The sequence below is a fragment of the Gobius niger genome (assembly GCF_951799975.1).
Source record: "Gobius niger genome assembly, chromosome: 19".
NCBI lineage: Eukaryota > Metazoa > Chordata > Actinopteri > Gobiiformes > Gobiidae > Gobius > Gobius niger.
The window spans coordinates 7,179,746-7,323,924 of record NC_136870.1 but is presented as its reverse complement, the minus strand read 5'-3'; the positions used below and the strand labels follow the sequence as shown (position 1 = coordinate 7,323,924).

General features: G+C 41.6%; 6 protein-coding genes across 6 annotated transcripts; 3 read left to right on the top strand and 3 right to left on the bottom strand.

Annotated features, from left to right (window-relative positions):
* Positions 1-40,252: 40,252 nt before the first annotated feature.
* LOC306978465 (solute carrier family 2, facilitated glucose transporter member 11-like) lies at positions 40,253-42,175 on the bottom strand. Its single transcript, XM_079576999.1, has one exon. It carries the CDS (start codon positions 42,122-42,124, stop codon positions 40,496-40,498), a length of 1,629 nt encoding a protein of 542 aa, XP_079433125.1. The 5' UTR covers positions 42,125-42,175; the 3' UTR covers positions 40,253-40,495.
* Positions 42,176-42,592: 417 nt separating this feature from the next.
* On the top strand, positions 42,593-47,742 carry LOC306978466 (RNA-binding protein with serine-rich domain 1-like). Its single transcript, XM_079577000.1, has 7 exons — positions 42,593-42,662; positions 43,510-43,659; positions 44,114-44,287; positions 45,607-45,709; positions 45,800-45,953; positions 46,890-47,034; positions 47,123-47,742. Coding segments are annotated over exons 1-7 (828 nt in total). The 5' UTR covers positions 42,593-42,660; the 3' UTR covers positions 47,223-47,742.
* Positions 47,743-48,031: 289 nt separating this feature from the next.
* On the bottom strand, positions 48,032-48,708 carry cox19 (cytochrome c oxidase assembly factor COX19). Its single transcript, XM_079576961.1, has 3 exons — positions 48,547-48,708; positions 48,262-48,373; positions 48,032-48,181 (listed from the first exon to the last, which is right to left on the bottom strand). The coding sequence occupies exons 1-3, from the start codon at positions 48,626-48,628 to the stop codon at positions 48,091-48,093; spliced, it is 285 nt and encodes a 94-aa protein (XP_079433087.1). The 5' UTR covers positions 48,629-48,708; the 3' UTR covers positions 48,032-48,090.
* A 1,422-nt stretch (positions 48,709-50,130) lies between these two features.
* LOC306979141 (arf-GAP with dual PH domain-containing protein 1-like) lies at positions 50,131-107,392 on the top strand. The gene is made up of 11 exons (XM_079577989.1): positions 50,131-50,298; positions 74,270-74,397; positions 81,655-81,746; positions 90,359-90,441; positions 97,120-97,232; positions 97,342-97,488; positions 102,081-102,164; positions 102,273-102,335; positions 104,859-104,930; positions 105,422-105,650; positions 106,602-107,392. The coding sequence occupies exons 1-11, from the start codon at positions 50,202-50,204 to the stop codon at positions 106,628-106,630; spliced, it is 1,137 nt and encodes a 378-aa protein (XP_079434115.1). The 5' UTR covers positions 50,131-50,201; the 3' UTR covers positions 106,631-107,392.
* A 4,027-nt stretch (positions 107,393-111,419) lies between these two features.
* Positions 111,420-115,502, bottom strand: sox8a (SRY-box transcription factor 8a). Its single transcript, XM_079577903.1, has 3 exons — positions 115,097-115,502; positions 113,206-113,435; positions 111,420-112,288 (listed from the first exon to the last, which is right to left on the bottom strand). The coding sequence occupies exons 1-3, from the start codon at positions 115,495-115,497 to the stop codon at positions 111,717-111,719; spliced, it is 1,203 nt and encodes a 400-aa protein (XP_079434029.1). The 5' UTR covers positions 115,498-115,502; the 3' UTR covers positions 111,420-111,716.
* Positions 115,503-117,458: 1,956 nt separating this feature from the next.
* lmf1 (lipase maturation factor 1) lies at positions 117,459-138,649 on the top strand. Its single transcript, XM_079577975.1, has 11 exons — positions 117,459-117,706; positions 118,766-119,075; positions 119,160-119,170; positions 121,587-121,735; positions 124,502-124,567; positions 128,231-128,398; positions 129,048-129,222; positions 132,661-132,814; positions 132,955-133,138; positions 134,267-134,379; positions 138,308-138,649. The coding sequence occupies exons 1-11, from the start codon at positions 117,493-117,495 to the stop codon at positions 138,492-138,494; spliced, it is 1,731 nt and encodes a 576-aa protein (XP_079434101.1). The 5' UTR covers positions 117,459-117,492; the 3' UTR covers positions 138,495-138,649.
* Positions 138,650-144,179: the final 5,530 nt, after the last annotated feature.

The window sequence follows — 144,179 nt, the reverse complement described above, 5'->3', positions numbered from 1 at the left end:
AAACCTTTGTGACAATAGCACAGTCTTAGCAGAACTTTTTCAGGTCATGTCTGTAATGTGTGCTCCTCTGAATGTTCCTGAGAGTATTTGCACTATTAAACCGCCCAAAATGGAGATCTCTCTGTTACGTCTAGGGTCTTATCTGCATAACTTTAATTGCAATTGACATTCTAAAAATTTCCCAACAGCGTATATCGTGTCTCCCCTGTGACTTCAAAAATATTGGACCTTTAGAAAGCAAACTACCCCTTGCCAGTTTGCCATGCCATTTGCTCTATAGATTTTCATTCTATAATCGCTCACTAATCATTTTGGCAGCGTCCCCATGCGTCACACAGTTTATCGCTCGGTTGTGAGTGTAATTGAGCATATTTTGGGATCCCCAGAAACGAATGCAAGACGCTTCGCTTCTGTGCAAAGTGTGGAGAACAGGTGGCATAGTCGCTCGCACCTCCTGTCAGGAAGATGGATGTGCCGGGAGCAGGTCCGTGCCCCCCTCGCATAGCTTCAAGGGCTCCTTATGTATCATCCACAAGCTATTACCTGCGTGCGTGCAAACCGATCAGGAATACAGAACACTACGGCTAACAAGCATCAATTATCTGACAGCCGCTGGCCATTGGGGGATGGAATAAATTAGCTGTAATTTTCCATAGAAATGAAGAAAAAAAGGATGATTGAAAAACTCTCTAGATTCTCGATAATGACACTTCATTTGTGCACAACGAATGAATAAATTATAATGTAATTGATCTAGGAATACATTTATACAGAGTGCGCCTGGCCCCCAAAAAGCCTTGATTTAGCGCGCTTTTGCAGTGGCATGGTTTCAATAGGCTTTGCGAGGTCACATGAATCATCGACATTAAGTTAAAGTGTAATATAACTTATGTTGTCTACTTATTTTTCTTCTTTTTTGTGTGTGTGTGTGGCTCAAATGTGAAGTTCTCTGCTTGAATTTATTCACTGTTGGTAAAAACAGTGGGGGGACAAATCTCCATCCTTGTGGTGAGTCAGTGGCATGACAGTAAATCTGCTACACTTAATTGTAGATAAAAAAATAAAAAAGTAGTGAGGTAGAGTTGTGTTATATTTATCATATGCAGTGGAATAAAAGTTACAAGTTCTCGGCAAAAAAATAAAATATAAATATTACTCCAGTATAGCGCAGATCCCCACAAAACGTAGTGCAAAACAGTATGGGGACAAACCTTCATCCTTGTGGTGAGTCAGTGGCATGACAGTAAATCTGCTACACTTAATTGTAGATTTTAAAAAAACAAAAAGTAGTGGGGTAGAGTTGTGTTATATTTATCATATGCAGTGGAATAAAAGTTACAAGTTCTCAGCAAAAAAATTAATTAAAAAAATTACTTAAGTATAGCGCAGCTCCCCAAAAAACCTAGTGCTTTAGTCACTTTGTATCACCAAAAGGCCACCTCTGTGTCTTATCATTTCCTCTTCTTATGTAAATTCTAATGATCTCCAAAAAACATAGTGCAAAACAGTAGGGGGACAATTCTTCATCCTTGTGGTGGGTCAGTGGCATAGAGGTAAATCTGCTAACCTTAATTGTAGATTAAAAAAAAAAAAAATGTACTGGGGTAGAGTTGTATTATATTTATCAAATGCTGTGGAATAAAAGTTACAAGTTCTCAGCAAAAAAATAAATTACAAAAAATACTAGTATAGTATAGTATAGCACAGCTCCCCCAAAAACCTAGTGCTTTAGTCACTTTGTATCACCAAAAGGCCACCTCTGTGTCTTATCATTTCCTCCTCTAATGTGAATTCCATTGATGTATTGAAGAGTTCTGGCCTTCCCTGGTGCAATCAAAATGTAAATTAAAGCACAGGTGTTCTTCGGATAACCGTGATCTGGTTCGGGAGAAAAGAGCGTCACAGCAGCTTCTAACCAATGGACAGCAGCAAACCCGTTTTTTCATAAGTGGAACCACATACTGGGCCAAAAATTGAATGCAACCCATGCAGCTTTTAAAAAACAAACTCCCTGCCCTTTCCAGGTGTCGCTCAGTCCATTTCATTAAAACGCTGCGAAAGCCGTTGGAGTTTGGAAATAGTGCAATTAGCATGAAAGGCAACAAAGCAGCAGGTGGTTGGAGTAAGTAAATGTTGAAGTACACTCTGGTAAAAGCAAGTGCTAACACCATTTTGAGAGAGTCTTTATGAAAATGACATTACAGCATCGTAACAAATACATAAAAGATTGTGTTTTTGACTGACATGAAGCTAAAATGAAGCTAACTGTTGGTCTATTGTGGAGGTAAATGCTGGGCTCTTTTCGAATAGGAGTTTCATACATTGTGGACACAAACTACACAGGCACTCAATGCTTCCTTTATGGGTCGGCACAACCTCCCCCTTCTCTGGTATTATCTGTCTCCTTCTGAGAAAGATTGGCATCGGGTACGGATTTCTCTCCATGACAGGCGAGATTATGAGGGAGAGGGGGGGAAATCTATGTCGACGGAACAATTTCATCAATGACCGCTGACTCGTGACTCAGAGTTAAAGGGAGTACTGAAGTATAAATGGAAGCGAAGTGGATTTTCACCTGAGGCCTGCACATGTGGTTCTTGCAGGGAGGTATTGGATTTGACTTGCGTAGCACTGTGGAAACTGTTTTCGTAAATAACGTTGGATTGTTTTTTTTTCCATATTTCAAACTGATCATTAACATCAGTTGTAATGTTGTTCCTTCAAGAAGAAAAAAAAGAAAACATTCAAAAAAAAAAAGATATTTGGGAGTTGTTTTTTGATGGCAGGGAAAGTGGAGCACCCCGAGTAAACAGACATACTCCACAAAGAAAGCTCCCACTTGCGCTGGGATGGAGTCCAGGACTTTTTTGCTGTGAGGTAATAGTGTGGGCACCCTCGTCTGATGCTTTCAGCACCTGAGCTTTCTTCACTACAAACCTTGCCTTATGTAAACTGCTGCACTCTCGGCCAGCTGCGAGTGCTGTTTTGTACATGAATTAATATTTAAGTAACAAAACTCAATGCTAGGATTTCTGCATTTTATTTATTTATGAATTTATTTGTTTATTTGGTCAGTGCATGCTAATGGACATACATGGATTTTTTAAAAACCAGCATTCACACTTAACTGCGTATACTATATGCGTTATCAAGTACATTATTTGTTCAAATCTCTCCACGACCCTAACCCTAGCCCCAAACCTAACCCTAACCCTACACACAGCACATTCATTATTTTCTATGCAGCTGTATAAACTGTGGTCCCAAATGCACCGTTATAGCTTGACAGACCTGCCTAACAGTTGCGAGACCACATAGGCTATACCTTGTCAAACAAAATGCATTTCTTCTGTCAGATTAACAGTACAGCAAGCAACTTTCCTGACCAGACTGACCAGTGATTGCGTGACAACAGACTGACCTGGCACGAAATGACTCCAACAACGGCAGCAGCGAGGACCTAAAGTTTCCTGCAGAAGTGCATCAGAAACCCTCCTGGCTGGTGTAAAATAATTGCTTCATCTGTGATGAAGAGGGGGTGAAGAGGGGGTGCAGTTTCCGCCGTAACACCTAACTTAACCAAACCCACCGTCTTCGAGGAACATGTTGGATGTGGGACGGTTATTTTTCCCTAAAATACTGCGCACTTCGACGTGAAACAGTACTTGAGCTTTAGCAAAGAGCGCATGAACAATCATTAAAGCCAACACAGTTTTGAGGCGTCCATAACCAGAGAATTCCCAAATCTTCACTTTGGCCGAAGTTTTTAGAAACCTTCGTTTGTAGAGACAGAAAACTCCAGATCGTAGGAAAATATCTTTGGTTTGTGTGATACACCCTGCTGCGTGTAGACCGGGCCTTAGGCTAACTTCCATCCATGTACATATTTTAGTGACACGGGGAGAACATACAAACTCCACACAGAAAGGCCCTGTCCAGGTGGGAATCGAACCTGGGAACATCTTGCTGTGAAGCACAAGCGCTAACCGAGCAGGGTTCCACCTACTGACGAAAAAAATTCAAAAAGACATTACATAGGGCAACTTTACTGATAAGAGGCTAAATCTGTTAGCTCCAAAAGCTTTCACTTGAGTTGCCTGCTCAGATAGTCTCATTTCGCAACTGAGATTCAATTTTAACCAACGTTCACCCATGGTTTGATGGACGCCGGTTAAACACGTGCCCAAATTATCTCAGTTCAGGAGCAACAGTTCTACTCCGAGCTCCTGTGTGTCTATCATTAACTTTAAATACAATTTTTAAAGTCACTAACATTCAATTTAGATACTGGCTTGATTGCTCAGTTTGCAAAAATATCCATCCCTGGACCACAGGTGGGAGCGGGGAAGATGAGATGAAGAGGCTGAGGCCAGTGGTTCTGCTGCTGTGGTGGAGATGGAACTGAAAAGGCAGAAAGAAGGATGGGAGTGTGTGTGCGTGTGCGTGCGTGTGTGCGTGTGTGTGTGCGTGCGCGTGTGCGTCCTTTCACTGTCCTTGCCAACCCACAAACTAAAGTTGAAACAAATGTATAAAACAGGCAATCCGCTGCTCTCGTGTTGACCGTGTTGAGTCAGCCATGCTGTTTGGAAGCTCTCGCGTCTCGTAAATGCACGCAGTGACTGTGTGCACACTGATAGGAGATAGCCCGAACCTCCATGCCATCCCAAACACAGCTGCTGGTGTGTGTGCAAGCGGCTTTCACTCCCTGTTTGAGCAGCTTTATCTGATCAGAGAACACTATCTGTGCATCAAGTTACACGAGGCGACTGCCAGACGCTACTCACGCTCTGTCAAAACGGTCACATTTTGTTGCACTGTGCATAGTTTTGACACAAAGGTATAACAAAGAACGTGCCCATCGTCCTTTGGAGAAGAAAGAGTCGATATGATTCAAAGTCTGACAAGAGTATTCTGTTGACAGTTGCTCGTGTTTGAGCTGTTGAGAATGTGGAGCTGCTTCGTGCCAGCTTAATATAGCACAAGTTTGGAGGCTACGCTTTTATTTGAAGGGAATGGTTTAAAACTTGTGAGATGAGCCCATGGCACCAAACAGAAAGGTAAAAATGTCACTCTCTTTAATTGACTTCATGGAGTCTTTTGTCGTTGTTGTGTTCATTCTTGAAACTTGGGGAGCCAAGCATGAGCTGAAAGTGCCTTCTCTGGACAAATGAAAACTGATTTTCTTAGAGCCGCCATCGCCAGACTTTGATCATTTCCTTGTGTTCCTAAAATGTTTGTGAATCTGTGAACTTGGGGAATACGGACAAGACCCAAAGTGGGTTGCGCCTCCATTTTCAAGGGGTGAAACGACCACTGTTTATGTGATATATAACCAGCCAATGTGGCACAGACGTAGCAGCTCTGTCTCTCGAGGTACAGCAGGGTTTACTAAAGATCTGCTTCACTCCTCAGTCAGTGTTTAAGCTGCTCAAGAAGTTAGCAAGCTACCGGTTAGCAACTGTCATCAATCAACTGTCAATGACTTCAACACATGTGGCTCACATCTATGAACACTGAGGAAATACTACAGTAACAGCTCAGCTCTGACCTCTGTCACACGTTGTATCCAAGGCTAGATGTTTGGAGTGTGGTTCAGGGCTTTCTCTTGGAGAGGTCAGAGCTGAGCTGTTGAAGCTAAATGCTAACCGGTAGCATGCTGACGTCTTGAGCAGCTCACTGACTTACTAGTTGTATCATATAAACGTGCACTCTCTGGGACCGTGTTTTTACTCTTATCTTCTTGAGCAATGCTTACGAGTACATAAAAATGCCACTGTCATTTTAGTTTAGTTAGTTTATTGTTTATTGAAACAGGGACAATGTACAGAAACCATTAGTCTTTACAAGATGAGATGGTTTGTACCAGATTAGCTAAGCAGCTATTTTCATCCTAAGTAGAGATTTTGTTGCATGTTGTAGTACTGCACAGTTCTACTTTGGTATTCACAATAGCCGCCATAACAACAAAGGTCACATGACTGAAAAGCATGTATATGCCCGTGCCATCAGGGAATAACAAATCCATTGAAGAAAGATGAGAAGGAGGAAGGAGGAGACGACAGAGCTCAGGAAATCTACAGTATCTGCCTTCAGAAGTCTGGGCATATTTTGGGTCTTTTAAGAATGCCGAGGGACAGTTGATAGATGACGTTCTAGAACGTTTGGAGAACATGCAGGAAAAAGTACCTCATGACTTGTGACCGTCAACCACAACTCTACAGCCTATGCAAGTGTAGTGGGGTAGCCTATATTGCCCTTACATTGAGCCAATCAGATCGCGGGTGCGCACTATAAATACGGGGGGTTATGCACCTGGCATGACCTCTCCTCCCTCTGACGTCACACGCTGCTGCTGTAGCGGGGCACAGCGTGAAAGTTGGTGAAGTTGCGAGTTGTTTGTGGTCGTTCAGGAGGCGTCAAGCCGGCGATTTTAGGCGTCAAGCCAGCAGCTCGAGGCGTCAAGCCAGCAACTATATGTACACACAACCGTCTCGCTGGTAAGCGTGTTGACCAGTTTATATTCATGCAGACTATAGGCTCACTAGCCCTTATGCTACGATGCTATTGTGTTTTTAGCATGCTGGCGCTCCGGCCAAAGGCTACTGCATAGCTGGACAAGTAACATGTTCGGGGTCTCAGTACGGGTCGTTTGGGGAGTGCCATGCATCGTCGCCCTGGTAGGTCAATGGCCTCATAGTTACATCTGCCCACGTATCTGTCTGTATGTGTCTAATGTAGATTTCCCATTCTTAGGGTCCTGTCAGCGTTACACACCTCCTCTTCTTCTACCCCTGCATCGCCAGGGTCGTCCGTCTTTTTATTGCAGACTGTGATGTGCTGTTTAATATGGACACTGTCTGAAATTAACGTCCACATGAAGGAAACCATGGACAATTTTAACAAAACATGTAACTAATAAAAATCCTATTTTTGTAAATGAATGCCTCTGTCCTGCCGATTTTACGAATCTGTGTTGCCTTTTTCTACATGTTAAATTTAAGTTTAACCTGCAGTCCACTCGACTACATTTGGCGTTGTCTCTGGCTGGATAAATTGGAATTTGGACAGATTGCATTCATTGATTTCAGTGACTACTGTACTGTTTGACAGTCCTACGGGTACTCATTTGCATACGGTACTGCTGCTAAAGTAACAAAGAAGCTGGACCTGCTTAACCCTGTCCTGTGTGTACTTATTTGAAGTGTATTTTTGTGTGTGCATTTATCTTGTTTTTACATTATTTGTGACATAAGGGTGAAAGCAAATGTTTATGCCATTTTGTGCTAAAAAGTAGATCCTGTAAGAGCAAAAAGTTTACCTGTCATACCTCTAGTCATTTGAATGGTTGGGATTTTGATAACGTGGCTATTTTAGGGGCACACCCTTTAGTTTTGGCGCTACTGACTGTTTCATCTATTCTGTTGTAGCTCCAGACTGGACATGTCGGGCTGCCACACTGAATCCGTGTAAAGTGTGGGCATACCCTCCTACTGCTGTTTGGTGTTCGCTCGGGGTGCCCTTCCTGTTGTATTTAAGAAGAAGGAGAGGAGGTGTCGTAGGTGTTCGTGTGCCGTTTGAGAGAGGACAGCATCTGTGCGCTGTGACTGGACTCTGGGTCAGGAGGGCCCAGTCATAGCTCCATGTTTTAATGTTGCGGGCTTCAAGCTTACCTGGAGCATTTTATTTTGTTTTAATATAGTTAAATTAGTTGTCGGTCCATCGTCGGGACGACGATTTAAAAAGCAAGGGGTAGAATGTAGTGGGGTAGCCTATATTGCCCTTACATTGAGCCAATCAGATCGCGGGTGCGCACTATAAATACGGGGGGTTATGCACCTGGCATGACCTCTCCTCCCTCTGACGTCACACGCTGCTGCTGTAGCGGGGCACAGCGTGAAAGTTGGTGAAGTTGCGAGTTGTTTGTGGTCGTTCAGGAGGCGTCAAGCCGGCGATTTTAGGCGTCAAGCCAGCAGCTCGAGGCGTGAAGCCAGCAACTATATGTACACACAACCGTCTCGCTGGTAAGCGTGTTGACCAGTTTATATTCATGCAGACTATAGGCTCACTAGCCCTTATGCTACGATGCTATTGTGTTTTTAGCATGCTGGCGCTCCGGCCAAAGGCTACTGCATAGCTGGACAAGTAACATGTTCGGGGTCTCAGTACGGGTCGTTTGGGGAGTGCCATGCATCGTCGCCCTGGTAGGTCAATGGCCTCATAGTTACATCTGCCCACGTATCTGTCTGTATGTGTCTAATGTAGATTTCCCATTCTTAGGGTCCTGTCAGTGTTACACACCTCCTCTTCTTCTACCCCTGCATCGCCAGGGTCGTCCGTCTTTTTATTGCAGACTGTGATGTGCTGTTTAATATGGACACTGTCTGAAATTAACGTCCACATGAAGGAAACCATGGACAATTTTAACAAAACATGTAACTAATAAAAATCCTATTTTTGTAAATGAATGCCTCTGTCCTGCCGATTTTACGAATCTGTGTTGCCTTTTTCTACATGTTAAATTTAAGTTTAACCTGCAGTCCACTCGACTACACAAGGTATGTTAATGTTAGCGTTTTAGCTGAAATATATGATGTGGGGGCTTTGGGTTGAGGGAGAATGCAACTAGTCGCCTCATAGTGCAGTCGCAAAAGCCCCCCCCCCCCCCGCATTATTATGAAATTAACAATGATTACTGTCTGATGACATTTTCCCAAACTGAGGACAGTATTTTCCTGATATAGAGGGTTTACTTAGTTGTATTCCGAAAATATTACACCACGTTTCTTGTTCAATATACTGACCATACCATGACAACCCTATTGTATGCTCTTTCCCTTGACATAACTCAGCCCGTGTTCTTTGTAGATACTATACCTAGGGCTCGAAACTCTATTCCAAATTCCAAGCCCATTTGTTATGCCGTATTGATTCGGTAAAGCATCAGCCTGTCGATCTTTCCCCTTCCACAGCATTTCCAGTCAACACTAGTAAACCATGGTTAAATATACATCTTACAGCCTTCGTGTGGGAGAACTGGGAAATGACGTCTGCTTGCCTTTGCCAAAACTTGGTCCGGAACGAATTTAGCAACAGCAAAAAAAACATAATCCCTTTAAACGCGTGTTCTTTTAGATTTCAAGCTTGGCTTCTACACCTGCTGGGTGGTTTCAAACACGAGCAGCAGGCTCCCGCGACGGCACTAAATTCGATTTTATTTCTTTTTTCTTGACTATGACTCATATAAGATGGCACCTCCGTTGGCCTTTTCACTGCTTATGAGTGTCCTGCGATATGACGGGTTGATCCGAGCCAAAAATGTCAGGTATTGCAAATGTTCGCCTGAGCAAAGTTCAAGACGCGAAGAATCCCCAGTCCGATGAATGTGCAGTGGATTCCGATTGGCAAAGTAGTCACGTCTCTTGCTGTGGGGGGGTGTCACAACAGAGAGGTGAAAGGGAGCGCGGATGGGGGGGAAAGATTGCAGCAGGATTGCAAGAAGTGAAGCAGATTTCTGTTCTCCTGCGCGAACAAAGGCGTTCCCAAAGTGACCCGCATAGTAGGTGGAAGAAGACACTGTGTTTGCTCTCCCCACCTGACCTCTTCCCTGGCGTCACCCTCCATCAGACACTACACTCTGGCCGTGATGAGACAAGTCTTCACATCTGTAACAAGGGCTAAGTACCCTTGCGCGAGGCTGAAGCACGGCGACTGAAGTGCGTCCTGTTATGGATCCGTGATGAGTGCCAGCGAACAAGCCGATGTTCTTGGCTGTTTGGAGGGCCCGTGTCTTCGGTGTTGCTGCTGGACCGCAATGTGTTTGAGGACTGAGAAGCCATGTTGCAGTGATGTCCCATGACAGCAATGCAATTAGTTTTTAACATTTTGAATAATACTGCGCCAGCTCTGTTGAACAAATGACGAGGAGCTCCAGGTCCACGAGTCGCAATGACTGTAGACTGCCAAAACGTTACTCAGCCTTTGTGCAGACATCCTTCTCATTTAGAGGCATCAAAGACTCCCACAGAGTCTGAAACTTTCCTTAGACCTGAAGGAATTCTTTCGCAATACAAGGAAAGTGTGTCGTGTCAGCACTGATAACTGTAAATGTATGACCTTTAGTGAAGTTTTACTGTAGTAGTTTTAGCATGATTCTATGTGGCCTAGTGTCTGTAATGGGTGAATGGTTGAATGATCCATCCATCCATCTTCTTCCACTTTTCCATTTCCGGGTCGTGGGGGCAGCTGTTGGAGTTGCCCAAATCACATTGCACCAGCCCCTATGGCTCCTCCTGCAGGTGGTGGGTCCACAGAAGGACGGCCTCATGGTTCTAGCCGGGCCTGTTGGTCTCTCATAAGGGGCTTCTGAACCGCTCTCTGTCTGACCCAACACCAAGGACCTGTTTGCCCTGGGAGACCTAGGATCATTCGGGTCCTCAAATCCCTCCACCATGTTAAGGTGGCGGTTCTAGGGGGGCTGGTTGAATGAATGAACAAATATTTGTAAGTATGAGTTGTTAAATATATCTTAATCTGGTGCAAAGCATCTTTAATTACTGTTTTTGCACATATTGCCTGTTGAAATAAACTAATAAACTAAACTAAGAACTTGTGACAGGATTTATGGTTCAAAAGACTGGATCTTTTTAATATAAAATTTTAATAACGCCATCCTAAGGAAACTGAGCTGCCAGTGTGACTGAAACATTTTTGACTGCGCTTTCTCGTTCGACCGTAATACCAACTGGTTCTAATGTGTTGCCAATGTTGTTTTGTTTGAACAACTTCATAGAGCAGGGCTCTTCAATTACTTTTGTCACTGGGCCAGATTTGTGGGAGGTCATTGGCCACTGGGCCGGTCAGTTGGTGAGCCGACCACAGCCACCAAACATATTCATATTTTTGGGATAAATAAATGATCATTTCATTGAATAGAATTGGACCTAAACACAATAGTTGTATTATATTCCAGCATTTTAGGCTTTAGAAACTTTGCAATAACATATTCATACAGAATAATAAAGAGCCTAATAATAAACTAGGACTACTCAGAACAAAACCAGGATTAAACCAGGGCAAAACATGATAAAACAGGGCTAAGGCATGACTAAATCCCATAAACCAGACCAAAGGCCTGATACAGAATAAGAGAGTTACATGTGAGACCAGCTCATCTAAAACAACATGACTAACTCCTGCTCAGCCACTGCTCCTCAGCTGAAGGGACATGCGCTGACCAAACCCCTGAGCCGCTGTTCTGTCCAGACCTCCAGCTTTATGATAAAAGTGAAAGAAGCTCATCCACATATTCAGCCTCGCTTTTACCTGTTAACTTCACAAAGAGCATCTCTGCGCTTGTACATTTCCCACAAAGACGTGTCGAATGAAGTCGGGGAGAAAGGAAGAAAATGCACCTGTCAGATTCATGATTCAGATGTTATTTATTTAAGTTAGAGCTCAGAGAGCGAGTTTTTTAGCGCTGAGCGGTTAAACACGCGCGCTGCAGGTGCAGTACACTTATCCAAAACTCACATCGTCCACTTTACAAACATCCACAACTGAACTGGTGTTTCTTACCGGACAGTAGCTGGTCAAGCCCTTTGTAACGATGAAGACGACAGGGAAACATGTGGTCATCTGCCGCGGTGCGAGCTGCTTCTGCGTGGGATAAGCCAAACAAAAGTCCCAAAACATGCTGCACACTGTCCTTGTGCTTCGGTGTAGAAAACCGTCCAACGATAAGCCTCCTGTTTACTCAGTTTACACCGTTTAAAAGAGCCATGTTTTCATTTAAGCCCGCGCTGTCGGAGAGACGCTAGCTAGACTGCAGGCACACTGCTACGCAAAGCAGCGCGATTCCGGCGCAAACGCGGCGCAGAGCGACGCGAACGCGGCCGGGATAATGCCAAAAAATAGATATACTGATGGAAAATGAGGCGCGGGCCAGATTTAATTGGTTGGGCCGCCTATTGAGTAGGCCTGTCATAGAGTGTCGGCTAAATGTTCTAAGAACTCTTTTCCCAATTGAGATACTGTTTGAACCGTTAGAGAGCCGTACAAAAGAGCCAGTCGGTCATGAACACATCACCACTGGGAACGTGCAATGTCCAACTTTGATGTTCCTCTTTAGCCATGGTTGTTAACGTACAGTGCACCACTGCTTGGTTCCCATTGATCGCGGCCACCTTCTGGACTGCTTCAACTAAGAACTGTTGGGTATTTCCTGGACACTGCTGCTGGATTTACGCTCTTTATGCAAGAAGACGTGTACTTTGTATGAACGGATGTAAAGTAATGATTAGCTTTAACAAATTGACAACTAAAGTAAATGATGTCTGTGTGTAGTTATGTCTGAGTCCACCAGTTAAACCAACCTGTGAGTACCTAAACTAATTAACTTTCCTCAAGCTGAAAATGAGGTGATGTTTTTCAGGGTTTTCATCCAAATTTGAGTATAAATCAATTAAGCTAAGCCATTATCCCATGCACTTGCAGTTACAAAACGTTGTTGATTGGAGCCAGCATGTAGTTGGGCATTTCTGAGAAGTTTCTGACTCATACATTGGCAGTTTTACTTTCTTGTTTCAAGCTTAGAACCGGTCTGAAATGCAACAAACTGTATGTCCAAAAATAATGGATGCTTTATAACTTGTATGGCATTCATTTCAGTTCAAGCGACACTGATAAAATTGCTCTCCTTGTGGGGAGATGTCGACACCTTTACAAAGCATTCAGACGTGTGACATTGGAGTTCTCTATTCTCTATTGAGTTCTCCCCACTTTGGACAACCTTCAACGCTGAACGGTTTGTTCTATCCTCGAAGTCGGGGAACAAGCATTCATGCAAACAGCTTACTTTTGCTATGCTCATTGTAAATGGTTAAACTAATTTAGCATCATGAAAAAATGTGGAAAAAATGTGAAACGGTTCTTCATGGTCGGTTCTTCATAACAGTTATTGGATTTCTTCAAGCAGTGAATGGAAGTCAGTGTTTTAGTGTCTTGACCTTGGACTATTTCTTTAAAAGATATAAACTTCAAAGCCTAAACTTGTGGTGCAAAATCATCCAGTATTTTTTAGGATATGTTTGAGCAAACTCTCAGTTGTAGAAAGTAGAATGTTTCGTCTGTACTGGGTATGCTGTTCAATTGAAATGGTTCGCCTCTCATTTAAAAGACAAACTGTACCTTTAGGCCCTCCAATATAGGGAGAAGTTAGACTTGCTATTGGCTGCACCCAACGAGTGTCTGCCTGAGAACTGTTCGAGCTTGGATCGTGTCTCTGAAAGAAGCTTTATTTGAAAGGTGATAAAACACATCAATGGACAAAAACAGATGCCTTTAAGAGTCACTGACATCATGTTAAAAACATTGTGTTTTGAGCAAAGACTTCACTGGACGAAACTTTCAAAGCTCATCGTGGTAGACGTTTTTGTCTTGAAGCTTTTTTTTTTAGCCTGGCTAGCATAAATTGTTTAATTTCTTTGTTGGTTTTTGATACTCGTCTTTAGCTCTGAGAAAAAAACTCCCCCTGAATGAACACAGACGTTTCCTCCAGTCAAATATTTTCATGCGTGTAAACATTACAGCATGTTTCCACTGACTGTCCATGAGGAGCTCCATGTCTGTCATGTTTTTCTTCAACTTTTTATTGATTTGTGTTAGTGTTGACACACTGATCGGGGGGGAAAGTCAGAGGAAAAACGTTGATGTAGCATCGCTATTAACTGCCGGAAGTTTTTGGACTTTCAATTGGCAAGGCAAGGCAAATTTATTTATACATGCACAAGGCAACTCAATGTGCCTCACAGCAACACTAAAAACACAATAAAAACACAATAAAACAAAATCAATACACTCATAAAAATATTCAAAATTACAAATATATTATATGTTATATTAAAACTATATTAAAACTATATATTAAAAGTAGTTAAAATACCATCAATTGCCATAGGCAACAGTAAATAGGCACGTTTTCAGCCTGGACTTAAACATATTAAGAGTTGAGGCCTGTCTCACGTCCTCGTTGAGGCTGTTCCACAGTTTTGCTGCATAAAACTGAAACGCAGCCTCACCGTGTTTAGTGGTGACTCTAGGAACCACCAGGAGACCCCTCCCTGAGGATCTCAGGGCCCGAGATGGTTCATACTGCTTTGCCACGTATTTTGGTCCCCGACCATGAAGAGACTTGAGACAATTGAAACCTTTTTGTTTCTTTAAGTCATTATTTAACACAGGTTTGTCAATCCGACTCCAAATATATGAGCTGGCTTTAAAAACCCAGCCAAACTGCAAGCATGAACGAGCTGCCATTTGCCCACGCTGAATGCTAATGGGGAAGCCTCCCTCACTTTGTCCACTGCTACTCTACTGTCTTTGGGCCTGGATGCTCACCACTATGGTTGCCAACTGTCCCTTGACATATGGAATCATCCCTGAAATGTCACTGAAATGTCAAATTTTGCATAAAAAGTTGCATAATGCACCTTTAATAAGTTGTTGTAAAATGAGAACTTTTTAGGCTATTGAATATGGGACATTTTTACAAAAAAGCAAACATTTTATCACATTTTGAACTGTTATTGTTGCTTTTTTCTCCCACAAAAATATTAAAATACTTCATACGTGTTAAACAACTGTGGCCAATTACAGAGCGGAACACACTCGGAAAAATACTGTAGCTCCTCCTTTTTCATTTCTCATAACAGAATAAAGTGCAAATCCCTTAAAACTGTGTGAAGCGCTTTGAGTGACTTGTGAAAAGCACTAATCAAATTAGCTTCCATTCCATGTCAGTGGCACAAACAACTAATGAATGGCCACAGCGAGCCCCACAAAGAGCTTGTATCTATGTCAAGAGCCCTCGCCGCTTCCACAAGGACAAACTGAGCGCGGGAACATCAGCTCACATTTCCACAAAGAGACAGAGGGACACACCGAGCACTCGTCTGACTCTGACGACTGGGAACCTCCACGACCAGGTCCAAATCAGAGACAGAAGCACCAAAGCCTCCGGTCGATGACAAAGAGACGTCTGGAGCTGACGGGGGAGAAGACAGGAAGAAGCACTGGTGTGATGTTTGTAACAAGAGATTTAGTGTGAAATGTGATATGACAAGACATAATAGAGTGCACACAGGAGAGATGCCTTATTGCTGTTTAACCTGTCAGAAAACAATTGCCCTAAAGTTTAACCTAGTTAGACATGGAAGAACACACACAGGGGAGAGACCTTACAGCTGTCAGGTCTGTGAGATGAAATTCACACAGCGCTCTCACCTCACGACGCATAGAAGAACACACTCAAAGGAGAAAGCTTACAGCTGTCAGGTCTGTGAGATGAAATTTACACAGCTCTCTCACCTCACGACACATAGAAGAACACACATAAAGGAGAAACCTTACAGCTGTCAGGTCTGTGAGATGAAATTTACACAACTCTCTCACCTCACGACGCATAGAAGAACACACACAAAGGAGAAAGCCCACAGCTGTCAGGTCTGTGAGATGAAATTTACACAGCTCTCTCACCTCACGATGCATAGAAGAACACACACAAAGGAGCTTCTGATTTTTTTTTTCATAAAGACATTTGTTGCTTTAGAAATGACTGTAAATATGTTTAAGAAGTTATAATCTGAATATTGTGCATGTATTGAAGCTCAATGTTCATCGACTCTTAAAATCCAAAATGTAGCGTACTACGTTTATTGTCTTGTTCCATGTTGTTTCCAATCAGTACTTCACTCATGAATAATAGAGGACTTAGAAATGTGACAGCAGTTACTGTTAATTAATAACATGACATGACATATATTGTTGTTTATATGGCACAGCACGGTTTTATTTGTCTATGAATATTGCAGCTGAAAATGCAGGAAAACCTTTCATTAGAAAGAACAAATGAGACCTTTTATTGTAATGATTATTGAAGAACATGGTCAAATCACACAAACTAATGTATTGTGGATAATACAATGCAGATGGAAAAAGAGACAAAAGTTTACTATAGCGAATATAGTATATGTTTAAAAGGGGATTTAAAGTTTGACACATTTTAGTATTGTGGCAACACTATTAGAGACGAATTTCTGTAACAAACAGTAGAGTCAAAGTATGTTCCTTGTTTTCTTCTTTCCAAAAAAACATTCAAATACTCAATACTTCTAGAAAACTTCGGCAGTTTGGCTCCGAGCCCAATGATAAAACCTTTTAGAAGGAAAGTGCTTCACCAGTCCAAGAGATACACCTCTAGAAAAAGCCTGTAAAATAATATACCAGTTTAAAAAAAAAAATAAGAAACCAAAATAAAATAAATCAAAAATCAATCATTGTTTGGATGCATATAGGTTATAAACCTGGTTACAGCAAATTAAAATCTGTAATTACAAATCACGAGCTTGTTTGCTGATGTCATCGTCGACAAAAGTGTCCCTTTCATTCCTGTTCCCTCACCCCAGGCAGAACATCAAGATCATTCAACAAGGTGAAAGCAGACTGTGGAATAAATAAGGTGGAGCAGATGGCAAGTCTCACTCCTGTCTATGCTGGAGGGATGTAAAGGAGGTAAAGAACTGCAGGATCACCACCCCAGGAGTAACATACATCAAGTACTCAGACGACCCAGTAATCATGGACAGCACACACACAGACGGACCACAGCAAACCGAAAATCCTTCTCTCTGTGGAGCGGGGACAACTGTTTGGATTTAAGTGTGTCCTGATGCACATTCATTAGGTTCACTCACTCTCAGTCACTGCAACACTCCGGAGAAAGTCGTCCAAATCAGCAGCATAAACAGTGGTATTAGAACGGTGTGAGACCACTTAGCTATTCTTTCACCTGGAGAGTCCCACTTACATTAGTCATCTCACCTTTTTGCGCTGCAGAGTGTCTATTGTATCTGTTGGATGGTACAGCAGGGGAGAGTGTGTTACGCAGTCTTGTGAAGAAGATGCCAACACAGATCTTTGTCACCCCCACGGCACGACACTGTATACAGTATATCAAGTGAGGTTCGAGCGCCACTGCCCACACCATCGAACAACCGTGATCCTCTTCTTCTTATGGCTAAAAAGTATCATCACCTATAGGCATTGCAATGTGGAGGCGTCAACTTAACCTTATTTTAACCGATCTGCTCTTGCTGAGGGCTTACATAATAAAAAAAATCTCTTATACGCCGAGCACTTGCTGTTTATAGCTTTGTCTTTCTGACCTCAATATGTGAGTTCACTGCCATCGCTTCATAGCAGACCAAAGTGTCATCTGAAAAGAAATTAAATTGACTGTAACAGGCCAAACAGTTGCTGAATAATAAGAAATATGTGGGGGGAGTCAGACTTCCACAAGAGCCATATTGGATAGATCCACACCCCTGGACAGGCCGGCTAAAGATTGGCCCTGGAGTCCATCTGCAGCCTTGTGTAACCAGAGCGATTCAATGCTACAGGTTAGTCTGGTTATAGCATTGAATAAGACAACAGTGGTAGAAAAATCATATTTGTTTACAGTTTAGAAGATAAGATAGATGCAGCATGTTTAGCTTAAAGTGGCTACGTTTACATGGTCCGAAAAATCAGATAACTGAACTGTTTATTGTTTTCTTAACCCTCGTGTCGCCTTCGCGGGTCTTTTAGACCCGCTGGTATGTTCCGGGCATTTGGATGCAAGGTGACACAAGGGGGCGCCCTTCCAACCTTCTCAGTGGAAATGTGAGTTGACTTTCTTCAGAGTGAGACTTTAGGTCAGACACCATGAGTGACAGTAACATGACGCTAAATACAGTGAGCTCTTTGTTTCCTGTAAAAAGGCTGAGGCCTCATTGCTCTTCAGTCATAGACTGAGAAGTGAAGAAGGAAGTCATGGAGCTTCTGCTTTAGACAGAACTTCAGACTTCTGCTGCATGTAGTGGTCATATTACATCATATCAAATGTTGTACTCTGTAAAGCACTTTGTGATACCTTTTAGTATGAAAAGAGCTTTATAAAGTTTGATTGATTGATCATATTCTAAAACTAAAATCTGTAGTAAAAACATAATCTTTGGAAAATACTTATTACAATTACAAAAAGAAAAATATTTGAAAATCCTGTATCTAATATAAAAATTAGTTTTTTATTTTATTTACTCTCATTCTAAAGAAGAAAACCCAAACAAACCCTAACCATTTGTATCTGATGTAAAGTCATGTTTGTCCCAGTTCCTCTGAGTCGTGGTGGGTCATGGTGGACCGTGACAGATGTGGACAGGACTGTGGTAGATCTACTTTTACTTTGGATAAAATAGTTACTATAGTAACTGTTGAAGAAATGAACCTCATGTTCTTCTTCTGTAACATCTGTCCACATCAGTCCTGCTGCACCACGACTCAGAGGAACTGGGTCAAACATGACCTACAGCAGATACAAATGACCTGGCTTGTTTTTTGTTTTTTTGAATGAGGGTAAATAAATAAAAATATTTGATTGATTAGAACTGATTAGATATCAAATATTTTTCTTTTTGTAATTGTAATAATAATTTTCCATTTATTATGTTTTTACTCCATATTTGACTTTCAGAAAATGATATGACTCTTACCTGCTGCAGAAGACTAAAGTTCTGTCTAAAGCAGAAGCTCCATGACTTCCTTCTTCACTTCTCAGTCTGTGACTGAAGAGCAATGAGGCCTCTGACTTTTTACTGCAAACAAAGAGCTCACTGTATTTAGCGTCATGTTACTGTCACTCATGGTGTCTGACCTAAATTCTCACTCTGAAGAAAGTCAACTCACATTTACACTGAGAAGGTTGGAAGGGCGCCCCCTTGTGTCACCTTGCATCCAAATGCCCGGAACATGACAGCGGGTCAAAATGACCCGCGAAGGCGACACGAGGGTTAAGTAATTAAAGAAGTTATGATACAAACAGCACAAACTGGGCTTTAAAGGGACTAGATGGAAGTTGTCGTTTTTTTTAATCGCCAATGCCACCTCAGGTCTTACACATAACTGCAGTCTCTATGTGAAGCTCGTGCGTGACAGTGGAGAGAGTAGGAACTTTGGCCCGAAATACCAACCTTTTGAGTGACAGTGCAGGCTTTTAGAGGCAGTTCTGGTGAATGGGTCTGGGCTCATTCTACACAATAGGACATTACAGGAGCATGTGGGGGTGGAAAATACATCATTTTAACATTTTTAAAGTCCCATTAATTCTAATAAAAATGTAGCGTTGAGGAGAATGGAGAGACAATTCAGTAAATAGCACAGATACTCTACACTGTATTTTCCTGGTTATTTTAGGCACACGTGTGAAAGTGAATAAATCAGATTATATGAATATGAGTTAAAAAAGTAACTTGTTTACCTTTATAAATCCTTTCCGTAGTCCCTCTGGGGGAAATACAAGTGTTAATGGGATGATTGGGGGATCTTTCATGTCCCCCATGTGTCTCTGGCCAGAAAACCACAATTGCAACTTCGCTGCCTACGGGTTGGAGCCACCAATACACAAGAATAAATCACAAAGAAGAAGCTTGCAGGCAAACGGGCAAAGCTAACTGTGGGCTAGTGCCACTTAAACAGTATTTTACAGCCAAGTTTGAGTGAAAAAAAATATCTCCATTGCGTAATTTGAAGTACAATATCCCTCTCTCCCTTTGTCTTTTCTGTCAGGGTAGTATTTACTCTCACGGACAATTAATGAGTAAAAAAACGCAACATGCTACGACACCTGCAGTGGCGCTTATGGCCTCTAGGTGCATCAGTTACCTAGTACTGCTTTAAAAGTCCCTTCAATAATCTGATAACTCCAATAATCAGATTGTTGGTCTCCATGTAAACGTTGCCAGTGTAGCAGCAGATCAATTATCATTTAAGGTGCTTACAGATGGTTTGGAGATTTAAAGAAAAGAACAAAAGTTAGGAGAGCATAAAGAGCAGTATCAGCCCACTGTTAGATGAAACAAAAACACAATAAGGACGCTGCGCCGCTGTAATCGGCACCATAAGGCAGTTGGATCAAGTTACCTCCAGACAACATAGCTGCAAACGGGGACAGCTGCAACCCTCACAGCAGCTTTGTCCAGACAATACAATTTGTCTTGTCTGAATAGTCACAGCACAAATCCAAGAAAATCTGTTTGCCGTTTTATAGGCCCTTAAATATAGCTGCGGTCTCATTATTTTATATCCCAAATCAAACGCCGTGACCCATTTTGGTGGTCTGACTCTACAGGCCCTCTGAACGGCTGTAGCTTTTTAGCAATTTTGATTTCATGGCACAATAAAATATGAATTCAAGCGTTGACACATTTTTGCCGCCTCCAAACAGTGTGATTGAGGGCGCCCCATAAAGCAGATTCAGAAATAGACCTGCTTTTATGGGACCAACTGTCGGTGCTCAGCAGAACAAGAAGTCGCTAGTAAATTCCAAATCGATTCCATATAGTGCTGATAAGTCCACTCATAATTACATCTGCAATTTGCGATACTTTAAAAATGGGGTTATATTCAACATAAGTGTAGTGGTTAGTCCCTCTCGTCATTGCAAGAATGTGCTGGGTTCAAATCCAGAGACAGGTAGGACGTTTCTCGTAAACTGTTGACCAAAACCTTTGATTACACGGCTTTGATGACGCTAAAAAAATGCTTTATGAAGATGATAAATTGCACAAGGATGTTTATGTGTGAGTTTCATGACAGTTCAGTTGCTCTTGTGAGAGCTGTGGCTTCAAAGTGTAAAGTTTTCCCAAAACCATAGTTAAAACAATTGCCCTTTCAATTTCATCTCACTTAGACATTTTCTTTGCAACATTTATCATTTCACTTCCTTATTAGACATGGACACAGGGCGTGACATATGTAGAGGTATCATGTAGGGCTGAAACAACTAATCGATTAATCGACGAATAATAAATTAATCAAAATAGTTGACAACTATTTGAGTAATTGATTAATCGTTTTCTGGGAATCAGGCTCGAATACAGGAAAAATGGCATGATGAAAAAAACTACTTCTATTATCTGTCAGTCTCATCCAATCAGAAAGCAGAATTCGCAGAAAGAATCTCCAGCAAACATTCAGTGTCAAGCGGCATCACTTTAGCTTCATGTGGTAAGATGTTTGAAAAAAATACAATTTCTATACACCTTTCACAGCCAAGCAATCGATTAATCATAAAAAATAATCTAGTATCATGCAAAATTGAATTGATGTTTTGTTTTTTTTAGCTTTAAACCATGTTGTGTTGTTCCCTTGTTAAAAACATACCTGGAGTACCTTATTTTCCGGACTATAAGTCACACTTTTTTTTCATAGTTTGGCAGGGGGTGTGTCTTATACTCTGGAGGGACTAATATGTGATTTATTTAGTTATTTTTAATTCAAATATATAATTTTACATGCCGTTAGAGGGCACTGCAGGCTAATCAAGCAGCAGAAAGAAAGTTTGGAGTGAAGCGGAGGTTACTCTTAGTGCTGACAATAAAACAAAGCTAATCACGGGCTAAAAGCTAGAGCCACAGCTAGAGGAACTAGTTCACAAATGAGAGCTTGAAAAACGTGCCGCCGGGAGAGGCTTGTCGATGCAGTTACGCCTCCGTGCACATTTAGTGATTAGGAGTGAGATGGAGAGTTTAGTATGTGCTTTATGCTATAGTTCTTTGAACTGTTTATGTGAAGTTAACATACCAGACACCTATTTAGTTTGTTGTTTATGCTTCATGTAGCTAACAATCAATGTGTTACATTAGCATACCGTACACCTATCCAGCCTGTTGTTTTTTTCTTCATTAGGTCATTTTTGACTCGTGTGTCTTACACTCCGGAGCGACTTATTGATATGTTTTTCTTCTTCATTATGCATTTTTTTGGCTGGTGCGTCTTATAGTCAAGAGCGACTTATAGTCCGGAAAATATAGTAGTACTATTCCACTTCATCCCCGCAGTTTTGAGTCATCCTCTGGTACGCCTGTTTAATTTAGCTGTTTCTTCTTCTATGGCGTCAGCCCCTCGTTCTGTACTTCCTGGATACAGTCGCGTAAATGTTAAAAAACTAAATTTTGAAAGCCCATTATCCAACATTAGGTCAGTTCTGAACCGTTCTGCTCAAAGTGTGTTCATCAGGCCGTGCTGGAGCTGTAAACCACAATGTAAATCCAAACTGAAAGTGAGTTTTTAAATAAGTTCTTCCCACTGCTGCCTGCAGGGGGAGCCCCAGGCAAAGTCTTCACCAGCTCTAGTGCCTGTATTTTAATTGTTGCTACTCAGTACTTACAGGGACATCACTTCAAATTATAAAACGTAATATATCAACGTGGAGGCACCGAAAATCTAGTCTATTTTAAGCCATGTTTGCACGATACAGTATGTCCACTTTAACAACTGATACTTTGAAAAGACAAATCTCCAGCAAATTGCCACTGACGTTACTGACTTAAAATAAAACTATGGCTAATACTCACAGCTATTTTCCATCAAACTAATTCCCAATTACGGAAGGATTAAACTCTGTGTTTCCACTGTAAATTTCAAATCTTAAACCAGAGCTCAGAAAATCCCCATTGCCCTAAAATAATCATCGTGTATGTGCCATCTGAGAAGGGCTTAGAGGATAGATAGCCGTAATCAACCCGGCGGTGACTCACTGCTGTCCCATTTCATACTTTATTTCCGCTCTGATGCCCAACAGGCCCGGATCATTTATCTTTCCCAGGTCCTCGGCGCAATCTCCCGCCGCGTTAGAAAACACCAGCCTCTCCGCAAACCTCCGATAACAGTTTTGCTAAGGGAGTACAGAGAGCGTGACCGCATGTTGTGGAGGTCAGTGATGGGCGGGGCAAGCCAGATGGTGGTGTCTGGAGGAGAGAGGGGGCGCCCAAGGGCGACTCAGCACGCAGGCCAAGGGTTTCTGCTGCTGCCAGTGGGAGAGTCAAATAATCTTACCAACTTTAAACTTGAGTCCTACTTATATGAGCGGAGCAGGACTGGAAATCTGCAGTCTACAGTCTCTTCGGCCGCCACCGGTCAATCACTCCTGACATTCTGAGGTCTGGCCAGCCGTCCACTCCTGCTTTTTGTTCCTGTGCAAAAGCAGGACCATCTGGAACTTTGCTAACAGCCAATCAAATCTTGAAAATCTTTATATCGATCCAATCACAGAGCGTGTTGTCACGACAGGAACCGAATTAACCACGAGGAAAATATTTCCGTAAATGTACTTAACAAGAATGTACCTGCGTATGTTGATGCGTCATCTTCTCTCTTCACGTTACCGTCCATCAGAAGTATTTTTGTCCTGTTCCAAACGTACATTGATTGAAAAAGCTGTTGCACATTCATGTCGATTTCCCCGACATAAAGGCTCATATTTGGCTCCGCTCTTCTGATCGATGCACCATAAAACCACTTACTACTTCCTTGTTTACAAAAAACATTGCATTTGCGTCATATTTGTTTTTTTATCTGGTTGGTTCATACGCTTGTCAATCACGCCCATCAGGAATTCGAAGAAGTCACCCCTGATTCCAGACTTCACGCCTTTGCAAAGAATAGGAAGCCATAGTCAAACTGCAAACTGTTGCCCTTCCATTGTCGGATTTATACTTATGTTGTATATATTTTTTTGGCATTTAAAACAGATAAGATGAATCTATTTACATTGATGTAGACAAAAAATAATAATGTTGAGACCATTTCTAATGATTGCATTAGTATCACTGTTTTTGTTCGTTTTGTCAGACACTAAGGTTAGAGATGTTAAAGATCTTTTACCTTTACATGTTTCAGCCGCCATCTGCAGGCCGTCATCAGAAGTATCACCGACCAGTCTGTCGGACCTGTTGGGACCGTCAGACTGGTCACGCCTCGGAAGTAAGAACAGCTGATAAGTGACACGTCACCGCACGCCGGTGATACTTCTGATGACGGCCTGCAGATGGCGGCTGAAACATGTAAAGGTAAAAGATCTTTAACATCTCTAACCTTAGTGTCTGACAAAACGAACAAAAACAGTGATACTAGAACACAAGTAGACACAATGAACGTTACGAAGTTTATTAATGATTGCATTACTTCTAACGATTACTGCTGGTTATTTTTTGTGTGTTTTCTATGCAGTTTAAATCAAGGTACGAATCCCTCACTGTCAATTCATGTAAATACCTAAATCGTTTAAAAACAGCCTACTATCACTTATGTATTCATATTTCACATCATTCCGCTTGACTTTGCTGATGATAGCATATAGCTGCTATTTGCACAACTTTAGCTGGTGTTAGCATGACATCTGCATGTAGCTTACCTTCGTCTTTTAGCTGCTTCTTTTCTATTTGTCTTAATACCTCTGAACCCCACCAGAGGGCATTATTTGTCCACATTGTTCTCATCGCACCTTACAGAACTTTTCATCATTGTTCTGTTTTTACTTCAGTAATGTGTATTCCAGCGTGTGCATTGGGGTGCGATGCCCACAACTACTGCGGTCTTTTTGGAAGGGAAAGCATCCCGTTTCTCGTCCTGCGTGTTGGGTAGAAGCGTACTACGTGGAAACATGAGTGTATACACTTACTAGTGAGTGTCTTTGACCAAGTGGCACTAACGCTTACCTGTATCAAAAAAATAAAGTATGAAAAAAAAATGTTTGTGGTTCGATCCTGGGTTTTAATAAAAATAATACATAAGTCTTATATAGGGCTTTTCGGGGGACACAAAGACGCTTTACAAATGAGATGAACAAACAAAGATGAGCTGAAAGAAGTGAGTTTTGAGCAGTTTTTTGTAGGTGGCCAGTGAGTCTGAGTTTCTGATGTGGAGTGAGTTCCAGAGGGTGGGGGCGGTGCTGGCGAAGGCTCGGTCCCCCAAGGTTCGGTGCTTTGATTTGGTTATGGGTTTGAGAAGGTTTAAGTCAGCAGAGCGGAGGCGACGGGATGAGCGGTGGCATTGTAGGAGGTCTGTGAGGGGTTTTTTTTGGAGGGGGGGCTTTGTAGGTGATGAGCAGAACTTTATAGTGGATGCGCTGTTGTATGGGGAGCCAGTGAAGCTGTTGGAGGACGGGGGTGATGTGGTCTCTGGAGCGGGTGTGGGTGAGGAGGCGTTTTGGCATTAATCTGAAGATCAAAAACTGGTGATCCGTTATTTTGTGGGACAGCCCAATGAAAACAGTCCCATGATTCACTTTAGGGCCGTGACCCACCAGTGAACCACTGCGAGAGACCTCAACAAACATGGTCTGAAATGCACGTGATCGTTAGATTCGCAAATCATTCTCTATTTCGGTCTTTTCTCAAATGTTCAGCTTATTTCCACTAAAATCCTGCAGTATTACCAATCAACAAGCTGGGCAAATGGTGTGTTGTTGTTGTTTCTTTGTGATAAGAAAAAAGGACCTGTAAGCAAACCAAAACATCATAGCAAGTGTGGATGTAACTCCATAAAATGCACAGTGAGCACGCAGACATGCCGGGGAAGTAAATCTACCAAGTACCTCGAGGGAAATGCCTTGGAGCCAGAACAGCCTGTCTGCTCTGCCTATCATCCATGCTTGGGTGGCCCACATCAGAGGCATCCAGACAGACCCAGAAAAAAAACTTGCGAACCCTATGCCTTATACCTTTCCTATCGTCTGCAGACTGCATTATTTACTCTATTATCACCTGTGGCTGTACTTCTCCAGCCAGTGTTAGCGCTCTCAACCGCGTGTTGCAATTAACGGAAAATTACATTTCGAGCACAGAGGCACCGAGCTGGCAAATTAATCACGAGAATTTCTCCGTCCCACTGTCCAACCAGCAAGACACTGGATGAGTAAGAGCTCTATAAAAAAAATAATCATCTTCCAGCCTCCGTGAGCATGCAGTATTTACATCTTTTAATACATAAAGTGTATTCATGTAGAGAGTCTATAATTTTATGGTATAGTTAACAGTTTGGATCTTTTCAAATGAAGCAACTCATTAGTGCAAGTGCATTACTGTACGGTTAATTAATTATAATCATCGCAAAGCACTGGCTGGACCAAGTGTAGAATAAGAATTACATAGATTTATTGGTGGTGGAATAAGCACTGATTATGTCAATCCTTTGTTCAGATAATATAAAGTACAGGGTGGGGCGTGAGAACTTCCTGTGGGGGGTGGTGATTACTAAGGAGGGTCAAACATGCTGTGGTCGAGGGAAAATACATCTCTTGGCCTTGTATCGTCAGGAAATATTGACACAGCAAAGACGGAACAAATGCAGGTAAAATAGCACGGGGCCTAACCTGAAACCTTGCGGCACACCACATGTGATTTTAAGCACTTTAGAGGAGCAAGAATCTGCTTTACCTTGAATTGATGAATGTCTGCGGTGTAAGATATTAAATCATTTGTGAACATTCCTGGAAGAGTTGCCTCATCACATCACAAGATTTGAGTTTTCAAGCCCTAAATAATCCGTCTTGTAAGGCTCCCACTCATGTGAAGACAAATTTACAAAAGAAAGCGCTTTTTTTTTAATCAAAATTGTTAACACAAACACACACAAAGTCTTATTCTTTCATATTTTTTTGTGTGTGATTGTTGGGATACATTTTTAGCCTTGGCTTTGATCTCTGAAGTCTACTAGAAGTCCTTCCAAATGCCAACGACTGAAACCGATGTCCTTGATTGATGTTACTACGCTAATGCTATGGGCACCGGTATTTCATTCTGAATATTTTAGAGGTCGAAGGTAGTTCATATAACATGTGGTTTATAGAAGGTATCACACTCATAAACACAAGTACAAGTTTGTGTGCATAACATACCTCAAGAATCTCCAGAATTCAGTCACTGAGCTTTAACCGAAGGCTACACTAGCAATAATTAGGACTCTATTTGGGGACAGGGCAGGAATTTTGAATGAGAGGGAATCCTTTTGGGTTTGTTGCCAACTGCATTGGGCTCATTCTGCTTTCTGATTGGATTATGAACTCGAGAACCAGAAGTGTAAACATAAACTTTGACTTCACGTAAAATGTTTCTATGTTTGGTCTGAACTAGGACTACACAGTTTTGGAAAATTGTGATTTTTCTAGTAATATTGGAATTAGATTTGTGACTTATTTTATGGTAGTTTTAAAAGATTGAGTCACATAGCAGGACCTTGAAGCATTAATACTTAAGAGAATACTTACTGCTAAAACTGTACATACTTATACAAGACCCCCAAGACAGTTTTTCTTGTTTTCAGAGAACTTTATCTTACCAAAATGCTACATCTACAACCTTATTCAACTCTTTTTCTTCCAAAATCACAAGGTAGTCCTCTCTCCCCTGTCGCCGGTTCTTTGCAGTTCCTCCAAACGCACTGTCACTGAAAGTGCACCGTGAACACCACGATGAGATGTTCTGACCCAGTCGTGTAACCTCACAATCGGCCCATGTCAAACTCATTCCATTTTGTGAGATGTACTCGTTTACTGCTTCTAAACGGCTGATGCGTGGAGGACAAAATGTTCACTCGCTCACTTGGACAACATGACTAAGCCGTACTTTGTGTTAGTCACTTCACCTGTCAAGAGGTCATTGTATGCCTGTCAAACAAGAGAGGCGCAAAGGCTTGTATAACAAAGATTATAGACAGGGGTTTCACTTGCATTTGAGTTCTGGAAAAGTATATATTTACAGTAAGTAACATATACAGGTGGTGTTGGTGGCACAGAGAGTGGAGGATCGGCGGTTTGAATCCCGCAGGTGCACACTGTCATTGTGTCCTCGAGCAAGACACTTCACCCTCCAGTGTCTGCGTAAGCTGGTGTATGAATGAGAGTGTGAATGGGTGACTGGTTCCTTGATGTAAAGCGCTTTGAAAGCCTAAAGTGGGTTTCAAATTTAAATCACAACTGATAAATTATCATCCATTTCTGCGGCCCTGGGCATAGGCAAACCAGGTGACTGCCTAGGGTCCCATCTGTGTGGGACGTTATGCAAAGTAAAAAACAAAAAGTAAGTCTCGAGCTCATTCCTGTGCGGAGTTATGGTTTTTAAAGAAATAACCAGTTTGCTCACTCCGGCCACTAGGGGGCAGCTTGAAATTTAAAAAAGGAAAGAATTCCACACGTGTCCAGCAGAGGGCACTGATATAATAAGACAGCAGGATATAAACAGCATATTATAGCCACGTGGTAAATGGTCAGTCTGCCCCAGGGCGGTTGTGGCTACAATAGTAACTTACTGCCATCGAACGTGGAGTCAATGAATAATGACTTTATGTAGCACTTTGAGAAACATGTGACACAGGCTGATGAAGCACAAGCACGTTATTTATGAGGCCACAGTCCTTTATAATATATGCGGCACCGCGACCCGCCGTGGGGGCTGAATTTCGGCCCTCAACCCAAATGACATCGACACCCCTGGTAAACAGTTAACATAGAATACCAAACAAAGTTTAGTGACCAATTACATATTCATTTGGCTAGCGTTGACCCTGTGCACATGCATGACACACCCTGCTCTTCTTACCACACAAGCATTGTTTTCTGTGAAGTGAATTGCATTTTGGTGAATCATGTGTTCCCGGGTCACAGCTGGTGAGGAGGAGATGATACAGCACAGAGCGCAGATACTGGATTCAGTTAACTCTAAATCAGCGACAGCCATCTCCTCATTCATTACCCCTCATATGACTGTGCCCCGGGAAGGAAATTGTGCCCCTGAATGTAATGACCTCCATTTCAAAGGGAGATATTGTGATTCTCCTCCCACAGTGATATGGACAAACGACCCAATGATGAATTAAAAATATGGTATTTTTCGATAACTACACACTATTCGGTATTTGCAAAGCATTCATCAACTGGATCTAATTTGCATGTCTGGAAGAAGAAGATCTTTATTTATATAGCGCCTTTCACAGACATATAGTCACAAAGCGCTTTACATGAGACAATTGTACATTCACTCCATACTCGGTGGTGGAAAGCTACGTTTGTAGCTTCAGTTTCCCCTGGGGGAGACTGTCAGAGGCGCTTTCGCGACTACACACGTCTGCGCCAACGGACCCTCTGACCACCACCATACATTCATTCACACACACACACACACATCATTCATCCTGGCCTATTGTGCATGTTTTTAGTGGTAGGGGAAACCGGAGTGCCCGGAGGAAACCTACGCAGACACGGGGAGAACATGCAAACTCCACACAGAAAGGCCCCGTCCCTGGTGGGAATCGAACCCGGACCTTCTAGCTGTGAAGCGAGAGCACTAACCGCTGCGCTACCGTGCCGCCCAATGGAAAATACCCCTACTACTTCAGGTGTAAGGAAGAGGGACTAAACACACTGAAACATTCGCTAATGAAACTAAAATCATCACCAGGTATGTTTACGATGTTGATGTACAGTAGCACTATGATATGGTTCAAACCTCCAAAAAAGTCCTTTAAATTTAACTTTCTATCACTGGCTATGGCCACAAAAATCAGAGAACTGGACATCAGAAAACCTTGTAATCAGATCTGATGCCTTTACATTCACCCCAGAAATGTGTGCGCATGTGTCAGTTCATTTGTGGGTTTTCTAAACGGCTGTTGGACTATACCTGCTCAATCCTCACTTCAGATGATCCATTTGGATTTGGTGTAAAAGGAGTGTCACATCTCATGGGTACAATAGCTAAACTAATTGTATAGAGTATTTATTTAATACATCTTTTTTTTCTGGAAAATATAATTAAAATTGTCTTTCCATCAAAAATATTTGGAATACTACTTAGTTTCACCCTTTGAATCTTAATTTTCCCTGTACCCCTGGTTGGGGAACACTAACTGTGAGTTTTCCACTTACGACCTCAGAGAGTTCCAGCTGAATAAAATTGTATGTAAACCAAACAGCTAATGCTACAACAGATAGCTGATAAGATGCTAACTATAAATATTTCAAAACATTGAGTACCGCTATAGTGAAGGTTGAAGCCAAAAGTTACATTCACATCACATTTGTTACAGTTTCATCATTACCTACACATCCCCTGTAGTAGATAATATTGTATTATTATTGTTTATATACTGTATTATCATAGTGTATATAGATAAGGACCATTACTGTCTTCTTCTCATATCTGAACTCGGACCACTCTGATCATCTCCGAGTTCACCAGATGTATTTACCAATTCGAGCAGCGTTCCAAGGCATTTTTCCAAGTTGGGGAACGGAAATTGACCAGTTGCCTGGAACACGACATTGTAGGTCTCAAAGGAAAAGGTTGAAAATCAAACTTTTTTCTAGTCTGGTGGCCTCTTTCTGCTAAACTCTTGATTTTAGTAATTTTAGTAATAACAGCACATTGACAAAAGAAAATGATACACGCTCCCTTTTATGTTTCTACAAATTTGGGATATGTTAAATAAATAACTTTTTTTTAATCTTTTTTTTTTTTTTTTTAAGATGAATTCAACCATTTAATTCTGTCTCATAGCTTTGTCTTTGCTACATTAGGGTTGCCTTTTTGCTGTATTTTTCTGGTTAACAAATGCACAGGGACAGACGACCAGATTATATCTATATCAGATAATACTGTTATTATCTGACAAGGACCAGATTTTTGTTTTCTAGTGTGTGAGAATACACACAGCCATTTTAATAAGACAAATTGCCTATTAAAAAACGAATAACGTAGAGTGCTCACATTACTGCCAAGTCGAGGTTGTCCTTGATCGATTGTGTTCTATGAAACCCTTCTTTGAGTGATGAAAGAGATAATGATTTATAGATGCACCTGTGTGTGCAGCATGCATTGACAGTGCACATCACCAGCTCGGTTTGATGGACGTGATGATGACCAGGTACCTGCTCTGAGTGACACGATTACCTGTAATGTAGAGCGCCACATGTAAGTGCTGCACCGGTCAATGCTGAAGAAGACATGGCTTAAATAAATACAGATGACACAAACAGGGTGTCTTCAAATAGATGGGTTGCTGTCGAGAACCATGACATGAGTGTTTTTATACACATCTATTGTACGATAAGGACATTGAGGGGGAGATCAGAACATAGCCAAGGCGGAGTTGGAGCCATAAGCAGCACTTGAGTTTGAACTTTTGGGCCGGTCAGATCAGGTGTGTGAGAGAGCAGACACAATGTGCGCTTCATGATGCTTCAATGGCTCTGTTATATTATTACGTTGTCCCTTACTCCCCGTAGCCTATTCCATCCATCCACTTTATCCGGGGCTGGGTCACGGTGGCAGCAGTCTGAGCAGAGATGGCCAAACCTCTGGGGGGGATCCCGAGGCAACACCAGGCCCGTTCAGAGACATTGTCCTCCAGCATGTCCGAAGTCTTCCCCGGGTGATTAAGGAGTTTAATTTACTCCCCTCCGGACGCAGGCTGAGAATGCCCTGGACCGGAACCCATCAGGCCAGGGCTTCTATTATTCCAGAGGCTGTTGCTAAGATAAATGCTCTTATGTCGCCCAGCAAGAACACTGTGGCACCACAGTCCATTATCTGATTTGATCCTGATCAGCTCTCAGCTGTTCAGAGCCGGACTGATGTATTAGGCTGTGACTGTATGATCTTTGTGGCCATACGATTGTTGCTGTGTCAATTGTGGACACCTGCTATAACTTCCTTCGGGACAATAATAAAGTTGAACCTTGAACCTTTCAGTCATTACCCAGATCCCATGACTAAAGATGAGAGTAAGGGTCCGACGACTCATTAGTCCGAAAATATCCTATTGAGTAGGGGTTTAAAAGTAAAATTAGGTTTAGGCAGGAGGGTTAGAGAGATGGGTTAGTGAGATGTTGGACGAATGGCACCTTTGCTCAATGGTAAATTTTCGGACTAATGAGACGTCAAACTAACGGGTCGTCGGACTAATGGTATGGCACCGAGAGTAAAAACGTAGGTCAACCGGTAAATCAAGAGCATTACCTGTCAACTCAGCTCCCTCTTCCCCACCACAGTCCGATACAGCGACCGCCCAGTCTCTCACTCGTGAACAAGATACTTGAACTCCTCCACAAACCGGGTTATTCAAAGCCCCAAAATAGCTTTTCCATTTGTTTTCTTGCACAAGGTTCCTAAATGAAAGATGAATGCAGCTAACCTTTATGTAGCAAGACGTGGGTTAACTGAGGGATTTAACAAGTACAATTAACTCAATTTACTACGCCATTTACAGTCCATGGCAACCAAGTTTTATTTTCCCCACAGAGAGGGTCACACAGGCTCTAAGACTGGGAGGACAGAGACCAGTACCGTTCTTATTTATCACATGTATTACTTTTACACACACATGCACTTCCGCTTCTTCCACAGGACCGATTGTCCGAACGCTTGTGATATTCACACAAAATACACAGTCATGAGGCAACATTTCATGGGAGCACAGCACGAGACGGGCCATGGAGAGGAGAGGCTGGCCCGACGGGAGCCTGCAGCATACATTAATGTTCAAACAATGTTCCATTAACATTCAAATATTGTTTGCGGGAGCTTTGGTCCATAATGTAGCATTATAAGAGTTACTGGGAGTCAGGGTAATATAGAAAGGAAGTAGCATGAGCCAGCAGATCCTAGTTAATTAAACATCCAAATATTGAATTGCTCGTTTATTACTCCATCACGTTTCTCTGCCTCCCTATTGAATCATTCTTCCATTTTCTCTTGTTTTGCCAATTGAATAATATCACTGTCTTCAAGCCCGTGTCTCATGACATATTTCCGGATCTAAAATGCCATTGCGGGGCAATGAGAACACAATAGGGAAGGCATTTTGGTTCTGTGTGTGTGCACCTCTCTGACGTGCTGGCGGTAATGTTGATGACAGCTTTAGTCAAATAGAGGGAAAGTAGGCCATTAGTGGGCTTGCCAGGTGCCTTGTTGCGTTGGCAATAGCTCTCAGTCACCAATAAGTAGATTAGCCGAGGGCTCCAGGTGATAAGAGAGAGAGATAGGGTGATTTTTCACTATCGCCGTGTCATGGGATATGCAGAAATGGGAAAAATGTGGGGGGCAGCAAACGCATGTGTGGTGAGCTGTCTGATCTAGCTTCGCATTGCATCACTCATCTCTCATCTCAGCTAAAATAGTCACTGACGTGTTGTCTTGTGTTAACTTTGGAGGAGAGTGGCCTGCAGGGATTTTTCAACTTGTCTGAAAGCCATAAAGCCGTAAAAGTAGATGCAGTAGGTAGTTGATAAAAATCATTATCAACTACCTTTTCTGAGTTGGTAAATGGCCGTACAAGTAGTCATCCATCCATTCATCCATCCAGTCATTCACCCACCCACCCATCCATTCACCCGACCCACTCACCCGCCCATCCATCCATTCCGATCGATGCATCCATCCATCCATCCATCCATTAAACCACCCACCCACCAATCCACCGTCCCACCAATCCACCCACCCATACATCCATTCACCCGACCCACTCAAACCTACCCACCCAACCCACCTACCCACCCACCAATCCACCATCCTACCAATCCACCCACCCATAAATGGACATACATCCATTCACCCAACCCAACCCAACCCACTCAACCCATCCATCCATCCATCCATCCATCCATCCATCCATCCATCCATCCATCGGATGACCCACACATACATAGGGTCTTCCCAGAGGCCGATTCGTCATCTAAAGGACAAGTATTTTCTCATGTGACAGCCCCAGCAGGTGGGATAAGGTCCAGACTGGGTTTGCTACAGTCTCACACAGCACCCGACTTCCCGGGCCTATAGGCTTAGCTTCTTCGGCGATCAGGCAAGGTGGTGCATTGAGAAGGCGGTATGTTGTGTGAACAATGAATGTTTTAGAGTCGTCAACTGGGCTGGATTGTAGAACCACACCAACACAAGCAATCTTATTAACATCACACGAGAATGGTAACAACATTAGAATATGATAAATGTCTAACCGGAATGTTTAGAAGGCTGGGGTCAAAAACACACAACTAGTCCAGCCCTAGTCCAGTTGATGACCCTGGGTTGCTTGCAGAGAAAAGGATAACATTTGTAGCATGAATTTAACATACTATTAACATGATTACATTTGCAATGCAGATTAAATTACAGCGTGGATACTGTTACCGTCTACGAAAGATTACTGCAGGGGAAAAATAGTATTTCTTTGGTCACAAGAATAGACTCCTTGACAAACTGCCATGCAGTGACAAAGCTGCTAAAGTCGCGTGTGTCTTTTCAGCGCCATTGGGTGATTACTGCGTGTCTGGGTGTCCTCTTATCCACACAAAAGGTCAAACAGTACAGAGGGCTCAATCTGCTCATATCAAAGGAACAGAGCGGCCCGTTTCAACGAATCAGCGCGTGCGCCCGGACCACCCTGACCTCATGTTACAGCGGCTTCGAAAACATCATCAGGCTCTTTTGTGTCGAGGCTTCTTGGAGATCTGACCTGCCCTGGCGTCTAATGTGTGGGAAATCATCTTTCTCTTGTTGTCGTGAGGGTCAATTATAGGAGTTAATTACCTACAGTGATATTGTGGTTCATATAGAAAGGAAGATCGTAGTTTTATTTCTTTTTAAATGAAATTTGACACAGTGAATGTTGGTGCCTTCACTAGGGCATCTCCTGTAATTAATTAGGTACTTGTTTTCAAAGGGGCAAAACTAGGGGGAAAAATCTAGCTTGAAAAGGAAAAACTTAAAGGAGAAGTCTGATTTTTTTTTACCTGTTCGCAAACAGTAACAATGAGAGATAGAAGAACACATTGAGTCGCTGCATTGCCTCATTTCCGGCTTTCAGAAACCCTTCGGCACATCTGCTCTCTGTTGTCATTGAAAACATAAAAACTCGCCGAGGCAGCTTCGGAGATCCCGTCATAGCCAGATTTATTGACCGAGTAGAAAGGCAGTAATTCACACAGCCATTCCTACGCTCATAGACCTAATTGACAGAGGACCGTTTTTATGGTTGTCACTGCCTTTGGCCACGTAGACAGAATGAGGCATACGTGATGTCTTGATTTCCACTAGTGAGATAGTCTGTTCTTGGCATATATTATAATCTTTTAGGGAAGGTACGTAGTGTTATACATTTTATCCCAGTATCAGTTACGCACACACAGCCTAATTCTTTAAGCTTACATATTACAATAAGACAAGAGCAAAATAGATGAAAGTAGGCCCCTAATTCCCACATCTCTTTACAAATGTATAGTCATGTTTTAAAAGTTTCCGACAGCAAAGTGGAGTCACTGTCACAGTAGCACGAATCAGAGAATCAGCAAAACAGTCCCGGTGCTAGGAGCAGATAAAATCTCCATAGACATTGCAAAAAATGAAAACAATAATTGTTCCAAAGGCCCTCCTGGAACCGCCACCTTAACCTGGTGGAGGGGTTTGAGCACCCGAATGATCCTCAGAGCTCTGTTGTCGGGGGCTTCGTGCTCCTGGTAGGGTTTCCCATTGCAAACAGGTCCTAGGTGACGAGCCAAACAAAGAGCGGTTCAGAAGCTCCTTATGAGAGAGGCCCGGTTAATCGTGAGGCCGTCCTTCTGTGGACCCACCACCTGCAGGAGGAGCCTTAAGGGGCTGGTGCAGTGTGATTTGGGCGGCTCGGACAGCTGCCCCCATGACCCGACAACGGACAAGTGGAAGATGGATGGATGGATGGATGGATGGATGGATGGATGGAGTTCCAAAGCATGACGGATTCAAATAAGCTACAAAGTGCAGAAAAAAACAACCACTTGAAAACACGGCGAAATGCTTTTATAACCTTTTATAAAGTTTGGGCTAAATCTTCAAGGGGAGTCCGTCTCCTCCCTCCCACTGTATTCCTGCTCTTACCAAAGGAACAAAGCTTTTCACAGTAGCGAAAAAAAGAAAAAGATATCCAGTCAACAAACCCTCCTCAGCCCCACGTGGCACCCCCCTGCACCTGTGGAAGACCAAAGGCTTTGAAGCACCACTTGAGCAGGTGCACAGATGTCATCAATGGCTTCGGCCTCAAAGACTGGATACAATGTGTTCTTTAAAATGAAAAAAAATGAAAAAACATGGCCTCTGATTGGACTGGCTTTCCGAAACAAAGAAGGTTGATTATCACCACCGATCACATTTTGTAGCTTCAAAGAGATACGTTATATTGTGGTAGTTTCTCCTCGAGACGCCTCAGCAACAAGTCTAGCTCCAAGAACGATTGTTATTTTTTCCTTCAATTCCTTCTTTGGATCAGTGAAAAAGAAAACAATATGTATAATCACTCATCAGTGCACTTTGTTTGGCGTTCAGCCGTCATGATGATTAACGGCTCCATCTCTGTTATTATGGACAATGTGAACGGTTCTTTATAAGACACTTTACCAGATGGTTGTTCCAGCGAGAAGAGAAGAAGCGTGCAGCGTAAATAAATCACACCATTATGTTTTATTCTGAATGAAATCACCTCATGCTGTGATTATATAATATTTCTATTATTATTCCCGCTTGACAATGTGTTCAAAATGCAAAAGAGCGCATTCATGTCATCAAACATCCAACAACTCCCTCTCTCTTTCTCGATAGAAAAGTGACATCTTATGTACTTGGGAAACAGTTTTGTTTTTTTCTCTTCTCCAAAATGTCAAAGTCGCCTTGAGTGCATTTTCCCCAGTGACATGGTAATTGTGTGGTGAAGTGTGTAGCAAATGTTCAAAAATGGCTCAGCCCGTACCCCGAACATGATGGGAGCCCGGAGACATAAAACAAGCTGCTTTCAGTTTCGCCAAAGATCGGGGCGGCAACGGCTGATGTGGCACAATGAAATCTCTGGACGGACTCCATTTGAGAACTTGTCTTGTCTCATGTCTTTGTGTCTTCGAAAAGTGCCAAGACCATGTTTGGCTCTAAAACGCTCTCCTTGTACCCCCCCTTTAGGATACATGACTTATTCACGGCGTCCGAGGAGCGCTACGCCTCCAACCCACCCGCGTCATAAATAAGCCATAATGGGGTTTTGTGAGGCGCTGGAGAAAGCAATCGGATTAAATTGCCAAGGAGTGAAACAAGCCCAGATAATGCTATTAAATGTAATTAAGACATGCGCTGCTTTCCATCACTCTCAGCTAACGCAATCACGAAGGAGGACACAACAACCAGTCGGAAGTTTTTTTTTTTTTCAGTTTTATATTTTACATTACAGTGAATAAATAGTTTTGTTTTTTTCAAATCAATAAATTAAACTGTTTAAGGATTGTCGTGACATGCTTTGGAAGATACACGGATACACATATACAGGTTATTATGACAGCAGAGTGGATAATAAATTAAAAAACTGATCACAACATGAACGCAATTGCAATTAACAATCCACAAAGGCAGCAATAACTTAGGGAGGAGGACTGCGCAATAAATCGGCAATTAACGGGCAATATTAGCTGCTGCTCGCGAGACACTTTGGGGACTTCGATGCACGTGGAAGTTCAGTTTTCGCCTTCCAAACGTCGAAAAATTGCGCAGTCCTGCTACATTGGTGGAATCAAGTCAAGCAGGATCCTGAATATGTAAAGCAACCGGAAAAAAGAACAGGCAAACAAGCAGACCATGCACAGATGGTCCACAGAGAGGGGTCTTTAAGATGTCATTGCTACTTTTTTCTTCTTTTTTTTTACTTATCTGATGATTCATGACCAGTTCATGACTAGTAACCACTGCATTGAATGTGAATGGCGACCTCTAGTGGTTGTACTGGAGAATAACAATTCCTAAGAGGTAAAACGATACAGCATAGTGGATAAATGAACAAACATTCCTGCAATTTCAATACAATATTTTTTTGTTTAAAAGCTGTCGTTTCTGTGTATATTTATGTGATGTCATTTTGCTTTGGAGAGTGTAAAGGTTGGGGGGAGAAAGTTACAGCGGTGCAGAGCAAAGTCCTTTCTTTAGCCAAATCATTCACCTTCGTGCTTTTTGCCTAGAACATTGTGGTTTGGAAAAATAAATAGCTTAAACTACTTTCTAACTTTTTAAACAATTTTCATTCCGAGCACCATCCGAAGACCATCATGTTTTGTTCCATCCCGGCCCCGTTTGGACCTGCTTCAAACAGAAATGAAGCGCTCACATGCACATACTTGGCGCCAGGATTATGGAATTTGGTACAAAATGTCCCAAGAGGAGGATAATAATGGCATGGGTCAGGTTTTTGGCTCCCGACCCATCAGTTGAGGGCACTCGAAAGCATTCGTACATTCGTTGGCCTAATCAGCCAGTCCTACATGAAGATACACATTTACAAAGTAGCCCATATATCATTTCACAATAAAGGACAATTGAATTGAAATTGCAGTTTGAATGCTTGCAATTAACAAATCATAAGGACAGCAATTATTTAGGCAGAACAATATCCTTTGCAAACAACAAAAACAAAACATCCTGTGTCCATGGAGTCCCATTATGTTTGAAATGTGCCGACCCTGTAGTTTAGAGAAACAAACACGATCTGATATGAATGTGATTTGTAGTTTAGCAAGTTCCTATTTCTCTGTTTATACTCCTGGGCATATTTAAAGCGTGCACAGTACATTTTTGATTGTAAAACATGAATCGCACGTCAGCATAAAAGTGTAAAATTGAATGATGCAACAGTATGCATTTTCTGTGTGTCTTTGTAAAACAAATGCCACCAATAAATAATTGAAACACAATGGCAAGACAAATCCACTGACTAAATAAATTATGAAAATATATTTGGAGCAATTGGATTTCTGTTTAAAATCTAAATATAAAATATATATATACATCACATCTCAGTAGGTAAAACCTTTGCTTTTTAGTGCAAAAATATCAGTGCAAGTTATTACTTCAAAAGCATCTACTATGTCGCTACATAAATATCTTTAAGGCATTTCAAAGCATTTTAAAATCAGGTTATAGATTAAATATTTAAATTGTCAGTATAGTATGTGATTATTAGCATTCCTTCAATAGTGACATATAGCAGTTAAAAGTAATGTAATGGAAAAATGTCAAAACAAAACCTTAAAGGGACAAGACGGAATTTAAAAATGTTGAAATGACGCATTTTCCACTCCCTTCATGCTCCAGCAATGTCCTTATGCAGTGGTTCTCAACCTTTTGGAGCCGCGACCCCCATTATAACAGTTCATTAGGATCATGACCCCCCGCCTGGGTCAGACCATGGGAAAAACAGGGACATTAACCTCTTAACTCCCGCCTGAACCGAGAGGACATTTTACCTCACGTCATCAGATTTTTTTTCTTCATTTTTTTTGTTGGGTATTCAACTCATTTTTGTAACTTTGTCATTTTTTCGTCAATTTTTTGTCACATTTTTGTCACATTTTTGTAATTTTTTTTTGTCACATTTGTGTCATTTTTTTGTCACATTTTTGTCATTTTTTTTGTCACTTTTTTGCCAATGTTTTCTCGCTTTTTTGTCACATTTCCATCATTGTTTTCGTCTCAGTTTTCTTACTATTTTCACAGCTTTTGTCCAGAAGCTTTTGGATTGGGGTAAAGCCAAACTGGAGAAAATGTGCTCGGTTCAGGCGGGAGTTAAGGGGTTAACCTGTATAATTCTTAAAAAAACAAAGACAAAACAATGGCTAAAATAAAATGAATCAAATTTAGAACAAATAATGGCACCCTAGTATAATATAATAATATAATAGTATAATAGCAACACCATCATAATAATATACCCCCAGGTTGAGAACCCCTGTCCTTATGTGTAGAATGAGCCACAACTGCAGCTGAAAGCCTGCACTGTAACTCAAAAAATATCTCCATCAAGACCAACTTCCAACTGGTCCCTTTAAGGTTCCTTTTTGGGAAAAGCGCTTTAGGTCCGCACGCACATTGATAAGCCGCACAAATTAGTGACTGAAGTTGACACTGGTGATTGACATTGAACATACTACAGTATTATAACTACGACAAAGGGGGTTAAGAAGAAGGTCACTTAGTGCACTTTGAGCACCAATACAATTTGTTTGGTGTAGCAAGTAATAAATAAGTCGCAGTTGTAGTAGTAGTAGTGCAATAGTAACAATAGGTTAGACGGCTTATCTGATTTAAATGACATACTGTAGGATAGGCCAATTAAGGTCAAATGTTTGGAAAATGATTACCTCAGGAAGAGACAGATAAGGCAGGCAGGGTAAATGACTACCTGAAATGTACACGTACACCTTAACTATGTGAGGTTAATTTTACATTTGAAATGGAAGTTAAATTTTAAATGGAAGTACTCTTTGGAAATGAACTTGGATGCACTCATTTAGATGACCTAAAGATTAAAAAAACAAGTACAATACCGGTGTAATAGTTAGGCAGGACATTCATTAGTTAATCTCGTTAGTAAATTACGGATAAAGTACTTCATGTTTGCGTTCCTTTACATTGTTAGTCTGGTACATGCATTGCGTTGTGTTTCCTTATGTGAACCTTTGACAATGCCTTTGTTTTTTGTCCATCTCTATCTGCGATCTTTTCCGCCTCATTCTCAGCGGGCCTTCACAGATCAGATTGTGGGAAGGTAGTTTTGGCAGAAGCAAAACGATCCTATTTCAACATTCTGAAATAAGACTGTCTGAATTGCACTTTTGAATCTCTATCTTCGCAGCAGGCTCGTCCTCATGTGGCGACGATGTGAAAGAGCAAGCTTTGCCCATTTGGTACTGCGCCTCTCTTGGACTGTCCACGTGCCCGTTTCTTCCACTTGAATTCTTTTTATCGAACTCCAAAGTTATCTCCGCCAACGTCTTGCCTTTCGTTTCCGGTAGCGTGAACCCTAAAAACAAGGCGGACACGACGCAAACAACCATGAAAGGCAAGAAGCAGTAATTCCCCAAGGTTTTGACGATAAACGGGAACAGCATTCCCACCAAAAACAGGCTGATCCACAGGCACGAGCCCGCTATCATGTACGCCGCGGGTCGAGCGGCCTGATCGAAAATCTCCGCGGGTAAGATTCCGGTCACTCCGGCCGGGCCCAGTCCGAAACTCAAAATGTACGCGAAGACGCACGCCATGCTCAGGTAGGGCATTCCCACCACGCCTTGACCTTGAAGAACGAGAGCTATCGTGAAAACGACGCTCCAGCAAGACATCAGGCTGTACCCTCCGATCAGGAGGTAGCGGCGTCCGACACGCTCAATCAAAAAGTTACTGAGGATTGAAGAGATGAACTCCGACGCTCCAGTCCCGATTGTCACGTACTGGATTTTCTGTGAAGGGATTCCAGCTTCGAGGAAAATGTAGTAGGCGTAGAAGTAGATTGAGTCGTTCCCGCAGAGCATCATGGCGCTACTGGCAGCCATGACGGTCCGCAGTTGCGTTCGAAGATCCTTGTCCTTAAAAAGTGCCCACGGTGTCTTAGCTGTAGAATTGGAATCAATAGCCGCCGATTTTAGCTGCTCCTTTTCTTGAAGCATCTCCTCCATCTCCGAAGCTGGCACCTCGCCGCCGCGAAGTCGGGCCAGAGCGCTCTCGCAAGACTCCCGGTCACCCTTGTCAATGAGGAGGTATCTAGGGCTTTCAGGAAACCACGGGAGGGTCAGAACTTGGATAAGCGCAGGTACGGCGTTGCTGGCCAACAAGTAGGGCCAAAGATTTGGAGCGCCAAGAATCTCGGTGAGCCCGATAACTTGGCCCAGGAAGATCCCGAAAGCGGTGAAAACGGCGGAGGAAAAGGCCACCGCCCCCCGGAGATGCACGGGAGCGCTTTCGCCGAAATACATGGGCTGGACGTTCATGCTGACGCCGGAGTTAATCCCGACGAGAAATCGAGCGAGGATGATCAGCTCAAACGACGCGGCTTTCCGACAGGCGAGGACAAGGACGGTGGCAACTAACATAAATGCGTTGTTGAGAAGCAAAGATTTCTTCCTGCCTAACTTGACAGCCATGGGCCCGGCCAGCAGAGCACCGAATAACCCGCCCAGGGAGAAAGCGGACACGATGCAGGTCCAAGCGAGCGTCAACTGGGAGGTATCCAGGCCAGTGCCCCATCGCTCCGTGTAGGTTTCATTGATGAACCTCTGGATGTAGCTGGTGGGGGCATTGATGATGGACAGGTTGTAGCCATACTGGAAGGTTCCTCCAATGGCAGCAGAGCAAACAGTCAAAACCAGAGTGGCTGTCCATGTGGTCCGAGCTGGTTTTTCATCTTCAGGCTTATCTTTGTTAGACAACATCTGCAAAACGTCTGGTACAAAGAAAGAGTTAATAAAAAGAAGGTTAATTGTCCCTTTCAGTGTCTTCTTAAAAGCTCCACAATGAAAAACACTGACCACTTACCAAATCGTACCTGTTGTTTGAGATAGAAATGTACTTGGAGGCTGGCATCAGTGTGATGAAGGCAAGGTGCTCGTGAATCCAATGAAACAAGATTTAACAGCTGAAAGCTCCTCTAACCGGTAGAGCAACATGCCCATCGCTTTTTCATGTGCTTTCCCCTCGGTTTAACCTGGCAGGCAACTTCACGCGTGTAACATTAGAGATAAAGCTAATTTACAAGCACTATTGTATTTATTCACACATACATAAACAATTTTTATTACATTTTTGCATTGAGTGGGTTGTTAAAGGCTTTGAATAACACTTAGAGAACGTTAAAAAGGATTCGTGAGCCTTACAGGGGAAGACGAGGGGAGCAAATTTGTTCTGCGCATGCGTGTGTACGACATTTCTGTGGGACTGCGGCTGTGCTGTGTGTTGGCGGTGAACGAAAATGTAAGTGCATGCGTAGTAATATCTAGCAATTAAATTCGTCGTGCTATTTGGCTTTTAAACGCGCCAACGCAGTGACAAATCACAAATAAATGTTATAGATAAATGCAGTTGTTCGTTATTGCGTGCAAAAAGTGATTGTATCGTAGCATCCTCACTAGCGTTCATTGTGCCACTCACATGTCAAGCTGTTTTAATACCGATGTAACGCTGAAATACATGTTTGCTGTGCGTGGGTCTACTTTTATTATTTTTTATAATTATTGCACTTTATGTATTATAAATCTGTCATCCCGATAGGATTCACAAAAGCGTCATATATTGAAAACAATTTGAAATATTATAATGATTATCAACAATGCCATGAATGCCACGAAGTAACCTGCGATATGCGATACGGCGGTGCATTATTGCGATATTTCACGAAACCATTTCAACACTTTCCATTGTAATTAAACACAAATAGAACGTAAATATTTTTTTGGCAAATTGTGTCAAAACAAGACACACAAAAAATGTACATCATCCAAAGCAACACTTAAATGTAACTAAATTAGGATATGTTTCACTAATACTGAACTTTTGCACATTTATAATTTCAATGCATTGTTTGTCTGAGTTTGCAAAAAAATGTGTCGATCTCAGCCCGATGAACTCTAGTGATGTTGCGATATATTGTAACTTCTTGCGATAACGATATACTGCGATACGATATTTTTTGCGATATATTGTGCCGCCCTAATTACACCTTCTACTGCAGATAATCATCATCATCATAAGTAATAGATTGCAATAACAATAATGATTGATTTCCATTGTATATTATGCTGTAATTTCATGTGTATTCTAGGGCGCCTTCTCCAACAAAAAGGAAAGAGGAGGACAAGAGTAAAAGCCGGCCGAAGGAAAAGTCGGGGGCGACCAAAGAAGGGGCGGACAAGAAGGACCGAGGCAGAGACAAGAATCGCACCCGGAGAGGAGCGTCCAGCGGCAGCAGCAGGTAAGGGGGGAAGACTTTCTGACCACGTACTTAATGTAAAACACACTATAACAATCAATAGCTACATTTTCCCCGAATCTGCAAATGCTGAAGGTAAACGTTTAAAGGGAAGGGAACGGTTATGTAGGTTAATGAATCATTGAATTTTAATTTGTATTGCTTTTCTTTGTAGTGAAACATATTTTAGTCTTAGTTTGAGCATTGTTTCTCTTTTGTTTATTTTTCCTATATTTTTTTATATAATTTATCTATATTTGTTCCTAAAGTTCAAACTCCACCCCAAGCAATGTGCTGTTGCTGCCACAAGATTTCACTAGACTTATACTACAAGCCAAAAATTGAGAATAGCCATAGATTAGATTAAAGTTCAGTTAAATACATTAACGTGTTTTTGGACGTTTCAGATTATGATTTTTAATCTTGCTAACCCGTTACTTTTGTTTTCCGTGTGCAGCTCCAGCTCCAGCAGCAGCTCCGGCTCCAGCTCAGGCTCCTCCAGTGGCTCCAGCTCCTCTGGCTCCAGTCACTCCGGCTCCTCTTCATCACGCTCCTCTTCCTCCTCGTCCTCCTCATCCTCACCGAGCACCACCCGCCAGCGCCACAACAACAGGCGACGCTCGCGCTCCAAGTAAGCCGCTGACAATTTTTATTCTAGCCTCATTCTTGCTTGCTGCTTATTTATTTACTTTGTATTTCCTGCCATTGCATCAGGGCCATGTTCACTACATATCATTTTAGTATGACAGTATTAGAATGCCCTTTTTGGTCTCTAGTACAATCCTCTGTTTTCCATATTTCCATATTATTACACCACTGCAACAAAGCCCTGGATCATGGTGACCAACAATAATTACATGATACCCACACAACAGCATAACAAACGCTTGCCTACTCCAGAAAAACAACAAAAGTGGGAGTGTGACCGGTGCTAACTACAGTTGGCTAACATTACACAGTTGGTAGAGCGAGTCGTCTCATGATCGGATGGTCGGGTTTCAAATTCCAGCTCCTGAAGATGCACACCGTCATTGTGTCCTTGGGCAAGACACTTCACCCACGTTGCCTCCAGTGTCTGCGTACATTGGTGTATGAATGAGAGTGGGAATGGGTGACTGGTTCCTTGCTGTAAAGCGCTTTGGACCTAATGAAGGTAGAAAAGTGCTTTATGAGTTGTTGTTGTTGTTGTTGTTGTTCTATATAAGTTGTCATTTACCATGTGCGATAAGTACAAAGTAGTCATAAAGAATGGAAAAAGGTTTTGACCTGGTTCTCTTTCTGCTGAGTGAAAACACATGTACATGTACTTCCACGTACACATTTACATGTAAAAACACAGCATTCCAAAAGTAGAAGCAAAATCTCAGCCCTCCTTAAGGCTAATGTTCTTCAGCCTCACCGCCTGAGGATAACCAGAGCTTTGAGTTTTAAGGCTCCGCAGACATCTCCCCGACGGGAGGCAGGAGAACAGGGAATGGGCAGGCTGACCAGGGGCCTGCAGGCCGACCAGGGGCCTGCATAATGCCGAATGCCTTTTCTCACAGCGCTTATTGTAAAGGTTCTGTATTCCTATAAATGAACACATTAGCTCTGTTATTGTATTTCTGAGTCAGTTCTTTCTCGTGAGAATATGTAAAAAATAAAGCCCATACTTTGTTTAACTTGAGTAAACAATGCTTCCGACAGTGCAGGAACATTTGCCTGCTTGCCATCCTAGCAAGCATTATCCTGGTGCATTATCCTAGTGCTTGCTGATGTTTTGAAGTCCAAGAAAGTCATGTATCAAAACTTTGTTGTGTAGACAGTCCACTCCAAGCAAATGTTTCTTGCGTTTGAAGGCATTATTAGATTATATTACTTTCTATCCTGTACGGATGCTTTTAAATATTGTTTGTAATAACTATTTGTCAGTACATGTTAAGTTAACTCTTATTATTGTGGTCATCTCAGGTCTAAGTCTGCAAAGAAAGATGAGAGGGAGAGGCGACGGAGGAGCCCCACCCCAAAGCCCACCAAACTCTCTCTGGGCCGGCTGACCAGGAATGTGGTCAAGGTAACGGCTCTGCGGTTATTTATGAGAAATGGTTGGAAACACACAGTGGTGAGTTTGAGTTAAACCTTTTGTTTTTGGTGTGGTCGACAGGAGCACATCCAAGAGATCTTCTCCACCTATGGTAAAATCAAGCATATTGAGATGCCCATGAACAGGATGCACCCTCACCTGTCGAAGGGCTATGCCTACGTGGAGTTCGAGAGCCCAGAGGAGGCGGAGAAGGCCCTCAAACACATGGATGGAGGTAGTTACATATAGAAAGATTTAAGTGGCATCATGCAAAATCCACTTTCTTGAGCATTAAACCATGTTTAAACGTTGTTCCCTTGTCAAAGACACACAACATTCACGCAGTTTGGAGTTAATCCTCCTTTCCAGTTGTGCATTGTGTTCAAGTGCTTTTGTGTCGTAGCAAAGTCAAATGTTTAGAAAACATATATCAATACGCTACAAATACATTCATGTGAGAAAGTCATCATCACAAACCGCTGAACTACTGCACATATAAGTTAGACTTTTTTTTTTACAAGACAATAAGTGTGGAAAAAGAGACGATGTTTTTGCTAAATACATTGTGTGGGCTTCATAACAATCAGCTAAAAGGCTTACAAGCGTATTATTGCTGCTCTCTGTTGTGTTGAGAGGTTAAAGGTTAGCTCATCTCAGGAACTGGGGCATCAAAATGATCTCCCAGTTTCCCAGTGGAAAATAAGAGATGCGGTGGCGTTCATGTGCTATTTTATAAGCGGTAAGTGGTATTTACCATAATTACGAGAGCACATGAAGGCAGCAAAAGTCCAACCTGGAAGTTATTTTTTTTAGAAAATTATTCCTATAGCTGCCAGCAGGAGGAGCCCCAGTCAATATTATCACCAGCTCTTCATTGTTTCTTTTTGATTTCTTACAGAGACATATTTTCAAAGTATAAAACCTAAAATATGCCTTAAAGCTGAGGCACCTAAAATATATACATTTTTTGGTCTATTTTTAAGCTCCATATGCATGACCTGTCCACTTTTAAAGAGGGAGTATCTTCATGCAGGTATTAGATCTAATGATTATTACCATAATAGCAGTTTTCAAATGTTTGCCATGACCAGCTTATGCAGCACAAACACAATAACATTCACTCATCCAGCGTGGATCTGTTTTTGTTTTTGTGTGGCCCCTCTCTCTACAGGTCAGATCGATGGGCAGGAGATCACGGTGACGGCCGTACTGACCCCGATCGTCCGAGCCCCGCCCCGCAGACTGTCCCCTCCTCCCCGCCGGCTCCCTCCCCCACCGCCCATGTGGAGGCGCAGCCCACCCCGCATGAGGCGCAGGTACAGGATCAGTAAAAAACATTTAAGTCGTGACTTCCTCCTGTCTGAAACGATGTCCCCTTAAAGTTATTCTCCGCCTCCCACCCAGGTCTCGGTCACCGCGGCGACGCTCACCGATCCGCCGCCGGTCCCGCTCTCCAGGGCGCAGACGGCACCGGTCGCGCTCCAGTTCAAACTCCTCCCGTTAGTTTGTTTACACATCTTTTTCATGTCATTCCATGATGTACTGTATCAACCCCTGTATAGTGACTGCCTTGTACCTTTTTCTTATTGGTGTTATCGATTATAGGAAAGATTTGTAACCTACAAACAAGGATTTTAATGGTTCTTTACGCTATTGCTTGTCTGTAAGAAGTAGGAAAAGCTCTCGAGATATTTTTAATCCATACAAAATAGGTATTGTGACCATCCATCTTATAAATATTGACCAATGTGTCTCGGTGGTTTGGCTGTTGGTTCCAAGATGCTTCACCCAAGCGTCATTGTGCTGTGCGTGACTGAGACTGCGTTTCCTTTTGGTGTGTTTTTGGTTTATGCACTTGTTTGTTTTTTAACTTATTTATTTTACCTTTTCAAATACAGTATTATATCTGTACTCTCCTTATTTTTTGTGAAATTGCTCTTCATTTGACAATAGTATTTGGTTTTACTTACATACCTCAAATAAAGCAAAAACACAATCGGCATAATATATAGTATGTTGATTTTCTAATAAAAACATTACACCACAGACCAAATGATCAGGCGAGTGAGTTTTGTGACCATGTTATAAGTGTGGGAAACTAAAAGCCAATTAGGTTGAAGCATGGATTCCACAAGGTTTCAGATTTTAAACACACACAACACATATAGAGCACAGGCAAATTTGAAAGAATAATGAAAAAATGAATTGGTAAAGGATTTAGTTCTCTGCAAAACACATTCCAACCACTCGTATAGCCATTAAATTCCATTATGAGCTCTAATATTTACAACAGCATTGCCCATAAGTTAACACTTTCCCCCCAAAGTTCTTGAGTCTGTATTTCCATTAAGAGTCCAGTCTTGATGGGGCACCTAGGACTTGGTACTCTCTTCTGTTCTGGGAGGAGGATCCATCAAGTCTTTAAAGCCAAGTTTCTCCAAAGGTTCCTTGGTCATCAACTGTCTGCAAATGAGACACAACAAACAACACAGTGTCAGACTGAAGGAAGATCCCGTATCCAGATCGTAGGCTGTGATTCTTACCGGTCCATCCGACACTCGAGGTAGTCTTTGGACTGGAGGCGACATCTGGAGTTATCGTTGCGGTGTTCACTCAGACACTTCATGAACTTCTCCTTGAACGCTTTGCATTCACCTGAAACAAGTCACAAACATTTCAATAGTCCATCTACTACTGTACTTCAATAAAAAACAACACATTCGGCTGGACAATGTGATGAAAGAAATCGCAATATTCGATAACTTCACAAGAACCAAAATATATGGTGTACGTCATAGTTAATCTTCGCATTTTTAAGGCTAGCTTACCAAAATGATCCAGAGGAAACGATCCTTTATCCGGAGCCCGAGGCCTAAAACTTTTCGAACTAAAATTCATGGCGGTAGACATGATTAAAGCTGTTATAAATGTCTAAATGTGTATTTTGTGACCTATCGTTGCGTGAACATCCGCGTCAAAGACGTCGCACTAATATGACGTATTGTTTTTGTTGTTCAGGCGTGAGCAGTAGATCACAGATCGACGCAGGCGGTGAAATCGATCTCAGATAGAGTGTTAAGGGGTTATCACGTTGGTCGTTTTTGTTTTGTTTTTTAAAATAGTATCTATATATGCAAACAAACAAAAAAAACGTGAATTTAAAAAGGTCTTATTTACAGTTTTTGTAATATTTTTATATTAGTAGTGGTAGTGAGTTGTAGTAATAACAGCAACAACAACCACAAGAACAAAACTCGGTAATAATAGGCCATTCTCTACAGGCCTAATCAAATATGATTATATTTTATATATTTGTATATTTTTTATTATAAAAAGTGGGAAGACAGTGGCGCAGGTAGAGCAAGTCGTGTCATTATCGGAAGGTCGAGGGTTCGAAACCCAGATCCTGAAGATGCACACTGTTGTTGTGTCTTTGAGCAAGAAACTTCACCCCCCTTTCCTCCAGTGTCTGAATGAGGGTTTTAATGGGTGACTGGTTCCTTAATGAAGTTAGAAAAGTGTTATAGGCCTTTAAGACCATTTACCAAATATGGAACAACAAGAAAATAATCTATTGCTTTATATTAAAGTGTATGTGTTAAGTATTAATATGGTATTAATATATCAGTAATATGCTTAAGGTTAGTGTTAAGGTTGGGATTAGAATAGGCCAATAAGCATATTATGCATGGCCTATTACGTTAAACATGTAATGATGTTCCTGACAAATGAACATAACGGGGGGTTAATAGATAATAGTAAAAAAAATCTTTCCTCCCAAGGACTTTTTGAGAATTTCATGAAGCCTGCGATTATGGCTCAAATGTTGCCTTATAGTTTTAATAACTCATCAAAAACACTTTCACAGAGATGCATGTGGCTCTTGAGATAGTGGTTGGTCACCCCTGGGTTAAATAAATAAATAAATAGGCCAACACACACACATACATATCTGCGGTTTGCAAGTCTAGTGAGTGCTTTGAAATGCAGTGCACCAATTGTCTTTTTTCTTTTTCTTTTTTTGAGACACGTGGGAACTTCTAAAATATTCAGCTGCACTTCCCTCGCCCGCCGCCTGATGTCGCGCTCCCCTTCTTTTCCCCCACCGCCACGCCGCTGCCGTACAGCCCGCGCACTCGCACTGTCTGCCCGGAGAACGAGCGGAGGCACACACACTGCCCCTGCTTAATTATTATGCAGTCAGCGCGAGTCCACGCCGGGCAGAGACACCTCGCCTTGTCTCCGGTCGGATCTCCCCGCTGGAGGTGACAGGTGCGCCGCAGCAGTCTGTCCTTCCGCCGCGCGTCCTTTTGGAGATATCTACCGGACCGGATCGGATGCTGTAGTCGTGCGCCGCTGCTGCTGCGTCCTCCTGGGTCTCCGTGTCCTCTTCTTCTTTTTTTCTTTCTTCTTTTTTTTTTTTTTTTTTTTTTGGTTTTAGGTGAGGCTGGACACCGGGGACGTTAAGAAGAGAAGCTCAACCATGGCGGGAGAAGCGGAGGGGAACAACAATAACAAGCTTCTCCAGGACGTGCTGAGCAGACCTGGGAACGAGACGTGTGCCGACTGCGGTAATCCAGGTAATGTCAAGGCGTCTATTTTTTTTATTTTTTATTTTATTTATTTTTTACTGTAGGCTAGATTTCGCTCGGAAAGCTGCGGATTTGAATGGCTTTACCTTCTGTAACTTAACCTGCCTGTAAAACAGCCTTAACGCACTGCACTTTGAACTGAACCTGCCCATCATAATTACGCAGTGTGGCTCTGTTTGGGTTGTCACAATGTACTTCTGTGTCCTCTCGTGTTTGTGGTCTGTTGTCAGCGTGTTTTACATGGTCAGCATCCACAAAGCCAGCACTGTAATTATTTATCTTTAGGTCACAGCGTGCGGGCAAATGCTCTGGATGTTAAAGGCTGAATTTTATGCTTGTGGAAGTTTTTAAGTTTAGATTTTAGTAGAATTATGAAAGGCTATAACACTCAGGGGGAAACATAAAGAAAGACAGGGATTCTCTTTACAATGCCTTTAACCTCTTACCACCCGCCTAAACCAAATGCATTCTGTCCTCTTTTTTGCACCTCATTTGAAAGCTAAGACCCACGAAACTGATCTTTTTCCTCGCGTTGTTGCTGTGTTGTGTCACCTTTTGTGTGTTTTTTTTCTTCCTTTTTGTCACATTTTTGTTGAATTTTTGTTGAATATTTGTCACATTTTTGTTGAGTTTTTGTCACTTTTTGTTGAATTTTTGTCACATTTTTGTCACATTTTTGTTGAATTTCTGTCACATTTTTGTTGAGTTTTTGTCACATTTTTGTTGAATTTTTGCCTAATTTTTGTCACATTTTTGTAGAGTTTTTTGTTGAATTTTTGTTGAATTTTTGTTGAATTTTTGTTGAATTTTTGTCATATTTTTGTTGAATTTTTGTTGAATTTTTGTTGAATTTTTGTTGAATTTTTTTCACATTTTTGTTGAATTTTTTTCACATTTTTGTTGAATTTGTGTCACATTTTTGTTGAATTTTTGTCACATTTTTGCTGAATTTTTGTCACATTTTTGCTGAATTTTTTTCACATTTTTGCTGAATTTTTGTCACATTTTTGTCACATTTTTGTCACATTTTTGTTGAATTTTTGTCACATTTTTGTCACATTTTTGTTGAATTTTTGTCACTTTTTTGTCGCGTTTACATCCTTGTTTTCTTCTCATTTTTTGTGCCTATTTTTGTGCTTTTTTTCCCCAAGAAGCTTTTTGATTAGGGTAAAGCCAAACTGGAGAAAATGGGATCCGTTCAGGTGGGAGTTAAGAGGTTAACTTACAAATATATATTGTATAAACTGCTAAACAACAATAACATCACAGTTGCATCATGGGATTTCTGGATCAGTGAGTGTTTCATAATTTGGAAATGACTGCTCACATTTACTTTCCATCTCTGCACAGGCACCAACCTTTTTTCTCTTGTGGACGCCTCGGTACCTTTCAGTGGTTGTCCGTGTACCTCCTACCTCAAGGGTGTTGCAGTTTATTTAAAAAGCATTAACTTAAAAGCGCAATTTGTAAGTAATAGGATATGTTGCATTAAAAATGAACCTACAATTCACCCGAAACAACACATTTTACTGGAAAGTATATCGTTTAGAGTAAAAAAAAAGGATGAAAAGCAACAATAAAAATGTTGAAGGTAGGATCGGTTTTGTAGGTCTTAGCTTTCAAATGACGCGCCACACTGTTGCTCTCCAGTCAAGAAGCTTTTCGATACGGGTAAAGCCACACTGGAGAAAAAGCGCTCGGTTAAGGCGGGGAGTAAGAGGTTAAAAAGCGCTGACAAAGCTGCGTCCTGCTCCACCTTGACATCATTTTGAGCTTTATGAAATATGGAAAAATCACCTTGACTTCACTGCAGAGCACTTTATTTATAGCGTGTTTGATAAAGGAGTATCAGGGCCAGACTGAACTTTTTTTTTTAAACCTTGAGTGGAGGGAGATTTAGGACCCCGATTTGTTATAATAGTAATATTTAGTTTTGAATATGTGTATTTAAACAGGATCAAGTAACAGCAGAAGCTTTGCTATAACAAAACAACACGCGGCTTCAGCTTCTCCGGAGAGCGCCGAAGAAGAAGCACTGAAGTTTGTTTTGATGCGTTAGTGAGGGCGGGGGGTCTTAAAGGGACAGAGTGTACATGTGTCCCCCTTATTCCTGCGTCCCATGAGCCTTTGCATGAAGGAGGGGAGGGATTTCCGGTATGACCGGGACCGCTGTTTGTTTGCATGTAGACTGTTCGCTCTAATCCACTCTTTTACTTCTTAACAAAGGCTTGTTTGGAGCCGATACACGTGGAAGAAACCTGGAATATGTTTTAAAGATCTGAACACTCATCAGCCCAGCACAATAAAGCCTTTTTAAAGCCACGCCGCGTAGAATTATACCCAATAAATAAAATAAAAATACAAGCATTTATTTCATGACAGATATTTACATCATTGAAAAATACCTCATAAATGTACAAACAAACATGAGCTTTTGCCGTGAGCGGCTCAGACATGACTGTAACTTTACTGGGAGTGGGTACGTCTCCAGCTCGTCTCCATGGCGATGTGGACTAAAGTCAGCAGAATGTAAGATTTGAACAGGTTAGGTCCTCATCCAAATCCATCCTTTGATTATCCACTGCAGCTGTGTAGAGCTGGTCATTAGGAGCATGTTTTTAAGTGATGTCAACACGATAGTCCAAAATGTTACGCAGTGTCCCTTTAAGTGTAAAGAGAGAATTATGGTGTGGGAGGAGTGACTTGGTTTTTTGTTTTTTCAAACACCAAAGAGCACCTTCACCCCATAAACTAATTCTATCATTGACTTCCTGATCACTTGGTCTAGTTTTTCTCTTTTATGAGCTTTAGAGATGTAAATGTCACAGCTGAAACCAAACTACGAGCCGTGTCTAGCTGCTCACAATAAACTTCTGACTGAAACTGGCACTGGCGAAGAGTTTTCCGACCCATTGACGCGTTGGCCAAGTTTCTCCACTTAACCTTTGTGGATATCTTCTAATTCTGCGATCTTTCACAAAGACTTGGATGCGAACATTAGGCTTAGAGAGTGGATAGTCAGCATGATAACCATAGACTGTAAAAATAATGGACGTCTTCTGCTCACTCCTCCCCGTTTACCATTCCCCGTCGACCACGGTCGACGGGGAATTCATGGCGGATTTACAGACTCCCCCTCCCCAGCTCTGACAAAGCATGTTCCTAAAAAGGGCATAAGGGCGGGATCTTCACCGTAGACTCCGCCCTTGCGTGATGTGTAGCTCGCGCTGCTTCAATGCTAACAGTCTGACCCTCATTAAGTACGAGATTTCTAAAATTATTCTTACGAAGCCTGGTTTCATAAATTGTGACTAACCCAGCGTTATCTCAGGAGGAATATCTCGCCTAGTCTAGTGTTGAAAAAATTGAAACCAGGCGTTAAAGTTGTTTTTAAGGTGCAATGGGGCACTAGCGGCGATATGGAGGTACTACAGCAATGGCGGCCCCCAGTGTCGTGGGCATAAAGCAGAGCAGCCAGCGCCCATTGATGATAACACGTTTTGTTTTATATTGATTGATCAAATATTGTAGAAACACGCCACGTCTGCAGTTTAATTAGGTCAAAGGTTTTACTCAAAAACCATCAGAAAATAGTTGGAAAGCTCTTTCCAAAACTAAGACATGTAAAATTCAAGGTATCCAGATCCAGCTCAGCTTGTTTTGCCTCACGGGGCTCGGTTCATGTCGTACAGTACTCGCCCTGGAAACCACTAGAAATCAATGGTTCATCACGGCATCTCAATTGTCCCCAAAATGCAATATACTGATCAATTTTCCCCTACAAGCATAAAACACCCGCTTCCACAGGTTTGATCCATAACAAGACCCCGTTGGAAGACAAAGTTCTTATACTTCTCTACAATGGACACTACCTTTTCTAACCATCCCACTTGAGATTTGAGTCTGATTGCGACAAACATGGCGGTATAGTATTACAGCGCCTTCTAATATGACTCTGCCTGCGCTGCTCTGCTACAGCCAGTCCTCACAGGAGCAGCAAGACCGGCCAAGATCCAGGCATCGCTGAATGGTCGGCGTCCAAGCTCTGGGCTACGTCCCAATATGGAGCCACGCGGGCATCAGACGTGGTTTATGGGCGTTTGAGTCAGAGGAGAAGAGAGGCAGCGGGAGAAAGAGAAACAGAGAGAGGAAGGGAGGATGAGGGGATTTGACAGACAAAACAGAGAAAAGAAAGTCTGTTTTTAATATAGCCACCGCACCTGTCCAAACCGAAGCCGAGATGAATTGGATAACTTCATTTGCAGTAACTTTATGGCGGACGATTGTATTTCTTTGGTTATTCTACAGGAAACAGCACAATACTTTGGTTGTGACCTGACCAAAAGGGTTTAGGCTGGAGTTACGACCAAATTCTGAATACTTGATTTTGTTATCTGGCCCAGTTTTCAACCAATCAACAAAATTACAAGGCCAGGCAAGGCAAGTTTATTTGTAGAGCACAATTCATACACAAGGCAATCCAAAGTGCTTCACAGTTAAAGCGGCATAAAATATAAGAAAAACAAATACAATCAATAAAAACATCAAATCAAATCATCATAAAATTAATCAATTACAGTAAGAGGCAAGAGTGTAGATAAAATACTTTCAGTTATATGCATTTTTAAGTCTTGTTTGGATTCACTCTGTCTTAAGAACTATTTTTAAGTCTTGTTTTGACTCACTCTGTCTTGAGCACTATTTCACTCTGTCTTGAGCACTATTTTTAAGTCTTGTTTTGACTCTCTCTGTCTTGAGCACTATTTCACTCTGTCTTGAGCACTATTTTTAAGTCTTGTTTTGACTCGCTCTCTGTCTTGAGCACTATTTCACTCTGTCTTGAGCACTATTTTTAAGTCTTGTTTTGACTCGCTCTCTGTCTTGAGCACTATTTCACTCTGTCTTGAGCACTATTTTTAAGTCTTGTTTTGACTCGCTCTCTGTCTTGAGCACTATTTCACTCTGTCTTGAGCACTATTTTTAAGTCTTGTTTTGACTCGCTCTCTGTCTTGAGCACTATTTCACTCTGTCTTGACACTATTTTTAAGTCTTGACAACCAGTCATCCAGGGGTTATTTCAAACTTCTATCATTAAAACAAAACAGCTGGATTTAAAAGAGATGCCAACGTTTCACTGAGCTCCTCCGGGGCTGGTTTTGGTGACCGGGTGCTCTGGTTTTCCCCTCTAAAAACATGTACAATGGGCCATGCGACTCTGGGACAACAGACAGACATCACAAATCAGTCCGTGGCTACAAGTGCGGCACATTTACATGCATGAGCCCAATGTGTGGTCATGAACGCGCACATGTCCTGACCAGGGATGGGCATTTACTTAGATACCAGTGCTTTACCGATACTTTGTTTACGATACCGACACTTTAACGATACTTTTTGCAATAGCTATACTGAAATATTTCTCATCTAGAACCAGAAAACAGAACAATACTGTTAATTCATTCCTTAAAAGACCATTTATTTTAAAGGGACAGGCCACTGTTTTTCCATACTAAGATATGTTCTTACCTGAGCTTAGACGAGTTGATGCGTACCTGTCTGGTCTTTGTGCCTGTGGAAGAGCGTGGTCGCTTCCAACTTCACCTCCGTTCAAGGCCGTGGGAACCCAGGGTGCTGAGGGGGCTGCAGCACCCCCTGGTGGATCGTTTGTGGGAACTGCAGGCAATATTAATAAATAGGAAATATGCGCAGAAAAAGCGTTTTTGGGGTAAATTTTGTCCCTCAGCACCCCCTAACTAAAATATGTTCCCACGGCTCTGCCACCGTTTGGAGCTATAGGAATACATTGGGAGAGGCCAAATGCTAACAGCATCTTTCGTCGTTTTGCGTGACTGAGGGCACGCACAAAGACCAGACAGGTACGCATCAACTCGTCTAAGCTCAGGCAACAACATATCGCAGCATGTAAAAATGATGGCCTGTTCCTTTAAATTTGTATCACTTATTTGAGCTGAAACAACCAAGTCACTTCCTCTAGACCAGGGGTGTCCAAATGTTTTTCATGGGGGGCCGCATATTGAAGCGTACACGGGGTGAAGGGTCGTAGATCGGTAGTTAGTGCCGCAAAACCTTCGACGAGCAGAGGTTTAAATTGTGCCCCACACCTCTATTTAAGCTTAAAACCTTCATGCCAGCTCAGTCTCACAGTAAAATGTTAGTTGTTCGGTTAGAATTGTATAGAATTATTACATTTCAGATAAAAAGGTCCATCTCCGGTGATGTGTACCGATACAGCAAGAGGCCGAGGGCCACCATAAATTGGTCTGAGGGCCGCATTTGGCCCCCAGGCCGCACTTTGGACACCCCTGCTCTAGACCAACAGGCATCAGAACTTGATCTCGACAGACATGATATTTTCTTTGTGTTTTTTGATACCAGTAGCACCTAAACCCTTTCCCAGTACCATAGTGGTATCGTTTAACGGTACCCAGCCCTAGTCCTGACCAAGTAAACAGCTGAATCATAGGCTTTACTGATAACGGTTATAATGTTATTCACAATAACTTAAACATCTCACTAAAAGTTGTTGATGCGTGATTTTGTCTCGCTTTTCGAGACCATTATCTAATCAAAAACAAGCAGAATGAACCCTACTCTTGGGGTTGCCAGATCGTAGAGCAAGGACCAGTTTGTAATAGACCTAATAGTTTAGGAAATGGATGGGAAACAATGGATTTCAGAACCACGAGCTGGCAATTGGAAAATACCGGTTAAAAATCCTTGATTATATTACGCAATGCGAAGATGTCCACTGTCCGCGAGCGACGCGTGACAAGATCATTTGCCAGACGATTCCAAACCTCTAAATAGCTATTAGCAGCACACACAAAAAAAATGTTTAATCCAATTGCGAGATTTTTGGAGCGACTTCAATCTCATCCCGCCCCATATCAGCCGAGGCAGGCCCCGCTCGGCCAAAAATAGTTACGATATTCATTTATCATCCGAAATCCGATCCTTCATCTTTTGTCACTGGTTGTGCCGCGAGGCCAGGACTTCCCCGGCTCATCATTCATATCACGTAATGGCGATGGGATGAATTATTGATGCTTTCTCATTGGCTGCGGCTCGGAGGATTACAGAAAACCATCGTGCTTTCATTACCCTTCGCAGCACTGCAAATATCTCTGGTGTGGAGTAAACACGGCTGACCTGAGATGCCTCCGCGATGAGGACGGGGCTGGGGGGGGACCGCGGTGCATTGATTGGATTGAGCGATCAGCAGTGTTGGGGAGAAGAGTTGGATTGATGAAGACTTCCTCCTCCACCCATCGTGTTTTACATTTAGTGAAATCGCCGTTAAGTTGAAGGTGTAGGTAGATTGGACACAATGGGCAATGTTGGTTAATAGTTAATTGAACTGAACGAATATGGACAATTATGGTCTTATTATGACAAAGTTAACCTCTTAACTCCCACCTGAACGGATCCCATTTTCTCCAGTCGATTAAAAAGCTTCTTGGGACAAAAGCACCAAAATAGCCACAAAATATGAGAAGAAAACAAGGATGTAAACGCAACAAAAATGTGACAGAAATTCAACAAAAAGTGACAAAAAACAACCAAAAAATGACAAAAATTCAACAAAAATGTGACAAAAAACTCAACCAAAAAATGACAAAAATTCAACAAAAAGTGACAAAAATTCAAACAAAAGATGTGACAAAAATTCAACAAAAATGTGGGAAAAAACTCAACCAAAGAGTGACAAAAATTCAAACAAAAGATGTGACAAAAATTCAACAAAGATGTGACAAAAATGTGACAAAAACTCAACCAAAAAATGACAAAAACTCAACAAAAATGTGGGGAAAAAACTCAACCAAAGAGTGACAAAAATTCAACAAAGATGTGACAAAAATGTGACAAAAACTCAACCAAACAGTGACAAAAATTCAACAAAAATGTGACAAAAAAATCAACAAATAGTGACAAAAAACTCCACCAAAAAGTGACAAAAATTCAACAAAAATGTGACAAAAATTCAACAAAAATGTGACAAAAATTCAACAAAAATGTGACAAAAATGGAAAGAAAAAAAAAAACCATAAAAAAAAGGTAACACAGCAACAACGCGAGGAAAAAGATCAGTTTTGTGGGTCTTAGCTTTCAAATGAGGCGTTACACAGGCCTATATAATAGCCAAAGAGCACAGAATGCATTTGGTTTAGGCGGGTGGTTAGAGGTTAAAGGCTCTAATGGGTTGTAGGGTCTTTAGCTTTCATATTTCGTGTTTTCTTTTCATGTTTCGATAAGCTTCTGCGATGTCAAAAGATCCAGCGTTGCGTTCATTAATACTCTCCTGTATTGATGACGGGAGAGTGTGAGCACTGCGCAAAGCTTTCTCCAGCACATCCCAAAGACTCTCAAGTCTGCAGATCTAGACTCTGTGGCGGCCGATCCACGTGTGAAAATGTGAGGCCGATGAATCCTGGCGTCGTCAAACTTGGGAATATGCCGGTGCCGTCAGGGAAGAAGAAAATCCATCGATGGAACAACCTGGTCATTCAGGATGTTCAGGTCGTGTGTGTTCCTGAACCTAGACCTGACCGACTGCAGCAACCCCAGATCATAACAGGCTGTGCACGATCAATCTCTACAATGTGTTTCTCTCAGTTAAAGCAGTACTAAGTAACTCATGCCCCTAGAGCAGGGGTAGGCAACGTCAGGCCCGGGGGCCAAATCCGGCCCTCCAGCGTAGAACCTTTGGCCCTCAAGATGATTTTGAGAATTATAATAATTAATATTATTTTACAAACCGAAGTCATTTTAAGCGTTTTAGAGTTTAACCTTAGCCAAGCACATTTTCTCCAGTTCAGCTTTGCCCAAATCTAAAAGCTTCTCGACTGGAGCTTACAGCCTAAAACTGATGTACGATTTTTGGTTCACTTTTCTGTCATTTTCTTGCTGCGTGTTTGTTGTTCGTCTTGTTGTTGCTTTTTCATCACTTTTTTTGTCACTTATTTTGTCACTCTTTTGATTCTTTTTTTTTTAAAGAAGCTTAAGATTTTTGGGAAAGTCCAATTGGAGAAAATGTGTTCAGTTAAGGCAGGGGGTTAAGTACTGAAAAAATGTGAGAAATACTGTCAATTACTTCAAAATGTCCAAACAGAAAACCAAATTAGGTCATATATTATGCACAGCACTGACACTGGTAGAAAGTGGTGCTTTAATTTTGGCTAGAATTGTCAGATTTGGCCCTTAGACTATTTACAATAAAAGAAATCGGCCCTCCACCAAGCAAACTTGCCTACCCCTGCCCTAGAGGCCAGAAGTGCCACTGCAGGTCTCATAGCAACCCGTAGGCTGCGAAGTTGCAATTGTATTACCCCCAGAGGGACTTCGGAAAGGATGTATTAAGGTAAACAAGTTACTTAGTACTGCTTTAAAATGCTTTAAAGGTGCATTATGCAACCTTTCATGTGAATAAAACGTATTATTGCGTATTTGACCTTGTAGTGAGCCAGGGGCTGTGTGAGTGGTTAGCATGGTGCCTTTACTTTCTCTATAGGATCAATAATTTGAAGAGTTTCTGGTAGGTTTTCACTGATGAAAACCAGAAAACCTTCATAAAACTTGATTCTGGAGCGTTGGTGAAGCCACTGTGATCAAAAGTAAAGGTGTCATACTAATTTTGGGTCACGAAAATCACACAATTGCAAGTTTTTTTTTCTTGCATTAAAAGTTCAATAATGCACCTTTAATGTACAAGAGGAGCTGTTGCAGTCACCCCCCCCCCCCCCCCCCCGCCCCCATCATGAATCACTTTTCTTCGTCTTTAGCGCGCCGTTCTTGCCCTTAGCCATAGCATGAGTCCATTATTTCCCACGCAGCGACAATAATGCCACATTGAGTTGGTAAAACGTGGGAGTATCAGCGTGCATGAGCAGACTTGCACAGTTTCGGCAGATTATCTCCCGATCGAGTCCGACCTGATTGTCCTCCGTTTCAGTTTTATCTCCCCATCACGCGGCATCCATTAGTGACTCCAGGAAGCGGAAAGCAAACAGACACATCAGGCTCTTTTAACAGTCGGGATTTGGAAAGACGACGGGGCGGCTTTTCGTGACGGGAACAGAAAGATGCTTCGAACGCACAGGTGCACGGACATGTTTTATTCAGTTGACTTTTTTAAGCTCTCTCAGCACTTTCAATTAAGGCTGGATATTAAAAAAAAAATCGATACTGGTACTTTAACCTCTTAACTCCCGCCTGAACCGAGAGGATCTTTTTCCTCACGTCATAAGATTTTTTTTCCATCATTTTTTTGTTGGGTATTCAACTCATTTTTGTAACTTTTTGGTCATTTTTTTGGTCATTTTTTATCCCATTTTTGTAATTTTTTTGTCAATTTTTTCATCATTTTTTTAAATCCATTTTTTGTCATTTTTTTGTCGCTTTTTTGTCACATTTTTGTCATTTTTTCATCAATTTTTTAATCAATTTTTTGTCATTTTTGGTCATATTTTTGTCATTTTTTCGTCAATTTTTTATCATTTTTTCGTCACTTTTTTGTCACATTTTTGTCATTTTTTCGTCCATTTTTTATCATTTTTTCGTCACTTTTTTGTCACATTTTTGTCATTTTTTCGTCCATTTTTTATCATTTTTTCGTCACTTTTTTGTCACATTTTATCATTTTTTCGTCAATTTTTTATCATTTTTTCGTCACATTTTTGTCATTTTTTTGTCCATTTTTTATCAATTTTTTGTCATTTTTTTTGTCACATTTTTGTCATTTTTTTGTCAGTTTCTTGTGACATTTATGTGACATTTTTGCCACTTTTTCATACATTTTTCGTCACTTTTTTGTCAATGTTTTCTCACTTTTTTTGTCACATTTCCATCATTGTTTTCGTCTCAGTTTTGTTGCTATTTTCACAGCTTTTTTTCCCAGAAGCTTTTGGATTGGGGTAAAGCCAAACTGGAGAAAATGTGCTCGGTTCAGGTGGGAGTTAAGGAGTGAAATGAATCTCGGTTTATGATACTGATACCTGAACGAACATACTAGCAATAAGTATATAGTATATTTTAACTGTACCCAGCCCTGCGCAGACTTACCTTGCTGTTCTTTTTCAAGCCCCTCTGCTGGTGCGCTCAGCCCGGGCTGTGCTTCGGGGGGGGGGGGGGGTGAGACTGCGGGCGTTTCTCTGTGGATCAGCAGCCTCCGTGTTCACGGCCTCAGCAAAGGACACAGCAGCAGAGTCGGGCCCTCTGAGAGAAGCCTCAGCAGTGCTCCCAATGAGCTGGGAACAAAGGGCTGGTGCTGCTGCAACATTACTGCACTGTATAAGCTCACTGCACAGTCACTTTCAGGCGCCGCACAATGTTTTACCCAGTTGTACGTTGCTTTTAGAGCCTTGAATGAGTACTTTTTACTTTGTCACTAGGGCTGGGCACCATCAAACAGTATCAGTTTGGTATCGGAAAAAAGGTGTAGGTTCTAGCAATATCAAAAGCAAAGCAAATAAATGATTTCACATTTTTTACCCCATTGGGTGTTTTTACCCCAATGTTTGTCCAATTCCTTTTAAATGTTTTTTTTTTTTTACACAAATTATTTTCTTGTTTTTGCTCCTTTTATTTCTCGTATTTCCAATGTGTTTCCCTCATATTTGTTAATTTTTTATTACTTATATTTTCCACATTTTCCCCCAATTTATTTCCCATTTTCCCCCTATTTTTGCCCCATTTTTTCCTTAGTATTTTAATATAATTCTTCAATTTTTTCTCCCAACTTCCTCCCATTTTTCCCCATATCCCTAATTTTTTCATTTTTTGTACATTTGCAGATCTTCCACACATTATTGTTCTGTTTTCTGGTTCTGGAAGACAAATATTCTATCGTTATCGCATCGTTGTCGAGATATGAACATTCAAGGTATCAATATCGCAAAAGAAAAATATATCGTTATCGTATTTATATCGTGATATGAACATTCAAAATATAAAAATCGGGGAGTCTGGGCAAAGCTCTCGATTTACCGATCGGTCTACGTTCCCACCCTCACCTATGGTCATGACATTTGGGCAATTACCGAAAGGACAAGATCGTGAATAGAAGCGGCCGAAATGAGTTTCCTTCGCAGGGTGGCTGGGCGCACCCTCCGAGATCGGGTGAGGAGCTCAGTTACCCGGGAGGAGCTCGGAGTAGAGTCGCTGCTCCTTCACGTCCAGGCATGTCCTAGTGGGAAGAGGCCTCGTGGAAGGCCCAGGGCACGCTGGTGGGACTATATCTCCGAGCTGGCCTGGTGTCGCCTCGTGGTCCCCCCAGAACAGCTGGAGAAGGTGTGTGTGGATCGGGAAGTCTGGGCATCTCTGCTCAGACTGCGGAAGAAAATGGATGGAAAAAGGAAGATATCGAAAATATAGATTTTCATCAATAAAACTTTTGTATTATGATTTTATTTTTCTGAAAAATGCTTAGTTTTCAAATCACCCGTAGTCGCATCGATATCAAGATGTCTGGCATGAATATCGAGATGTCAAATTTTGTCCATATCGTTCAGCCCTTGTATAGATATGGTTCAGGTATCGCTATCAAAAGTATCGTTAAAGTACTGGTATCAGGATTTTTATTTGCCATATTTGCCACTCTCCATCGCTGCCTGGAAACACGAAAACCGTTTGTGTTTCTTGTTGGAGCCGATCCCAAACAACCGCTTGCCAACTTCCTCATAGTTCGTCTGAAAATACACTGCTCCTGTCAGGTTGTGTGACACCCTTCGCGCTGCCGAGAATATATTTTAATTTCCTCGGTCGTCCTCGTCCAGTTTAACACTCATGCACGTGGGTGGAGTTTGAGATACCAGCAGAAATTCAGCCGGGAAGAGCTAGTTGCGTGATAACGGGGAAAAAAGTATTAGCCTGAAGATGACATTTGATGACATTTCTAGTTGAAGGTCAGAATATGTTCAGGGAATAGCTGTTGCGTTTGCTGTGTTGATGGAAGATGCCTAAAGGCCAAACAAATCGAGTCAGTGGCGCCGTGTTTTGCATTGAAAGTTTGGAGGCAGCCCCGACATAGGCGATCCCTATAGCATGACAAGCTAACAAGTACAAACATAACAGCAAAGAGTAAAAGAGCCCAGTTATGGTTCCAACGGCTCAAACGTGTCACTCAGAGATGAACTTTGGCACCAGGGCCGTAAAAGAGGCACTAGACTAATATGACTGCAGTTCAAAGCTGATGATATACAGGTAATGTTCCTCATTATCGATGTGGGTCCACAGATGTCATGCATCCAGAACCAACTCTTTCACAATGTGAGCACAAATACCCTGGTCATTATTTGAGCACATAGTGTTGCTGAACCAACTGCAGCGAACCCCAGATTGACTTTAGTTATTGCATTTAGCTACATCCAGGTGGCGACATAGAGTTTTGTTTGATCCCCCTCGACCCGGTGCTGACATTGTGTCCTTGGGCCGCACAATCACCACTTTGCTCAGTCTCAGTTCGGAATTGAAAGGGGACAGTGTGTCGGGGGGGGAACCTCTGGGTACCTCACGATTCCATACCATACATGGCTTACGATAACAATTATCTCACGATCCCCCGATACTGCGATAATCGATATATCGCACAAAAGTAACCTACCATACATGACGATAAAAAAAAAAGAAGCTACTTTTCATCTTTCTTGTAACATGCTATGTATTATGCATCATTTACATTTAAATAAACAAGTCAATAAAAAAGTAACAAATCAACCCCAAATTAATGTTATTTATAATTCTAAAAACTATAGTTAAAAGTAATTTATTTGTGTACATGTTTGGTCCAAGTACTTAAAATTGTAGTGATGCCCTCTATTGGCAGCACTACTGAATTCTTGATCATTGTTGGCCTCTCAAGTGGAGGAGTCCAAGTATCTCGGGGTCTTGTTCTCAGTGGGGGACGGATGGAGCGTGAGATCGACAGACGGATCGGTGCGGCGTCAGCAGTGATGCGGTCGCTGTATCGGTCTGTCGTGGTGAAGAGGGAGCTGAGTCGGGGCAAAGCTCTCGATTTACCGATCGATCTACGTTCCCACCCTCACCTATGGTCATGAGATTTGGGTAATGACCGAAAGGACAAGATCGCGAATACAAGCGGCCGAAATGAGTTTCCTTCGCAGGGTGGCTGGGCGCACCCTCCGAGATCGGGTGAGGAGCTCAGTTACCCGGGAGGAGCTCGGAGTAGAGTCGCTGCTCCTTCGCGTCGAAAGGAGCCAGCTGAGGTGGCTGGGCATCTGTTCCGGATGCCTCCTGGTCGCCTCCCACGGGAGGTGTTCCAGGCATGTCCTAGTGGGACAAGGCCTCGTGGAAGACCCAGGACACGGTGGTGGGACTATGTCTCCGAGCTGGCCTGGTGTCGCCTCGGGGTCCCCCCAGAACAGCTGGAGGAGGTGTGTGTGGATCGGGAAGTTTGGGCATCTCTGCTGAGACTGCTGCCCCCGCGACCCGGCCCCGGATAAAGCGGAAGAAAATGGATGGATGGATGTTGGCCTCTATTGACTGTGAAAACAGTGGAGAACTGTGGCCTCATTAATATGCATGACATTATCAAAAGTATTGATATCGGAGTACAAAATATTGCAATATATCGGAAAATCAGTATGTGTGGTTGAACAAATGGTATTTAACTTACAGATTACTTAAGATAAGATAAGATAAGATAAGATAAGATAAACCTTTATTGATCTCACAAAGGAGAAATTCACTTGTTACAGTCGGCGACGTCTTTAAATTGTTTATAATATGATGTGTGTTCTAGGTTTTGTTCTCCAGACTTCCCTATTATGGGGCAAAGTTTGGTCCAGTGCTTTTAACTCCTCCACTTCCCATCCATAACCAGGCACTTTGTGTTTACTTTCCCGTCCGGCCGACGTACAAATGAACAGATGTGACAGCGCAGGGAGCAACATTGCACAAACCCCGTGTTGTTTCTCTCACTCTCTTTAGCGCTGGATCAAGAGCTCCGCTGTGTCTGTCGCAAACCAAAACACTTTTTTGTATTCTCTCACAAACAATCCCCCCCGACGCCGAGTGGCAGACGTGTTGCACTCGGCGCATGCAAATGAACTTATGCGGTGTGAAAAAGCGGCGGTGGCTTTACTGGAAACGGACAAAACATGATGAGTAAAGAGGACTTTTTACAGATGTAGCAGTATTTGTGTGATGTTGTTGGAGTCTTGCTCAGTGTGAGTTTGCAGTGGTCGTCGGAGTTAGGATTGAGCTGCCAATCCTTCCACATCTTTGTGTACCAGTAGATACAGACGGCATCTCTGGGAACGCCCGGGTCACGTTTGAAGCTGCCAGGATGAAACTAAGGGGAAAATAACTTTCACTTCTACTCCAAAACTACTTTAATGCTCCATTTGGATGTATTTTCTATCAACTTTATACAGAGGCACAATGAGGACAAAAGTGTTTCGACAGCCCCTCAATACATAAATAAGTGGAATGCTAGCCATAATGTTAACGTTAGCTTCATGCTACATGTTAGTGGCTAGCTTTAAAGTTTTCACATGGCTAATCAGCTATGTGCTCACATGAAACAGAGAAGGTTAAATGGGCTAGATGCAAGTTGGCCATTTTATACACACTACTGCCACCTCTGGTCACACGTGTAACTGCAGCTTCTATATTTAGCTCGTGCATGACGGCACTTCTGACCTGAAGTAACAGTGACAGTGACAGTGCAGGATTTTAGAGGCAGTTGTGGTGAAAAGGTTTTAGCTCATTCTACACATCTGGAACATGTAGGGGGAGGAAAATACTTACTGTTAACATTTTTAAACTCTCTATAATCCCTTTTTATTTAAGATTTATACAAGATATTTTAAAGATATTTTGCTGTGTTTTATTTCTAGTAGAATATCTGCGCAATGGTTGGTAGTTAGCACATAGCTGATTAGCCGGCGTTGTTCTTTTAAACTCTTAAATATTTGATTTTTTTTTTTTAAAGGATGCTAAAAATAAATACGATATTTTACATCCGATCCAGACACGTGACCGGAAGTGGGCGGGTCTGTTGAGCTCTATGCTGTCTATAGTGAGATAAGATTTTACTGTCTAATCTTAAAGCAGTAGTAAGCAACTCATGCCCCTTGAGGCCATAAGCGCCACTGCAGATGCAAGTTTTTTTGCTCATTAATTGTCCGTGAGAGTAAATACTACGCTGACAGAAAAGACAAAGGGACAGAGGGATATTGTGCATCCACTTACACAATGGAGATCATTTTTATCACTCAAACTAAGCTGTAAATAATGTTTGTAGTGTAGTGGCGCTAGTCCGCAGCTAGCTTTGCCCATTAGCCTGTTAGCTTCTTAGCTTCTTCTTCATGATTCTATTAGTGTGTATTGGTGGCTCCGACCCGGAGGCAGCGAAGTTGCACTTGTATTACCCCCAGAGGGACTACGAAAAGGGTTTATTAAGGTGAACAAGTTACTGCTTTAAGATAAGATTTGGTTATATGAGAACAAAGGTTTTATAGTATTTTATTTAATGTACTTTAGTTTCTGTGGCATAACATGGTCTTCCGTTTTGATTTTTAGAACTTCAAATTGCGCCATTTTGTCATAAATAGACAGGCGGCGGATAACTTTATTAAGAAACTGCACTCAATATTTTGCTGCTGATGACCCTCATGGGAAGGTGCAAAAATGGCTACACAAGTGCTAGCATAAATATAACAAGCGCGATATTAGATTCTGTCACTGTGTATTATTGCATGTATTACTTTTCATGTCGACTGCGGCTCGGGGGGTTCAGGTCTGTAACGCTTTCAGTGCGAATGGATTGAAATTGCAATTAGAAACATTTATATAATTTAGTTTTCTCTGAATTAGTTTTGCAGGTAATATTTCAGTCATGTCTCAAAAATTAATTCCGCTAAAGGCGCGCTATGAACCCGTGACTGGTAATTATTATGAATATATATCGCAAATCTAATTAGAATAACACCTCCCTGAGCCATAAACAATATCAGCCATGTTTTCCCTCGATGTGTGTGTGTGTGTGTGTGTGTGTGTGTGTGTGTGTGTGTGTGTGTGTGTGTGTGTGTGTGTGTGTGTGCGTGTGTGTCGTTTAGTCATGAGGGCTCATTAATCTCCATGATTGAAGGCTGACTCAGAGAGATGACCTCACCACTGTTACAGCCAGAGTGTGTCTGTGTGTCAGCGCCGTGATGGACTGTGTTCCCCGAGAGAAAGAGAGAGCAGTTAGAAAACAAGATATCACGTTTCACTTCAATATTTGCCTGGATGAGAACTTTTGTGTGTGTGTGTGTGTGTGTATGTGTGTTTGTATATATTCAATACCGGGGCAGTACAGGGTGTCGAAATAGTTAGCAATAAAGCGTAGAGAAGGTAGTGTTTTTCCGGGCATTCAAATATGTGCTATATTGTCATTTTATTGGACAAGTTATCTCATGTCGCCAGCTAAAAAAGATACACCTGGTTATTGTTATAAGATAGAAACACTATAGTTATTCTGTTGTCCCGGCGTAAAAGAATGAAAAAGTATTTTTTTTTCTGTCTGATTTGGCTCAAAGATAAAGCATTTCTGAATTTAAATGAACCTTTATATCAAAATGCATGTTTGTTGTTTGGGGAGAAAGCAAAAGTAAAGCACACAGGAGAATGTGCAAACTAGGGCTGTCACGATTATCACTATATCGACATATCATTCAGTAAATGACAAATATACAATACATTTTTAGGCTCATTATTCATAGTCTGTACATTTCTTTGCAATTTTCCCATTTTTGTATCGCATTACTTTATTTTTCACCCTATGTAAATTGTGTTTCATTTAGTTTATAGATAAACGTCTTTTTCTGTTCCCCAAAAAAATCTTTGATTTTGTTTCCTCACCATTTAAAGCAGGGGTCACCAACGTGGGGCACCCAGGGGCCCTTTGGGGCATGTCCAGTAGCCCTTGGGACTTTTTCTAAAGTGTAAAACACTGCATTTTCTTGAATCTAATTCTTAAAATTACAGTTATTTCGGTTCTTGTGACTCGGTATGAGTATAAAATAAAGCTATTTTAATATAATATGGGGTCAATATCCTATAAGTGAACAGTGTAGGTTTAAGTCTTTAGGATTTGTTTTTAACTGGTAGCCCTCGAACAACTTAATGCTCTTAAAGTAGCCCTCAGCTGAAATAAGGTTGGTGACCCCTGATTTAAAGCAAAAGAAAAGCTGACTGTAAATGCATTTTTGAAATATATATTTATTGTTTTTAGTTAAAGAGACTAGATAACAGTTGGTCATTTTGTACTCACTACTGCCACCTCAGGTCTTACGCGTAACTGCAGTCTCTTAAGCTCATAGTATCACATGTTTGAGTGACAGTGCAGGATTTTAGAGGCAGTTGTGGTGAACAGGTCTGAGCTCATTCTACACATTCGGACATGGCTTGAACATGTAGGGGGATAAAAAATACTTGGTTTTAACATTTTTAACTCCGTATAGTCCCTTTAAAGTGCATCGACAAACCCAAAACTAGCAAAGGCAATTGCTGTAAAAACTGAAAGGTCACTGTGCAGTGTGCAGTATTATTTTCCTGCCTCTATATATATATATCGAGTTTCAGATTTTCTTATTGTGGCAGGCCTGATGCAAACTCCACACAGAAAGGCCCACATGGTCTGGTAATCCAACCCGGAACCCAGGTCTTGGGATCATTTTATCCTGAGCTGAGAGAGCGCCACGCCTTTAGTACAATAATATATATATATATTTAACAAGAAATTAAATTGGACTAGATGGAAATTGGTTATACATAATTTAATTGTTAGTTGTTTTGTCTCGTAAGGTCTCGCCCACATGGAGACGAGCTCAGACCTAAGCACAAAATGTTTCCATGTTTTTCATTCAAACCCTTCTTTTAGATCTCAGGTCCCAGAGTGCTTATCGCAGCTTCTCTGCAACTTTCCCTTCAATGATGTTTTGACTGTACAACTTACTGACCTTAGAATGTCTTTTCACGCCATGATCCTGCCCTTCCCCGCTCCACCCTGAGCCGCAGGGAACACGGAGTGAAGAAAAACACTGAGGAAATATCCTCCTTTCTGTCTGTGTTTATGGACTGACTGGAACAGCGTGTTCGCTCACAGCTTCGCGCCTTTAGTCCAGCGAGGTCTGACGCATAAATCCACCTCCTCGTCTCTTCTGTACATCGTAAATACGCGGAGCAGGTCCATATTCACCGCTGTGTCATTATTTATGTATTCGATTGGATGCAGCCGAAGGGAGAACGGTACGGTTTGGCAGCCCTGTTTTCTTAGCTGCCAGGGCATATCTGCACTCGCCGAAGATAAGCGGAGATGGAATTTTGTTTTATTGATCTCACTGTGGACAAGTTTCACGTCTTTGCAGCTGCAGATTGCACGGAAAGTGTACGTGCAAACAAAGATAGCAATAATCAGTCAATGAAGAGACGGAGCAGTTTCCAGATCTCTTCAAAGCTCCGTATCCAACGGCTCGGCTCTGGCCCGTCAGCCTGAACGGGTGACGGATAACCCGACAGTTATGAAAACATGACAGGCTCGTCACGGTTGAAAGCCATGAATCGATTTGGGGATTACTGTTAAACCGTGGGGGATTTAGCAGGTTCCCACACACTTTCCAGATTTCTCTTTCTCCACACCTACTCCCTAACCCTCTCCCCGGCAGAAGAGCGGGTATTCTTCATGACTCCCATGGGTGTGTATTGGAGATTGTGGTGACTATTGCGGTCATTTGGACATTTAGTTTATGACCGGTTGACTCTTTACAACATGAAAGAGTCGATTCGGCTTTTAAGGAACCTGAAATTAAAGGCGTTTCTCAAGCATGGTTCTATCAAAGTCAACATTTAACCAGAGGGTGGACAATTCAGCATGTGTTTATTTACCAAATCACCCTATTATGTGTTTACTGAACTGACCTGACGTAAACACAAATTATGAATTCATTTCTGTTCCATTTAGACTTTTAGAGATGCACCAATCCAGCTTTTTTTGATTCCAAGACCGTGAGTTTGAGGATCTACCGACATCTGACACCAGGAGACTTTCTTAAAAATAAAAGTGAATTTCTCAATTCATGAGATAAAAACTTGTCTTATCTTGCAAACGAGATGTTACATAGTATCTGCCGATGAAGGAAGGAAGGTCACAAAGTGCTTTACATGGGACAGTTTACATTCACTCCATCCTCGGTGGTGGTAAGCTACGTTTGTGACTTAAGTTTACCCTGGGGTAGACCCTCTGACCACTACCATGCATTCACACACACATCATTCATACAGGCCTATTGTACATGTTTTAGTGGTAGGGGAAACCGGAGTACTGTACCCGGAGGGAACCTACGCAGATACAGGAAGCACTTGCAAACTGGGTTAGACTTAAAGTCCCCGTGCAGGTGGGTATTGAACCCGGGCACGAGCGCTAACCACTGTGCCACCGTGCCGTATAAACTGTAATCATGGAAAATCATTATGCGAGAATCACTGGACTTTTTGACACAGGCTACTTGGTTTCATTGAGACTCACAACACTGATCCGATCATCGCAACTTCTATATTACAAATATCAGTTATTCTTGACCAACATCTTAGAACCTAAATTACAAATACTGAGACCTTCTACAGTGGCCAATATTGTTTTATTACTTTAAGTGAATCAGTCATAGTTTCTGTCCCAGACATTTTTTTTTCTTTCATTTATTGGTTTATTTGGTTGGGACTGTGCATGTTCATGAACATACATGGCTCTCATGCATGTAAACAAGCCACACCGATTAGTTGCTGCTAGCATTAGCATTCTGCTGCTATTTTGCAATGGGAGCAGAGTGTAAATCTATTCTCCAGGCTCAGCATGTACAGCATGTGCATATCCACTTCCATTAAGTGAGATCAATGTTAGTTGTGTTTTTAAAACAGTTAGAGCCAAAACAGTAATCTGTTCAGTATCGGATATTTTTGGTAGACACACCTGATATAGTATTTCTTTCAGTATCGGATCGGTACATACCTAATTCAATTGCTAAACATTTATAGCCTACCGTTTATAACACACTGACACTCAGAAGGGTGCTACACCTTCAAAAATTGTATCCAATGATTTAAAATGGAAAAAATTAAGTAATTTTGACTTGCCAGGTCAGTCGAATATGCCTTTTACACCTGAATTGAAACAAAAAACAACTAGTTTGAGAGATATTAAGTAAATCAAGGGCAAATATACATATTTGTCAAAAATGTTACTTATTTCTCAATTACTTCTTGCAGTGCAACACTTATCATATCAAGTATATCTTTTATCAGAAAGTAGCTTCTTACTCAAAGGTACCTTCCTCTACACCACTAAATGTTATCTCCGACATGATTTACAATTTGTAGCATTTTAAGAACTTTTTCCCCTCTTCAATCAATGTACAGTCCAGAGCTATAGCATAACGTGGCGTCCGGCTTCTGATGCATGTTGGCGACTCGCTCGGCGGTTCTACTTTGTGCACATATGCGATACTGTTATCAGCGTGGCCGCTAGTGCCTCTGTGATCTGATATGACAGCCGTGCTTCCTGTCTTGCAGCGAGAGTAAATAGGATTTCCCTCCACAATCGCATTTGGCTGTGCTCCTTTATGAGCTGCGGCGCACCCCGGCGAGGTCCCTGTAAGATTTGCTTCATTTACTTTGCCTGCATTAGCTCATAACCGCATCAGCGTGCTTTATATCAGGTTAGAGGGGGGGGGGGGTCTTTGTTGCAGCGGTGGCTTTACGGTCATTGATATGGTGTTGGAGATTTCAAATGGTACAAAATGCAATTCAGTTTAGTGCCATTCCGTTCGCTTTATCGTCCTTTCTTTCACATTGAACAGGAGATCCAGGTCCACATCCAGGTGGATTTTGGACATTTCTTGGACGGCCCACAGCTTCTTCCTGGGTCACCTGTGCGTTGTGTCAAACGGGCCCAGTCCAGATCATTGCTGTTGAGCCCGAAGTGGCCAGTTTGCAATCCAACGAGCGAACACATGGGTTTTCGGACACCTTTTGACAGTGAATAGCTTCTGAACTCTTCCCTTTCTTCGCTCTGCTGCCCTGAATGTGTACATATATTTTGTTTTAGACCAAGGGTGTGAGAGTAACACAGTCTTAGCTCTGAGCTCGTATAGTTTATCGGTTTTCATGTGCATGTTTGTGCTACGATTCTTGGCCTATACTTTTATTTCGACATTTCTCAAAGCTAGGGCTGAGTATAGCCAACAACTTCACGGTAAGATACATATCCGGATACAGAGTCCACAATAGGATACGTATCATGATTGTAGTGTATTGTAGTGTCTATAATACAAGATATATTCCAATTTTAAGAAAAGAAGATCTTACAACCTCAAGGCAGGGCGATATGGCCTAATATCTATATCACGATATAAAAAAGAAATATCACGATAACGATATATTTGCAGATATAATTGACAATGGACAAATTACTTCAACATCCCAGCCTTGCACCTATTGGGAAGATTAATTCAGTGACATTTTATTCTTTTTTTAACCACATATCCCCAACTCAAGCAGTTTACATCCTTCTCTTGTTTTTTTTTTTTTTTTTAAGCACCTGTCCCCGTGGTCTACAGTCAGTGTTTACGCTGCTCTGATGGAGCTGAGCGTAACATAAATTATATTGTGTCCACAACGATATCAAAAATTACAAATATATCAAAAATTACAAGTATATAAAAAAATGATATCGCGATACGATGTGGCCCACTCGTTCTAAATACGTTCTAAATAAAGACTATGGTTAGACGAACATGTTTGCATATCACGATACAGGTGCCTCGATATGATACATGTATTGTCATGTTCCCTGTCACGATATATTGCCTATACGATATATTGCCGTTTTTGGGGTTGTTTTGTAGATTATGCCAGACATTGTATATTGCTTCTCCTAATCTATCCTATTGCCAGTTTAATTCATGGTCCAGTTATTTTCTGAGTATTGTTTTAGTGTATTCTGTAGTCTGCTTTTTACCTACATATACTATAATGACAGCAGATGACGTGTTTTCTTTTTCTTTTTATGGATGATTTATGTAAAGGTTTTGTTTGTAAAATGTGCTTCTTGATTAAAGTGGATTGAAATCCAAAATAACATTCCCTATATTCCTTTTCATTAATGAAATAGACAGTATGTATATCTCGAATCAAGGTAGTCAAATTCATATTTTCATGCTACTCTCTTTCTAGCTTCATCCATCTGTAAGCAGAGTTTTGCAAGTGAAAAGCAGCAGAAGTGTCAAGTCATTGGCCTTAAAGGAACAGGCCACCGTTTTCACATACTGAGATATGTTCTTACCTGAGCTTAGACGAGTTGATCCGTACCTGTCTGGTCTTTGTGCCCGTGGAAGAGCGTGGTCGCTTCCAACTTCACCCCCATTTTGGAGCTATAGGAATATACTGGGAGAGGCCAAAAGCTAACAACATCTTTGATCTTTTGCTTTACTGAGCGCACGCCCAAAGACCAGATAGGTACGCATCAACTCGTCTAAGCTCAGGTAAGAACATATCTCAGTATGTAAAAATGGTGGCCTGTTCCTTTAAATCTATGTCTGGTCCTCAGCCATAGACCGGCAAGTCCATGTCAAGACCAAAGTCCTAGGTACAACATTTGAAATCAGTGCAGTATATATATATAGTATGTTGTAAACACATTAAAATGAGGGGTGATTAACCGCGTGTACGGCAACACAAGCCTTTTACCTTGTCGGGAGTCGGTGACATTGACAGCAAGTCTGCACAGCGCCACCTGCTGTTCAGGAGTGTTCATTATAAGTGCTTTAACCAGGATTAAAAAATAAAAAAAACACAGCCATTTTTTAATTTTGCCGCCTTTTTCTTGAATGTGTATTGTGATCTTGCTCACTTCCTTCCCTCTCCCCCCTCTCCCCCCTCTCTTTAGAGCCGGAGTGGGCGTCGGTGCCTCTGGGCGTCTTAGTGTGCCAGGCCTGTTCCCTGCTGCACCGGAGCATCCCGCACATCACCAGGGTCAAAACCGTCCAGGACACGTGGGAGCCCAGCGAAGTGGAGGTAAGCGCCCAAAACACTCACGTACAAGCTCTTTCACTTGATACTTTATTTATAGGTCCTGTTTATGTTGAATTAACTTTTTAATCATGTTATTATGTTGTTTAGGGCTGAAAGTGGATTCATCAGAGCTAATGAGTTATTACAATTATGATCAGTTTAAATTTGAACAGTGATTATCTACATATAATATACACACATGCCCTGTGCTGAGGTTTCATAGCACAAGTCATTTTTAATGGAAAAACAAACCCCCCAAAAAAGGATTTTGTAAGTTCTCTGATGCCCTCAAGCTAACTGTGGTTGAAAGTTTGGGAGCAAAAGATCCATATTCACACAACTTCTGCCGGAAGTGTTGCCAAAGCTCTGAACTGAGCGTAGAATTGTAATGCAGGTTCAAAAAAGACACCTGTCTGACACTGGGAAGGGATAAACTGTTTGAGGGATGCAGTCCTCGTGAAATGTCAAAGATTTGGATGGAACCGCAGAAACATCAAATGTCTTGTTGCCAACAGGGTCTCAAGAAAGCTGTCATTTTCAGCAGCTGTAACCAATCTGAAGTGTCCAGAAGTACAATGGCCCTCATTTATGTTTTGGCATTTATCAATCTGAGCGCACCGTAAACAGCGCTGGAAAACTGTTTTTTACGGCATGAATTGTATTGCCACATCGCATATAATCCTCATGAGTGATTTAAACATGAAACAAGGCACAGCTTTAATGTTTATGGGAAGACTTGATTCATCGACATGCTCCTCCTACGGGCCGAGGCTTCGCCCGAACCAGAGACACTAGAACCTGGAGCAAGCCACAAAGACGGTTGTGGTGTTTTTTATTTAACAAAAAGACCGCTGCTGCACAAACTTTGTGTGGATGGCTTCCCCGCCTCCCAACCACGACCGGGCCTCACCCGGGTCTGTGCGAGGCCGTGCTCCGTGTTCTGGCTGGTTTGAGCGCTGAGTCTGTGGACCGTATTTCATGACGCGAGTAACCCGTCAAACAAATCCTTGAACCGCACCACAGCTTTCATCGGTCTAGACGGGTTTGTAAGGTCCAGGTTTGTAAGGTCCAGGTTTGTAAGGTCCTGGTTTGTAAGGTCCTGGTTTGTACGGTCCTGGTTTGTAAGATCCAGGTTTGTAAGGACCGGGTTTGTAAGGTCCGGGTTTGTAAGGTCCTGGTTTGTAAGGTCCTGGTTTGTAAGGTCCAGGTTTGTAAGGTCTGGGTTTGTAAGGTCCTGGTTTGTAAGGTCCTGGTTTGTAAGGTCTGGGTTTGTAAGGTCCAGGTTTGTAAGGTCCAGGTTTGTAAGGTCCAGGTTTGTAAGGTCCAGGTTTGTAAGGTCCTGGTTTGTAAGGTCTGGGTTTGTAAGGTCCGGGTTTATAAGGTCCTGGTTTGTAAGGTCCAGGTTTGTAAGGTCCAGGTTTGTAAGGTCCAGGTTTGTGAGGTCCAGGTTTGTAAGGTCCGGGTTTGTGAGGTCCAGGTTTGTAAGGTCCTGGTTTGTGAGGTCCTGGTTTGTAAGGTCCTGGTTTGTAAGGTCCAGGTTTGTAAGGACCAGGTTTGTAAGGTCCTGGTTTGTAAGATCCAGGTTTGTAAGGACCGGGTTTGTAAGGTCCTGGTTTGTAAGGTCTGGGTTTGTCAGGTCCTGGTTTGTAAGGTCCAGGTTTGTAAGGTCCTGGTTTGTAAGGTCCAGGTTTGTAAGGTCCTGGTTTGTAAGATCCAGGTTTGTAAGGTCCAGGTTTGTAAGATCCAGGTTTGTAAGGACCGGGTTTGTAAGATCCAGGTTTGTAAGGTCCTGGTTTGTAAGATCCAGGTTTGTAAGGTCCTGGTTTGTAAGATCCAGGTTTGTAAGGTCCAGGTTTGTAAGATCCAGGTTTGTAAGGACCGGGTTTGTAAGATCCAGGTTTGTAAGGTCCTGGTTTGTAAGATCCAGGTTTGTAAGGTCCAGGTTTGTAAGATCCAGGTTTGTAAGGTCCTGGTTTGTAAGATCCAGGTTTGTAAGGACCGGGTTTGTAAGATCCAGGTTTGTAAGGTCCTGGTTTGTAAGATCCAGGTTTGTAAGGACCGGGTTTGTAAGGTCTGGGTTTGTCAGGTCCAGGTTTGTACGGTCTGGGTTTGTAAGGTCCAGGTTTGTAAGGTCCAGGTTTGTAAGGTCCAGGTTTGTAAGGTCCAGGTTTGTAAGGTCCGGGTTTGTAAGGTCCAGGTTTGTAAGGTCTGGGTTTGTAAGGTCCGGGTTTGTAAGGTCCAGGTTTGTAAGGTCCAGGTTTGTAAGGTCCTGGTTTGTAAGGTCCAGGTTTGTAAGGTCTGTGTTTGTAAGGTCCTGGTTCGTAAGGTCCGGGTTTGTAAGGTCCAGGTTTGTAAGGTCCTGGTTTGTTAAGTTCTTCTCTCCGCAGCTTCTCCGCGCACCTGTTCCCTCCCGGAGGAAAGCTCTGCTCAGGCCGAAAGACGCGTAGGCCTAGTTCTGCCCCGGCTCCAGTGCTGAGTCCGCGGAGCCGTCCAGCTGCTTTTCGTTGGTTCATGGTCCAGAGTCTGCTCTGACTGCAGCGTTATATCCACACTTTCTTCTTTTTACCACACACAATTTTTATACTCTGTATAGTCCCTTTAAGGTTTATGTGGGTTACTGACAGATTATTAGTTAGTTAATAGTTAACTCCATTCAAAGGATTTTTTTATAATTTTGCAGCTAAAATGACATAAACAGTAACATCCATAATGACAGTAGGCTAAATACCGATTGAAACTGGTGCATTTGTCCAGATAAATGCATTTTTCCTATCAAAATAAACTTTTTTCATTGTACTTGTTTTGCAGACAAGCTTTGGGGGCCCCCCTGTAGTGCCTCTGAGGCCCCCCAGGAGGCCCCGGACCCCACTTTGGAACCGCTGCATTATTTAATCTTCCTCATGCGCAAAAATATCCTATTTGTTGTGTTAAAAACAATTATTTATCGTTTCCTGGTTAGAGAAATGCGTTGCGCCAATGTGAGAAAAGTCGAAACCCTGACCTCCATTGACCAACTGGAACCTCTAGACTGAGCCTAGAATGATCAAAACCATTTTCAAAGGTTTCATGAAATCAGGGTGACTCTCTTCTGCGGTCTGTCCCAATATAATATATATATATATGTGCATAATAATTGTGCACAACTGATCCAAAAGTCCTAATTGTGTCCATTATCATAAATATGCATTGTCAGTGCCTAAAGGTAATGGGTATTCTCTGGGAAAATATGACACCGAGCGTTCACTATGTGGCAATTATAAAACTGCTTTTTATCCACCTGTTTCCATGGCAACGGGTGCAATCCAGGGTCAATTCTTGGCGGGATGTCATAAAATAGTGCGGGGCAAAGACAAAACGTCGCCCACGGGCAGGAAGAATTTCTAAAGAATCGGCAGAATTTTCGATTTCTTTTCCCTATTATCGATGTGAAAATTGTATTCATGTTATGCAAGTGTGAAAACAGGGCACGAGAATGAAACGGAATGATGTTTTGAAGATGAAAAGAGATGATGTGGGCCAGTGTAGGATTTAGAAAGCCCAGAGATATCCGCCAGGACGCCACACAGATGCTCGTAACGCTGTGCCAGAGATCGTCTCACACTTTTACACTCTAGAAGCCAGGGCTATAACTCGCCTTTTTTTTTATTCATGAGCACCAATTATTGAGGATTTAACAGATCGGCCTATTTTTATTGGACTGCCTCTTTGACCATCAAGGCCCCGGCTGTGTGGACAGTGAACCCTTGTCATACTTGACTCGTCTGACCTCTGACCTTTGCCCTCCCTGCAGTATTCCCGCACAGCAATCTACAAAAGTGTTTACATTTCCACGGAGAGTATACACCAGGACCTGCACAGGAAATATATCAGCAGAATACGCTAAAGTTCCTATATCTTTTATGCATTATTCAGAACTCTGTATGAAATGTATTCATCAACAAATTTAAGTTGAATGTTTTTTTTTTATTTGACCATAAAAAGATGCATGTTTATAAGGACAACATAAAAAAAACACGACAAAAAATAAAAAATGAAAGCCAATAAACTAAATAAAACCAATTAGGGAACAGAAAAAATATATAATCAGTACATCGATCAGAAGCCCCCTGTGAGAGACCAACAGGCCCGGAAACGGAACAGTGGAAGAAACTGATGGATGGATGGATGGATGGATGGATGGATGGATGGATGGATGGATAGTTCTCAGTAAAAATACTACTCAAGTGGGCCTTAAAGGGGCATTATGCAACTTTTTATGCAGAAAAAGAAGTTAATATTTGTGTGTATTTGACCGTGTAGTGACTCAGCGGCTGTAAGGGTGGTCCGCATGGCGCCTTTACTTTCCGTCACAGTGGTCTTTAGGACGCTCCATGATAAATTGACCCTCACACCAGAAAACCTACAGAACTATTGATCCTGGAGCGTTGTAGAGACCACCGTGATGGAAAGTAAAGGTGCCATGCTGACCACTCATAGTCGCTTGGTTACTACAAGGTCAAATACGCTCAAATAACAACTTTTAATCACATAAAAAGTTGCATAATGCAGATTTAAACACAGTACTTATTACTTAACTATATTTACCTTGTTTCTGACCAACTCTGCTGACCACCTCTTTAACCGAGTCCACTTACCTGCAGCTTTAAGCCCCTGTACCTTTAGTAGAATCTTTTGCAGGCCCCGATGGAGTACATTGGTTGAATGTGTTCCTCTTCTCCGTGTGTCAGTGAAGTGGTCCTCTGGGGGAGGCGGGCTCGCCGTGAGTCATGATGAAACAGCAGGTCGGGGGTGTGGGTGGGAGATAATTGGGATGTAAGGGGGATTTGACTTGAGAGGAGCGGCGGGGCTGAGGTGGCGCCCCGATAAATCAACAGGCGCCGCTGGGAATTTAAAAAAAGAAAGAAAAAGGAAAATCAAAACGGCAGCAAAAGGATTACGGGATTTGTGGTCGGGCTGTGATTGTAGCATAAGGAGAGTTTAGTTTAAATGTTCCTGACTCGCATTAGTTCAATTAGTAATATTGATTAATAAAATACAGAAGATCGTCCGCAATTACACTTAAAGGAAGGATAAGTAGTGAACCAAATATTGGTTTAGCTGATAACAAAAGTAATGGTGCCTTAACCTCTTAACCCCTTAACTCCCACCTGAACCGAGCACATTTTTCTCCAGTTTGGCTTTACCCCAATCCAAAAGCTTCTGGAAAAAAGCTGTGAAAATAGCAACAAAACTGAGACGAAAACAATGATGGAAATGTGACAAAAAAGTGAGAAAACATTGACAAAAAAGTGACGAAAAATTGATGAAAAAGAGGCAAAAATGTCACAAGAAATTGACTAAAAATTACAAAAATATTACAAAAAAATGACCAAAATGTAACGAAAAAATGACAAAAATTTGATGAAAAATTGACGAAAAAATTACAAAAATGTGACACAAAATGTGACAAAAAATGACCAAAAAAATGACAAAATGTGATAAAAATTTGACAAAAAATTACTAAAATTTGACAAAAAATTACAAAAAAATGATGACAAAAATGAGTTGAATACTCAACAAAAAAATGATGGGAAAAAAATCTGATGACGTGAGGAAAAAGATCCTCTCGGTTCAGGCGGGAGTTAAGAGGTTCACCCCCACCTGCATCGAGCACATTGTCTCCAGTTCGACTTTACCCAAATCTAAAAGCTTCTTGAAAAAAGCGTCAAAATTGCAACAGAAATAAGATGAAAACGAGGATGAAGATGCAACAAAAGAGCCACAGGAAAATGGCAAAAAAAAGTGACAAAAGTGCAACGAAAGTAGCCACAAAATAATCACAGATAAGAGACACAAGAGCAGCGGAAAAATGACAAAAAGGTGATGAAAAGTTACGAAAACGCAGCAAAAAGCGATGAATATGTGGCAACAATGTGACAAAAACGGAACAAAAGTCGCCAACGCACCAACAATGGGAGGAAAAAGATCCATTTAGATGAGTTTTGTAAGTCTTAGCTTTCAAATGAGACGCTACACTGGCGTATAGGCCGCTACCTTGTAGATTTGAAAGGCTACCTGTCGACTGGAGGGCGGGGGACAAACGGTCATGAACACAGACGGAGAAGGATTGGGGCGTGGCTAGGGAGTGTGTGCAGTTATTTGCATGGTCCTTGAAATGAATGTGTTTGTAAATATAGTCACGCCGCCTCAGTCCGTATCTGGTGTAGCTCCGTGACTTGGCCTTGAATGTTGAAATGTTGACTGCACAGGAGAGATAAGAGATCCAGCTGCTTCAACATCCCCCCCATGACGAAAATAATGATTCCGGTAGTTCATAAATGTGTAATTAAGTAGCTTTTACTTGGTCTCAGCAGTAGTTCAGTTCTCCAGAGCAGGTAGTTCCCTGAAAATGCACTTGGTGAAGGTGGTTAAGAGGTTAAACAATGCCAATAACATTTCAGTGTAACAGTTTTTTTTTATGTCTATATATTATAATGTTAGAGGATAAGACAATTATATAAAGGTTGCCAGAAATTAAGGCTAAAACCAGTTTGGAAATGAGCAGAACTTCCACAATCTCGGCGCCTAACCACACAAACACCTTGAAACTGAATCTTTCACACTTCCAGGTAAATACAAATGAAATTGAGGAATGGATATTGTCATTACCTTTTATGACTATTTGCTTTTCAGCTTTTGGTGCTCCGTGTTGAGGCTTACACAAACAGTCCCGTTCTAATAAGACTCACTCAGAATCTCACATTGTGGAGCTGTGCTTTTCTTTCCGCTGCATGGGACATTTGATCGTCCACTTGCCCCATAGGCGTCTTGTTTCACGTTTAGAATTAGACAGTTACATTTCTGGTAATCGGTGCTTCTCATTCCGCTCCAGTCCCTCAGGTGTTGTGACGTAGTTCTTATGAAACTACAAATGACCATCAATTGACCCTCTGTTTTTAATCAAGGCTATTTATAAGCTAGAAAATGTTACTCTTTTTATTCCACCCAGTGTGTCCTCCAGGAGCTCTCGGGGAAAATGCAAAGGCGTGCTGGAGTTCGGGTGGATTATCCATGGATGAAAGGCGTGGTGGATTGAATGAGGACATGTGAGAAGATGGGCTGCTGGCTATTCCCCGGTCTAATCCCATATGAATCCACACGCATGACCGTTAGCTTGAGCCAGAGCGGAGATTTTCGGAGCTTTACGCCACCGTGCTGTCACTCTATGAAGGGTGGAACTGTGTGAAGGGTTTCAATGACGGGCCTTGTGTTGTCTTGCAGTTAATGGCGTCCATGGGCAACAACGCAGCCAAAGCCAAGTATGAGCAGAAGGTGCCTCCGTTCTACTACAGACCCACGCACTCCGACTGCAAGTGAGTACAAGAGGAGCGCTCATCGTGTTGAATCAAGAGAAATCACAGGGATGCCTTTAGCTTTAGTGGTTTGTCTGCCTTTAGCATAACCTGGCATGGGTCAGATTGATATTACAGAGCCAATGACATTGATATCAATCTGGGATCGCTCCTGCTCAAATCGTTCGGGGAGTGGATGCATTTCTGGGGCAGCTTTTTCTGCTGATCGGATCAAACCGCAAATTCATTAAATATAATGTTTTGGAAAAATGTGTTTGAAAAGTATGTGGCAAAACCTCGTGTTTTCCGTCATCGCCACGTTTGTTGATTAGTATCCAGTAAGTCCAAACCACTTTTGGTTTGGGCATACCGAATGAATTGAGCTGTAGCAGTTTTTTTTTTTTTTTTGTATTTGTTTTTATTTCACATTTATTAACCCCTTAACTCCCACCTGAACCGAGCACATTTTCTCCAGCTTTGCCCCAAGTCCAAAAGCTTCTGGAAAAAAGGTGTGAAAATAGAAACGAAACTGAGACGAAAACAAGGATGAAAATGTGAAAAAAGGGAGAAAAAATTGACGAAAAAGTGACAAAAAAATTACAAAAAATGTTAAAAAAATAATAAAAAAAACGACAAAAATGGACAAAAAATTTACAAAAAAGTGGGAAAATTTGACGAAAAATTGAGAAAAAATGGACGAAAAAGTGACAAAAATGGACAAAAAAAGTGATAAGAATTTGACCAAAAAAAAATCAAAAAATGTGATGAAAAAGTGACAAAAAAGTCACGAAAATTTGACAAAAATGAGATGACTGCCCAACAAAAAAAGTGATGAAAAAAAATCTGATGATGTGAGGAAAAAGATCAATTTAGCTTTGTAGGTCTTCGCTTTCAAATGAGGTGTTACACTGGCCTACAGGATTTGGGTAAAGCTGAACTGGAGAAAATGCTCTCGGTTCAGGCCTCCCGCCTGAACCAAGAGCATTTTAGAGCATTTAAGAGGTTAATTGTAACAATAATAACAAGGAAAGTGCCACTGAGATTAGGAACCTAATTTCCGGGGGAGTCCTGGCTCCAGAGGGGAACCTATTATGCTGTACATATTTTTAGTGGTATTGGAAACCAGAGTACCCAGAGGAAACTTACACAGACACGGGGAGAACATGCAAACTCCACACAGTGCCGTGAGCTGCTGCACCGCTGTCCATCCATCCACCTAGGACCTGTTTGCCATGGGAGACCCTACCAGGGGCACGAAGCCCCCGACAACAGAGCTCCCAGGATCATTCGGGCGCTCAAACCCCTCCACCACGTTAAGGTGGCTAAATATTTTATTTAGCTTTTAGCTCAAAGGCCACTTTTACATGCTAATTCATATCTTAAGTAAAATCTCAAAAGGTCTTTGACCTCACCTAAATGTGGTCGATGGCAGCTGAAAACATCTGGATCTTTTATAATTGGTGATGTTTGATGGCTAACAGCTATAGGAAAAATACATCGAATGCATGCTCCTTTTATTTTTCTGTTTTTAATGGTCAAAAGTCCTTAAAATGGCACTCACCCCCCTATCCATCTTCTTCTGCTGTATCAGGATTAGAGATGCTCACACTTCCTTGTCCATGCACACATCCTCCAGCTTTACAGGGGCATCCCTATGTATGGTATCCCAATTGACATCATAGCCGTTCCAGCGTGTCCTCCAAGTCTACCATGGGGCCTCCCCCAATGGTATGGGCCTGGAACACCTCCCCAGTGAGTGCAGAATGCCTCCTGCAGCTGGCTAATCTCGATGTGAAGGGGCAGCCAGTCTGCTAGTGCACGTTGTGTTATGAACTGTGCTCTACTTGCCCTAATTTTAACAATAAATCATAGTGTTTTTGGAAATCTCATTTTAGTCAATGAAACTTCCAGCAAATTTGTATTATATTGTACAAGCAAAAACAAAAAGTGTTAGACAGATAGAATTCTTTAACATTGATACCTACTGATCTAATACAGCTTGATAAATAGCTAACTGCACCAACTATAGCCACTCTTTCCTGCACATGGCGCAATGTTGGGTCCAAGAGACTGTTTTGCCTCAGCATTGACACTTTGCTCACGTGTTAAACAAATGTGTGAAACTAATGCATGCGGCTGCACAGAGGAACTGTAAACTGAGAGATGGTATGTTTCACACCTTTATGCAGGCTAACATACACCACTTCTCCTGCAGACCATGCTATGAATTCATGCCATTTAAAAAAAAAAAAACATAGAAAAATACAGCAGTATATGTGGAAATGTCTAATGCTACCGGAATCTACCCATTTCTCAACTCGATCTATAACTCCCTGTCCTCAAATGCCTCCTCACCAAGCCCCTGCGTGGTTTTCTTGTTTCAGATGCAGGAGTTATTTATGCCGCAGACAGGATAAAGAGTAGAAGGCGTAGAAAGCGGCGGATGAAAGCGTGGTGGGCCTGCAGGGAGGAGGAAAGGTTTAGCGAAGAGAGCGCAGATAAGATTGAGAGACAGACTGTTGGCATGGAGATGAGACCCCAACGCAGCGTAGAGGGAGACAGTGGAGCTGAATAGGCTTTTATGCAGCAACGCAGCGCTGAAAGGCGGTAATGAGCAGCTCCTGGAGAAGGTGAGTTTTGAAATAATAATAAGAGCATTTTAAGCCATTTAGCTGCTCTTGTGATATATACTAGCTTTGTGTCTTGAACGTCCCGGGTTCTATTTCCAGACACAGTAGGTCTTTCGTGTCTGAATGAGTTTTCCTCCGGCTGCTCCTGGTTTCCCTCGTCGCCCCAAAACATCTCGTCACATGTGAAAAAAAAAACACCACAACTTTAAAATACGTGGAATTGCGGATGTATTTTCAACCAAGTAAAGATACGGAGACATGGAGAGGAGCAAAGTGGTCCAACAGCCCAAAAACGCAGAGCCTTTATATACAGGAATCACAATTGATCATACAGTCATGTCATACAAGGGGGGGTGGCCTCGCAGAGGGGAAAGGAAGTATAATTTTTCACTCTTTTTAGCCATTTTCTGGTGAAGTATAAACGTATTTATCACACACATAGTATGAAGTATAAATCAGGTCTATGTGGATGTTTTTTTCACAATAGATATTTCAGTAGAAGCCAAGAAACGGACGGAGCTAGAATTAGCATGTAGCACGATGCTAACATGAAGCATCATGTTAGCATTCTCTGTTAGGCTATTTATGTATTTAGGAGCTGTTGAACTACTTTGCTCTTCCCCATGTCTTTGTATCTTTATTTAGTAGAAAACTATATTCATAATTCAGCATTTGTTAAAGTAGTTTTTGAATAATTGGAGAAAGTTTCTCTTTGTTTTCCCTCTCAACTGCTTCAAAACACGACCATATATGGACGATGCCAGAGACGCCTTCTGTATATGTTTGTTGAAAAAAAAAAACATTAAAAAACTGTTAAAAAACACAATCAATATTTCTGAAACTCAACAGAGAGTTACTGAACCTGCTTATTTCTCAGACTCATTAGCCAAAAATGCTGTACCTACTACTAAATAAGTATTATTTACTAAAGTCGCTACTTCCGGGGTTAGCGTAGCTGTTAGCATTTTTCTCCGCTAAATCCGGATGTAGCAATTTTGGTAAATATTACTTTTATAACAGTAGGTACAGCATTTTTGGCTAATGGGCCTGATAAGTAAGTATGTTCAGTAACTCTCTGTTGAGTTTCAGAAATATTGATTGTGGTATTGAAGAGTTTTTTGTAGTTTCTCGCACATCTGCCGGTCTGTGCGAACCCGGAAGTTGAGCTGTGGCGTCACCACTTAGCAAACATATAACGGAGAATGCTAACCATAGTACTAACGTTAGCATCGCGCTAGAAGCACCGGGTGACCTCTATTAGATGTTTCTGTTTATTGCGATGATTGAAACCTTTACTATTGCTATAAATGTCTAACTACATTAGAGAGTTAAAAAATGAAAATGACATCAAATTAAATTACTTAAAATATCGGCCTAAATACCCTTCATATCGGACCCTAAAATTCCATATCGCTACTAAATAATCTTGTAATCTGTCAGAAAATATGTAAAAAGAGTGATCAATTGTGATTCCCATAATAAGCTTCCTTCCGTGTTGCCATCTGTAACTATAGGTTAAGCTCGGTGATTCCGACTGTTAGCCTGGCTCCACATCTAAAGACGGGTCCCTGAACGCCACGCGGCAGTCCACCTCTCCGTACGGCATCAAAGGATGGTTCAAAAGCAGAGGGCAAATTTCCCACAGAGATCGATAAAGTGCACCTTCCTTTCAGCCAACTATGATTCAGACAACGCTTTGGCCCATAGTTTATGTTGTTTTAATATCACATTGTTTAAATTCAATTAGCTTTATCGTCAACCTAGCATTCATCCTGTGCGTGTGCTTTGTGATGCCAAATCAAACGCACATGGACACAACACAATCGAGGGCAGCACGGGGAGGGAAGGGTAGAGTTCAGCTTCCTGTGCCTGGTGGATGAAGCTGTCCTTCAGTCGGTTGGACCTGTCACTTATCAAGACTCCAGACTCTGTGGCAAGACTGTAGAGATTGTGGGATAGGTATAACCCAGTCTGGTCTGATGCCAGGCGAACAGGCCCAGTCCTGATCATTGTTGAGCCAAAACACAACAGACTTACACGGTCCTCTGTTAGGGCTTTTCCACCAAGGTGTTGGTTCTGGGCTGGTTCAGAGCTGGTTCTGGTGCCGGGTTGGTTCCATACTGACTTGGTTTTCGACCAAAATGAGAGCTCTGCCTATTGTCATAGCAACGCTTTGGGAAGTCAACATCAAAAATGGATAGTAGCATCTTACTACAGCCACTTCTGGTTATAAAATACAGAAAAATAAGTTTATGTTTCAATCACAGCAGCCGTTAACATTTTGATTTCTTCTTTCTAACTCTTGTTTTAGCTGAAGAACATAAAGCAAAACAACAGTTTCCTCCACAGACTGTTTTGGCTTCTCCAGGAAGCTACAGGCACAAACTAACTAATATTGATTGTTTGTTGGAGGAGAGAGCCACGGCCCCAGCCGCTGACATCACTGGTGCTCGTTTCTTGGTCCAGCTTTTAATTGGTTCCCAACCGGCACCAGATTTTGGAACTAAGAGCCAGCGTTTTTTTCAGTGGAAAACGAAAGAACCGGTTCCGAAACTGGAACTGGCCCAGAACCAGCACCGGCACCAGCTTGGTGGAAAAGGGCTATGAGAAAAGCCTTGTTCTGCTTGACATCTAAAGAGCGTACAATGGCCTCTACAAGTCAGGGCGGGCTTGTGTGGATGAGTCTGGGATGTCTCCTCCACTCCCTACAGTTTTCTGCCACCCTGCTTGTAGTCGATATCCGGAGATGACTTTGAAGACCAGGCGTGTCCAAACTATGACCTATGGGGCAAAGAGTTCTTACTGATTTTTGCTAGCCCTTTAGTTTCTTGCTGAATTGACCTGCGTTGCCACAAATGCTAGATTACAATGCAGGTGAAATCAATCTAAAAAGTCCAATCCTCAACAACTAAAGAAGTTAGAGAGGCAGAGCTGGTATAAAAGCCGAACCCTAAACACCATGACTAAGCTGTGTTAAACTGTTCGTTTAGGGAGGCCAGCGAACAGGCCGTTACAATAGTCTCACCGGCTGGAAACAAATGGATGAATTAGTCTCTCCAAGTCGTGTTTAGACAGTATGTTTTTATTCTAGCAATGTTTTTTAGATGGTAACAGGCCGCTGATGTAATTGACTTGCATGAAAATTCAGGTCTGAGTCCATGATTACCCCTAGATAATTTTATGTTGATGTCCAGAGGAGAAGGAGCGACAAAACAGAGGTTAGGTGACTTTGTGTGAACGAGCAAGAAAAAATAGTGCTCAAGACAGAGTGAAATAGTGCTCAAGACAGAGCGAGTCCAAACAAGACTTAAAAATAGTGCTCAAGACAGAGTGAAATAGTGCTCAAGACAGAGCGAGTCCAAACAAGACTTAAAAATAGTGCTCAAGACAGAGTGAAATAGTGCTCAAGACAGAGCGAGTCAAAACAAGACTTAAAAATAGTGCTCAAGACAGAGCGAAATAGTGCTCAAGACAGAGCGAAATAGTGCTCAAGACAGAGCGAGTCCAAACAAGACTTAAAAATAGTGCTCAAGACAGAGCGAGTCAAAACAAGACTTAAAAATAGTGCTCAAGACAGAGTGAGTCAAAACAAGACTTAAAATAGTGCTCAAGACGGATTTAAAAATGCATATAACTGAAGGTATTTTATCTACACTCTTGCCTCTTACTGTAATTGATTAATTAGGCCCGAGCGGCCTGGCAGGGCTCGGGCCTATTGTAATTGTACGGCAGTGCGCGGAGCGCACTGAAGAAAGACGTGCGCGTAGCGCACGTCCCGAAAAGAGCGCGCAGCGCTCAAGAAACAGAGCGCGGAGCGCTCCCCATGTATAAGACAGTAATGGGGGGACTCCCGGCACCACGCCCTGTCCGGTGAAATAGGCGTGTGCCGCAAAAGCGGCACATTTGTAACTGCTCGTGTGAAAAAAGGTGAAAAATCCAGGCAAGGCGCAACATTGACAAGAAAGTAGTCGATGACGAGCGCAACGCGCTCGTCATCGACCATGGCCACTTCCCAATGCCCAAAACACTACTAGAGTGACTCAGGGCATCGAGGCCTATCCAATGATATAGGTGTTTGCCGCGAAAGCGGCATATTTGTTGTTGCTCGCACAAAAATCTGAAAAAAAAATGCATTAAGAAATATTGACAAAGAAGTGGTAAAATACGAGCGCAACGCGCTCGTATTTGACAATGAACCTCACGGGCGGGTTACTGGACGTGAGACCTTTCCGACGATATAAATATGGGCCGCCGCAGGCGGCGCTATATTGTTATTGTAAGAGTTTTTCTTTTTCTTATTATTATTATTATTATTATTTTTCCTCTCCCCCAGAAATCCACTTTCCCACCGACGAAAAGTCCTGAATTTTTGCCCAAAATTCAATTTGGTGAAAAGAAAAAACTTCACATCTCCAAATTTCAAAAATTCTAAAAAATGGCGCGTCAGCGCCCCCTGGAAAAACCACGTTAACATTGCGGCCTATGGCCAGACCCCCCAAAATCACGAAAACGCCGAAAATTTTTGTTCGTCGTAGACGAAAAAAATTCGGCACAGTGATTGGTCGCATGAAGCCAGAAAAAAAAAGATATTACGCGGTTGCTAGGCAACCAACAGTATGGCGGCCATATTGGCCAGAAGAGCGACCTGGCGCCGAAGGCGCCTTTTCGTGCCCTCGCATTTGAACGAACTCGTCCTAGGGCGTTGAACGCAGCGACTCCTCGGTCGCTCCAGATCATCTACACATGTGGGGCATTAAAAGTTATTAAAAACTTTCTAATAGGATTTCCGGTTTTGTCATGGCAACGCCATAAATTTGGCGTTCGTTTTTGGCGTTCGCCGTCGCCTTCGAAGAGTCATAACTCGCACAAACTGTGGCCGATTTTACTGAAACTTGAATCGTTGGTCGAGTCGTCGGCCCCGGATGTTTTGATATAGGAATTTTGAAAATGTGCGCAATAGCGCCCCCTGCAGAGCAACAAATAAAAATGAATGGGGAAAAAAAGTAAACTTTGTCGTAGACAAATAAAATTTGGCACAAACATCCGTCACGTGACCTCGATCAAAAAGTAAATTATGGCTACGCCCATTTTCCCACTGTGTTGCCATGGCAACGACCCGAAATAAAGTTTGGCGTAGCCAAACCAAAATTGGTACACACCTTCGTCGTGACGTTCCGAACGAAAAAGTACATTACGTGGTTGCTAGGCAACCCACACAAAGTCGGCCATTTTGGGAAATATTGCGTGATCTGGCGCCGAAGGCGCATTTCTTGCCTTTGCTCTTTTATAAACTCGACCGAGGGTGGCAGCGATTTCAAAACCACGTAGGGCGCGGCAGCGCCCCCCGGTTGTTGCGGTGGCGTGCGACGGCGTGCGCCAACCGGCCAACGCTGCTCGCGAGGGCCTCTAAATGCCGCTTGCGGCTTTAATTCTATGTTGATGTTCTTATTGATTGTATTTGTTTTCTTATATTTATGCAACTGTGAAGCACTTTGAATTGCCTTGTGTATGAACTGTGCTCTACAAATAAACTTGCCTTGCCTTGCGTAGATTTCTAACTTGATTTTTAGGTCCTAGTGAAAGAGCTTCAGGATGACCAATGACAACCTCTCTGTGTTTTTGTGGGCCAAAGACAATAGTCTCAGTTTTATCTGTATTTGACTGGAGGAAGTTGTTTTGCATCCACAAACTGATCCGTTTGATACAATGACACAGTATACAGTACTGTATCTCCGGGCCCATGTTCACCCACTGAAACCTAGATCTGAGTGTCGTCTACATAATTGTGATAGGACTTACTGGATGTTAATTGACCTGATGGAAGCAGGTACAGATTGAACTCCTAAGACTGAATAGTAGATTTCTCCTCTCACGTTTACAAATATCGCAGTAGTAGCAGTTGTAGTAATCATCGTAGTTTCCGCTGAGTGTATCCTCATTTTTCATTGCGTTGGTTTAGTGAGTTTGCTGACGGTAAAGTCTCTCTCCTTCTCTCTCGCACAGGCTGCTGAGAGAGCAGTGGATCCGGGCCAAGTACGAGAGGAATGAATTCGAGCTGATAGAGAAGCAGGAGCCGTACTCTGCAGGTGAGCATACACGCCCGGCCAAGGTGCTAAACTGGTCAGTGATGTGCCCAGGCTCTTCGACCCAGCTGGACCGGTCTGCAGGAGGCGACTGTTATCACATCTTTCCGTTTACACGCTGTGTGACTTGGAGTGCAGTAGAGTTGGGGCTGGTATGGACAGAAGGTTGAAGGATCTGGCAACCTAATGTGCAGGGGCTCATGCTGCTTTCTGGTCGGGTAATTGAAAACCAAAAGTTCACCAACTTTGAATATTTTTGCTATTCCGTAATAACAGTTGAATATATTTCCAGTAGTGACCCATAAGATGCTGTCGGATTACAACATAGAGGATCATATTTTCGGCTATACACCCAGAGGTTGTAGTAATCCCTGTTGCCCCATTTGTCAGTAGTTTACATTCGGGAAAAGGTGCAATATGGCGGTCACCTTCATGTGGTTTTCGGAAAGTGGGGGAAACGTTTTCCCCATTTGGGAAACGCATGAACATTCACTCAATAGATGATATTCAGGCGAGCGTCATGTGACTTCTAAGTGGATCCTCAGGAGGCTCTGCTCATTCCGTCTCCGTTGTTTCAATATGAGTTCGTCGCAGCGTCTGGTTTAAAAAAAATAAATAGCTCAAGATTACCTGGGGCAGTGAGGTTCTGGTGGACGGTCACAGCATCGAGTTAAAAACATCGGGAGCAAAGAATTCACTGGAGGTATTTTTGTCTTGAAGCTACCGGAATAACACTAAATAATATAATAATTAATATAGCAACAAGAAGCGCTGAAAAAATAATGGGCTTGTCTTTAGTATTAAAAATCAACACCACAAAAATGAAACAACTAAAAAGTATTAAAGGGATATTTCAGGATTTTTGACATAGGGCCTCATTTTCTAGTTACCCAGAGGTTTGCTGATTTCTGGAGATATTTTTTTTGTAAATCATGCAGTTCTTATATTTGAAGAGTTTCGTGGTGCTAGGCTAATGCAAGGCTAGTGCCTTTCTACGATATCAGCTAGCCTGCATTAAAAACAGTCTGACCCGCTCCACAGTGCACCTGAGGCAAATCACTTATAACACCAGACTAACCATATAAATGTCTGTGTCGATAGAATAACTTTAACCATTTTGCATTTAAAATATCTTATATTTGAGCAGCATCTGCTTCGTGTTTGTATAAGCTACGTGGTGGCGGAGTGATCTGCTAGAAAATAGTCCCTCAAAATACGATCATTCATGTGATGCAAGGTCAGCTATATTCCAAAAATTATTCTATGGACACAAACATTTATATGGTTAGTCTGGTGTTATAAGTGATTTGCCTCAGGTGCTCTGTGGAGCGGGTCAGACTGTTTTTAATGCAGGCTAGCTGACATCGAAGAAATGCACTAGCCTCGCATTGGCCTTGCACCACAAAACTCTTCAAATATAAGAACTGCATGAATTACAAAAAAAATATCTCCAGGTACCAGCAACACTCTGGATAACTAGGAAATGAGGCCCTATGTCAAAAATCCTGAAACATCCCTTTAATACTTTTTAGTTGTTTCATTTTTGTGGTGTTGATTTTTGATACTAGCCACTAGTTCTGAGATAAAAAAGTCCTACCATCAAAAACACAGGCATTTCCAGCAGTCAAGAATTAACCAATGTAATGTTTTGAACAGTGACTTCTCATCAGAATATCACCGTCAGTGATGTTTTCTTGAACTATTTGTTGATTTTCATGACACCGCTGATTCTTATTGGCGTCCGGAGATCGCACTAGCATTCACGTGTCATTTTTGTGCATAGACACTATTGGGGAAAACAACTGGGGAAATCAGGTCATGCAGAGCTCCCCGTGAAAATCAGCTGAACGGTTCATTTTTTTGTTGCCACTTTGCCACGACTTTCTTGAGCTGTTGTTGTCCTCGGAGTGACGTGATTGCAGGAAAAATGCCAATCCTACTTGTTTTGTTTTTGTTTTTTACTCCTGTAATAGTTTCCCCCAATGTTACCGCGCAATTGTCAGCAATAGACAAACAATTCCCTTCACGCTAAGAGCACAATGTCCAGTGGAGGATCCCAAATTGCTCAATCTGTGTCTCGGCGAGCGCTCCTCTTTACCTCGAGACCAATTTTCGTTATAAAAACAAAACAAAAACTTTGCAAACATTACATTTGCTCCAATATGTTGTTTACTTCATGCAAACAGTGACAAATGCCGTGATCGTACGCGAGCTCGCTGTGCCGATATACATTTCAAATCCGGCCGGAAGTCGAGCGCCCTGATTGGTTGGCGCTGACCTCATGCGTTTACGGTTACTGTATCAAACACGCACGATGATGTTCTGAGTCACCCTGGGCATGATGTGGATGTTTTGTTCGGTGGTAGCGTTGCATTGTGGGGGGTATTGGTTCAGGCTCGGTTGAAAGTGGCTTTACAGTGGTCAGGGCGGGCATTGATTTGGTGAATGCTAAGGACGAGGGAGAGGGAGGGGTTCGGGAGACGGGAGAGAAGAGCCATCGATCCATGAGGTAATGCAAGTCGGGTTTTGTGGCAAGAAAGACAAAGGAGAAAGCTGCAACAGAGGAAGATATTAAGCATTGTTTTGAATTAGGGTTAGAATTATATCCAGTGCAACGGCCTAGTGCAGGGGTGTCCAGCTGATTTTGGGGAGTGGGATGAAGTTGAGCTCCCATGGCGGGTCGCGGGCCACATATAATGTAAACAGGAAAATACTATTGAAAACTGTGATTTTAAGATAGTCCTGGTTTGGACTGTAGCTTAATAAATAATAACAACTTACACTTGTATTACGCTTTACCAGCTTGTGTCACGTTTCTCAAAGTGCTACATTGTAGTTATTATTCATTTACTCCACACTCGGTGGTGTTAAACTACTAGCCACAGTCGCCCAGGGGCAGACTGATTATTCACCATGTGGCAGTAATGTGTTGTTTATATCCTGATTTCTTATTATCTCAGTGCCCTCTGCTGGAAACGTGTGGAATCCTTTTCTTTATATTTATATTTGCTGCACCCTTGTGGCTGGAGTGAGCATTCTGCTGGCCAGATTAAATTGGCCTTATGTTTGAAGCATGTGGCCTAGTGGTTAGGCTGGAACTTGCACAGCACACATGCAGGGTGGTTAGCTGGCTGTCTGGTCATGAGGTTAATTCCTTGCTCTGACATTGGAATAGTCTCTGTTCAAGGACTGTTGCATAGTAGCAGGACGCTAACTTCCTAACAAATGTTTTCTGTCCCAGTTTTATTCCAATGGAGAATTAGCCACATTTGTCTTGTTTTAATAATAAACAGGACATGGCAGAAAAGTTGAAGCCGTTACTTATAAGATGTTTAAAACTTTACTCAGGTTGTAAAAATACTTCTGCAGAAGAATCTTCTGTGTTTATAACTGTAAGTGTTTTAGCGCTGAAGCTAAAGGTTAGTTTCACCTTAAAGGCACCATCAAATAATATTATGAAACATACTCGGTTCAACTTTTATTGAAGTTTAATATTATTATATTACCTATACTGTCCTAGAGGAAGTTAGCCAAAAACATTCTGTGCATAGAGAACTCCCTCCCTTCGCTTTCCCGCTTTTTACGTTGGTTTATTAAAAAAAGGATAATTGGACCTTTTTTTTGTGAATAAAGTTTACGTTTTAGGTAAATCCGGGGAAATGATGAAAGTGAATTTAATCTTTAGTGTGAACTGACTGAATATATATTTGTACTGCTTGACGGCACACACTAAAAAGTAAACAACTTTCAAAGTTAAACCAAATGTTTTCGAAAATACACAGAGACAGCTGCTAGTGTTATTCTGTCTAATTATTCTCTGAACCCCCCCCCCCCCCCCAAAAAAAAATCTGAAACATTTTTACAAACACGGTACAAAATCAGCTTTTTTAAGTGAAGTCTGGAAGTCTAAATGTACTACAAATTGTTTCAAATGTGCAAAATTGACCACCTGGTCTTGCATTTGGACGTAAAGTAAGTAATAATATATTATTCTTTGTAAAGTCCCTCCTTCCCGGATCTCAGAAACTAATCAGAGTCTAGTATCCTTACGCGTTGACCAATGAGACGAGCTTTTCCTGTAGCTTTATTGTTTACCATTGAAAATTCTGTTCCTGCTCTCCTCATTTCACAAACTGAGACGGTCTTTCTGGTTAAAGTTAAACTTACAGACTTTAACTGCTGTCATTTGCACCCACAGTTCTTCAGCCTGTTCCAAGTAACTCCCCAAAGAGTTATCCATAGTCTAATTATTCTTCAGTTCCAAATGGTGCTGGTTGTTGATTAGAACTTTCAAACACTGATTCCATTATCTCAAAATCCTGTCCACTTAAGACTGCAGAAATGTTTTATCAAACCTTATCCTTATCATTACTTGTTAATGATTAATTCTCCTTTTACAGCCTGGCATTATCAAACAGTTGGAGAAATCACCATAGAGTCGGTGCGTTTAATTTGCAGTGAGTCATCTTTCGAACCGCGAGCTTTGACATCATCCTCCCTCTGAAAGCGATCAGGCTGCTTCAAATAGAAACGGATAGAAAACAGAGCCGAGGATTTCACCGAAATAGACAAAAGACGGAACAAAAGAACGTTCTAAAAATAGGAGAGCGTATCGTTATGGTCAAACCGTCGAATGCCCGTGTGCCGCGGTTTCACGCCACATTGACTTTCACATCCTCGCGTTTCCTTCGGTGAGGAGAGGGATTTGCAGGGGTTTGAAATGAGGGCTCATATTACGGAGAAGCTAAATGGCCAATTACTCCAGCTCGGATTTCTCCTTTTGTTGAATCTTTAGACGGTGGCCATCTTTACCCCAACAATGTCAAAGAGAACGGGAAAATGCACCGGCAGTTTCAACCATCAACTATTTATATTCTCGACCCTCCATTATTAGAGTTTTTATTGTTCATTGTGCATAAGATACGCCCATTTAGGATTACTTGTTTGCATTATCCTGTTATTGTTTGACTATTTCCTTTCCCTTCAAGAACATTTCTCCATTTTGAGATCAATAAAGTTCTGCCTTATCTTCTCTTCTCTCAGACTACAAAATATGTGTTTAACGAGTTGCCAATGTAAAAAAAAAATACCTGAGCAATTACCCTGGTATGGAAAATGGACAAAATGAAAGTCCCAAACACATTGTGGTGTTGTTCACATGCAAGTTCACATACATTTACATGCAAGTCACATATGTGTTTGTTCACATGCACTGCCCCAGCCACAAAAAAAAATAATTGTGGTTCTGATTAAACACTCTCAGTTTATTTTAATGCAATAATTATATAATGATTATATTCATTATCCACACCAGGTCGATATGGAACACTCACATTTATTATTGTATTTCGCAAAATTTACTTGTTCGAGCTTTTAACGGGCCGAGCGTAGTATTATTATTTTTTTCCTCTCTTTATTGAAACAGCTGCACAGTAAAGGGGAGCAAGAGGAGGGTGGGTCTTATGTTTGCTAGCTCGGAGGATCAGGAAGGTGAAAGTACTGGATGTTTTGTTTGTTTCAGCTGTTTTAGATCAATATTGATCAATATAAGCATTTTTTAACCAACAAGTGATAGTTATAGATATGTTTGACACATAGATATAAGATAGAAGAGATAACCGGTGTTTCATTCAGCCCCGTTCATACTAATGATCCCGAATGGTCTGTGATATTAACATGGCTGCCCAAGTCTCCTCCTATAAAGCCTGTGCCTTAAAAGGGCAAAAGGGTGGGAAGCCCCGCCCCCGTAGGGTGGGCGGACCGACTACGGGTCGCCATACCTTTCCAGAGCTGGTCAGTCATAGATTTAGGCTTTCACTTTTTATTGCTGATGTACAAAAAACAGCGTGGTTAAAAATCTTACACATGCACATGGGTCATAGCCATCCATCCATTTTCTTCCGTTTTATCCGGGGCCGGGTCGGGGGGCAGCAGTCTCAGCAGAGATGCCCAGACTTCCCGATCCACACACACCTCCTCCAGCTGTTCTGGGGGGACCCCGAGGCGACACCAGGCCAGCTCGGAGACATAGACCCACCAGTGTGCCCTGGGCCTTCCACGAGGCCTTGTCCCACTAGGACATGCCTGGAACACCTCCCGCGGGAGGCGACCAGGACAGGAGGCATGGGTCATAGCAATTTTTAGAAAAAACTCTTTGGAGCCAGGCTTTAAAGCAGTGCAAACGAGGTCAAAGTCTTCACAGAAACGCTGTTTACCAAGTGTCTTTTGGAGTTGCCCCTGGCCACCAGGGGGTGGTATTACAGCTCCCCGCCATGAGGACCAAAGAGAAACGCTTTCCACGCCCGTTGGTTTGACATTATTATCAAATACCTGGAAAAAGCATAATACTTGCTCTTTAAAGCATTTGCTCATCATGAATCTATGTAAAAAGCCCAGCTGTTAAGAATGTAATTTGTAATGCAAGAGCCCTGCCTTTCATGAAACGTGCACAACATTAGACTAAAACAAATGATTCCATTAATGTGCTTTGAATCCAAGATAAATGAGATGATAATCTTTTGATTAATCATGAGTGAAAGCGTTGACTGTGACTCTTCATAATAGAAATCATTTGTTACTCAGTGTAATACAGTATGTAGAATCCTTCCGGGAACAAAGAAGAAAGCAAGCTGAGGAAATCAGATTGTTCTTGGTGATATTTGACTCTCTCTCTCTCTCCAGGTTACAGAGAGGGGTTCCTATGGAAACGGGGTAGAGACAACGGGCAGTTCCTGAGCCGAAAGTTCATTCTCTCTGAGAGGGAGGGGGCGCTCAAGTACTTCAACAAGCAGGATGTGAGTACACTCATGATGACACAGGGATGTCATATTCACATAGTACATGTATTGACATTATTTTCTTCTATATTTCCAATATAAATGAACTTCTCTTTGTCTGTGTCAGGCCAGAGACCCCAAAGCCGTCATGAAGGTGGAGACGCTCAATGCCACGTTCCAACCGGCCAAGATCGGAAATCCCTGCGGTCTGCAGATCACCTACCTGAAGGACAACAGCACACGCAACATCTTCGTCTACCACAGCGACGCTAAGGTACGAGAGTCTGAATGATTACAATGCACAAATGGTCATCTTTTCAGACTTGTGAAAGGTATAGTTTTTATGTTAATAGTGTGTGTAGTTTTATGGTAAAAGTGCATAGTGACATTACTTGAGCATACTACTTTTTGTCTCGTGTTTAACAAAGGAATCATCTGAAGAGAATCGTTCAGATAATACATTTTAGTAACTTCTGGCAGTGGTTAAACCCTTTTCCATGTCTGAAGGATCACCTCTCACCTACAAATGCGCCAGTTTTTCCTGAGTGAAAGTAAGAAGACTGGGTCCAGTAAAACCAGTTCTATTGTCTGGGTGTGTGTGAGAAACTCGAAACTGCTGCAAGCCAAAATCACATTGGTTGACTGCTTTTTTTTTTTTTTGTTATTTTCCCAAGGTCTAAACCAGGACTAAAGAAGGGCCTGGCCAAGGACTAAATCAGGACTGCACCAAGATCTAAATTTGGACTACATTAAGGACCCTAGGATTAAGTGTGGACTATATCACTGACTGAACCTGGACTCAACTCGGACTACACCAAGGACCAAATCTAGACTAAATTAGACCGTCAACAAGGCTGAAAAAACGTCTTGAATGAAAGGTGCTTTTTGTAGCGACAGTGGTGCAGATGGTCGAGCGGGTCGATGATGGGAACGTTGGGGATTCGAATCCCGCCTCCAGAAGACACAGGCTGTCGTTGTGTCCTTGGGCAAGACACTTGACCCAGTGTCTGTGTACACTGGTGTGTGAATGAAAGTGTGAAATGGTGACTGGTTCATTTAACCATTTTTATCTGGGAAAAAAACTGATATTTGCGTGTATTTGGCCTTTCAATAGCCAGTGACTGAATGGGTGCCTTTACTTTCTATCATGGTGACCTCTGACGCTCTACAATCAATCGTCTTCAGGGTTTCTGGTTGGTTTTCACTGTTGATGAACCTTACGTGAATTTCACCAACCGTCTTCTCTGCACCAAATAATAGGCACAGCTTCCCACGCTTCCAGCGATGATCGCTGATCAGACACACGGTGTGCACGAAGGGGAGGCTCTGTGTGTGTGTGTGTTCTTGTACTTACGACATTGTGAGGACCAGTTTGAGTTTTTAGCTAACATTGTGAGGACAATTTTGGAAAGTGATGACATTTGCGCAGTCCACACTTATTTGACTGTTTGAGGGTCAAGATGTGGTTTTAGGGTTAGGGTTAGAATTGGGTTAAGATTAGGGTTAGGGTTAAGATCAAGGTTAGGGTTAAGATCAAGGTTAGGGTTATTGTTAGGGTTAGGGTTAAGATCAAGGTTAGGGTTAGGGTTCAGGGTAAGGGTCTGGCTAATACATTATGTCTATGAGTGTCCTCACTAAGATAGAATTACAAACATGTGTGTGTGTAGGCTATGTGAGATAGATGCATTAGTGACAGAGAAACGGAGGGATAGCAGGGAGTAAATGCAGCTTAACATCACACACAACCCATGATTTTTTCTAGATCCGCCCCTGGAAACACTGCCTTCCATCCAGAAAACCTACCAGAAACCCTCAAAAACAATTGACCCAAAGGCCACTGTGATGGGAAATAAAGCCCTCAGCACTGTGTGATTTAATGATATCTTTGTATTTGAAGTCTGCTAACTCCTGTCCATCAGGGACAACCCCCACCTTCACCTGCTCAGGAAGTCCTTTGTCTCACAGGCTCTTTGGTTCATTGGGCCTGTGAGACAAAGGACCTGCCAAGTGGCAGAATGAATTATTAAAGCTTATTTTATATGTTCAAAATGGACTGTTTCATTTGGCGGCTTCTGCTGAACCATAAATTTCCCTCTGGATTAATAAAGTACGTATCAATCTTGTCACTTATTTCTTGTGAAAAAATACAAGAATACAAGAGAATACAAGAGTCCCTGATTTGACGATGGAACAGGTGACCCCAAACTCATCCCTGACATCCCACATTATTTACAAGGATGGGTTTTAAAACATCTTTCATCACTTTCTGACAGCAATTCCTGTCACCGTGATTAAAACGTTCTTTACAAATAAATTGTAATCTCGAATCGTCTTTTTTGTTTTTTTTCACAATTTCCTCAAGGACAAAAACACATTTTATTCCAAAAAACAAGCAGGTCTAGGGCCTTCAAATAGCACTGAACCAAAACAAAATCAGGTCTTAACTCGGACTTTGTCTTAAAGTGTGTGTTTTTTTGTCTGGGTATGTGTGAGAGACACGTCTGCAAGTCCAAAATAACGCGTCCTCGCTCTCACTTCTTCTTTTCTTCTTTGTAAATGGAGGCTTTAAATAGCAGCGCTGCGGTCACATATTCGCCCTAATAATGCTCATTTAGGGACCGGAAAAAGCAGCTGAGTATTATTCTTAGCCTCTCAGTCAGCCCTGCAGCAGCTGAAGGACAGTGCCCCCTCTGCTGGTGAAGCGTCGGTACTGCGTGAGGGGGGAGGTCAGTGAGTTCGCCCGTGTGCCTGTCAGTTTGTCGCTGTAGTGGACTTTTATTGACAGCCCTGCAGCAGCTTTAGACAGGATTCACCTGAACGCCTCACGCTTCACACCCCACACAGACAGAGTGTGAGAAATGTGTGTTCCCTGTGTCGCTACAGGCTGGAGGCGTGGAGGAGTTTAGATGCAATTGCAATTTTTGTCCAGGGTTGCAACTGTGATTAAATATGCAAAGAACTGTCCGCACTGCTCTGGTCTGTGTTAAATGTGAATCGGACTGTATAAAAGGCTGGTCGTACTAGAACATGTGATAGTGTTTTATTCTTTCTTTTCAAATACAGTCACTATATATATTCTAAATCATTTTTGTAAATATGTTTGGGCTTTGTAAGTTTTCCCAATAGCTTTTACATTTTGGTGGATAGAAGATCATCACACAAAAACTGTTGACGTTTCATCGATAAACTCAGCATAAAACACGACTTTATCTGAATCTCCTGCTGAAATAACAACAGATGAAAGGCCATGAACTGTTTTACAACTAATATAGGTCACCATTTCTCCAGGCAAAATGAAGATCTTTTTATGTCTAAAATAAGCCTTCATTGTGTATGGAAAAAACATCACTTGATGATTAATGTCAGAAAATCCAGAGTAAATGTAATATTTCTGTGTGATCAGATGTTTTAAAAGAGCATGTTAAAATCAGCTCAATCCCATTATAGTGAATACGACTAAAGCTCCGCTGGACCAGGAAGCGGAGCGAGGATTTTATTACTTAAAGGAACAGGCCACCGTTTTTACATACTGAGATATGTTCTTACCTTAGCTTTGACGAGTTCTTTAGGACCTGTCTGATCTTCCTCCGTGCCTTCAGTCACGTAAACACAGTGCAGACGGCGTTAGCATTTAGCCTCTCCCTCTCTCCACTATAGCTCCAAAACAGGTCAAGATAGAAGCTACCAAGCTCTTCCACGTTTTCCCTATTTAAATATGGTTACGTGAAGTGTTACGCTACAAAGTATAATTACACAAAATTAAACAATGTGGATTTTCTAAGCGGATAAAAGGGGGAACTATATTGTAAGGCGTAATAATACCAGGAGTAGTTTGAAATCCGCGCAGTAATCTTCACTTTACTGTGCGGATGCCAAACTACTGGTATTATTACGCCTTACAATATAGTTCCCCCTTTTATCCGCTTAGAAAATCCACATTGTTTAATTTTGTGTAATTATACTTTGTAGTGTAAAACTAAATGCTAGCTGTAGGCTAAATGCTAACGCCGTCTGCGCTGTGTTTACGTGACTGAAGGCACGGGTGAAGACCAGAAAGGTCCTAAAGAACTCGTCAAAGCTAAGGTAAGAACATATCTCAGTATGTAAAAACGGTGGCCTATTCCTTTAACAAACATATTTTTTTTAAACTACTACTGCTAAACTAGAGGTTAGGGTTATGTAGATCTGATACATGGAAATTGTTTTTTATCTGTATAAGAGAAAAGAGGAAATAAATGTAAAAGAAAAAAGTAACAATAATAAAGGAAGGGAGGGAGGAATTCTTTTCATACAGAGTCATTTTTTGAAAAACGTTTCTATCAGCAAATATTAGTATGAAAATGCATTTGTCTTATACGTGAGGTTAATATTTGAGGTGAACTTTATTGTCCTGGAGACATCCCGTGATGCCGCTGGGACGACCTGTAAGGAGTGCTGCACCCGGGGGCCCACCTCCAGATGTGGAGCCAGGCTGATGATCAGAATCACCTGGCTGGAGGATTCACCTATTGTACATGTTTTTAGTGGTAGGAGAAACCGGATTTCCCAGAGGAAACAGGAACAGCCTTCCGTTGAATGTTAAAATGGCCCAGTCTATTCATGTTTTTAAGTCAATATTGAAAACCCACCTTTTTGCTCTGGTCTTCAGCAAAAGTAGTCTTAGTCTTATGACCAAAAGCATCGGCACAAAAAAGGTTGTGTGCATTCACTGTGGCATTGTTTCAATAAGCTTCTACCATTCAAAAGATCCAGTAAGCAACGTTTGTAGCCTCAGCTGCCCTGGAGCAGACTGACTTAAGCGAGGCCGCCGAAGTAAATATGTCTATAAATAAACAAATTTCTGTTTTGTTCACTTTTTCCCTTCAGGAAATGGTTGACTGGTTCAACGCGATCCGAGCGGCCCGGTTCCACTACCTCCAGGTGGCGTTTCCCGGAGCCAGTGACGAGGAGGTATTGTGTTTCTTGTCTAATCGAAAGGAACAGGAAGATCTTTTGTCCCGATGTTTCCCACAGCAATAGTAATCAATTCCCTCTCCTCTGTGCCCTGGTGTCTTCCAGCTGGTGCCCAAGCTGACGAGAAACTTCATGAAGGAGGGTTTCATGGAGAAGACTGGTCCAAAGGTTTGTCATAAGCTCTGTCTCCTGACCAAATGCCGTTTATGTCAGGGAGCTTTATATTAATGCTGACCTTTAGATCCTTGGACGACCACTCAGGAGCCACCCAGTTAGTTAGTTAGTTAGTTAGTTAGTTAACATATTAAACACTATCAGGACCATCACCACCAAGACTGAAATACAGAATCATTTCCTTAACTAATAATAAGACCCTGTCTTGCCTCATATCAAGAAGGTCAGAGCAGGTGAGGCCCTTGAGTTTGTATGTTCTCCCTCTGTGGAACGTTCCTGGTTAAATAACAGCTCAAGTCAAATAAAGGTTAAAAAAATGCAGTCTTTGCAATTTGCTTTGATTGCAATTAATCATAATACTTGGCAGCAACGTGTCTAAGCTCTCAGTCGTGGATGAAGGTTCTGGAGAACAGGACAGAGAGGCTATAGAGCAGGGGTGGCCAACCAGTCAGAGACCAAGAGCCGAAATTTTCAACCTTGATCCTCTGAAGAGCCACAAAGGCACCGACCATTAGCGAGATTCCGGGGCGGTAGTTTATTGTGATTAAATAGAATGTGACCATTTTATTTAATCACAATAAACTATAACTTTATGCCTGGCCTTTTTCTTTTTTTTTTTAAATAATTGTGTTAGATTGAATGGTTTTACTTCTCAACAGGACTGAAATACATGTATATTAACTGAAATTCTGTGCTTTCTGCTCTGACTGAGACAGAATTAGATTATTATTTTTTTATTTATTTTTTTTTAATGCTGGGGTGTGTTTGTATGGGGGGCCCTGCCCACTCAGCCCCCTCCTCTGATTCGCCCCTGGGCTGTGCGCTCAGTGCCTGCAGCTTCGTCCTGACTGGACTGTGCAGAGAACGCACTCTAGGCTGCACAAAGTTCATGAACTTTAACCAGGAGCCTCTGGAGGATCTGAGAGTCTGTTTTAAGTTGCATCTGCTACAGTTATAGCACGTGTGAAAGAAAAGCCAATGACTTTGAGTATTTCCGCGTTACGATGTCGCGCTTCGCATCATACGCTTCAAAAGAGCTCCGCTTTTTTCCATTTCCTAATTTTGATCTTTTTCTGTGAATATGAGGTCAAATTACATCAAATACAGAGTAGCTGATTAGAAACCTGAAAAGCACAGAAGCAAATCCTAGTGCCACGATCTGCCTGCCTGTTGTTCAACCTACATCCCGCTTTGAGTGAGGCTACACGGGCACCTTTTACACGCCGTCTCGAAAAGGAGAGAGATACAAACTCTCATTCATGTGTGTAGAGAGGAAACAGGGTCTGTAGGAGTATGGTTGGATTTTTGGTCAAAGATTGTTACAGTTTATGGGGAATATTTACCAATTATTTTGCAAAGAGCCGCATTGTATTAAACATATCCAATCATGCAAAGAGCCGCACTCTGATTGGCCAAGAGCCGCATGCGGCTCGAGAGCCGCGGGTTGGCCACCCCTGCTATAGAGGCTATAGAGCCAAGCAGGAGCTGTCTTTGTCCTACAAAGCTGACGTTCCTGAAAAACTTGAGATGATCTTTCAGCAGCAAAGAATCCCAGTCTACTTCACACCAGTGAACACAATGGGACAAATTAGTGCATCGTTAAGATTAAACTCTGAGCGACAAAGAGAGCAGCTGAGTAAGCGTTTTCGGCCCTCAGTCTGCATCCATCTCCATCTTAAAGCCATCAACCACTTCTTTGACGACAGACAAGTCAAACTGTAGCTAAAGAAAGAAGAATCTTCGTCTAGGATCATCTTACAAACTTACAGCCCCATGTGGGCCTGGGTCTGCATCCTCCAGTGTTCACTGAGTGAGAGTGAACCTGAGCCTTTGTCTGCAGGACCTGCTGCACATGTGACTGTCTCTGCTCAGAGAGTGTCCGGGCATCATGCACTCTGCTCCAAGAGCATGTGCATCAGTGTATCCTTGACCCACGTCGTGTCATCCCCACAGCACCGTGTGAGCACCAGTGCGGAGCAGAATCGATGGCTGATCACTGGTCAATAGCGATGGAAACTTCCAGCTCTGTCCTTGAAGTCTAGATTTACAAATTTAGCAGAAGTATTACTCAAGTAAAAGTACTTTAAATATGTCTGAGCCCAACGTGCCATAACGGTTTTCAGTTTATTCATCAGATTGTTTTCATAAATATACAAGGTTATTGCACCCGAGTGAAACTGAATTAAAATATTTTGAGACGTCGACGGTCAATAACCACTCAGCGTGTTGAACATTTCCCTTTCAAACATGCTAAAACTCCATCGGCTGGTCCATTTGCTGAGGGCCACAAGTATTGATTAGTGAATGTGAGGTTTTCTATGTTCAAGGATGCCAACTACTGTCAGAGCCTTATTGAAAAGAGTCTGTCTAGACTTAAGTGCGTTCATAAATCCATTTAATGCTCTTCTTTCAAGGACTCATCTGTAACCTGTTTATATAATACTTACTGCCCTGATGTTAGAATCGCCAGATATATACTGTGTAATAATAATAATAATAACATTTTTCTTCTTTCAGCACACAGAAGGTTTCAAGAAGAGATGGTTCACAATGGATGACAGGAGGCTGATGTATTTCAAAGACCCACTGGTAACTGCCTCAACATTTGGACATTACGTTTAATCAGTGATGAGTGGGTTGCATTTATTATTTTGAGTAATGTTGTTATGAAATTCCCTTTCAAGAGTGCTTTTATCACAAAATAATTTCTAAGTTGTAAAGTTACTTTTCCCACTAAAAGCATGATTGACAGTGATGTTTTAATATTAGAATTTGACAGTTTTTCCAAATCCCAATTCCTCATTTCTGAAATGCATGTTAGGCCATATGCGCAGCGAGCCTCAAACAAGTGTTAACTTGGGACAGAGTCTGTCAACCATCATTGTATATGAGCCAGAACTGTCGAAATATTTGGGTGACAGGGGAATCACAGCCTAAAAGCATCTCATTTTATCATATCATATCACGCTGCAAGGTCATACCATCTCTGTAGTTCAGGCATATCCTTGATTCCATTATACATTTGGCTGCTCTATACCCACAATGCACCCTGCTCCACTAATAGGTGTTTTATGCCCCAGGATGCCTATGCGCGAGGAGAGGTGTTCATCGGGAGTAAGGAGAACAGCTACACCGTGCTGTCCGGGCTGCCCCCCTCCACTCAGGGCTACCACTGGAACCACGGCATCACCATAGTAACGCCCGACCGCAAGTTCCTGTTCGCCTGCGAGACCGAGGCCGAGCAACGCGACTGGATAGCAGCCTTCCAGAGGGTCATCAACCGACCGATGAGGCCGCAGGAGTATGCGGGTAATGAGAGGGCTTTCAAATTGACGAAGTAAATGCATCGGAAACATGTGTAGTAGATCTGGAGACCCCAGGGCACTGGTTAAAGGATGGGTCAAATAACCATAAAGGGATTATAAATTCTACAAACAACAAATATACAGAATGTAACATGCTAAAATTGATTGAAAAAGTGACTTTCAACTGGTGTGGCCACAAACACTGTGGGAAGTGTTAAATGTAGTGATTTAAATCATTTAACAGATTCAGGTAGTGTTTTTCCTACTTTAGGCAAATATTGCAAAAAATGTTTAGGGAAAGCCAATTGTAGAGGGTATGGAGATGATGGAAACCAAACCCAAAATAGTTTTGCTACTCTGGAGGTCACTTACTAAGCTTTTGCTCTGCTAAAGTGGATCAGTCATTTGTGTATTTTTTACTCATGTACTCATATTTATATCAGATTACACACTATTTTAAATGGTTATGATTTAAAAATGAAATAGTAATAATGTAAAAATAATAAATTCACAGCAAAATATATAATGATGGACTTTCTATATATAACACACAAAAAACACTTGATTCATTGAAGTTCATTTTATGACTTTATATTATACTTGATAATTGTGAGTTGTTCTGCAACTCATTCATTTTTAGCCAGAGCGAAAATGATGCAACGGGGTTAAGCAAATGGATTAAAACTTTGTAAAGATGCGAACAGCCACTTGTCAATTCTTTCAGCTGCCTGGTTATGGAAATGTGATGTGATTTGAATGTGGCTTCATTTACCCAACGGTATTCTCTAATCGGATAAGCTAAATCATCAAGCTTACCATCAACTAAGATGTCTACTTTTATACCCCTAATCCCCTTCTTCACTTGTTTTATGTACCTGTTGTCTGTGAAATTGTTGAATCGAATTACAATTGTGTGGTCGTAAATAATTCAAGCTTTCTCTTTTTCTTACTACAGTGGAGGCCCATTTCAAACACAAGCCCTGACATTGGACCAAGATGTGCTGAAGCCATCTGGACTGGTCTCCTGCAAAGCGCACCTTTGGACTGTGAAAGGACAAAAACTAAATTAATTATCAAGGAGGTTTGGAAGAGACCAATATGAGAACATCACTGGAGACAATGGGTTACCTTGTCTTACCCCCGGGCGACTCATGAAAAAAAGAAAGAAAAAAAAAGATCATGACATCCGATCGCAGGTCATGACTTCTGATATTGTGCTCTTCATAGAAACCCTCTTTCTCCAAGTGAACTGCTTCTTCGGAATTTTGTCTGGTTCTTCCCGCTATCTATGTAATTATGTAATCTTGAGTCACGTCACTGGTTGCTGAACAATGAAAATGCATTGTCTATTTATTGAATGTACAGATTTTGGACAGTCGGTGGCTTACCGTTTGTGTGGTGTTTACTTTTAGGACGGTGTGAGACAGAACCATTGGCACAACTCGAGCTATATCTACAAAGTGCTGTTATAATGTCAAATATGCATAAACAGGAATTTAAAAGGAGACAGATTATGCGTAATCGATTTTGCTTTCAAAATATTGGTCCAAGTAGGATTTTGTTTTATTCTCTATCGTTTTTAATACCATATCCCACAAGACACTTTCTGATCATGTCAGTTCTAAAACTGACTTAACTGTAAAGCATACAATACAAGCAGTTTCTGTGAACTGAAATCAATATGTTCAGGAGAAAGCTGCCAAAATATTTATTCAAGAGTAACATAACTTAATAATGATTTAAAGATGTAGTGACCTAAATGCTTAAATACTGAGTAACTGTTAAAGCATGTTATATGTTTTACTTGATAATGTAATACATGGCAAAAACATGACGTGATTTAAAAAGTCGAATATTTACAAAAATGTACCATACAAAAGTGAATAATTCTTAACATAAGATACAAGAGAATAATTGATGTTTAAATGAATTAAACCTGTATTCATATTAAATGTCACATTTTGTCACTGAATAACCAAAGGTCTGTTTGTAAGGACCCCAGTGTCGCAACTCAAGTAGTTACTAGTAGTTCAGTCATCATTTTCCCCAATGCATATATAAGACAATTATTATTATTTTTTTAAGTTATCAAATTAGTAGGTTCAAATAAACAGAAACATGACACTGGTAAAGGTATTTGAAAAGACAAAGTCCAGCATAATGTGTCTTCTTTAAAAACTCAGAGATCACCACTGCTGTTAATGTAGCCAAACAGGGTTCAGTCCTCTCCTATTTATTTGTACTAAGTCATCGTAGACAGTTATTGCTGCTTAAAAATATAGTAATGTGACGGGACTGTCTTTGATTTTGAGAAAACACTTTTTCTTTGGGGTTACTTGAAAAATGTCTTGTTTGGTTTTGGAAGTAGTCGAAATATAGTGTGTATAACAATGAGCCATTCTTTGACATGCAGTTATTGCCATAGTTAAACGGCTAGAAAATGAGAAATGGGACAATCATACTGATAACCTATTAAATATAGGCTAGATTAGAAATGAAAAAAATTCATGCTGTTGAACTGAGGAAGGGGTGAAAAGGTTGTTTGTTTTTTTACATGTACCATCAAATAAACTGGGTTGATGACCAAGTAACATGATTGCTTTATTGAATTAAAATACAGGTAAAAATATGTCAAATTTGATATGAACCGTGTGCCATCTGTTGTAATGCAGGCCTAAAACATCAAATGTGTTAAAGGCAGGGGTTCTCAAGATATACAAATCTAAAAACTACTCGAGTTTGTTTATACTGTTTAGCCTCGAGTTTAGACTTTACAGTTGCTAAGTAATTTAGATCATGATTTTTAGCTTTATAGGGTGTATTTGTTGATTGTTTGAGGGACAGTGTTGTATTTTATAATATACTGTAACTAAAAAATTCAGTTTGTATGTAAGGTGAACTTAATGGTCCCAGCAGGGAAAATTGTCCTTTGCCTGACCCATCCGTCAGTGCCACGGGGGGCACTGAGGGCAAGTAAAGACAAAAAAAAAAAGTAAGTCTCTAGCCCATTCCTGTGTGGAGTTTTGGATTTTTAAAGAAACAGCCAGAATGCTCACTCTGGCCACTAGGGGGCAGCTTAAAGAAAGAAAGGAAAGAATTCTACACGTGTCCAGCAGAGGGCACTGACATAACGAGTGATCACGATATAAACAACACATTACAATCATGTGGTAAATAGACAGTCTCTGGGCAGCTGTGGCTACAATAGTAGCTTACCACCAAGTGTGGAGTGAATGAATAATGACTAAAGTTTAGCAGAGACTTCTGACACAGGCTTGTAAAGTGCAAAACAAGTGTAAGCTGAGGCCACAGTCCTGTCAGGCTCATTATTATTCATTTATTGAAAAAAAGTTTCCTGAATAGTATTTTCCCAATCACAACATGTTATACTGGAGCTTTTGTTTATGGATCCCGGCGATACACTCCCGATATACTCTGGCCCCCAGTGGAATTTACTTGGAGACCCCTGTCCTAGAGTGACGGTGCGTCCCGATGGCAAACCAGTTGAGCACCACTGACTTAGGGCATTGTCATTGCACACAGAACACTTTCATGACACCAATATTAGTTTATTTCATAGATTTATTTAACCAGATAAAGTTAAAGCAAAAATAATATATATATTTACAACAACAACAAAAAAGACAAAAGTTATGTATGTTTTTAAGGCTGAAGCAATTTCTGGGCGGTCATTGTCCCTATATTCCAGCAGGGGTCACTATTCTACCACATAAAGCAAGTATGGACACATGTGACTCTATAGCTAATGTTGTTTTTGGTCTTTAAAATGTCTAGATAATGCCTTGTATAGGACCGTAAAGATACTTTTTATTTTGAATGTTTTACTGGTGACATGCTTGTCTTACCCAGTCCATTTGTTTGGCTCCAGCAAAATATATCAATGCGGCTTCTGTTTGGCATGATGTTGTGGTCAGCAGAAGGTCGTCATGGTGACCGGGACGGGACAGAGGGCCACTGAGGTGCAGGGGAAGTATTTAAAATGGGGAGAGGAGGTGTGGTGGCAAGGTATGTTTGTCCTGGGCGTCGTGTAGTTAGTAGTGACTTGCTGGACAGAGCCGTGGAAAGACTGTGTTTAGAAGTGAGACAGGTAATGAAAATTAGGATAATAACTTTTTGGCACTAAGTTTGTACTATCGTCTAGCAGAAAAAGGGTCACAGTTTCAGTTCCCAGAGTGAACGGGGGCCTTTCTGTGTAGAGTTTGCAACACAAGGTGAATAGAAATTTCACTTGATACTCACCTGCTCAACGAAAGGAAAAACGTTTAGCCTGTTACAGTAAACCTGCACCACCCTGTCGTTAATATAGACTACTGCATTCCAGCTTTTATTAATGTTATTTCCATATGGGATTAATACTCTTAGACAGACTGTTTCCTTAGGGCCATTTTCGTGATGGCTACTCTCCAACTACTACGTATGAGCAAAAGAAAATCATGCTATATTTATCTTACAAGTGGACACATTGGCAAAACAGTTGTAATAATCATCCATTATAAACGAATAAATATAAAAGGTCTAAATAATATTTTTTGCAGTTGTTTCATAGACTGGAAAAATACAAAAAATACAAAACATTTTGGCGTTTTTGAAAGTTCACTGTCAGACGCTTGCAACTAGGCACTGACATTTAATGCAATATCAGCTCGTTTCCACTGCACTTTCTGATGAAGCACAAGTCTTTTAACAAATGTTTTCATTATGAATTTTGATTCCAAATACAAGCAAGTTTCCTTCACAGGATGCCTGGGCTCTGAGCTCAAAGTAGAGCCGCTGCTCCTCCACTGAACCAGTCGACATAGACGGCAACGCGTGAAACCAAGAGAGTGTGTTATGGAAATGATTTTCTTCACTCTTTAGGCCATTGCTGACAAACTATATGCATACTTATCACACACAAACTAATTGGGTCATTATGGATGTTTTGAAACAGCAGATTGCCTGCTAGAAGTGAAAAACTGGCACTCTAAGCTAACAGTTAGCATGTAGCGTGAAGCTAACGTCAGTATTGTGGTTAGCATTCCCTATTACAGGGGTAGGCAAGTTTGAGTCATGGGGGGTCGATTTTCTTCATTGCCAAAACACCAAGGGCCGAATCCTCAACATTGTAGCCTAAAGTAAAGAACTTTTTTTTTTGCAAATGCCAAAGTTGTACATCAGTGGTTCCCAAGTCACGACCCAACATTACCCTTGGATAATAACCCAAATTAAACCTTTATTTGTCAAATATTGTACAAAATATTGTGTTTTCCCACACAAGTTTTTTTTTGAACAAGCAGCAGATATGCCTTTAAAAACTGAAAATTCATTCAGTTTCAGCTGGAAAATATTGGGAAAAAAGTTCCCCTTGGACTCACGACCCACTGAAAAAGGTTCTGCGACCCACTTTGGGTCCCGACCCACCAGTTGAGAATCACTGTTTTACGTTACATACTGTAGGACCAAGTGGGATATTTTCCCTGGACATTTTTAAAATACTGGCACTATTTCTTGCATGTTTAAAAGGGCCAGAGTTTCTGTGCTGGAGGGCCGGATTTGGCCCATGGGCCTGACGTTGCCTACCCCTGCCCTATTATGTGTACAAATTTCAGCTGTTTAACTGCTTTGTCCTTCTCCATGTCTATTTGTCTGTCTGTCAATGTCTTTATTTGGTAAGAATAAATTAAATAAGAAAATGCATCTATAATTCAGCATTAGTTGAAGTAGTCGTGGAGTAATGGGTGAGAGGCTTTGTTCTCCCCCTTGTACGTGACGATTTGTGGCCGTTCCCTAAGATGCCGTCTGTATCTATGGCTCCTGTTCCGAAAGCCTCCCGGCCTGGGGCAGCATTGAGGGTCCTGGAGGAAGTGTCTGCTTAGATTCCCTGTGATCCGGGTCAGACAGGCAGGAAAAAAATAATAAAGGATGGATTTGTGTTTTTCTTGAGTTGTCAGGCCAAAAAACTGCAACGTTCACAGTGTGTCACCAAGGTTTCTCCGTTCAAGTCGGTGCGCCTGAGGGCAAGACACCTCACCAGCTTCGTAAACACTCATTACATTCAATAGCGCTTCACCTACGGCCTGGTCAGTGTGGTGAAAATAGGCTGCTCCCATGCTGACGTGGGACTATGCGGAGGCGGAGCCAAAGCCAAGCCGAAAGCTCTGTGCGGCGAGTGGAAGTACGGGTACTGGTACAACCCGGCCGAGTAGGCGGAGAAACTGCTGTAGAGGGCGGGGCTTTGCAGATCGCCGTAATCTGACTGGCTGGAGGTCAGGCAGGTGTACTCGGGTGGCGGCGGGGGCGGAGACGAGCAGTGGGGGGCGTGGCCTGGGCTCATCTGCTCGGTTTTGATGTGCTTCGGGGCAGCGTCGTCACTGCAGTTGGGAGGCTGCGATCCCGGCTTGGGTAATCCGCTGAGGCCGGGCGCGTCCGGCGGGGGGGGAGGTAAGTACTGGTCGAATTCGTGCACGTCGAAGCTGTCCAAGGCGCTGAGCTCGGAGATGTCCACGTGGCTGAAGTCGATGTTGTGGCGGGCGGTGACGGGGGCAGGGGCCGGAGCTGGGTGGGACTGGGCGTTGTGTTTGGCTCCGGCGTGGAGGTCGGTGTTAGGGGTGGTGGGCGGGGTGGGAGGTCCGTGCGGCTGACCTGGACTCAAGCAAAGAAGATGGGTTTGTTAACAACATTTTAATACATTGTATAATACATTTTAACCAAAGCTGCCAATGACTTTATTGATTTGATTTCTTAATGGGCAACACTCACAGTCGTCAGGCAGGCTGATAACTGACAATAATGACAAGAGTACATTTTAGCCCCTCACTCAAGTCCTCACTCAAATTCCAAGCTATGACTTTTTTAAACCTCTTTGCATGTAAAATACATCGAAAATGTGGGAAAAGGCAAAGCTGATTCAGTTTTGGTCAAAGAGATGCATCAATACAGTGCAAACTTCCTCTGATCTACAACCCCAAATACAACTAACTCGCATGCAGCCATCTTCCAATGTTGAGGGAAAAAAATAATTAACTTTATAGTTATTCCATCGTTCCATTTTTTTCCACTTTTTCCAGGGCCGGTTTGCGGAGGCAGCAGTCTGAGCAGAGATGCCCAGACTTCCCGATCCACACAGACCTCCTCCAGACGTTCTGGGTGGACCCCGAGGCGACACCACATAGTTCCTCCAGTGTCTCCTGGGTCTTCCCTGGGGCCTCCTCTCAATGGAACATGCTGAGGGAGGCAACCACTAGGCATCTGAAACAGATGCCCGAGCTACCTCAGCTGGCTCTGTGAAGGAGCAGTGGCTCTACTTCGAGCTCCTCTCGGGTGACTGAGCTCCTCACCCTATCTCTGATGATGCGCCCAGCCACCCTGCGAAGGAAACTAATCTGGACCGCTTGTAGTTATTATGAATTTACAGGAGCTGGAAGATATATTGTCTATGAGATATCAAAATTGCTTGAAGAAATGTAAATATTCAATTCTATCGTCAATGACCAAAAATAAAAACATTAAAAATAAGTAAGTACTTGACAAATAGTCGTAGCTTTCCTCTGGCGTCTCACCTGAGCCGTTCGTGTGATACTGCTGCAGGTCCTCGTGCCTGGAGAAGTGTTCAGGGGTGAATGGGTTCTGCTGTGCCGACTGTGGACCCTCCGCCTCCGTAAAGTCGCCCGGCTTCGAGCCCTTCCTTCTCCGCGGCTGGTACTTGTAGTCCGGGTGGTCCTTCTTGTGCTGCATCCTCAGCCTCTCGGCCTCCTCGATGAACGGCCGCTTCTCGCTTTCAGAGAGAAGTCTAAGGCGAGGCGAACAAAAGTATATTTAAAACTGGAAGTGGAAGTGATTTCCCCCTCATTAAAAAGTGGATTTGTGTGTAGATATTTGGGGAAAATGGCCGACAACAATTCTGTACAATTGGGCCATGATGAACGAGAGAGAGTTTAACCAAGTGCATTTTCTCCAGTTCAGCTTTGTCCAAATCTAAAAGCTTTGTGATTGGAGCGTACAGCCACAGTAACGCCTCATTTGAAAGCTAAGACCCATAAAACTAATCTAAGCTTCTTGTTCGTTAAATTGTCACTTTTCGTGTGGCTTGTATCGCAGTTAGATTACACTAGAAAACAAAATGCAGCCAAAACACTATAATAAAACATGAAAAAGTGACAAAAATATGGGGAAGAAAACAACAAAAAAGTAAGGAAAACATGACTAAAAGTAAAAATGCAACAAAAACGACTAAAACATGAAACCAGGAAGAAGCTTAGATGAGTTGTGTAGGTCTTAGCTTTCAAACAAGGCGTGACACTGGCTTAAGCAGTGCCCAAAGTGCGGCCCAAGGGCCAAATGCGGCCCTCAGCCCATCTTTCGGTGGCCCTGAGGCTTCTTGTTGAACTGGCACACAAGGCCAGAGATGATACTTTTTACTGCAAGTTTTATAATTCCACATGATTAAAGCAACAGAAACGAATGCTTTGTTGAAAGACAGAGCTGTTATTAGGGTTCCATGCATTAATTAAGGTGAGGCCGACGTGGCCCCGATGGAAAAGGTTTGGACATCCCCAGGAGCGGACTGGGACTGAAAAACAGCCCTGGACTCTGACCAGCCTGGCCCAAATTAGCGTAATTGTGACACTTCCACAAATACATATTTTATCCTCTTACCACCTGCCTTAACACTACACAGTGCATTTTCCCCAGTTCGGCTTTTTATTATTATTTTTTTGACTGGTATCATCAGCAAAAAGAACGGGAATGGTGGTCGTAGAAACAGAAGCAAAATCATTAATATAAATAATAAATAATAACGGTCCCAAAATTGAACCTTGTGGCACACCATACTCCACGGAATTCCTTTTAGATTCATGGTTTCTTATACTGGGCTTTATCCAAATCTAAAAGCTTCTCGACTGGAGATCAACAATGTAACGCCTCATTTGAAAGCTAAGACCTACAAAAGTGATGGAAACTTTTTGTCACGTCGCCACATTTTTGTCAGATTTTTGTTGTTTTTTCTATCATTTTTTTGTTGTGTTTTTCTCATGTTTTTGTTGACTTTTCATCCTCTTTTTCTCGCTATTTGACGCTTTTCTTTTTAGCTTTTAGATTTGGGTAAAGCTCGGCCCTTCTGTGCCCTTCCAGAATGGACATATGGCCAGTCCGCCCCTGGACATCCCTGGCAAATAAGGCAGTAAGCTCCAGTTGAGAAGTTTGCAGATTTTTCCTCATAAAATTGCTTCTTCCATTGTGTAAAACAAAACTTAAAAGCTTATTATACTATTATCACGTAAAACTAAGAAGGTAAATTATCATAACTTAAAACAAAAAATGAAAATCTGTCATGAGCACTTTGAATGAGTCTGACACTGATGCATTTAAACATTTCATAATCTTGCATTGATCTAGCTTTAAACAAGCCTCCAGAACAGAATAGTCCACTCTCTCTCACATAAACCTCACCTCCAGAGTTTGCCCAGGGTCTTGCTGAGCTCGGCGTTGTGCAGGTGCGGATACTGGTCCGCGAGCTTCCTCCGCGCCGCCTGCGCCCACACCATGAAGGCGTTCATCGGCCTCTTCACGTGCGGCTTGCCCCTCTGGCCCCTGCCCCCCTGCCCCGTCACGGGCACCAGGGACCAGTCGTACCCCTTGAGCACCTGGGACACGGCGTCTCGGATGCACGCGGGGAAGCGGCCGTCCTCCTCCGTGGAGTCCTCCTCGCCCCCGTGCGCGTCGGCGCCTGGGGGGGACCGTGGAGAGGCGTCCGGGTCCGGGGACGCAGGTCTGGGGGAGGAGGTGACGCTGGCCGTGGGGCTGCGACTGCACGGAGGGTCAGCGGGTGTCGTGGGCACCTCGTCCGTCATCTTTTTGTAGGAAAAAAAATGTTTCCAGCGTAATTAAAGGTTTGTAGGTTAAATCAAATTAAGATTGTTTAGCTGCGCGGACTTTGCCATCGTGGTCACTTTCCTCTCCTCGGCTCCGAAATTAATGACTAGACCTATTTTAGCCACAGTTAGAGTCTCCCCTCCCCTTCTGCCTTATTGGTTTAGGAACGAGAAGGAATGAGTTTGGTGTGAGTGTTGTTTACTATAGACGTCCTACTACGTCAACAAGTTGGGCACTGCAAATTAGCCGACTTTTCATATCCAGGAAACCTATTCTGAAAAAAGAAAAATAAACAGGCCTATTAAAGCTGCTAAATCAAAAATCATAAAATATAGCCTATATATACGTGCTACATCCATGACCATGCCTACAATAGCAACAAACCCTGAATAATACAGTGGGACAACTCTGGTCACATGATATATGCACACACAAAAAAATAGGTGCAGTTAATCTACAAAAATCGTAATTTATGCTGGCTAGTTTACATTTGGCTTCTTCTAAAAGCGCCAAAATAGCGATGAAAACAATACGCAAACAAGGATGAAAACGCAACAAAAAGCAGAAAAAATGCAACAAAACCGTGACAAATTCGTGACTAAAAGAGGGATAAATACGTGACAAAAACATGACAAAAAATAACATTAACGTGACAAAGAGGCGACAAAAACACGCCAAAATGCAACAATATCGCAACAAAAAAGCGACAAATACGTGACAAAAAGAGCGATAAGTACGTGACAAAAAGAGGGACAGAACCGCAACAAAAAGAGCGACAAATACGTGACAAAAAAGAGCAATAAATACGTGACAAAAAGAGGGACAGAAACGCAACAAAAAGAGTGACAAATACGTGACAAAAACACGGCAAAAAATAACATTAACTTGACAAAAAGGCGACAAAAACACGTCAATATGCAACAATATCGCAACAGAAAAGCGACAAATTCGTGACAAAAAGAGCGATAAATACGTGACAAAAACACGACAAAAAATAACATTAACGTGACAAAAAGGCGACAAAAACATGTGAAAATGCAACAATATCCCAACAAAAAAGCGACAAATACGTGACAAAAAGAGCGACAAATACGTGACAAAAACATGGCAAAAAATAACATTAACGTGACAAAAAGGTGACAAAAACATGTGAAAATGCAACAATATCGCAACAAAAAAGCGACAAATACGTGACAAAAAGAGCGATAAATACGTGACTAAAAAAGTGACAAATTCGTGACAAAAAGAGCGACAAATACGTGACAAAAATACAACATTAACGAAGGCGTCAAGAACATGTCATAATGCAACCATATCGCAAGATAAAAGCGACACAAAAAACGTGACAAAAATGCAACAAAAACGTGACAAAAAAGTGGCAGAAAAAGCGACAAAAACGTGACAAGAAAACCACACAAAACTTGACAACAAAGCAACAAAAAAGTGATGACGCCGCAACAACGCGGTCTTAGCTTTCAAATGAGGCGCAGGCCCATAGGCTGTGAACTCTCCAGTCGGGAAGCTCTTAGATTTGCATAAAGCTAAGTATAAAATGTGCTCGGTGAAGGCGGGGGTTAAGGGGTTAATTTGAAATCAATTTTTTTTGACTTTTTTTTTATTCAACATTTACAAACTGTAAGGCACATAACAGTGGAGTAGAAGAAAATGTCATAAAACAGTGCAATATTAAGGCAAGTGTATAAAAGAAACATAAAAATACTAAATAAATAATACAGCACAACATCAACTCAAAATAATAATAATAAAATACGTAAAAATATACATCTTAAGGTCAGTTAATTTATAATGTTGTATTTGACGTAGAAGCTCTGTTGCTATTTTTAACTCCATAACTTTTAAAGGTTTGCAGTACAGACTAAATTAATTAAAAATCAACTGGACGTTTTCGCTTTATATTTTTTTTATGATACGTCACTCCACCTGCGCACGTGACACATCACGTCACGCGCAACATGGCGGCGACCGGAGACAGCGCTGCGGACGGCGGCGGCGGCGGCGTGAGGAGGAGACGAGTGGAACCGAGCGGGACAGAGACAGCGAGCGCTGGGGACGAGGATGTCCCGGACAGGACAGAGGACACGGAGGGGAAGAAGCTCCGTGCGCTGCGGCCCGGGACCTACTGGCTCACGCGGGTCGTGCTGCTGCGAGCTGTTGCCTTTATTTACTGTGAGCACCCACTCCCCTAAGTCAGCCTATGCATTTCCTATTTCCCATTCAGCAACAGAGAAGGACGGATTTGCTCTAGCTATTTTTTTATTTTATTATTTTTATCCACAATGTAGCCTTCTGCTGTTGTCTTGCATCTAGGCTTGAAAATTGTACATGTGAATCTAATAAAGTTTTTCAAAGCAGAGGCAGAGGTGGATAGAGTAGCCATAATATTTACTCAAGTAACAGTATTGTGCTTTAACCCCTTAACTCCCACCTGAACCGAGCACATTTTCTCCAATTTGGCTTTACCCCAATCCAAAAGCTTCTGGAAAAAAGGTGTGAAAATAACGACAGAACTGAGACGAAAACAATGATGAAAATGTGACAAAAAAGTGACAAAAAAATGACAAAAATTGATGAAAAAGTGCCAAAAATTTCACACAAAAATGTCACCAAAAATGATAAAAATGTGACAAAAAGTGAAAAAAATGAAGGAAAAAAAAATTACAAAACCGTGACAAAAATGAGTTGAATACCCCCCCCAAAAAAAATGATGGAAAAAAAATCTGATGACGTGAGGAAAAAGATCCATTTAGATGAGTTTTGTAGATCGTAGCTTTCAAAAAATGAGGCGTTACACTGGCCTACAGGATTTGGGTTAAGCTGAACTGGAGAAAATGTTCTCTGTAGGGCGGGAGTTAAGAGGTTAATATAATGTTACTCAAGTAGAAGTAGTGGCCAAAGTAACTATTCAATGTTACTTGAGTACTGAGTAACTGAGCGTAAAAGTTTGACTCATGTTTTATTGAAATAAATGATGAGAAACAAAACATAGAAACAACAAGAATATACTCATGAAGAATTAAATAAGCTTTAATTAAAAGAAATGGTGTGAAAATTATGATTTGTTACTTTATTTTTATAACTTTTTTTTACTCTATTACAGATTATTAATATTACTGAAGTGAAAGTACAGTCATTTCCAGTAGGACTGACCCACTGTTATTGGTGGAAATGATACAGATGAATCTCCTAAAGAAGTACCTTTGTCTAATCTGACTCTCTCGTTTCCAGTCGTGGCCTTCGCTGTCGCCTACAACCAGAACAAGCAGCTGATCGGCGCTGACGGCCTGCTGCCCTGTAAGACTTACCTGAACAGCGTCAAGCGTTATGTGGGGGGTAAGATCGGCGCGGCGGCGCTGGCGTACACCCCCTCTGTTCTCTGGTTCCTGGACTGGACCGACATGGACGCCAACCTGGATGCCCTCGCTCTGCTGGGCATGGCGCTGTCGGGCTTCGTCCTCCTCACAGGAATGGCCAATATGGTGATCATGGCCGTGCTTTGGGTGCTGTACCACTCTCTCGTCAACGTCGGACAGCTGTGGTAAGGATCTGAATCGACTGAGCGCATGTTAATGAACAAAAAAGTCATCTTTAATTGGGTTGTTTTGTTGTTTCTCTCCTCTAGGTATTCGTTCGGTAAGTTTAGCTCATTTTGTTTATTCTTCAGCCTGTCAAGGGGAGTGAGACGTTTCTCATTAAATATTTGTCTATGAAAAGAAATATGGTTGCACAAAACAGACAGATACATTACTCAAAACATTCAGTCAGTTCCTTTAAAGAATTTCAAGGGCAACTAGACCATCCTGTTTAGTCTGTGGATGAAGGTTATGCCATCCCATGATTTGACGAGAAAAAAAAATTGGCCTGCAACCATGCACATTTGCTCACCCCGGCCATTAACCATCACAGGACTCATTCCCAGCTCTTCTGCTCTCCATTACTATTTATTACAGTGCCATTGATTAGTTCGCGTGCCGTTTTCTATTCATACACACTACTGTTTAACAGTTTGGGGTCACTTGTTTTTGAAAGGAAAGCACTGTTTTTTAAATGGGGATAACAATAATTAAAGAGGGGGTATTATGCTTTTTTCAATCACATAGCACCAGTCTATAGCACACTAGGGATGGGATACCAAAGTATTGATATATCGATACCAAACGGCTACTTTTTAAGTATCGATATTGGGCAAAGAGTATCGATACTAATTTGCATATGTAAAAAGAAGGCGGGGCAGCAATTGTGAACCCAAAAGGATGATTTATTTCTTTGTTCTGAGCCAAAACAGTCCACAACAGCAAAGGATTGAACTGAGCCAGACATATCATTCTGGTTTAGGTTCTGTTTGTCATTTAAGTATTCATATAACATTTTGTTGATGTATTTAATTTCACATTAGTATTGTTTAATTAACCAGTTATAGTAATATAATTGTAATTGACCAGTTAATTATATAAAATAACCAGTTTTAGAAATGTATATTGATTGAAATACATTCACCCATATAAAATGACCAGTATCGGTATCGGTATCGACAAAAATGACCCGAAAAGTATCGGTATCGTATCGATTCCAAAAAATGTGGTATCGCCCATCCCTATAGCACACTACAATGATGACGAAACCTTCTGTTGGTCTGTAAATGCAGTAAATTAGAATAACTGCCTTGTATAAAATTGCTCTCTCAAAATGGCTGTAGCGAATGTCTTGAAATAGGCCTCTGTCTCTTTAAGAACCTCTGACCCTTTCAGACACGCCCCCTCCACACGCTGTCTGTGGCATCAGTGGGGAGGGGGTTCTGCTGAGGAGCAGTGGTTGGTTACTCGGCTGGTGACGAAAGCTCGGAGGCGTCTCCAGGAGGTGGGGGCGTTCCTAGGAGGACTCAGGCAAACCTATCCCTAAAATGGCCGCCATCCGAGTTTTTACAGATTACTCAAAAATACGTGAATGTGCCAAGGCAACACTTCAGGCATGTTTTTAATGAGGGAATGACGTAATAACATGATGTAAAGCTTGAAAAAGTCGATTTTGCATAATACCCCCCCTTTTAAGCAGAAACACAGTCTTGGCATTGTTCATGTTGTGAATGCCTGTTCTAGCTGGAAACAGGTGTTCATCGCTCCTGTGTTCTAATGGTACATTTCGTTAGCTAATTGTGTTAGAGGATCATTGATTATTAGAAAACCCTTCTGCAATTATGCTAGCACTGCTGAAAACAGTTGTGTTGATTAGAGAAGCTATAGAACTGGCCTGAGTGACCCCAAACTTTGGAACGGTAGTGTACGGTATTTCAATTTATAAAACAAAATATTAATGTTTAGGTTTATAACCCAACGTTATATGACATGTCCACTTTAAATGATGTGATGTTTGTCATTTTTCATTTCAAAATGCATCATTCTCCTCTAAACCCAAGTGTTCTCTATGAAACATTAAAGGAACAGGCTACCGCTTTTCCATACTGAGATATGTTCTTACCGGAGCTTAGACGAGTTGATGCTAACTGTCTGGTCTTTGTGCGTGCCCTCAGTCACGCAAAAAACAAAGATGTTGTTAGCATTTAGCCTCTCCCAGCATATTCCCATGGAGCCAGAAGGGGGGTGAAGTTAGAAGCGACCAAGCTCTTCCATGTTTTCCCTATTCAAATACGATGTGTGGTAAACATGTCGATTCTCTAAGCGGATAAAAAGGGGGACTATATCGTAAGGCGTAATAACACCTCCGGAGCACTTCGATGTCTGCGCAGTAATATCTTTAGGAGTGAAGAAACGTGGAAGAGTTTGGTCGCTTCTAACTTCACCCCCGTTTGGCCCCGTCCTTTCAAGCTCCTCCAAGCCCCATAGAGGAGAGAAGGAGAGGCTAGATGCTAACAAAATGTTTGGTCTTTTTGCGTGACTGAGCACACGCGTAAAGACCAGACAGGTACGCATCAACTCGTCTAAGCTCAGGTAAGAGCATATCTCAGCATGGTAAAACGGTGGCCTGTTCCTTTAAAGCTCCTCCAAGCTTTCACAACAAAACGAACCCAAAGAGCTTCCCGACGTGTCCGCAGGTTGGGAGAGTCAGCTGCTGGAGACGGGCTTCCTGGCCATTTTCCTGTGCCCCGTCCTGAGTTTGTCCCAGATGCCCCGCCGCTGCCCCCCCTCCCTCATCTGCATTTGGACCTTCAGGTGGCTCATAGTCCGCATCATGTTGGGAGCCGTGAGTACCACCTCTCTACAGTGTTTGATACAAGGCCCTATACCTGTTTTTTTTTTTTTTTCTTCTAGTAGTGAAACGAAGTTGGTTTTGTCCTCCTTTAGTGTATGGTAAACTCCGATTGTGGAAATTATTTTATGCATCCAATTATAGATCATTTGTATCCATTTCATGAACTTGCAGGCTATTTTCAGATGATTAAAAAAGAAGCAAAAAGACATAAAGCTGTAACAAACAGAAGAGAGTCAAAACCATACTTTAAAGTCCAACTCTTTGGGCTTTTTGCATAATTTTAATGATATTATTTGCCTTGAACTTGTATTACTTGCAAATTAGTTAAAAAAACGAAAAGAAAAACATAAAAAGGATATAGTTCTGGTCACGATTTGTGGGTACGTTGGGTAATTTCTCGGAAGCTTTGCTGATATTTAAGCGTTTCCCGTGTAAAGTCGGGGCTCAGTGAGTTAGATCACAGACTTCATTGGCAAAACCTCTCTCTTAAACTTTATAGATGTGGGAAATGGATTTAGTGGCTTTCGTGTTGACTCATGTCGTTTTGATCAGTTTGTTCACAGAGTAACATCGTGTCCTGAAATTTGGCTACTTGTTTTGTTTTTTTTCCTCATTCGGCGAGGTCCTTAGCTTTTTATTATGTCACAAAGTTGTTCTCTCATCAAAAACATACCTGGAGTTGACAATATATCAACTTAACAATTATCAGTAGAATCAATATGGATCATATTTATGGGGGGAAAAAATCCTGTACACGTTACCTTTATTCTACTGTTCAGACCCTGATGCTGCTAGCACAACATTTGGACTACGGATTAAATCTAATTGCGATTAGATTGAATCGAATTTAAATCTAATCGCAATTTTAATAAAGGTCGATCACGATAATCGCATGGTGCGTTTTAATCGAGGAGAATTGGCCAGTCCTGTCACATTATGGAAAAAAATCTGGACGGTCAGGTCAATCTCAGGGAAACACTCGGCCCAAACAAACAGGAAGCACGGGTGATACACGCGGCAGCATGAGGAGAGGACCTGGTGATTTAAGATAAGATAAGATAATCCTTTATTGATCTCACGAAGGAGAAATTCACTTGTTACAGTCGGCGTTCAAGAAGATCACTCAGAGTTAATAAAGTGCAGCTGACACAGAGATTATTGCACATGTTACTTTACAGTCTTATTGTACAGTCTGACAGCAGTGGGGATGATGGCTTAAGATCAGCTACAAAGCCGCTACCTTGTCAAACGGGCAAAAATGAAGCACACGAGGAGCTGTTTATTTCTTTAAAGGGGCTAGATGCAAGTTGCCCATTTTATTCTCACTACTGCCACCTCAGGCCATATGTGTAACTGCACCTTCTAAATTAAAGGAATAGGCCACCGTTTTTACATACTGAGATATGTTCTTACCTCACTTAAGCCGAGTTAATATATCCCCGTCTGGTCTTTGTCCGTGCGCTCTGTCACACAAACGGAGCACATACGCAGCCTCTCCCACATGTCATATAGCTCCAAAAAAGCTCACGATAGAAGCTACCAAGCTCTTCCACGTGTTCCCTATTTAAATAAAGTTACGTGAAGTGTTTTCATGCAAAGTATATTTACACAGAAATGTAGCATGTCGATTTTATAAGTAAATAAAAAGGGGGACTATAATGTGAGGCGTAATGATACGAGGAGCAAAACGTCCGCGCAGTAACTCTTAAAGGTTATTGACGGAAGTGAGCGGGGGGAGTCTTTAGGAGTTACTGCGCGGACGTTTTGGAGCTTGGTAGCTTCTATCGTGAGCTTTTTTGGAGCTATGTGACATGTGGGAGAGGCTGCGTATGTGCTCCGTTTGCCTGACAGAGCGCACGGACAAAGACCAGACGGGGATATATTAACTCGGCTAAGGTGAGGTAAGAGCATATCTCAGTATGTAAAAACGGTGGCCTATTCCTTTAAGCTCGTGCATGACGGGAATTCGGACCCGAAGTGACACCTTTTTGAGTGACAGTGCAGGATTTTAGAGGCAGTTGTGGTGAACAGGTCTGGGCTCATTCTACACATTAGGACATGGCTGGAACATGTAGGGGGAGGAAAATACATAATTTTAACATTTTTATAGTCCCTTTAAAACAAAATTAATCGAGATCGAAAATCGAGATCAATCAATATGGGGCAAATAATTGTGATTTTTTTTTTTTCCAAAAATCGCCCAGCCCTCATTTGGACACACATTTTCTACACATGTGCACCCTGTAGATCAGGTGGTAGGTGTTAGGTAACACACTTGACACTCTCGTGGCCAAATTGCATTAAATGTGTGGGCACAGTTGCAGAGGCAGCAGCTGCAGCCTCCCCAGTCCCAAAGCCTTGGCTCACAATTGGACTGAATGTGCTGCGTCTCTACATCTGCTCCGCGAGGTGACTGAGCGTACCCTGCCAACCACATGACAATATTGACAGTCTGGTGTCTGCATCACACTCGGTTACTTAATCTGGCGTGAAATGGGCGAGCTAATAGCTAACGTGGGCCCAATGTTGTCTCGGATGTGTAATTATTAACCAATTAGAAGACCGGTTGGAATTTGTAATACATCAATATGGAGCTTTTGTCACTTACAGATTTACACACAGGGGGAGGAGTAACCGAATACAAAAGTACCGTCCGTTACTTCAACAAATTTACTCAACTCATCTTCCAGTCTTTTTAATTAGTTGGATGTTTCTTCACATTTCTTTTACCGTTTATATTTGCTTCCCTCCTTTTAGGGCCTTATTAAAATCCGAGGTGACAAATGTTGGCGGGACCTCACCTGTATGGACTTTCACTACGAGGTAAGCGCCATCTCAGTGAAACTTCCCTGTTTTCCATGTCTCTGTATTTGTTACATCCATAAGTATCGGAGAATGCTAACCATGATGGTAATGTTAACTTATGGCTAACTTCCAGAGGCGTTTATTTTTTTTTTGCTTCTAGTGGACGATCGGCTTTGTTTAAACATTCATATTGACCTAATCTTGACTTGACTTTTTTCAGTTATTTCGGTTTGCTAAATATGCTCATAGTCTGCCAGAAAACATCTCAAAAGGGGAAGAAAAAGAAATCCGTAACTGACTTCCTTCCCCCTCGCTAATTGACATGGTGCCTGTGTGGAGTTTGCATGTTCTCCCTGTGTCTGCGTAGGTTTCCTCCGGGCACTCCGGTTTCCCCTACCACTAAAAACATGTACAATAGGCCCGGATGAATGATATGTGTGTGTGTGTGAGTGATGGTGGCCACAGGGACCTTTGGCGCATATGTGTGCAGTCGCAACAGTGCTTCTGTCAGTCTCCCCCCTTTGTGACCATGTCTGTGAAAGGCGCTATACAAATAAAGCTCTTCTTGCGTCGGGCCAGGGGTGGCAGTGGCTCAGTGTCAAGAGTTTGTGGATCCAAAGGTCGACTGTTCGATCCCAACTCTGACCCGTACTTGGCTGCACGCTTGCCCGGCCTGCCAGACACGCCTCCTTTCTGTTCAAAAGAAGAACCGTCTGGGCGTCTGCTCGCAGCCGATCATCTCACGATTTTACCGTCACCTATCACCATGAACTCTTCCATAATATTAAAGATGACGGCGCAGCAAGCCATACACTATTTTATCTTGCTCTTTTGTCTGTTTTGAATAATTTGGAAAATATAAAATGCCTAAAACCGGAGCAAGAAACAACATCCGAAGGACGTTTTTGGAAAGGCTTCCGCTTGTTACTGCGACGTATCCAGTGTTGCTCTAATTGGTTGAAGCCGTCTGTCTATCACGCCCACCGGGAAATTGTTGACATCATGCTCACTCCCAGACTGTATGTCTTTGAAATATCTATGAAAAAGCATGTAGTTCGGCAGGAAAGGCAAGCTACATATCATTTTGGCCAATCCCTTGTCAATAACATGACCTGCCCCCAATGAATCACGTTGGTGGCTAAGGAATTTCATGTAAATAAATATTAAACTGTAAAGAAAAGAGCATTATACCCGACTTATATTAACTTATCACATTATAAAATATGGAATACTGCCATAGGTTACACTGGACAAAATGTAGTGAAACTTGAAAATAGCTTTCATAATACAGTAAGTCTTATTCGTGCAATGCTAACAAGTCCTTAGTAACTATGGTTTGCAGGTCTAACATAATGTAAATGTACCATAAGAAAGTTTTTTTTTTTAATTTTCTTTTTTTTTTTTCAAAGTCAGCCCATTATTAGTCTGTGTGAATGGCCTCTACATTTCCCTTGACATTATTACTGTGTTTTATACCAAAAAGAAAAAGAAAGTTGATTCCGCTCTCTAATGTCACCGATGTGGCTAACTGCCTGTTAACCCCTTACACACTGCCTTCATTCAGCCAAGGCTTAACGCAGAGAAAACACAGTTGATAATATCGAACACATTTGCTACAACTGGGCTTTTGTCGGCTCCCCCCCCCTCCGAGTAACCGTCCGGATAAGGATTAGTTTGTGCGCCTTGTATTTTGGTAAACTACTAGTTAAATGTTGTTTCAATCGCTTCGACAATGACGCCATAGACCCGGAGCCAGGAGGTTTGTTATCCTTCCCCCCCCCCCCCCGCTCCTATTTCTGCCGCGTGTTTATTTTTTCACCGCCTCACCTCGCTCTTATTTGCACGTTAGCCAAGCGCGGGGGTTTACACGCAGCTAGCGTCCGCACACAAGTAATGATCTGTACACACCGGCATAAGGCGCCAGTGTGTTTGACCGCGCCGGCCGGGTCCCCTTCATTTGAATAACGTTCCGACTTTATTTTAGAACGCCGCATGTTTCCCCACTCGGGGTGTGTCCACGATATTAAAGCAGTTAATTTGATGTCAGATTGAAGGGCTGAGTTTTCCTACTGTGGACGCCGCGTATTGGGGATTAATATTAGCAAACGAGTCCACGGTTTTTAATGGGGTTTTGGTTCCCAGCACGTATTGAAGAGTTTGCGGTGGTTAGAGGTGGTGTTGCTCAGGAAAGCCGTGAGATTAATTTGTCGCCTGAGGTTTAATGATGCTTTAGGGAGTGTGCAAACCAAGTAATTGAATCTGGCAGAAAAAGGGGGATGTATCTATGCTGTTGCAAGAGCTGCTACATTAAATATGTGACAAAGGGTTCAAAGCACAAGCCTGCAAAACAAATTCGTACAAAAATAGTTTTGTTTGTCCTGAACACATGACTGTTTACCTGGCTTTGTAGGGCTGCTCGATTATTGAAAAAATAATAATCCCGATTATTTTTGTCATAATTGGATCACGATTATTCAAACGATTATTTGTTGCCTTTTTAAAAAATCCAGTAAAAAAGTGACAAAAATCCAGCAAAAAAGTGACAAAAATCCATCAAAAAAATGACAAAAATCCAGCAAAAAAGTGACAAAAATCCATCAAAAAAATGACAAAAATCCAGCAAAAAAGTGACAAAAATCCAACAAAAAAATGACAAAAATCCATCATAAAAGTGACAAAAATTCAGCAAAAAAGTGACAAAAATCCATCAAAAAAGTGACAAAAATCCAGCAAAAAAGTGACAAAAATCCATCAAAAAAAGTGACAAAAATCCAGCAAAAAAGTGACAAAAATCCAGCAAAAAAGTGACAAAAATCCAACAAAAAAATGACAAAAATCCATCATAAAAGTGACAAAAATTCAGCAAAAAAGTGACAAAAATCCATCAAAAAAGTGACAAAAATCCAGCAAAAAAGTGACAAAAATCCAGCAAAAAAGTGACAAAAATCCAACAAAAAAATGACAAAAATCCATCATAAAAGTGACAAAAATTCAGCAAAAAAGTGACAAAAATCCAGCAAAAAAGTGACAAAAATCCATCAAAAAAATGACAAAAATCCAGCAAAAAAGTGACAAAAATCCAACAAAAAAATGACAAAAATCCATCATAAAAGTGACAAAAATTCAGCAAAAAAGTGACAAAAATCCATCAAAAAAGTGACAAAAATCCAGCAAAAAAGTGACAAAAATCCATCAAAAAAAGTGACAAAAATCCAGCAAAAAAGTGACAAAAATCCAGCAAAAAAGTGACAAAAATCCAACAAAAAAATGACAAAAATCCATCATAAAAAGTGACAAAAATCCAGCAAAAAAGTGACAAAAATCCAACAAAAAAAGACAAAAATCCAGCAAAAAAATGACAAAAATCCAGCAAAAAAATGACAAAAATTAAAAATTAGAAGAAAAAAAAAAGTGAAAAAAAAAAAAATTATAATCGTTTTTTTGCGATTATGCTAATTTTGTAATCGTTTACTGTTGTAATCGAAATCGTAATCGAATTTCGATTAATTGCACAGCTCTATGGCATTGGTTTGTCGGGTTATATGAGGGGGAAGTAGTGTAGCAGGGGCAATTTGAGCGCTGAAATGATCAAAATAAGTGTGGTAAACGTCCGAACTTTCCTGTTTTGATAGAATGAGTTGGATGTTTTTCGCGTAACCTTTGACTAATGGCTCTTTTCAGACCCAGCCAGTGCCAAACCCGATGTCCTACTACCTGCACCGCTCCCCCTGGTGGTTCCATCGCTTCGAAACTTTGTCCAATCACTTCATCGAGCTGATCGTGCCCTTTTTCACCTTCATGGGCAGGAGGATGTGCATGGTCAATGGCGCCTTGCAGATCTTATTCCAGGTATAAAATGTTAAATTCTTTTGTGAATTAACACTGAGGGAGAAAGAATGTCCATTTGTGGTCCAAACTCCTAACTCTCCTAACAATTCTATCATCCCATTTCTTCACAGTTTGTAAGCAGGTTAAAGTAATTAGTCTTTTTTCACAAATGTCTGCCATTACAATATACTGAAGGATAAAAACATATTTACTCTACTACTAGAAAAAAATAGGCAAGATAATTAATGGTTCTCTCTAATCAGACTTGTCATGTTTACATTCATGGGTCTTGCATTGGTTTAACATCATACCATCATGTACAGTAAATAATAATAATATATTTTTGTTGCATGTAGTTGGGGGCACGGTAGTACAGAGGTTAGAGGTTAGCGCTTGTAGCCCAGAAGGTCCGGGTTCGATTCCCACATGGGACGGGGCCTTTCTGTGTGGAGTTTTCATGGGTCCGAACTTTGCATGTTCTCCCCGTGTCTGCTTTGGTTTCCTCCGGGTAATGAGGTTCTGGGAGTTGAAGTCCCAGTGGGGCATTGGGGACGATGGGTAGAAATTAGCCAAAGGTGACAATCCAGTGTGGTTTGTTCATTAGTTCATTGTTAACATGAACTGTCCCTGCCAAATAAACCAATAATCAAAGGAACGTATGTTGTTGCAGGTCGTCCTGATCATCAGTGGTAACCTGAGTTTCCTGAACTGGCTGACCATCGTTCCCAGTCTGGCTTGTTTCGACGACGCCTCTCTGGCCTTCCTTTTTGGTACTGGAGCAAAGAAAACTGTGCTAGAGATACAAGAGGAGGCAGCGAAGGGGCGCAAATCACAGCCTTCAAAAGGTAGACAACTTCAAATCAGCAATATAAGTTATACTGTAGTCTGTAGTCGCTTTAAGTAAGTAGTTCGGCAAAAGGCAAGATCTCCTGTCTCTGTGGACAGCTTTGTACATTATAAAACCGAATTATTGGAGGATCCAGTAAATGTCTGAAATGACGATAGAACAGTGTGTAATGGGTGTAGCTGCTTTGGCCGAGTTCTCCCAGTCTGATGCACCTGTTAAAAAGTGTTCCAGTAACTATTGGCCAAAACAGCACAACTTTTAATCCTATACAGATATGTTCTGAATTGCCCACGATTCTTGTTCTTACAAGTTGTAATTCAGCCGTCTGCCAAATGTTGATTCTCCTGATGTTGATTTTATTACAGGGGTTCCTGAAGGGCATTAAAAATGATTAAAAGTCACAAAATGAAATATGCCAAAATGAAGGACTTGAAAGTCATTACAAAGCATAAAAGCATTGCATTTCTTGGTAAATAATGACTATGATTTCTCAACCATTTTTACGGTATACATTTATTGAAAATGCCAAAATTATGGGCTCAAAAGTTTCCCGTTTTGTCCAATTCTCTTTCCTCTGTTTGATGAAATGTTTGCACATCTTAAATGAAAATATGTGTTGTTGTTTTTTTCTGCATCTCTGGCATTAAATATAGTATTTGGGCATTAAATGGCATGAAAAAGCATTGAATTTGTCATGCTTCTGCCTGTATAAACCCTGTAAATACTTTAGCCAAAGCTTTTATGTTTATGGCTAATGTATTTTTGGCTAATTTATTGCCCCAACAAAAAGTTCTCCCAAATATTTTAGTGGAACAAGACAAAATTAACGAGTTTGTCTTCCTGGACTATTTCTTCAACAAAATGAAGTGAAACCGTTGTCTTCTAATATTATGCTTTTGTGTCCATCTTAAAGCAGTACTAAGTAGCATGTTGCGTTTTTTTTACTTATTATTTGTCCGTGGGAGTAAATACTACACTGGCAGAAAAGACAAAGAGAGAGAGGGATATTGTACATCCAGTTACACAATGGAGATAATTTTTGTCACTCAATCTCTGCTGTAAATACTAAGTGTTGCTAGCCCGCAGTTAGCTTTGCCCGTTAGCATGTTAGCTGCTTCTTCGTGATTCCATTAGTGGTTATTGGTGCTTCCGACCCGGAGGCAGGAAAGCTGCAATTGTGGTTTTCTGACCAGAGACACCAGGGGGAGATGAAAGACTCCCCAGTCATCCCATTAACACTTGTATTACCCCCAGAGGGACTACGGAAAGGATTTATTAAGGTAAACAAGTTACTTAGTACTGCTTTAAGCTAAACCAACAAGGCTAAAACAATGTCCCCTTTCTCAACACAATAGGGCAGCCTTTGTAAAAGAACAAACAAAAAACACCACATGGCTTGTTTGTGATAGAAAACAAATACATACATTATACGTTATTGATCGCTAACTTTATCTAACAGTAAAACTAGCATGCAACTTTTGTGTTGACAGGAAAACTCCATTTACTGGTCTTATATTCTCATTGCACTTCAGATGGAAAAGGAATTGATACTTGGCTAGCTTAATGTGATAGCTATTCAACGCCATTTAGTGTGAGCTAGCCTTCAACGTTATATGCTAACATTTTCAGCAGGTCTATCAGTAAAGCTAGCATGGACCATTTGAGTTAATAGGAAAAAGGCGCTTTGCCGGCCTTGTATTTTAATTACGTTACGGATAGAAAAGGGATTAACACTTGGCAAGTCGGTAGCTGGGAAAAAGTCTGACGTGATATTAGCTATTTAATGCTACGTCGCTTTCATTTGTCGAATACAGGCTTGTAAAACATGCTAAAAGCAAGTGGCCCCTTCTCTAATTGGTCTCTCTGGAGCCATCAACGACTTTTATTTCAATGTCAAAACCAATCTACCTGCTGCGTGAGAAAAGCTTAATGAATATAGCAGAAACTTGGAAGCTTTTGGCAAGATTTTGTTGATGAGTATTACATGTGGAACAGGTAAGGTAGGGTCGGCGTTGGTGAGTGACTCGGCCAGTAAATTTTCCTCTTCTCATACATAAAAATAGAGCTCCCAAAAAAGCAATATTACCAGGACTTAACCCTAACCTGAAGCGAGCCAAATGCAGGTAGATTTCACATTTAGGACCATTTACCTCTAAATTTAGTTGCAAAGTGGTTTAAAAGTGGAATGAACTGGTAAAGATAGGCAAAAATACATTTGATAATTGGCTCATGAATCAAAAAAAAAAAAAGTGCTGAAGATCAATATTTTGTGAATAAAAACAAGTTTGTGAGAGTATTTGTGCCTCCTCCACACATCACACATCACACATCACACATTCTGTCAGATATGAAGCATTTTTACTGACCAAAACCCAATTGTCTGTCAGCTTAACCCCTTAACTCCCACCTGAACCGAGCACCTTTTTCTCCAGCTTGGCTCCTGGTAAAAAGCTGTGAAAATAACAACAAAACTGAGACGAAAACAATGATGGAAATGTCACAAAAAAGTGAGAAAACATTGACAAAAAAGTAACGAAAAATGTATGAAAAAGAGGCAAAAATTTCACAAAAATGTCACAAGAAATGGACAAAAAATGACCCAAAAAATGACAAAAATGTTACAAAATGTGACAAAAAAATTACAAAAATGTGACAAAAAAATGACCAATATGTTACAAAAAAATGACAAAAATTTGATAAAAAAATGACGAAAAAATTACAAAAATGTGATAAAAATTGACAAAAAATTACAAAAAATTTGACAAAAAATGACAAAAAATGTGACCAAAATGTGACCAAAATGTGATAAAACATTGACGAAAAAATGACTAAAATATGACCAAAAAAATGACCAAAAAATGACAAATAAAGTTACAAAAATGAGTTGAATACCCAACAAAAAAATTATGGGAAAAAAATCTGATGACGTGAGGAAAAAGATCCTCTCGGTTCAGGCGGGAGTTAAGAGGTTAACATTACAGTACCTTTTTTATGACTTCTGTATCGTGCATTATTGTAAAAGTATTACAGAATATTATGTAATATCATCACATATCAAAATAGCGAGTTCTATGATCCATGTTGTGCCATAAAGTTGGTGATTTATATTAAACAACCCTAATTTGCAATTGGACAAAAACTTTTGAAAGAAACGTGGCTTTGCCCCAGTGAGCACAAAACAATGTTCTGGAACATTACCCTTCAGAAAGATAAATCTCTTCTAAACTAGACACACAAATATGTCGGCCTGATTTAGCATTTAATTTTTGTTTTTCCCTGGGCTAATAAACTCCATTAATATGTGGCATCGTGAAGCCGACACATTTTATACTGCCCTTGAGGCTGGGCTTAATTCATTCTCCTGCAATAATTCAATATGACGTAAATTTCGTGGAAGAAGAAAAACTCTGAAATGTTTTGTTTTTGTGTCTCAAAGGTATGCTGATTCGCAGAGTGGTTAACATCTCGCTGGGCATTCTCATCGGCTTCCTGAGCGTTCCCGTGGTGACGAACCTGCTCAGCGCGAGGCAAGTGATGAACACCTCGTTTGACCCGCTGCGGATCGTCAACACGTACGGAGCTTTCGGCAGGTACGAAGCCCCGTAGCCATCACCCCGTTCTGAGATATATGTCTCCATTGATTTGTTTACATGCCAGAATAAAGGATGGCTTGGATTTTTTTATTCACCACATTTGCCATTTGAGACTTTTAAACATTCATTTTGTCCAGTATCACGAAGGAGCGCACGGAGGTGATCATCCAGGGCACCTCGGCCGCAGACCCCAAAGACCCCGGCGCCGTGTGGGAGGAGTACCAGTTCCTGTGTAAGCCCGGGGACATCTACAGGCGGCCCTGTGTTATATCGCCGTACCACTACCGCCTCGACTGGCTCATGTGGTTCGCTGCTTTTCAGGTAAATTATGTGGGGGGAGAGGTGCCTTAGCAGTTGTTTTATAAGAATTATATAAATAAATAAAACAACCAAGCAACGCAAACAGACGTCATGATCACACGTCATGCGGAAAATCTTAGGTCGTAGCTCAAAATCTTCTAGTCGTTGGTCGTAGAGTGAGACAGGGACAAAGATTTAAAGAAGGGCCGCCGTATGAAGGAGTAGCTGCGACCAGCATCAAGCAGTGTCTGATATTTTTGAAGACTGGTCGCAGAGTGAGCCATCGTCTCGCTGTAGCTCGGATCTCTGTCAAGCGTCAACAAAGTACAACATCAGCGCACGCCGCACTGATGCCAGAGTCACAAGCAACACAGACCAGGCATGAGCGGGTCCTACTCCGCATTTTACAGGACTTTCCCTGCACTTTTCCACGAAAATAAACCCAGCTAACATGCGACCTTTGCCTCAGCTTAACACTCGCCATCTGACGCCTGACACTGCTACGACAAAACTTTGGTCGTAGCTACGATTGTCTGTTTGATCCATCGCACAGCGGAGGCAAGAGTAGGCTTAAGACTTTACACATTGCACAGTGTACACCAGGCATACATCACATCATTCTTACAGCCTCCTATACTTTAAAATTGAGTTGTTCCAGCTAAGACTTTTAATGTGGTAACTATGGTCAGGATTAAAATGCTACATATCGGACTTGGTTTTATGGTTAGTATCACTCTAACAGCGGGACCTATCTGCCTTCTCTCTCAGCTCAGAGGAACTAAGGTCAAATGTCTCATAAAGGTGTCAACAGTGGAGACAAAATTCGAAATGAGCTGCTTGATATTGATCAGACTTTCAGCCATAAAATGAATGTGGCAGGTTTGTGAATCCTATCACTTCCAGATAATGACCAGGGAAAACATTTGCTGAACATTTATAGTGTTCTACAATTATACATTTCAAAACGGCACCCATACTCTTGTTCATTCTGCTTTTTTAATGCTTTCCTGTTTACAACTAGGCACCTGTCCAAGTCAATACTACCTACGAGCACTAGAGAGCAGCAGTTCACTTTGCACACATTTAAAGCACTCTGCCTTTCCTGATGATATTTTTTTTCTCATGTTATTTTCATATTTGCTGTTGCAGACGTATGAGCAGAATGAGTGGGTTATCCACATCGCGGGACGTCTGCTCTCCAACGACAGCGCCGTGCTCTCTCTAATGGACCACAACCCATTTCAAGGCCGGGCTACTCCCAGGTAAACACACCGGATTTATGACTCCAAAAAAACGTTATTAGAAGAACGGCGTATCATTTTTTATAACTCTCAGCCGCGTGATTTATGTTTTTCATATACCACACACCGAGGACCACATCCATATTTTATGTCTTGGCTCTAAACACTACGGCTTTGCACCCCCTTGGACGACACGAGGCCTGTAGTCAATGCATTGTCCCTGAGGCTGGAAACAGAACCTTTCTTGCACTGAATTCATCATGGTGATATACTGTACCTACTGGTTCATGGACCTGGTATACTTAAGATCTGGGTTAGTCCTTATTAAACCTTCAGGAATTATACTCTCCTTTGGTGGGTTTGACTCGGGTTAGTCCTGGACTCCTGGGATAATCTTGGTGTCATCCTGGGTTAGTCGGCCTTATAAGGTTTAGACCCCGCGTCTAACTGTAGCTGATATAAGTCTGCACTTGATTTAAAGTTGACTTAAACTCTTTTTAGGTCAATGATTCCCAACTGGGGTGTCAATACACCCCGGGCGGCACGGTAGCGCAGCGGTTAGCGCTCTCGCTTCACAGCTAGAAGGTCCCGGGTTCGATTCCCACCTGGACGGGGCCTTTCTGTGTTCCATGTTCTCCCCGTGTCTGCGTAGGTTTCCTCCGGGTACTCCGGTTTCCCCTACCCTACCACTAAAAACATGTACAATAGACTTCCCTCTGGGGCCAGGACTCCCCTGAAAAAGAGATTCTTAATCTCAGTGGGACTATCCTGGTTAAATAAAGGTCAATAAATAAAATACAAAAACTTGGGACCTCAAAGGATCAGACTGAAAAAAAGAGGTTAAACCATGTTGATAGTCACATTAGAATGGAATTTTCAAATATAGTGATTCATTTTCTATTGTATACAGAGTTCTATTTCAAAACAGATACGATAAGTTACATTCTATATATGACGACACATTTGGTGTGAATCAAACTGAATTAACTTTAGTTTCATCAGTGTCGTCTGTGGAGTGCAGTGACAAGACTGAATGGTGACAGCTGATTGTTAAATTGAACTCGTATTTGAACCGAAGAATTTACTATACTGACTTTTCCTGGGACGATGGCAGCTCAGATGGTGGAGCAGGTCACTTTTTAACCGAGAGGAGGGCGGTTCGAAACCGAGCTCCCACTTCACCCACCTTGGTGTATGAATGAGTGTGTGAGTGGTTCTTTGCTGTAAAGCACTTTGAGTGCCTAATGTAGGTGGAAAAGTGAAAAGTGCGATATACGGAGAGACAATTGTGACCATTTTCTTTCCAAATCTTGGGAAGAACGTGAAATAGTTTATCAGGTTGGAAAAGAGTTTGAGGACACCGATGTATCTACTGGTAAACATGGAAAGAAACATGTTGGGGACCACTGGTTTAGGCGCTTCATAAATCAATGTCATAGTTTAAAGGTGCATTATGCAACTTGTTGGTGTCTCTGCTTTCCATCACAGTGGCCTCGACAACTTTCTTTTTACTGAAAACTCTGTAAACAATTGATCCTGGTGCGAGGTACAGACGAGCACAAATAAAACCTTTTTTATTTCACATAAAAAGTTACATAATGCACCTTTAATGCTGGTCAAGTCCTGCAGTAGTTCAAATTTCACACTAGTTTTAGTTTTCCCGTGTTGATGTTTCAGATTTAGTCCTCACTTCTTAGGTTATATCCGGGGTTTGTTCAAATTACTGTAAATCCGAGTTTAGGTCTAGTTTAGTCTAGTAAGTTAGTTAGTAATATGCTTTTGTCGGTTCTCAATTATAGGAACTTTCCTTTGAAGCAGAGAATGACAGAGTTGTGTTGCAGACATTTCACATCTCTAATAGTTTGTCATTTAACCAGTTTTACATTTCCCTTCATGAACAGAAAGAAGTCTTGATTAATTCATGTTAAAGCCTTGGTTAAATCCTTTTTTTAACTCACAGTTCTGCTTTAGACGTAGGTTAATCCTTGTTAAGTCCCACTTTCGAATGGCTCAATCCTGTACTTCCCACAAACTTATCAGACAAAGGTCTTCGATGAATGTCCCCACAGTTTACAGCTGTAGTCAGCCTCCTTGTATTATTGAAAGGACACTGTTTCGACACACCAAGGCAGGCGGAGAGCCAAAAGAAAAAGTGACCTTCTTGCTTCTTAATGTGCTGTCAGAATGATGAGTATTTGGCTGCAATGGGGGCTTATGAATCGAATAAAAGGTGCACTTGAGCTTGGATAAGTCGATCTAATCCTGGCTCCTTTGATTCTCTGACACATAATGAAAGACACACACAGTTCCCACAGATAAGTCATGTGCTAAATTTAGACGGGCTTGAAGTTTGAGGCTTTTTTTTGTTCTTCCTCTTTTTAACTACAGCCACGGCTATCTTTAGATCAGAGCATTCTCCAAGAAATGAGTATCATAAGGAGTGTAAAGTATGATATTTGAAAGCCAGTGTGTGTACCTTAGTTTTCCACATTAAGGCGAGACACAGCAGGTGAAAGCAAACATTATACATGCAATGGTCAATGTTAAGATTTTTGACGTCTTAGGTTGAATGTGTGTAAGAAATAGACCAAACTCACCATCAGCTCTGCTTATTTTCTCAGGGATTGTCCGTTACCGAGCTGGAGATTCTCCGTAAATGCATTTTATTATTCTATACATATTGGCAGGTTTGGTATCCACGTGTAGCATGGAAGGTGGCCGAGATGATGCTGTAATCCAAATCTGGTCATTTTAACAGCTGTGGCTAAAGACGAGAGAAAACTTCAGGCGCATGTGCAGAAACTTCAAAATGAGGTTTTCATTGACGTGTTGCTACAGTTGGTTGCTTGGTGCAGTGCTGTAGCAGTCAGTATTTTTATCATTTTATCATTACTGACACTTCACTCGTCTCTGTCAACATGATCGTGGGGGGTTTGTATTGTAACTTGCATCGCGACTGTGTTTTTTGTACACAGATCAATCAATCAATCAAAGTTTATTTATATAGCACTTTACAGCAACACCAGGAGGACCAAAGTGCTTCACAGAAAGATAAAACACATTTAAAAACACCAAATAATTACAACCTAGACACAATTCAGTGCTCTAAGTATTAAAAGCAAGTTTGAAGAGATGAGTCTTTAATCTGGATTTAAAAAGGGACAGGTCCGTGAGAACAGATGCAGAGCAGATGTAAATGTTTTTGTCCATCGATGTAATGGTGCACAGTGTTGTCGGTCCACTCCACTATCATTTTTAAATCTGTGACATCTGGTGTTCAGTCCAAACGCGTTGGCGTTGTCCATGTTAATAAAGGACTTCTACTCTACCTTTTGCATACAGTGGCCCTCAGACTCTTGCGTCCCTGCCTCCACAGTAATGGTGGTTTTGGCAAACCTGTTTTCTGCTCTAGAGGTTTTCATTACACTCTAGCAATGACATCTTCACTTTAGTAGCTCCTACAGGCTTGTGAAAGTTTTTTTTTTTTTTTTTTTGACGGGGTGTTCATATCTAATTCATGGCTGGATTTATTGTGCCTTGAACCTTCTCTTTTTTTTTTTCTTTTTTTTTTTTTAACATTTTTTTTTTTACTTATACATACACATTAAAAATCCCCTCTTTAAAAATCTTAAAATCTTAAATACATATCCTAATACATCAACAAAATAAAAGTATACATTTAAACCTGGATCTATCCATTATTCATTTCTTTACTGAAAATATCGGCAACTTTGGCCATTTTTATGCAGGATTTTCTGTGACTTTGTATGAAAACAAAATATTACACTTTTTTGTCATTTTGATGTAGGTCAGTAATCTACTTAACTAACTTAACTTAACTTCTCTAATGATGTTATTGCCCAGAACATGGCTTTGTTCTGCAGACTCGGGTGCAGGCTGAATAGAATGAATGAACAAATGAATCCACAGTTTCACGCCTTCCTTTCAGGTGGGTCCGCGGGGAACACTACATCTACAGGTTCAGCAGACCGGGCAGCTCCAGCGCCGCCCAGGGCAAGTGGTGGCTCAGGAAACGCATCGGGCCCTACTTCCCTCCGGTCGACCTGGAAGGACTCAGAGGGTACTTCCAATCCAGGGACTGGCCCCATCCTCACGTCCCCAAGCACAGGAGCTAAGTGCCCCGTTTGAAAACTGCACTACTGATGTTACTGCTGCTCAAGCACCTCTTACAAGTCACAGCGGAGACAATAATGGATTTTTCATGGACTTGTTGGATTTTATAAATGCCAAATTACTGTCATTCCCTAAAAAGTGAAAATGTCATTGTGATTTTTTTTATTATTATGATTAAAATGTGTTTATAAAATGCCTGCTTTTCGACTATTCTTGGCTCTATTCTTATTCACCTACAGACTGGGCATAAGATATAGCCTCATTTATGTGGTTTAGTTATTACTGAAGATTGTGCTCTAGTAGCTTACACCCAGTTTGGACATAATTTCGGTCTATTTTACATTTCTTTTCAGGGTCATCCAATTAATTTAGCTGCATTTGGGGCTACTCCCTCTAAAAGTAATCTAGTTACTTCTTTGATTACTTTCAGAACCGACAATGGACCTCAATATGCTCTGCTTTAGATTAGATCAACTCAAAATAGTGTCTGTATTTTCCCCAGACTTCGTTGTTTGTGGTTGTTTTTCTATATTTTCTGCCTTTTTTTTTTTATTTAATAAGATATTTTCAGCTTCAAACGATTGCAAAACATAATCGATAGTTGATAAAGTAATTATTATCTGATTACCAGCTGTGCCATTCTATTCCAGTTACATTACACTGCGCTTAAGTACTAAGCTGACTGAGAAACTTTTATTCGTATTGGATCAGACTTGGGGGATCTGTATTTCAGTAATAAATTAAATACCACCACTGAATATTTTATAAGGTGGCGTTTCAGAGTTTCCGTGGGCCATTGAAAATAATTAAAAGTCTGTAAACGTGTCGTGCTTTAAGTATCATTAAAATGCAATAACTGGCATTGGATCTAAGCTTCTTGGAAAATCATGACGTTGCTCAACTCATTTTTGTGCATAAAATCAAAAATCATTCAACGCATAAAACGCATTCAGCTGAGGTTTTGGTTTGATTCAATGGAATCATCCTAATTTAATAAAGTCACACACACAGCTGCAGCACAGTGAAGGCGTCACAATAGGTGCTAAAAGAAACAAGGAAGGGACAAACAAGGAGGTATTCGGGCAAGACTCACAGCTAAGCCACACATACATCCTGTCCCTACTAGTGTACTGGCAAATGGACGTTCACTGGAGAATAAAACAGATTAACTGCTAAACTCTTCCCAGAAGATGGTGAAAGAGGGGAGCGGAGGGAGCTGCGCAGGAGGAGAAGGGAGGTGGAGGAGCCGACCAGTGCAGGACACCACGCTCTGAAACAGGGACAAACCCAGGAGCACCATTTCAGAGGATCAGAGGAGACTGAAAATCGGGGAAGACCAGGTTTCCTCCAGGTGCTACGGTTTCCCCGACCTCCAAAAACATGCCGGTCAGGTTGGCCCACAGTGGCAGCGCGGCTCAGTCGCAGCGGCTCAGGACTAACACCTCAACACAACTTTATTGAGAAATAAAGCACTTGCCCCTAGGTTAGTTTTTGAAGTCCTAATTTTGGTTTTGGATGACTTGGATTTTCCTCTAGTTTAGACACACTCTGGAGAGCTCGCAACCAATAGGCCTTTGTAACAGCTCATTTGAAAGCTAAGACCTACAAAACTGACCTCAACTTTTCGGTCGCATTTATGTCACGTTATTGTCACTTTTTTTGTGTGTGTTATTGCTACTTTTCCAGCATGTTATTGTTGAGTTTTGTTATTGTTCTTTTGTCGTTTAATTTTCCTTTTTGCGTTTTTTTGTTGTGTTTTGTTGCCTTTTCATTGCCTTTTTGTCGCGTTCCTGTTGCATTTTTCTTTACAGCTTATCGGCAGTGCAATCCCTCATTTGAAAGCTAAGACTTTGTAGTTTCTGAAAACGTGTGTAAGATCTGTGTGAGTAAAGCACAACTTGCAGGTGGTGGATGGCAGGTCACTGGTTATAAGATGATAGTTAAACAGTTCTATTCTGAGCTGCTACTCGGACGCTAACACTCTCTCAAATGTATCCCAAACATTTGCTCCGGTTCTGCTCGATTCATTTTGCCAAGTGACATCAGTCATTTGTTCCAGGACGTGGCAGACGGGGCAGCGCCGTCATGTCAGGACCCGCACATGGGAGCAGATATGTCCGAATGATAGATGGAGCTTCGTTTAGGATCGGCCATTTACTACCAGTCTATCACATTGACTGTTTGATTAATTACAGACTTTTTTTTTTGGCAGAAAGCGAAGAGGACACCGGAGCACCATGTCACCATAGTAACACGATGGATTTGGGATCAAGCTGTGATTCATTTCTCATTTGGGAATGAACCAGATAAATATGCTTCGGCTTGGGCTATTCAAAATATGCAAATGACAATAACTGATCAGATTTGTTCATTTATCTTTCTAGTTGGCACACCCTAAACGCCCATAACCTATAATTGTCTTTTGATCAACTTTATCGTCTTAATAAGTACTGAAGAATCACTTTTTTTTATTGAAATAATTGTTATAGCAAAAACGTGTTGGATGTACCATTAAATGTGTATAGCCAAACAACAGAATATGTTTTTTTTTTTACCTTGTACTGTTTCAGAAGAGTGTCAGTTTGCCGTTGTTCTTCTGAGGCGACGTGACCGGTCTGGCCACGCCCCCTTCCACCCGGTGCTCTCTGGAGAGGCGCATCCCGGCTTTTGATGGTGTCTGCCGCCCGGTTTCTGATCCGGTGACCCGTGCTGATGACACGACACTTCTGAAGAAAGAAAGTCTGCAGCTCGAGCCGTGTTGCAGTCAGGAAGAAAAACCTCTAATTCACTTTATTTCTATAACACATTTCACTGAGAAAGCTTTTCCGAAATGCTGCACATGTACTGTATAAAACAGTTTAAACTAAGTATATATATTAAGGCTGCAACTAACGATTATTTTGTAGTCGATTAATCTATCGATTATTTTTACGATTAATCGATTAATCGCTTGGCTGTGAATGATGTAGGAAAATTGTATTTTTACATGTTTTTTTTATCACATATAGCTTAAGTGCCGCTGCTTGAGGATATGTTGATGGAGTAAACTAAAGGGAAATGTTTGTTGAAGGCTTTAGTCATGAAATTTACAATGTACAAAACACTACAGACCCTAACTATAAAAACACAGTAGGTTTTCATCAAAAGTGCACATTTTTATGTCATTTTTGCTCCATTTGAGTCTGTGTGAACCAGAAAACGATTAATCGATTACTAAAGTAGTTGTCGACTATTTCAACAATCGATTAGTCGTCGATTAATCGATTAGTCGCTTCAGCCCTAATATATATATAATTTCTTTTTTTTTAATATTCTTTATTTTCAAAAAGTGGAGCATAACAATATGTTAACAATAAGACATGTCCAGACATAATCCACTTTTCTTTTCTTTTTTGCACAAAAGAAAATATAGAAAAAAAAATAATATAGATAATAATAATAATAACACTGAACAAGTAGGGACAGATAAATATATATATATATATAAAAATGCAGAAGGGGGATAAAAAAAAAAAAAGTTCTGCATTCTAACCTCAACAAAATCTGGTCGTATGGGCTGGATATATCTAACCCATTTGCTCCATAATTTGACAAAAGTACCCTTTTTAAGGCGAATTGAAAATGTAATAGATTCCATTATGTAAATCTCATTCACTATATTTATACACTCCGACATCGTAGGGGGCCTGGGAAGGAGCCAGCATCTTGTAATCGCCTTTTTGGCTGCTACTGTCAAAATACTATACAGGTATTTATCCTCATGTCCATGCATATTGACGGCCCTGTATTTCAATGATAAAAAAACAAACAATTAACCTGTAGAATGTGCAAACCTTAACAAGGTTTCAGGTTTTGTCTTTGGCAGCTGAACCTCATGACCTTCATGTACTGTGCGTCTGTTCAAGGCTTTAAAAATCATACAATCAATTCTAAAATGAACAGGGAGCCAGGACGGAAGGATTTTCATATGATCATGCTTGTTTTCTGCTCCCTGTTGTAAGGCGCGCTCTAGCTGCCTGGCCTTCACGGGTCAGTAGAGCATTGACCATCTTCTGATTTTTCAAATAAATGTGTGTATCATCAGCATAAAAAGGATATGGAATGCCATGTGAAAAAGCTGACCAGGAGGAAGGAGGTACAGTGCAAAAAGCACAGGCCCCAGAACTGAACCTTGGGGGACTCCACAGGGCAGGGACGGGGAGCAAAGGCTTGAGATAGAGTGCCCCAGAGTTCAATTCAAGGGCCTGGTCAACTGTGACAGAAGCCGTAGTCAGGTCTAAAAGAACCAAAATAGCAGAATCTGTCATTAAGAACATTGCAACCCTTCAAAAGTGCAGACCCGTTGCTGGGAAAAGATTCCTGCAAGATGTCGAAAATATTTGTATTTGCTCACTCAAAAATGTTCGAACTTCCCTCCGATCTGCTCTCACGTCAATATGTTTTTTTTCTTGCATCATTACAGACTAGCATCATTCACCATGCATCTAACAAACAACTCCCCACCCCGACCAATCAGAGAACCCCGAGGAGGTCTCTATTATCACCACGGCGACTGATGGCTTCGCTTGTGTCAATGCACGGCTAACACAGCATGGGTGTTTTTAATAGACTCATCAAACCGGCTATATTTGCATCCTCGCCTCCGGAACGCGAGCGCATTTCCCTGTGGATTCGCCTTGTGCGGCTTTGTCTTGCTTTCATGTGTCTTTGAAGGCTAACTTGCAGATCGCGAGCGGCACGGCGAGCTCCAAGGGTGTGTTTTCTGATCGTGGGAGAGAAGAACTTGACTTTTCGGGCTGTGCAATTTTGAGAAAAAAATTAAATAATGCAGTTTTACAAATGTGATGAGATTTGCAAAAAAAACTACACTGTATTTTTAGAACAAGAGTCTGTTCAGTGTTTAAACCCATCCAACTAGGACCACTATCCATTGAGAGAAGACTGAAATAACTGCTAAACTAAACAAGAAGTATGGATGTCACTGTTTTACACAAAATAATGTAGAGATTTCCATTCTGTAGGGGCTGTTGTCGCTTTAGGCCACAAAAACAATCATGACCTGATTAACCTCCCGCCTGAACTGAGAGGAGCTTTTTTCTCACGTCATCAGATTTTTTTTTCCATCATTTTTTTGTTGGGCATTCAACTCATTTTTGTAACTTTATTTGTCATTTTTTCGTCAATTTTTTCGTCAATTTTTTGCCATTTTTTGCCATTTTTTGTCATTTTTTTGTCATTTTTTTTGTCATTTTTTTGTCATTTTTTTGTCATTTTTTGTCATTTTTTTGTCATTTTTTGTCAAATATTTGTAATATTTTTGTCAATTTTTTTATCACATTGTTGTAATTTTTTTCGTCATTTTTCATCCAATTTTTGTCATGTTTTTGTTACATTTTGGTCATTTTTTGGTCACATTTTTGTAATTTTTTTGTCAAATTTTTATAACATTTTTGTCATATTTTTGTAATTTTTTTGTCACATTTTGTCACATTTTGTCACATTTTTGTCATTTTTTTGTGTCATTTTTTGTCAATTTTTGTGACATTTTTTCCTCTTTTTCATCAATTTTTCGTCACTTCTTTGTCAATGTTTTCTCACTTTTTGTCACATTTCCATCATTGTTTTCGTCTCAGTTTTGTTGCTATTTTCACAGCTTTTTTCCAGAAGCTTTTTGGACTGGGGTAAAG

Excerpts from the sequence above, each read along its gene's own strand:
- LOC306978465 (XM_079576999.1), bottom strand. The coding sequence starts at position 42,124 with ATGTTGTCTAACAAAGATAAGCCTGAAGATGAAAAACCAGCTCGGACC.
- LOC306978466 (XM_079577000.1), top strand. Across the intron at positions 44,288-45,606 it reads AGGCGACGCTCGCGCTCCAA|GTCTAAGTCTGCAAAGAAAG; the intron begins GTAAGCCGCTGA and ends TGGTCATCTCAG. Across the intron at positions 45,710-45,799 it reads TGACCAGGAATGTGGTCAAG|GAGCACATCCAAGAGATCTT; the intron begins GTAACGGCTCTG and ends TGTGGTCGACAG.
- cox19 (XM_079576961.1), bottom strand. The coding sequence starts at position 48,628 with ATGTCTACCGCCATGAATTTTAGTTCGAAAAGTTTTAGGCCTCGGGCT. Across the intron at positions 48,374-48,546 it reads GTTTCCTCTGGATCATTTTG|GTGAATGCAAAGCGTTCAAG; the intron begins GTAAGCTAGCCT and ends GACTTGTTTCAG. Across the intron at positions 48,182-48,261 it reads CTCGAGTGTCGGATGGACCG|ACAGTTGATGACCAAGGAAC; the intron begins GTAAGAATCACA and ends TCTCATTTGCAG.
- LOC306979141 (XM_079577989.1), top strand. The coding sequence starts at position 50,202 with ATGGCGGGAGAAGCGGAGGGGAACAACAATAACAAGCTTCTCCAGGAC. Across the intron at positions 90,442-97,119 it reads GCAGGAGCCGTACTCTGCAG|GTTACAGAGAGGGGTTCCTA; the intron begins GTGAGCATACAC and ends CTCTCTCTCCAG. Across the intron at positions 102,165-102,272 it reads CCGGAGCCAGTGACGAGGAG|CTGGTGCCCAAGCTGACGAG; the intron begins GTATTGTGTTTC and ends GGTGTCTTCCAG.
- sox8a (XM_079577903.1), bottom strand. The coding sequence starts at position 115,497 with ATGACGGACGAGGTGCCCACGACACCCGCTGACCCTCCGTGCAGTCGC. Across the intron at positions 113,436-115,096 it reads ACCCTGGGCAAACTCTGGAG|ACTTCTCTCTGAAAGCGAGA; the intron begins GTGAGGTTTATG and ends GCCTCGCCTTAG. Across the intron at positions 112,289-113,205 it reads GTATCACACGAACGGCTCAG|GTCAGCCGCACGGACCTCCC; the intron begins GTGAGACGCCAG and ends GCTTGAGTCCAG.
- lmf1 (XM_079577975.1), top strand. The coding sequence starts at position 117,493 with ATGGCGGCGACCGGAGACAGCGCTGCGGACGGCGGCGGCGGCGGCGTG. Across the intron at positions 117,707-118,765 it reads AGCTGTTGCCTTTATTTACT|TCGTGGCCTTCGCTGTCGCC; the intron begins GTGAGCACCCAC and ends TCTCGTTTCCAG. Across the intron at positions 128,399-129,047 it reads CCTTGCAGATCTTATTCCAG|GTCGTCCTGATCATCAGTGG; the intron begins GTATAAAATGTT and ends ATGTTGTTGCAG.